This window comes from Thunnus thynnus, chromosome 12 (assembly GCF_963924715.1).
Source record: "Thunnus thynnus chromosome 12, fThuThy2.1, whole genome shotgun sequence".
Lineage (NCBI taxonomy): Eukaryota > Metazoa > Chordata > Actinopteri > Scombriformes > Scombridae > Thunnus > Thunnus thynnus.
The window spans coordinates 21,277,498-21,398,310 of record NC_089528.1 but is presented as its reverse complement, the minus strand read 5'-3'; the positions used below and the strand labels follow the sequence as shown (position 1 = coordinate 21,398,310).

At 37.7% G+C, this 120,813-nt stretch overlaps 4 protein-coding genes and 1 long non-coding RNA gene across 9 annotated transcripts; 2 read left to right on the top strand and 3 right to left on the bottom strand.

Moving 5' to 3' along the window:
- The first annotated feature begins 2,091 nt into the window (after positions 1 to 2,091).
- lrrcc1 (leucine rich repeat and coiled-coil centrosomal protein 1) lies at positions 2,092 to 17,788 on the top strand. Its single transcript, XM_067606296.1, has 19 exons — positions 2,092 to 2,542; positions 4,087 to 4,292; positions 4,462 to 4,527; positions 4,626 to 4,793; positions 6,498 to 6,664; positions 7,480 to 7,695; positions 8,189 to 8,379; positions 9,103 to 9,277; positions 9,482 to 9,630; positions 11,261 to 11,465; positions 11,755 to 11,894; positions 13,202 to 13,403; positions 14,029 to 14,214; positions 14,493 to 14,667; positions 15,248 to 15,411; positions 15,627 to 15,835; positions 16,164 to 16,301; positions 17,040 to 17,175; positions 17,513 to 17,788. The coding sequence occupies exons 1-19, from the start codon at positions 2,499 to 2,501 to the stop codon at positions 17,621 to 17,623; spliced, it is 3,048 nt and encodes a 1,015-aa protein (XP_067462397.1). The 5' UTR covers positions 2,092 to 2,498; the 3' UTR covers positions 17,624 to 17,788.
- Positions 17,789 to 19,322: 1,534 nt separating this feature from the next.
- Positions 19,323 to 28,309, top strand: e2f5 (E2F transcription factor 5). Of its 3 annotated transcripts, none has more exons than XM_067606297.1 (9): positions 19,323 to 19,434; positions 19,532 to 19,667; positions 21,133 to 21,242; positions 21,503 to 21,664; positions 22,267 to 22,375; positions 22,648 to 22,972; positions 25,950 to 26,087; positions 26,982 to 27,020; positions 27,154 to 28,309. In XM_067606297.1, the coding sequence occupies exons 2-9, from the start codon at positions 19,539 to 19,541 to the stop codon at positions 27,228 to 27,230; spliced, it is 1,089 nt and encodes a 362-aa protein (XP_067462398.1). In that variant the 5' UTR covers positions 19,323 to 19,434; positions 19,532 to 19,538; the 3' UTR covers positions 27,231 to 28,309. The 3 variants fall into 3 exon arrangements, with proteins under 3 accessions (XP_067462398.1, XP_067462400.1, XP_067462399.1); XM_067606299.1 differs by having other exon boundaries at positions 19,519 to 19,667; XM_067606298.1 differs by lacking the exon at positions 19,323 to 19,434 and having other exon boundaries at positions 19,441 to 19,667.
- Positions 28,310 to 29,923: 1,614 nt separating this feature from the next.
- On the bottom strand, positions 29,924 to 33,600 carry ackr4a (atypical chemokine receptor 4a). The gene is made up of 2 exons (XM_067606294.1): positions 33,482 to 33,600; positions 29,924 to 31,719 (listed from the first exon to the last, which is right to left on the bottom strand). The coding sequence occupies exon 2, from the start codon at positions 31,702 to 31,704 to the stop codon at positions 30,595 to 30,597; it is 1,110 nt and encodes a 369-aa protein (XP_067462395.1). The 5' UTR covers positions 31,705 to 31,719; positions 33,482 to 33,600; the 3' UTR covers positions 29,924 to 30,594.
- Positions 33,601 to 44,681: 11,081 nt separating this feature from the next.
- LOC137194414 (uncharacterized) lies at positions 44,682 to 118,748 on the bottom strand. 3 transcript variants are annotated; one of them, XM_067606293.1, is made up of 15 exons: positions 118,557 to 118,748; positions 113,262 to 113,354; positions 112,758 to 112,850; positions 100,372 to 100,464; positions 96,662 to 96,751; positions 92,223 to 92,315; positions 91,719 to 91,811; positions 78,464 to 78,556; positions 78,034 to 78,126; positions 55,002 to 55,094; positions 54,520 to 54,612; positions 46,179 to 46,268; positions 45,666 to 45,755; positions 45,151 to 45,240; positions 44,682 to 44,933 (listed from the first exon to the last, which is right to left on the bottom strand). In XM_067606293.1, the coding sequence occupies exons 1-15, from the start codon at positions 118,677 to 118,679 to the stop codon at positions 44,925 to 44,927; spliced, it is 1,329 nt and encodes a 442-aa protein (XP_067462394.1). In that variant the 5' UTR covers positions 118,680 to 118,748; the 3' UTR covers positions 44,682 to 44,924. The 3 variants fall into 3 exon arrangements, 1 of the variants encoding a protein (XP_067462394.1); XR_010930965.1 differs by lacking the exons at positions 44,682 to 44,933; positions 45,151 to 45,240; positions 45,666 to 45,755; ... (9 more) ...; positions 112,758 to 112,850; positions 113,262 to 113,354 and adding exons at positions 111,808 to 112,501; positions 118,239 to 118,316 and having other exon boundaries at positions 118,557 to 118,712; XR_010930964.1 differs by lacking the exons at positions 44,682 to 44,933; positions 45,151 to 45,240; positions 45,666 to 45,755; ... (9 more) ...; positions 112,758 to 112,850; positions 113,262 to 113,354 and adding exons at positions 117,162 to 117,425; positions 118,239 to 118,316 and having other exon boundaries at positions 118,557 to 118,712.
- LOC137194415 (uncharacterized) lies at positions 82,424 to 83,802 on the bottom strand. Its single transcript, XR_010930966.1, has 3 exons — positions 83,703 to 83,802; positions 83,386 to 83,457; positions 82,424 to 83,111 (listed from the first exon to the last, which is right to left on the bottom strand). It is a non-coding gene; the product is annotated as an uncharacterized lncRNA (long non-coding RNA).
- Positions 118,749 to 120,813: the final 2,065 nt, after the last annotated feature.

The following is a 120,813-nucleotide window of genomic DNA, read 5'->3' as shown; positions in this document are numbered from 1 at the left end:
TTCAATTCAGGTTTGACAATGCCCATTCCTATCGGGTGTATTAGAGCACTGGTTCCCAACCTTTTGAGTTTATGACCCCCTAAAATGCAGCAAGGTCTACTTGTGACTCCTCATCATGACCTGACCCTCGTTTTATATGACTAATTTTCCTCCTGAGTCTTGAAGAAGCAAAATTATCCATTAATTTTCAAGAAAAGCAAAGATTAGAGGAAAGTCTGAGAAAATACTTACCACTTTTCTGCTGTCCTCTTCTGTTATTTGTTTTACAATCCCTTAAATTAATCTTGTGACTCCTGGTGGGGGTCCTGAACCCCAGGTTGGAAACCATGGTGTACGAGACATGTACTACTCTTCATATTGAAACATTCTTGCGTGTGTGTCTGAAACATACTTTATGGAGATATACATGATTTCACAGCATCAATAAGTGTACGTATGTATCTGAGTTAATATTCCTTCTTGGTCTTGTATTTGCAGATGTAAATAGCTGCAAACATAATAGTGAGATTTTGCATTTCCTCGTACAAAATGGCAAAAGAACACAGACATTTAATTTAAAGACACAGTTTGTGGTTGTTGTAATCAATAAATGTGTTTTCTGTTATGTTTTGGTGGGCGACATGTTGTTTGTGTTCCTTTTTTTGTACTTTAGCCTAGAACTTCTGCATTCACCACATTCTCCAACTGTGAAATTGATGCGAAAGGGGGCAGGTGGCACAAAATCTGAGCGGAGCAGCTGGTACTTAAAAGAATCAAATATATAATGATGTGAACAACAGAAATACTGGATTTTAGCCAGTGTGTGCTTTAGCTTGAAGATCTTTTTTCCCTCTTTTGACACAGCCTGAAGGAACAAACAAGCAAGAAGAATCAACGTCAGTTAAACATATGGAGTGATAAATGCACACACATACCAATTAACACCATGGGGCTAGTGAGGTAAACAAATGTGTAAGAGTCATAGATACTGCAAAAATTACCTTGCGTACATTTCATATATGAACATAGAATGCTTGTGTATTCTGTATTGTGTTAATTTTAGCTTCTTTCAAAGTGGTTTGCTACAACATATTGTATGGTTTGTATTGTATTGTCATAGCTGGATTAGCTGACTAGAGTGCCCCTGGGCAAAAATGAAGTGTGGGCCCCTGGTGATGCCTTGTTTGTGGTAAATTGGTTGAATAGTATTCAATACAGACAATACAAACCAGTGAAAACCACACCAAATTAATGAAGGATTAACAACTGAGGCGACAAGCAGACAAAAAGATTTAAGACTAATCCAGTAATAACAAGCAGACTAAGTAATAACAGGCAGATAATAATACATTTTAACAACAAGCAGATGAGACATGATAAACCAGCCACTGTAACAACTAAATGGGGACTATACATGAATGTGCAGAAGAGTAATTTGCAAGTGGAGGTTGTGCAATTAAAGTAAAACATGTTAAGTAATAATGTAATTAATTAAATTGCATTGAATATGGGGCCTCTGGGACCCCTATGGATACCAGGGCAATAACTGCTTTGGCCATTTAGTAAATTAGCACCTTATATAACAACAGTATTACCTACAAAACAGGCTATGAATGTCTTATATTTTATGAAAACTTTAGGGGATGAATATACATACATATAGGCAAAACACACACTGTATGTTCTTTTAACCAATGCATAGAGACAAAAAGTTATTATAATGTGTAAGAAGATACATTTCTGACACATATGTTTACACATACTATATAGGTGATTATCTAGCCTAACTGTCAGTGAAAAAAACAAACTCAACTCTTCCAAGTGCTAGCCTCAGACTGGGAACATACTGCGTAAAAACTTAAACAGGCTACCTTATAATCATATAGTGACTACTAAATAACAAGCTTCTAAAACTCATACGATTACATATGCTAAATCTCCATTTTACAATCTCTTTCTAAACTCCTGTTGACCTAAAATATATAATATAATATAATATAATATAATATAATATAATATAATATAATATAATATAATATAATAGTCGGGATAGGGCCTTCAGTGAGGGGGCGGGACAAGTAAAGCGTTCCCGGATGTTACCGTTACTACGTCATGTAAACAGGAAGTACGACGCCTGACGCGCCGAGTTCAACTCCGACAAGGGATTCTAAACAACAACAAAGTGTTGTTACAACCTCACGATACGTATATTTGGGCTGTTTTAGAAAACATAACGGACTCTTGTTAGTTGTTCCAGCAGTCGTAACTGTAGCTTGTAGACGGTTCATATGAGTTGTTCCTCCTCTGAGCTCGATCGCTAGTAAACTTTTGCTAGGCTGCTCGGTAACTTAGCTAAAGATTTGAATGTTTGTTTGCTATTTTTCAGCAGATTTCCCACTCATTTTGCCTGATAAGACAGCAGTGGTAGGTTATTTTGTTTTGTTATTTGCAGACTTTAACAGTTACACAGCTAACATTAAGCAGGTAACGTTAAATAACGGCAGCTGAATGTTGTCGTTATGGGAGACAAGGAGCTGAGTCTTATCAACAAGAATATAACAAGGTAACGCAACTAATCACAGATCTTTTCATGCTTTTTATAGTTAACTTAGAGCTTGTACTGTCCTTTTTTGTTTAAAACGTTGAATTTATTGTGTTGGGTCAATTTAAGCCACTGATTCCCAGCTTAAACTAAAGGACGAGGTTACAATTTTTCAAGTCTGTCTTAAAACAGTCAGGAGCCTAAATGAACATTGAAATAGGTCTTTCTTGCCATAATATCCCTCCTGTTCATACTGGCCATTAGAAGATCCCTTCGTAATGAGCTTACAATGTGAGCTTAAGTGATGGGGTGCGAAATCCACAAGCCTCCCTCTGTACAAAAATGTATTCAAAAGTTTACCTGAAGCTAATATGAAGCTCCAACCGTCCAAATGAGTCAAATCAAGTAGATATGTTTCAAAGTTACATCCTTTTTTTGCCAAAGTCCCTCTTTTTGTTACTATACTTCCAACGCAGCTCAACAGGGAAACACAAAGAGGGAATTTTATGCTAAAAAAGACCGTAAATGTGGCAGATATCCACTTGATATGACTAACTCAGACTGCAGAAGCCTCATATAAGCTTCAGATAAACTGTAAAATACATTTTTGCACAAGACTGTGTGGACACACTGTGGAATATGGCCCTCATCACTGAAATTGAAAGGGATCAGCATGAACAGGAGGAATGATTACAGCAAGGAAAACCTCTTTTAGTGTTCAAATGGGCACCTGATTTATGTTTTAAGACAGACTTGAAAAAATTATGAACCTATCCTTTAGGTAAAAGTGCACTGACATTGCCACAAATTGAAAATACTCCAGTAGCATTAAAACTAGTAGTTTAAATATAAAAGTACTCATTACACAACAGAGTGGCTCTTGCCAGTGTTATGTTTATGAGGTTATTACTGATGCATTCATGTGCAAGCAGTGTGTTAATGTGTCTAGTCAAAATGTAAAATTTGAATCTGCAAAGTAACCAGTAATTATAACAGATAAATGTAGTGGACTAAAAGTAAAACTGAGGTACTCAAGTAAAATACAGGTATCTCGAAACTGCAAAAATGGAAACAAACAATATCCACGAATAAAATGCTTGATAACAATGAGATAAATCATTAAAAACAATACCAATAAACTAATCAGGGGAAATAAATATAAATAGCAAAGATGAAAACGAGTTGACAATGTTGGATTATCCCACATTAAAAACCAGATTAAAAAGATCTTGTTCCAGCTTCTTTGATGTCAAGATTTGCTGCTTTTCTGTGTTTATATAATTTTAAATTGAATATCTGTCTGTAAGACAAAATTAGACATATTAAGATGTAACCTTGAGCTCTTTTTATTTATTTATTTATTTACAATTATAAAGAGTTTTGGACTAAACAATGAATCAACTACTCAAAAAATTAATCTACAGTTTTATTGAGAATAAAAAGAATCATTAGTTGCTGCCCTACAATGTTTAGGCAAATTTTCCTGCAGGGTTTGGGCACCATGTACACCAAAATGTTATCTTCCACGGTAACTATGTTGTCTCACCTCGTTGCCTTCTGTCTAGTCTGCTGGATGTCCCCCTGCGTCCCACTGTAACATCACTCAATCTGCACTGCAATCACATCCCAAGGATTGAGGGTCTGACCTCAGCTTGGCACCTGAGGCACTTGGACCTTTCCTCAAATTGCATTTCTAAGATTGAAGGTCTCAGTTCTCTCACATCCCTGAGGACTCTAAATTTATCCTGCAACACAATCACCGAGGTTGAGGGTGAGTCTTTAGTCACCATTTTACTTGGACAGTAATTGTTTCAGCACATTGGGTGTTCCCCAAATGATAATTCTTCATTACCGAGTCTTGTGTTTACTCTGACAGTGCTGCCACTGCTTTATGATCTGTAGAATCACTCACTTGTTAATTTCCCCTCCCTGCACCACAGGACTGAATGGCCTCGTGAATTTAACTAGATTAAACTTGTCCTACAATCAGATAAATAACCTTACTGGTGAGTTGAACTCTGACTGAGGTCTTTTTCTACACTCAAATCAAAGGACTAACGGATGATTGACACATCAGTGGTGTTGATTCTCATGTGCTCATTAGGCTTGTTGTATCTTCATGGCACGGAGTACAAGCTGAAGCACCTGAGTCTCCATAGCAACCACCTGCACAGTATCGATCACCTCCTGCAGTGCCTGCTGGGATTGCAAGCTTTAAGTGAGGTCACTTTGAGTCAGGATGGCAGAGACAACCCCATCTGTAGGTCGCCAGGTAAGATACAAAAATGTTAATTTGGAGTATATAAAATCCTCTGTTACTGTATATGTTACTTTGATGATGATACATTAAATTTTGCGGAATTGACAAACCAAGGTACTTCATCACATTCAGAAAAAATGTAAATAATTTGCAACATTGCCCACAATGGTCTAATAAACCCATAGATATTAGAGGTAGAGCTACCACTGTATTAACAGTGTGGCAAAATCTCTGATGGTTGACAAATTTATATAGTCTCACAGTATATATCGTCCAGCAGCCCACCCCTATATTGGAGTACAGTAGTTTTAAGACCAGTATATTACCTTATATTACTGATATATCAGTACATGTTAGCTGATGTGCAAAAAAAATAAAACTTAAATGGTCTCCAGGAGAGAAATACACATCACAACACAAACTAAACACAACATAATGCAAAAAAAGTAATTAATTAATAGTATTGTTTTTTTATACTTTGTTTGATTATGCCCTCTGAAGCTGTTTCAGGTATCCATGTGCTAATATACAGCACTTGAGTTGGCAGAGTAGCATACAGTAGCACACAGCTGCCGAGTAGATTGCGGTACAGAGAGATTGTTCATTTTAAAACTACCCTACCTCTAGTACATATCACCATAGCTGCTGAAAATGAGTTTGTTTGTGTATACTGTACATACTGTAAATACTTCTACATGAAACATTTTATGTGTAGGACATAGGGGTAAAGTGATATGATGATATAACATGAGACGATAAAAACTTAAGGAGATTTTGTCATACTGTTTATATTGCGGCAGCTATCCCTTTAGTATCAATGAGCAGGATCGCTCTATGATCATATTGAATATTTTATAGGATTTTTGCATCAATGTGATACAATACTCTGATTTATCACATATTTACTTTGCTTCCAGATTAATGACATTACTGACAGACATTCTGGCTTATTCATTAAAAGTTTCTTAATTGATTTTGAAGAAAATGTACTACATCATGATAAACATATAATAATATATAAATTGTAATAATAGATTTAAGCTGTGTGTGCTACAACTGGCAGATCTTTACATTTTTGTTTTTGATGAATCACTCACTAATCCAGAGGATAATCATTAGATTTTGCAAAACAACTGACTCATAACCCTCCCCGGTATTGTCTGTAATGAAAGCACAATGAAAATCAGTGGTAGTCAAATTAGGAGCACCTGATAGTGATCATTGTGATCTATTTTTCTGCCTGTGTCTGTTCGTAATTGGATTGACAGCAGTCATATGAATGTAAAAATCCTTGCAGTGTTTTCCTTTAGCTTATACTCTGCACCCATTACCCATGTCTTCCTGTTTATGATTTATTTGCAGCAAGATGTGTTGAAAGCATGTGTTTTAATCCATGAGGGCGCACTTAAAGCATTCTTACAACTCTCACTGTCAATATGAGTTTATATTAACGGTGCTCAGTTCTCATTAATTAAGCTACATCAATAAGTGCATATTAGGATAGCATGTACAGAAGAGATGTTATTCATTTATTTATAGATTATTTGATTTCATACATCAATAACCACTGTAACGCATGACGTTTTAGGTAGGTCATATATACCACTGATTTGACATACAGCACTTTGAATAATGTAATAAGAATGTATTTGTGGACAGTCACACAGCTCTAGACTGGTTAGGTTTACTTGATATATGTGTGTTGTCCTGCTGCAGGTTACAGGGAGATTGTTATGCAGTCGTTGCCACAGATCTCCGTTCTGGATGGCCTGGACCGGCTGGGAAATCCATCATATCCAGGGATAAACAGTCCCCTGGATATCCCTGGTCTTGAAGACTACGTGGACCTCCTGCTCTCCTCAGACACTAGTCGCAATGAAGCGGTAAATTTAAATGGCATCATATTACAATTAATTTATTGAGTTGTAATTCTCATAATGTCTGTTGCTATAAAATGACCATATTCCAGTGATTTCATTAGTATTACCTTGTGGAAAAATATCATAATTACACAATAACACTCCATGTTATGCATAAGAAGCTCCATAATACAGAAGTACTGTATCCACACCTGGATGAAGAGGACTTTAAATACTGTAGGTAAATATTGCTGTGTCTTCAAATTCATGAATGTGGCATTTTGTATCCAAAATATAACATCATTGAATTGGATTCCACTTCTGTATATTTGGATCTGGAAAGTTCAGACACAGTAAGAAGAAAAAATTGTGTGATTACCCTCTGCAGTTCCTGACCACTGACTTTTAAAATGTGAGAAAAGCCACAGTTATATAATCCTGAGGTATAAAGTTGGAAAGACTTACTTACTCAGGACTATATTGCAGTGAGGCAGCAGTGCTGATCACTGAGCCACTGTACTTTCCTATATTCCAGTCTGTTTTAAATTCCCACTAGTCAATGAATAACTGGAATTATGTAATTTATGGATTTATACAGTGATAGTGAGGGAATGTGATCCCGTCACAAATACCTGCAGTACTTTTCACATTCTTTGCACAAGGTGGAAATTTCCATCTGTTTTCTGTTCCACCAACTCTAAACTGAGAAAGGAATCTCATTTCCTGACTTCAGGAAAGTCCCAGAAATGTCATGTAATTCTGTGTCACAGCGGGGACCCTAAAATAAGACTATATCCTCAGTCAAATGAAAATAAAATACAATTTAAGTTTCTCTGCAGGTTATAGGGAATGTCCCCCTCACCACACCCCGCATCGATGAGGTTCTGACCCAGTTTCGTCAGCGGATTGCCTCTGAAACAATCACAGATCCAGTTGCGCAACCAGATAGGCAGCGCTTCCAGCAGGTTCCCTCCGCTGTGGCTGATCCAGCAGACCCCGTTAATGAACAACGCATCAGGAAACTGGAGCACCAGGTGTCCCAGCTCGTCCTGCAGGTGCTTATTTAACACTGCTGAAAGCCAATGAGTCATTTAATAAGAAGTGTTTGTGCGAGATATACAGTCAGTGGGATAATATATAACAGAGATGAAATTATTGTTGGGTTTTATTTTAGATAAAAAACAATAATACTTAGTCTGCAGTGCAATAACAGGTTATAAATCACAAAATATTACCAATGGCAGTATTTTAGCATTTTCACATTTAAGACAGTATTCTTTCTTAAAGATGCATTTTGGAATTGCTTAATTTGTCAGTTCTTGCGGTATATAGATAATAATTGTCACACCTTTTGTGTGAAGTTCTTATACTTTAATTAGGTAAACACATTTTTAAAAGAGTTCCAATTCATGTTACTGCTGTGGCATATTCATTCACTGTATGTCTCTTGAATCTTTTGTTTAGTTTTTACTCATCCCAACATGTAGTCTGCTCAATAATTATTGTATCCCCTCACGTATTATGAGCATTTTTGCCATATTTACACAGGTCCCTGCGGGTGACAAATCCAGTAGCCATCCTGTGGTGACAGTACGCAAAGCCAAGAGGGACACAGACCGCACGTCAGAGAGCGAGTGTGACAGCGGGAAGGAAAACCGGAGGCGCACCAGGATCCCAAAGCATCGTAACAGCATAACAACAAGGACCACGAAGGAGAACAAAGGCAGGAGATCAGACAGGTGATTTCTGTGCCTGCCTCTTTAGTACTTAGGTTAACTGTTTGGTGTTGAAATAATGTTTACATGTCTGTCAACTGCTGATTCACCTGTGTTCAGATCAAGAAATTTCTAAGCACTATTGGACGTTAAAACAACATTATAGAGTTTATCTTTGAGCGATGATATTCAAATTCATACACTTGCCAAAGTTTGCTGAGGCAGAAGTGTTTATGATGAAGTAATTGACAATATCTACATTCATAATAATCAAACACAATATGCAGTGATGGATATTTCCATTTTCTTTTGCATGCATCAACCTAATATCATCAGGTATCTTGATGATAGAGGAAGTCCTTTTCCCTCTCAGTTGAAAGGAGATGATGAATTTTCCTCTCTGAGCGATGTTGTGAACTTTCCTCCTCTATGTTAGAAATTACAACTGTCATCTCTCTCCCATGATTAACGACCGTGCCTCTGTGGTCTACCCCCTCATTTTACTTCATCAGCCACTGATGACATGTGCTTAAGATTCAGTAATTTAACTTATGTAACCTCCCAACTGTCCTCATCAAAAGCAAGGTGATTTTTAAATATTAGCGCAAAATTCAATTTAAAGTGTGCTTACCTGTAAAAGTAGGTAAGTCATCTGCTTTGACCTTTATAGAGCCAGACATTTGCTAGAGGGCTGTTTATGATCAATTTACAGCTGGTTCAATACCTGTGATTTGTTTTTATGTGCAGCGATCAGGAGAATCATAAACAGAAGAGTTCAAAGTCTGCTGTAGAGCCCAGAGGGAAGGCTGGGAGTGCAAGGGGTGCAGACGCAGCGGGGCCAGCAAGGAGGGGACCACTGAGAGCTGCTAAGGCCTCAGGCGATGTGAAAACCAAGTCTACTGAGGAGCAGGAAACCTACAGGGTACAGAATGGATAGGTCCCCTGCAGACTGAATGACAGCTTCTATTTTTATTGAATTAATGTGTTATGTGTATATAAAAAAAGGTTTTTCCCCTACACAAGAGGAAATTAGAAATCCCCTGTGAGTTTCTCTGTAAAAGCAGACTTCCAGTTGTATTCCTTTCTGTTTTAATCTATGTGTATTTTTGTTTTTGTATATGTGCAGACTATTGTGGAGGAGCGTGACCAGGAAAGGGAAAGACGCTGGAAGGCCGAGCAGGCTGTGAGGAAGCTAACAGAGGAGCTAAAGTGCCTGCAGACAAAGGTCAGCGAGGAAAAAGACCTGCAGAGCATGGCCCTGCACACCACAGACAGGTTAGAGGATAACTGGTTGGACACACACACACACACACACACACACACACACACACACACACACACACACAGTACATGCTCACATGCACAGATGCACACAAACTTGCACATGAATAGGCTCAGCAGCTCTAAAGCAGATATCATGATGAAAAGGGATAATTGAACTTGTCTCTGTGGATTTCAGTTGTCAACTGCATAATGGATTCTCATCCATTTCTACCCTCTTCATCTTTTGTATTGGCTCTCCTGAGACCAGGGCCTGCTGCTTGTCTCATTCTTGAACAATGAGTATCCATCCCACCATTAAAATTCCTCACTATCATTGTCCCATAGCCTCTCATGAAATCAAGCACACATTACCCCAAAACCTTAAAGTATGCCTGCAGTTGTGTGTGATAATAAAGCTATTTAGTATTAGGATCATTAACCTATGCACCCATCATGCTTTTTAAACCTTATATTTAAATTCCAGCGGCTATAATTATCTATAATTAAATATTCCTATCTCTATCCCTACACATGTGGCTGAGAGCGTCCTTGCTTCTGCACTGCACAGATAGTGCCAGAGAGCCAGGTGTAGCTATCTTGTGCACTGTCCTTACTTGCATCACACCCTGCTTCGATAAATCTGCATTATGGTTGTAATTAGAAGCACGATGACAAGCATATGTCAGCAGTATTACATGAATCAATCTTAACTGTCACTTTCTAATGGTACTGAACACAGCTGTTACTGTTGACTCCCTTGCTCATCAGGAGACAGATTACAGAGAAATGGCTCATCATGGCAAATCTAAAGAGGGAATGACTGTATATGAGATGGTCCAACAGTTGTCTAGTTTAGTTGTACTCATAGACTGTAAAAAAAAAAAAAAAAAAAAAAAAAAATGGTCGTAGCCACCATGTCATCACCCATTGGTTTCTATAGAACGGTTTTGAAGCTTTGAAGTGGCCGGCTCCAGCTGTCACGATCTTGTCAGTGCGACCTCTCACTCAAAGCAGCCACGTCCGTAACTATGCATAACTTTACGGCTTAATAAAAATGAAACGGGTTACGAGTTATGAAATAGTTCACCTCCCGTCCAGTTGTCATGAAAGGGGAAATTATCTATTGAGACGTAGACGGTTTGTACCAGGCTGTAAACATGCTTATCTCTGCTGTAAAGTTGGGCATTTTAACATAGGGTTCTATGGGGACTGACCGGACTGTCTCGCTTTTGGAGCCTCAAGTGGCCATTTGAGGAACTGCAGCCCTGGAGGTTGCTGTGTGATTGTACTGTGTGCAAACTTTTATCTTGCCTTTTTCTTTTCCCCAAGGTTAATTTTTGTATAATCATTTTCACCTGTTTTCATTTTCACCATATTTACATTTTCTCTCCCTTGAGATTAGATTTTGATTATGTTACAATGTAAGATTTCTCCAGGTTCACTGGCTATCACATTTATAACTCTGCAAGATAAAACACAGACCACACACAAGGCCATCACAAAACTGTAGATAGTTTCCTATTCTATTTATTCTCCCGTGTAGAGTAAATACACATTTGGAGTATTATGCCTTCTACTCTTCTAATTTTTCATACGTGCTGCTTAAGTAAGGACTGCTACGTCATGGTTTTTCTCCATCCAGACTGAAAGATTTGTTGCTAAAGGAGCGATCAGGGCGCTCTGAACTGCAGACTCGTGTTGAGGAGCTGGAGGGGAGGTGTCAGTCCCTAATCCAGCAGCTGGAGCAGGCCCGCAGCAGTGAAGAACAACATAAGACTGCACTGCACAGACTGGAGGAAAGCATCTCCCATGGTGAGACGCTCAGGGCTCGTCAGCAGGCTGAGGAGGTACAGTAGCTAGTTTCGTATACCTGTATCACTGTTTTAATAACGATCGATTTTAAATTCTCAACATAGAATACCAATGACGCCACCAGAACAAGTTAATTTAGAATCATCTATCATTCTGTATCTGCTGTACCACTGAACTCCCTATATCACTATCATTTCTGTTTATACCAGTGCAGTAGTTCCATCACCCAGCATGCAGAGTGAATGAATACAAACAGATAAAATGATTCAACAGAGATAGTTCAATGTGACAGGCTTCGATAAATCATGTGCTGACTTTCCTCAGATGAAGCGGCACCTGGAGCTGGAGAACAAGGCAGCAGCTCTGAAGAGGGAGGTGGATATCCAGAGAGCTTCAGTGCGCCAGCACAAAGACAAACTACAGCAGTTACATGAACTGCTGGCGTCCAGGGAACAAGAGCACAGGTACGCCTGAAGCTTTTTATTCTGAATCACTGGAAGAAGGCATGCTCAATATCAACTTTATCCCATTTTAAATGCCCTAAAAATCTATTTTCTCAATCAGTAAGGGGGTCATGGATGCAACAGATTTCATCCAAAGTTAAATAATATAAAATACTGATGATAGTGTGTGGGTTGTTTCTGTTTCTGTTACCTGCACTGTCAAATCAAATCTGAGCAAACCATATCTGTACAGTCCTGATGAATCAGATCTGCTGAATTTTTTGAGTGTTTAACATCGTAATAAATAATATCCACAGACCGGATGTTTATTTTTTTTTCCAAACTTTGATTATTGCTTATTTAGTCAGTAATTTAGGGTCGTACGTACATAATCTAAAAAGTATTGGAAATTAGTTTTAATCCAAATATGAACGATTGTGATTTAAGTGTTTGTAAACTTTCCTGATATTGGGTTTGAATTGGGTGTGGTTATGCTCAGACATTTAGTACAAAAATTACACAATAAATTCTGCAAACTAGTCATAACCGACGTGACGTGCTGCGGTAAGCATATTGTCTCATTTCCGGTTGCTGGAGTCTCTGTTTCATTGGTAGCGTTAGCGTTTCTGCATCTCAACCCAGTTAATTTTGCTATATTCTTCATTACTGCCGCTAACTTCCTGCTGTACATTTAAATATACTCTAGTTCCGCTCAAGCACTCTTAGCTCTCTCCTTTTAGCAACTTTCTCGCTAATCACACAGTTGTTAAGATGCTTTTCAGATTTGCTAGTTACTTCAGCTTAACTGTTAGTGATGGCTTCCCTCTCTCCCTTTCGCTCTTGTGCTCTCTCTTGCTCTTTAACTATTCTCCTGCCTCCTTTAGTGATAATGGTACATGTAATAAATGTTGTATATATACCGTGTTGGAGGCGAGGCTCAGTGAGTTAGAATCACGGCTCTGCACCATGGAAACCCAGTTGTTAGCTACTGTAGTTAGCCAGCCCCCAGTAGCCGGTGTAGGTGTCAATCAAAATGCGATGTGCCACACCTACACACCTACAGGTTTTTTGAACTAGGTTTTCTAATAGTTATGAACATTTATTTTCACTCAGATTTCAGATATGCATTACTATTTCAAGCCAAATTTCCAGAAGCTTTAAACTTTTTTGTACAATTTCCTGTTAAGTGAGCCCTCAATTTACTGTATTTAAATTTACCTTAAACATACATTTTCACCTTTAAATTACCATAACATAAAGGCTATGGACCAGGAGCCTGTTTAAAAAGGGCAACGTACTATCCTCACTTGTTTGCATTCTTTCCACAGAAAACAGCTGGACTTGCGGTTGCAGCCGGGAGGGGTGGATTTCCGTGAGGCAGTCGCTAAAGAAGTAGCATTAGTGGAACAGAGACATGCCACCAGGGAGGCGGAGCTGGAGGAGAAACTGGCAGAGGGCAGGAAAGAGTACGCTGCTCTGGAGGATGAGTTCCGCATGGCACTAACCATCGAGGCTGCTCGCTTCTATGAGGTCTGCTGAAAGATGGGCGCCAGCCATACAGATGGCCTGTAATCACTAAAGTGTCGTCGTCCTAAATCTTACTCTACATTCTCTGTACAGTCCAGCTGAAATGATTTCTGTGTCCAGTAAGAAGGAAATGATTGAACGGGAATTGACCCCAATATAAATAGACTTAGTGGATTTTTTTCAGCCTGATGGTGAAAGCTGAGATTGAATTAGGATCATTTGACTCTGGACAAGTAGTCTGTGATTGCCAGAGGAAGAGTGCTATACAAAGGGATTGAATTTGAATCGGTCTGTACTTTCCCCATATGGTTACAGATTTCATTCAGCCTTTGCACAAAATATAATCTTATTCTTGATTGCTACTGCTTGCACGATTTGCTACTTTAAGTCTTCAAACTTTTGACACTTTGGAAATTCTGAATGAGATACAGATTGCCAACCAGACCCTCACTCATGGAAACTTTTAAAAGATTGCTTTCTATAAATCCATGACCCCTAAAACCCGTTCTGTCAGATCTCAAATGTGACATTGATTGATAGAATTGTCAATTCAGGTAATGCTTGGACCAAAGTCTTTTAGATGTCTATATTCACATTCACCTCCACATCCTCACTCTACTTCTTGTAGGTAAAGGAGGCGTGTGATCAGATGACTGCAGAGCTTTTGGAGCTCAAGGCGACCCTCGGCCAGTCCCAGCAAAGAGAGCAAAAATCCGGCTCTCTTGTGCAGGAGCTCACAGCCATGGTCAAGGAACAGAAGAATCGTATTTCTGAGCTCATCAAAGCAAAGAAAGATGCTGTCACTGAACTAAAGGTACACCACCAGATTAAAACAGTGAGACGTCTGTCAGATTTTTTCCATTAGCACTTAAATTAAGAGCAAATACCTTGATCAGGTTTGTAAAGTCACATTATGTCTAAGATAGAGTTGATAAGTTCTGGGCATCAGTCAAATATTGCTCAGCCTGAGCCTGTAAGAGACTAATTTGAGACACCATGGAATACTGAATGGTCCAGCTGTCTCTCCATCTGTCTGCCATGACAGATGGCTGTTGATCATTAATACTGTCTCTGTGCCTGTCCCTCTGCCAGAGCCGTCTGCATTCTTTGGAAACAGAGGTGGAGCAGGACCGGCATCTCACCCTGCAGCTTGAGTTGCTTAAGAAAGACAAGGCTCGACTGTTGTCTCAACTCACAGCTCAGGAGTCGGTGATAGACGGCCTTAGGGCAGAGAGGAGGATCTGGGGCCAGGAGCTCGCTCAGCAAGGTGGGAGACATTCATGAGGGCACTTTCTGTTCACTGTTGTTGCTTTCAGTGATCCTTATAGTGCATGACACACACTGACGGCCAGTTTCAGTTGTTTATTGAGAAATTCTAGTGTAGGTCTTCTCTGAGTCTGTCCTACTCTACTAATAATGCATTTGCCAGGTGGATGCTGCATATTTGCCCTGGGTAAAGTGAGTCACTGTTAACATCTTGGAGATTTTCCTATGGAGAAAGTGTATGAAGTATGAAGAAGGCAGCAGCTGTTCGGTTTAAAACTGTGTGTGCTGATTTTTTATTTCATCTGTTTAAAGTAAAGCCTGCCATCTAGTGGTTATTTGGGAGACACATACTTTTCTTTGTACACGGTAGCAAAACACAGAAATTTTTAATCAATTATATAAAGCAATAAAATCCATTAAAACATAATAGAAATACAGAAATATTTTAACACTGAATAAAATGTATAAATATAGACAAAAGAATAATAGGCAAAAGAATAAAGTTTATAGTACAGTTTCACAATAATTGCTCTTGTGAGAGATGAAATCTAATTTACATTTTCTTGTGTTTTTTTTACTAGGAGCATCTCTAGCTCAGGACCGTGGACGCCTGGAGGCCAGGATAGAGGTGCTGGGCACTGAGCTGGAGACACAGAAGAAACAGAATGAGAGGGACAACGATGCCCTCAAAATCAAGACCAGAATCATTGAAGACCAGACAGAAACCATCCGCAAACTCAAAGAGGTAGCAGGACACTATTGAAATCAGTTTGGTGAAGTAAGAGTAAAACAGCAAAAAAAACTTAAAAAACATTCTACAAGAATGTCAACTTTTATATTTGTGCATTTTATCATGGCATTGTATGTTCCTTGGTGTTTGTATCTATCCATTTTATCCTATTTTTACCTTGAGATATGCTGAGGCAGTTTCTATTTCTCTTCTGGTTTCCTGTTGTTTAGGCCTTGCAGGAGCGTGACGAGCAGATCCGCAGGCTGCGCGAGGAGCTGATCCAGGCCCAGAAGAAGTTCCAGCAGCAGCTTGAGGAGGAAACAGCTCAGCTGGCTGAGCTCAGGGAGAGGCTGGAACATCTCAGCCTGCGCAAAGAGGAGCTGAAACAGCAGTTGGAGGACAAGGAGGCGGAGCTTGAGGAGGTCAACAGAGTTTACAGGCAAGTGTCTCATCACAAACACAACTACACATACTTAGCATGTAAAAATTCTGCTCTTAAAAGTTAAAAGTGCATTATAATAAATGTGTCATGGCAATTGTAATAAGTAAATTGAAGGTCAAAGAGCCAGGTTCTGCTTGAGGTTTCTATCGCTGTTGACAAGTGCTTGCTCAGGGGGGAATTGTTGGGTCTCTGTAAATTTAAGAGTACAGTCTAGATGCTAGCCTGCTCTATGTGAAAAGTGCCCTGAGATGACTTTTGTTGTGATTTGGCACTATATAAATAAAAATTGATTGATTGATTATGTTTTCTCTCTCTCCCCTTTTAGGGATTCTAGTAAGAAATGGCAGGAGAAGGCAGACCTGCTCACTCGGCTAGAGAGCCAGGTGAAGCGCATGAAGGAGAACTTTGATTCCAAGGAATGCTTGCTGCTGGAAGAAAGAGATAAAGCAACAGAAGCTCACAAGTACGTCACAATATCGAGAAATTAACAAGAGCAAAACTCAATTCATGAATCCTGCTGAAAGTGTTAAATGTAAATGTGTATGTATTTGTATGTATTTGCTTGTTTATAATTAAGGGCATGATTAACAGGCACAGCGTTGTAGATGGGGCGATTATTCTGGACAGAATCCATCACAAGAAGGTTAAATGCATTCAAAACCTCAGAGGACGCTTGTTACTTTGAATCGAGTGTCCTTAAGTCTGTGTTTCTGTATCTACCAGACTGTGCAAGCATGTTTGTGCTATCACAGTCCACCTGCTGGGAACAGGTAAGGACAGCTCCGCAGCTCTCCTAAATCCTGGAGGAGAGGAGGAGAATTATCTCCTAGGTCAAGGAGGCTGATAAAATGATTTTACCCCTAAGCCTTAAAGTAAAACCAAATATGCCTTATCTTGAAAAGTTTTGCGTTTGTTAAATACATGCCCCGGCCAAAATGTATGAACATGAACATTTCTCTTCCAAATCCAAAAAATAGAGAACTTATTAGACTTGAAATTGTAATATCATATGATTTATGAAGTCTTGGCCAAAACATGATTAGGTCGTTTTAGAGATGTTGCCTTGATACAGGTGTGTGATATAATTTTAAATAAAATATTAATTTATGTTTCTATCCACCCTAAAAATTGCATAGGTTTAATGTGCCTTACCTTTACCTGATGTAACGTTATGTTTTATTTGTGGTTGTCTGTCCTGCAGAGATGCGGTCGAGAAGTTACACTGTGTGGATGATGCATTTCGTCGGCAACTGGAGTCTATCCAGGCTGCCCATCAAGCTGAGCTGCTTCGACTGGCTAATGAAAAGCAGAAACAGATAGAGAAGGCCAATCAGAGGGTAAGCTGCTGAAAAGTTTCCATTCTTTATCTAGCAGATCTTTGTCTTCCAGCAGTCCAGCAAACAAAAACAAAAATATGTTTTGAAAATCATGAATAGAGGCAAATATGCAACAACTTTTATGCAGATATGCAGTCACAAAATTCACCAGATTAACAATATCATGAATAAAACTGGCCTCTATGGGTTTCAGCCAGTTTCTCAGCTCTAATTATGCCCGCTTTAATTATTTGTATTTCACCCAACAAAGCATTGTAAATTTCTAAAAAGGCTTGAATGTGAAACCCACAGTCATGTGTTTTCTGCAGCTGAGCTTGTCTGTGTCTGCATACTTTAGGTATTTGATGTGGAGGAGGAGATGCGTCAGCTCCTGGAAGAGACAGAAACTAACAAGAGAATCATGGAAGAGAAAATGAAACGTCTCACCAGTGTACTAAAAGACTTTTAACACATGAAGTGTTACTCCAGCTATGTCAGTGTGTGAATTAAAACGCACAGACAACACAGCACAGTTGTATTTTTTAAATAAAATAATTTACGTGTTCATTTTTTTTATGTTAAGTTATTGTTGTTTTTAGTTTATCATGATTTTCCAATAAATTCTCTGAGCATATTTTGATGTCTTTTTTTCTTACAAATAACAACATTGTATTTACACAAATTCTAGATGAGAAATAAATTGTGTGAATGGATAATTTTATTACAGAACTGTAAACAATTAATCTACGAAGAGAAATCTTAATTCAAGTAAATGAGCATTGAAAAGACAAGAAATATCATTGAAGACATTATTTTTTACTACTAATTTTTAACATTTTTACATTTAAATTAATTACCAATTGAAAAAATAGGCTTGGAATTTGACCATTTTGCTTTGTGAATATGATATTTTCCAAGTAAAATTATCATCTAAATTATGATTAACATTCTTTTATGTATCATGCTTCAATTTTATTTGAGCCTAATGGGTAAAAGAGTGTTCACTAAAAATATCCGAGTCAAAAAGTTGTAAATACAATGAAACAATAAATCGGAGATGCTTTACTTGACCAGTCCACAAAAATTACAACTAAAATCAATATCAGTTTTTAATCTTTTAAATACATTTTTCTCAGGATAAATTCTATGTAATATCTCATATGACACTTCATTGACCTTGTAGGTTGTTTTTGGCACAGTGCTTATCGGTAAGGTAAAAGTAACAAGACACCTTTGGAGACAGCAAAGACATTAGTGTATTTTTTAGTTTAACAGGTGACTGGGAATTGTGTAGAAAATCTTAATAAGATTCTTAACTAGTATGAGGGTCAGTTTGGTAAAATAAAACAAAGTGACTCTTTTTCTAAGTGGTCACTTTGTTGTTGGCTAAATATTTATGAGGAGAAAAATTTTATTGTACACTTAGCTCAGTAATATGGAAGACCATTTCCACCAGGAAAGGATAAAATAATATTTTTAAGTATTTTCTGCTGTTATTGAAGAATCAATAGTAGAGAAATGACATGGGAGAAAGAGAGATGGGGAATGACATGTAAGGGTCTCAAGCCAGAATCAAATTGTGGACGATAAGCTTTATGGTTCATGGTTTTTAACCCGAAAACCTGACCACAGAACAAACAAACAAAAAATAGATCAAAAGATATGCTTGATAACATTAAAAGCACTTATGACAGGTCAAAATTTTGAGACAAGTCAAATTTATGAGATATAAAGTCAAAATTCTAAGATGGTATGTCAGACTCATGAGATAGTAAGTCAAAATTGTGATACTAGGTTAGGTCTAAATTGTAAGATAGTACAGTAAGTAGTAAAAAATAATGAGATGTAAGTCAAACTTAAAAAATAGTCCAAATTTTGAGTTACTAAAAAAAAAAAATCCTGAGATAACAAGTCAAACGTTTAACTTAATAAGTCAAGAATTTACCTTTTAGAGTCAAAATTATAAGATAGTAAGTCAAGAATTTGAGAAGCATCTCATAAAACTTACTTATTTCATTTTGATACCATGTTTTTTTTTTTTTTTTTAACTTTTCATGTTTCGTCTTGTTTTGCCTGAAATGGGCTCCCATACCGATTATTTCTGATTATCATTAGATTAGGTCCTGATAGAGTGGTCTCCATGGTGACAGAAGGGAGGGCGGAGTCATATTTCGAGTGACTGGGGGGCACGAGCTGGACAAGGGTTGCCGTGGCAACTGTAACCTAACGTAACGTCTGTTCATTTAAAAACCCTACCGGTACTGCCGACGTCCCGTTGAGGTAACAGAGACGACGTGTCTGAATGAAAAGAAATTTACGTAATTTGCAGTTTAACGCAGATACGGCTCATTAAAATAAGTTAAGGTTTCTTTTATAGAGAGAAGATGGAGCTTGAGACGACGGAGACTGCACGCTCGACACCGAGTCGCTACGAGAAAAGTTTGGGGCTCCTCACGAGGAAGTTTGTCAGTTTGCTACAAGAAGCGGAGGATGGCGTCCTTGATTTGAAAGTGGTCAGTGAAACGACAGGGGCAGGCTCACTGTTGTTGTTTTTAGGGGAAATTAATCGGTGTTTTCTGGTGGTACCTTCCAGGCAGCAGACGTGAACAAAGGGCTGTCAGTCACTCTTAAATGGGGCTAGTCAGGTGCATTGATTTGTTTTCCAGGTGGTCTAGCTAGCCGCCATTAGCCAGGCCTCCTCGTTTGTTGGTCCAACAACACAAACTACTCACAAGCAGTAAAAAGCTGTATTTGTTTTTGGATGATGTGGATGGCTAATCTTCTGTAAAATAGTCAGAAAAATAAATCAGCTTATTTTGTTCATTAGAGGTAAATGTGGTAGTCCCTAAATGTTATTTCATAGTTTCTTAATCTGCCAATTTCAATACAGATTACTATGAACCCCCTTTTAATTAACCTGTGGTGGTCCCCACAAGACACTCTTTGCTACATCACTGTCCGTAGTTGGACAGTCTGACAGTCCCTCTCCATATTTTAATATACATATGCAAATATAATGGCAGACAAACATAAAACAACAACAACAATATTTTAGAGAGTTGACAGGGAGGAAACAACCCAGTTTTTGACTTTATGAGAAGAATAAGGGCATTAAATCACACACAACCACAAAAATGCCAAGAGCGGCACAAAAAGTCCAAGATTTACATTTTTATATTTACATTTTGTCATTTGGCAGACGTTCTAATCCAAAATGATTTACAAGCAAGGCAAGACAATCGAGCGTTAGAAGACAGTGACTCCAAAAGACTTATCTCAGCTGTTGTCGTTTCCTATCTTTACAGCAAGGATCACAACCTTGGAATTTATTTTGCCATACTTGACATTTTTGTACTTGTGTGTACATTTATATCTTCCTTTTCAAAATGTCAAATAAATGTCAAAAAACTGGGATGTCCCAACCAGCACATGTTCTTTTTGAAGGTTCCTTCCTGCCATCTCTCAAACTATTTTCTTAGAGCTGTCTGCTATAACTACTATGAAGCTCCGTAAATTGTGAGTAAATGGAGACATTTAGAAGAAAGCTTATTAAAGATTTCAGTTTTACCATCTGCTCTTAGTGTTTTGACTCGTGGCTGTGGCTTGTGGCCAGACCAAAGTTTATTTTAGTTTATTTTTTAAGTTTATTTTTTCATTTTTATCTTTCAACAAATCTATCTTCATTTTTATCACAGTGATGATGATGGAGTTTTCCCTCTCTACTTGCGCGCCAAAACTGGCTAATGTTTACACTGCAAGCTCCTCAGACCCTTTCCCTCCTCCTTCCTCCACTGCTATTGTATAACTGTCCTCTTCTGCCAAGGGGTTTGATTTGCTGTTTGTGCAGCTTAATTTGCCAAATCCTCCACTTGCTAGCTTTACTTGAGTCTCTCTTTTTTTCTTTTTTTTTGTGATGTACCTTGTCAACAAAAGTTCTGTCACTGAGCGAGACCCTTTATGGAAATTCCAAATTAACAGGCTGCAGACAGTTTGGCAGTGAAACAGAAGAGGAGGATATATGACATCACCAACGTACTGGAAGGTGTGGGGCTGATCGAGAAGAAAAACAAGAACATAATCCAGTGGAGGTTTGAAAAAACAAGTTTTACTGTTTTCATTTTTCAGCACCTTCAATATTTTGAAACCTCTTGAAAATCTCTACAGCGCTGTATGGAAATTGGCATCTTCATCATCTCCAGAAGTTGATCAATTAAAAAATATTCATATTTGCTTTTTAAGCCAAATCAAAATTTTTCCTTTGAAAAGACCCACTTAGTAATAGCAAAACAGTAGCAGCATTTGTTCATATCTCACCCTTTCCTCTCTCATCATTTATTATCGAGTCCAGGGGGGAAAACAAGGGAAGCCAAACCCAGGAGGCGCTGGAGCAGGTGAACGTTCTGAAGGCCCATATCTCTGAGCTAGAGGCTCAAGAGAAGGAGCTGGACAACCAGAAGGCATGGCTGGAGGAGAACATTAAATACCTCAACCATGATCCCATCACTAGTATATATCCTTTGAATTTTGAGGTTCAGTTCTAATTCAGTTCAGGTCTGTGTTTTTGTGTGATGTCTCTTTTCTTCATTTCACAATCTTGAGTGCACAAACTGTAATTTTGTGCCAGTTCATATTAAGGCAAGTTGAAACCAAAAACACCCCATCCTTACCTTGTATAATATTCAAAATCAACTTCCTGTTTCACTAAACCTGAAAGTGTTTAAAACATTTACTACTGAGCCTTTAAATTTGATGCCGTGCCGTTCCAGTGAAATGTTGCTTCACTGAAGTGAAATGTTATTCTCTTTTTTTTGTGCTCTTGATTCTTTGTGTCTCTCTCTCTCTCTACAGTTTGTAATTCAAGTCCTGGCTCCATTTATTAATTTCAGAGGGGGAAAAAAATCCCCATTTGATCCTTTTAACACTGTTTGCTTATTGAACAGAGAAAACACTATAAAGAGAGGATTATAAATATAATTGCTATTGTCAGTCTCTTGTGTAAGCAGAGCTAGGCTAATCCTGACTTGCACAATGCTCACAGTCTTGTTTTTCCAGTTTATTGTCTCCATTTCCCTCATATGTAATCCTGTTCCTGTTTCCTTAACATTTCCTCACTTATACATTTGTGACACATGAAGACATCTGCAATGCCTTCAGTGGAGACACTCTTCTGGCTGTAGTGGCTCCTGCTGGGACTCAACTGGAGGTGCCACTACCTGAAATGGTTGGTCACAATCATGCTTTCTTGAATTGGACACATTAAATTTTGTAGTCATAGTCAGCAGACAAGAAATTAAAATATTTTCCTTATTTTCTATGGTAAACCACATGCGGTCTGTAATAAAAGCTAGCTAATGCCATGATAAGTTTGTTGTGGCATGTGAAGTGTAATTAGGGTGCTCTACATTAGCTCCTACTTACAAACACCCAGGTCAAGAATTACTCATGCACAGAAATGTATGACTGTAAGCTGATCTCCATGTTGTTGTGTTTCAGGGCCAGAGTGGTCAGAAGAAGTACCAGGTGAACCTACGCAGTCAGTCAGCTCCCATCCAGGTCATGCTCATCAACAGGGATTCAGACTCCACAATACCTGTGGTGTTCCCTGTGCCGCCCACCGACGATATCTGTCCAATGCCAACTCCACCCAGTACCCCCGCCAGCCTGCAGAGGTTCCCTCTCTCAACATCTGTTTACTCCACTTCCAACACCACTTCCTCCTTCTGCAGCCAGGACTCTCTCTGCTCAGACCACCAGATGGTGCTGCCAGAACATGATGACGTGCTGACGCCCTCATCCACCCCTCCTGACATACAGATGGGTAAGGACAGGGACTTTGAGATTTGAGGATGAGTGGGTGGAAAATGGGCTTGTTGCGGGAAAAAAACGTATTGCATCATAAGTTCCTCAGTAAAACCACCAGTCATCCGGTTTTTTGTGCAGAACCTCACATTTGACACATACAGTAGAGGTTTTAAACATAAGTGAGAGGATTAAATAAATATAGCCAGCCAAAGTTTTTTATTGCATTGCACTATTAATAAAAAAGTAGAGGAATAAAAAAAAAACACTGAATAAACACTTGCGTATGTTAAGAAACTGGCTTAACATTAATCTCAAAGTACCGTCACACTGGAGCAGTTTCATTTCTTTCTTTCTCAGATCTCCCATCACAAGTCAGAAGAAGTTAAATTCAGTCCCTCCCTCTTGTAACTTTTATAAAATTTGGTAATTTCATTTTTTTTTTGTGTGTCGCACGCCTGATGTTTGATGTCCTGGCTGAATGCAGCTGGTGTTTCAAAGTTCACTGAGTGGTAATAGCGTAGAGAAAACCACACTGGTCTGTACTTGTGCACCAAAAGCCACTGGGGATATCCCCTACTGAAGCAAGCCTATTGGATATACTTTATTATTTACACCTAGCTAAAACTAACAGCTGTGAAATAAATTCTATTTCATGAAGATTATAATGTTCGTTGTGGTCATTGTTTTAGAGATGTGTCGATTAAGCTTTTTAGAGATTGAAGAGGCTGCAGTTAGGTGGTGTTGTTGAGTTACTCCAAAACAGGACAGAGGCATATTTGCTGTTACAAACTTTTTTTTTTAAAAGCCCCTGAAAAATGTAGTACACACAGGCCACAGGTGTTTACACTTATTCTATCTGAGTAGACCCCTTCTGTGTGTGACTGTGCTTGATTGACATCTCTCACTTTCCTCTCAAGTGGGCTAATCAGCCAAAATAAGTGAAAACCCCTGTTTAGGTGTGCAGGGCCTTTAAATGTCCAGTGTGTAGAATTTAGTGTCATCAAGCAGAACGGACTTGGCAGAAATGGAATATAATATTCATAAGTATGTTTTAATTAGTGTATAATCCCATAAAAATAAGAATCGTTGTGTTTTCGTTACCTTAGAATGAGCCCTTTATATCTACATGGAGAGTAGGTCCTCTTCCACAGAGCCTACCATGTTTTGACAGTAGCGCAGAACAGACAAACCAAACACTGGCAGGTCAAGGTGCGAAGCTGAAGTCCGACCATTCAATTCTGTGTAGAGACACTGTTGATTTAGATTGCGAATTGTGTCTCTTTTGCTTCGACTAGAGTTCAGTCTGATTGAACTTTGTGTAATCGCAGGACTCTGGCAATGTCCAGCCAGACTGGGCTAGGGGTGAGATGGATTGGGAAACAGAGAGAAATACTCTGCTATATCATGCTTATGTGGTGTATTTAAGTGAACTGTTATGCATCCACCTTTATGCGAAAACTTAATCGAACTGTATATATCACAAAAAAACAGAAAAACCTTCCAGTATAATTAACCATGAGATCAAATCACCAACTCTCTAAAACAGTTTCAACGTAAACTGAACATTATAAACTTGAAGCACTGTTGTATTAGATTGCATTAGTTTTAGCCAGGTGTCCCTAATAAACCTGCAACTTTTTTCTACTGTACTGGAAGCAGACAGTTTTTCACTCAGTAATGCTCCCATGCCCAAGAGTCAGAAGCAATGCACTGCTGAGCTGAGTTACCAGGAAATCAAATTCTGAAAAAGAACTGTAAGCAAATACTGGCCTTACGAAATGGATCATGTGAATCGTCTGGGCCATTATTGCTTTTAAAAGGTTGCTTTTTAGCAGCCGAGTAAGAAATATCAGATGTTAGCATGTCTTGGCCTGTAGAAACAGTATCAAAAAAGGCTTGCTGCTTGAAACACAATGTCACCGTAACGCAACTTAAAGCAAAAATAATAGGGCTGTGTCATTCATAATGGCTTGCCTATCTCAGACAAGTTTCAAGTCTCAGCAAGTTGATTTTCTTAGTGTGTTTTTCAGTGAATAAAAACCAGTATCTGGCTGGACCATAAGAAATCAGTTCAAGAACTGTTTTAGAACAGTTAAGTTTCTTCACAGTTGGTAAGAAATTAGCTTAAATGTGCAAAACCTCCTTTCTTTTTAAGTGACTTTGTATTTGCGTAACGCCCTTAATCGTAGTACAACATACTGCAATGATACAAAAGTAATTTCTACTGTGACAAATGCCAAGATAATGTTTGAACTTTGTCTACCCAATATTTGTAATGCATAAAATGTTCCTTTCCTTGAAACCTGTACATACAGTACTGAAGAAAATTGAATGAGGGAGTGTGAAGGCTCTCCTTTTATAATCCTTTAACATCTTCCTCAACTTGTAAATGTTCTGTCAAATTTCTTCAGTATAAAATACTCTGTAACACAACATTGTGGTGTAAATCACCTAGAAAGACAATTACACTAATGAAGCCAATTGCAGGTCAACCAGAATTTGCTAGCAAGCAAGACAGTGTCTGCATTTGATCCCGCTTCATGTCATGGGAACTAACTAAATATAGACATTTACAGTTTGTGTTCCAGACAAACCACTTCCTCTACTGGAAATAAGCTTATAAAGAATGAGTCAGTGTTGCAGTAGGCGTTAAGATGGAAACATACCTAGGAAACATGGTAAAGCTCAGAGCCAGCAAATTGTCAAAGTGAAACCCATTTTTTCAATGAAAATGAGGAATAATGCAACAGCAACTCAAACGTTCACTTACCAAACAATCTTTAGTGTTATACTCTGCTCTGGTCATTTCAGTAACAACTGACTGCTCAGGCTGTCTCTCTCTATGTGCTTCACCACACACTTTTGGACAGCGACCCATCCTCTTCTTATAGTACCACGTTCAGATAAATGAACTTCACAATGCTTCAGGTGTACTTTATGAAAGGGCCTGTGCAACTAATTATTCTTGTCATACCTCCCATTCCCCTCTGCAGTGTGTCACACTCAGCCTGCGCCAGTGTTAGAGCAGCAGCAGATGCACCTGGCGGGTCACGAGTTCCAGTCTGTGCTGGATATGAGCACCCTGCTGAAGCTCAACTCTGCTGGAGACCACATGAAGGACGACAGAGAGGGTAAGGCACAGGGATGTGAATAAATACAGTTACACTGAGCAGATTGCATCTAGCAGCACATTTGTTTCAGTTATGGTTCTGTAGAGGCTTTAAAAGGGACATATTATGCTTTTTGTGATTTCCTGTTGTTTATATTCTCTTCTGATGTTGGATATCTATGTTAAACACGGTCAAAGTTCTAAAACTTGAGGTTAACATATGTAGAAATGCTCCCTGCAAGTCAAAAGCCAGGGCTTCAACCTACTTTGACATTTTTTCCTACCTGTCAGCTCATAGTTAATGCCCAAAAACAACCATCTGTTCTGTAGCCTTTGTTGCTAAGGTTGTTGCTAAGGTTCTTCTATGGGTTGTTCATGTTGTCCACTCACATATTTCAGATCAGATTTCGTCTCGAACATTTACGAATGTATTTGAGAAGTTGACATTTCAAGTAAAGAACGAGAAAAACTAGTTAAATCCTACTACTATAGTTTGTTTCATCATGAGGTAGCCTCCGCAGTCAGTGGACGTCTGCAGAGAGGCGGCTTTCAAGAGCTGGCCAATCAGAAGAGAGCGGGCTCTCTGGGATGAGAGCCTTAAAGAGACAGGAGCTAAATTGCCATGATTCAGACAGAGACTGAACTGAGTTTTTTAAACTGTAAATCATGCAAATATATTCCAGTAGAGCACCAAATTACAAATATGTCCCCTATAAGATCACTTTTTATTGATTGTATTGATTCCAATATTACTTGGACTGATAAGAGAAAATGGGTGAATAATTTACTGATATTTTGTTGACTTTTTATCTGGTTTTGTTGCTTATAAATTGATGTTACACAGGCCATAAATGTAAATTTTTCATTACACTCTGAAGTAGAAGCTGTAAAAAATGTGCTTTTAATCCTTTTGTAGGCGCTGTTGACCTAATTGATGAGCTGATGTGTACTGATGGTAAGCACCTCAAAACCTGTTCTAACAGTTATATATCACTTAGACTGCATATAGAATTTTGATTATATATATCTGTTTCTGTCTTACTTATGTTTTACAGTATTCTCGTTGATGCTTCTCTCTCTACATGCAGGCATAGACTACAGCTTCAACCTGGACGACAATGAAGGCGTGTGCGACCTGTTTGACGTACAGATCCTTAATTACTGACGGCTGATGGGGGCTCTGCTATATGCTTATACAATCTCAGGAAGCACTTTTTGCCTCCCTCTAGAGACACTTCAAAGATACTTTTCTCCTATTTTTGTTACAATTGCACCGCTGATACTTAAACATGCCGTTGTCATTTATCTTAAATACCCTTTACATATGTAAGATTTCACCGCTTTGCACCAGACAGCTTCTTTTTTTACTAAGCTGGGTTTTTGCCTTCACAGCCAACACAAAACATAGTGCCTGAATGAGGATAAGATATTTATGTAGCTACAGGGTCATTATGTCGTCATTGGATTTTTTAACGATTTACTGGTTAAATATCCACAACGTTCCAGAGAAATGAGGTGCCTTAGTGGAAATAAACCAGGATGAATCCTTCAGCCTCCTACTGCACTTTTGCATGTACGCATCTTTGATTTTTCCACATCTGGTGGAAAGTCTGAGACTTGAAGAAAACTGCTTTACTTTCTGTTGCTTGGTCAACATTTGGAACTGTGACAGTGTTTTGCTTTAGCTGATATTTACAGTAACTTGTAATGATTCAGTATTGGCTTTTTAAAAACCTTTTGATACAGGGTTGACGATCTAGTTCAGGGTACATAAACAGACTGGTAACACTGGTACAGTACCTTTCCATAGTTATATTTGATAAAAATGGCATATTGTATTTAAGGAGTGATTTTGTTACATTTTGTAACCTTGTTCTCATGTGAAAAAGCCAGAAAGTTTTCTTCTCTAAATTATTGTCACACTGCCATCTTAGGCCTCTAAGTTTTTGTTTTATACATTTTTATTATCACAGTTATATATTTGAATAACTAATATTTTTTACTTAATTTAAGAGAAAATTCTTGGTTGTAGTTTGTTGAAACTGAAGCTGGTTGACTGCCTTAATCGTAATTTAATAACTGAATTAGCCATATTTCTGATCTGAAATATCAGATGTTAAGAGCCTTGGTCGGCATTTTTGTATATTTATAGTTTTCTTTGATTGCAAGAAGTAATGTTTTTGTTACATTTAGTTGTTTATTTGCACTGTTAAAATTTTTTTTCAATAAAGGATTTAATCTTGACTTACAAACTTTTCTTTTCTAACAAATAATGATTATAGTTTAATTTACAAATGTAAAATGAGAGTACAACAGAGCACAAATCGTTAAAACATGGGCAAAAAGAAGCCTCTCAATAACGTTTTTGGCATGTTTGTAAAGGTAGTTTAAAACCACACAGCAGGCTTTGTTAATCACGCTGTGTCTACATGTTTTATCCTCAGGTTGAAGCGCAAAACCTTTATTTTTTTTTTATTTTTTGCTCAGTTGCCAGATGGAAAACCTTAGTCATATGGTTTCTGCATGAAGCCTCACACGTGTTAGCGTCACTTAACAAACCATTACTTGATTTGTACCATCTGGGATAGAGAAAGAAAGAAAGAAAGGAAAAAAAACAGAGACATACAAGGTAATCCATGACCCTGCGTCACACCAGGTGTGTTTACGTTTTCTCTGAGCGATAAATATGTTAAATCATCAACAGGGAAAAGTACTGTTGATACAACAAAAACATGATTAAACTATGTAGTGTTATGTTTATGTATAACTTATGTATAACTGTAAGGAGATCTTATAACTGATTTGCGAAGAGCAAGCAAAGTCTGGCACTGACCTTTGTTTATCTAAACAGGTACCGAATGTGCTAGTGCTGGACTTTTGCAAATGTACTAGATGTTTGAATGTCCCTCCCTCTCTATGCAGCGACACAAACGAATACTAAGAATGTTTTCATCTTGCCAGGTTTAATCGTTGTCACAGAAAAAACATCTGTAATTATAAAGTAAGAATTTCCACTATCAAGACAATGACAATCTTTCCAGCAGCTCAACATCACCTCGTGAAAAGATTACCAGAAATAGTTTATCAGTCTGTTAAGCAAACTTGGCTGCCTGCTCAGAGAAAAGCTGTGCAGTGTAAAGTGAAAACAGTGAAAAGTGTTCAGTAAATGTGGGTTTCAGATGTCCTGAGGAATTCAGGACAGAACAAAACTGTGGCTTCCTTACATCAAAGCCAGTCAAATCCCAACTGAATGTAGATTTGGCACAGGATTGTTTGCAAACTACACTAACAGTCCAGAAGCTCCCTAGCGGATGCTTTGACATATGCTATCTTTTAGTTTTCCATAAATCATTTATATTGTTGAGCTGACAAATAAAATACCTTATCTGAAAGTACACGGTTGTGTTTTAGCATCATAATTCTGTCAAATGGAACAATATTAAAGATCGTAGATGACTATCAGAGATCATGTCTCAGCCGGCGTGTGTGATTCATCTAATTTATTGCCTGTGTAGATGTAAGTATTATTTACTTAAATTGATTACAATAAAAAATAAGCTGAGCACTATTTGACACTATCACAAGGTTGTTTGCCAAAAGAGCAAAGTTCTTTCATAGATTTACAAACACTTGTTTTTTCTTTCTTATTTTTTCATCTTTAAATGTTATTTATTCAGTTATTTGTACTTTGTATTGCGTGGGTAGTTGGAAAAATGTTTGTGGTTTTCCAAGAAAGTAGTTAATGTTTCATGGATTAGAATAAACTATAAACAAACACATTTAAGCTTGTGAGATATGCAGGAAAAGAGCATTTTGAAGCTCTTTTATTGTGTCATGCCACTACAAAAAAAACACAACTAAAACTAAATATGATTTATTCAGGACAAGGCTGTAAAAACTGACAAAACATCATACAAAACATAGACCCATTCATACCTAATAAAGAATCAAATCTTAAAAAATACGCCACAAATATATAGTTCCATCTTTTTTTTAAAAAAAGGCTATGTGCTTTCTTAAAACAAAAATTGCAAAAAGTTACACAAAGAAGGGTAAATAATGCATTTGTTGTGGACTATTTTCAGCCACAGATTGACACACATTTGATTCTCTAGTGACTATTTACTGTAACAGGACAGTGTATGTCAGTTTGACTCAAAATAAACTACATTGCCCTAGTAACCGAGTGGTAACTGCGCATGTGACTGCAATGTCCTTTGTTTGACTCCAGCTAGGGACTGTTGTTGCCCCTCTCTCTTCCCTCGTTTCCTGTCTGCTTCTCTACTATCAGCTATCTATTAAAGGCAAAAAAATACTCAAAAATATATCTAAAAAAACCCTAAATTGTCCATATTCATGGTAGTGTAAATGTAATGATTTCCACATATGGTTCCATCGCTGTTGTTTTCAAAAAATGTAGACTATAACACAGAGTAACTGTATCTATTCTTCTACTCTACTAAATAAGTCTAAATATGTGATTTTGATGCATGTCTATATGTCTTTCACCATGAAGTACTAGTGGTAACTCATATTGAGAATGTGTTAGTCTCTTGGGATGCACTGCAGGAGTTGAATGACATCTCCATCCCTTCATCCTCTGCAGGAGTTCTCGTCTTCCCGCTTCTTTTTCTCTTCTCCCCAAACTTCTTGACCACTTTCATCATATGCTGCCGCAAGGAGGACCCCACGAAGGCGTAGAGGATCGGGTTGAGGCAGCAGTGAGTGAGGGCCAGACTCTTTGTCACCTGAGCCGCCTGGTGCAACACTTTGTTTGTCCCACAGTGGGTCACTAAAATGTAGACGAAGTCCATCGTCCGGTAGACCTTCAAAACGTTATAGGGCAGCTGAGTGACCACAAACACCCCCACTACTATTAGGAGAACACGCAGGGCTTTCCACTTCTTGCCTCTGCTCTCGATAGGGAGGCTCTTAAGCGCTCGGCCCACTCTCCAGTAACAGATCACCATAACCAGGAGAGGAATCACAAATCCCAGCAGCACCTCGGCTATCTCCAGGGAAGCTTTAGCCTCTCTAGCTAAAGATGGAGGATAGATAGCTTGACAGATATTCCTATCCGATGCCCACCTAACTTCAGACAGTATCAAATCAGGCAGGCCCAGGATGAAAGCTGTCCCCCAAACAATCCCACACACCTTCCAGCAGTGTCTCCTGGTGAATATCCTCTGCAACCACCCTCCTTGCTCTCTGCCCTGTGCTCTGGCCAGCGCTAAGTACCGATCCAGGCTGATGCAGGCCAGCAGTAGCATGCAGCAGGTGAAGTTGACAGTGTAGCAGGCCGACACGATCTTGCAGACGACCTCCCCGAGCTCCCAACCCCTCGCCGCGTCAGCAGCCCAGAAAGGCAGCGTAAAGAGCAGGAGCAGGTCCGCCACAGCCAGTTGGGTGAGGAAAACATCTGTCATGGTCTTCAGGCGTTTGTGGTAGGCATACACGGCCACCACTAAGATGTTTCCTGTCAGCCCCACCACCACACACACTGTGTACGTGATGGGGAAGAAAAGGGCTGCGAAAGAGCGGATGTCACCCTTCTCACAGAGTGGGGAGTAGTCATCATAGCTGAAGTTGAAACTGAAGTTCTCATGGTAATAGTAGTCATCCTCCGCCGAGACTTCCATTCTAATTAGAGAAATCTGTGAGGGAGGACATTTTTGGTTATTTATCTATGGCCTTTAAACATTCACAATGCTGTTTGAGCAACAATGAAAATATTACCGTGGAGCCAAAATCTGGGAAATTGCTATCTGATAACTTGACTTTCCTTCTGGTAAGAAAATATGTAGAAACAAAAATTCCCCTTGTTTGGGGAAATACATAAAAAAGAAGAAACACCCTATGCAATCTGCAAAAAGTTGTGCGATTGTAGGTTAATTAAAGTACCATGATAACATCAAAGTCAACATCCCCATGTCGACATCTGGGACCAGGATATCGTGTCCTGACCTGAACTATTCCTCCCTGTTGTACCTTTGCTGAGATAAAATAATGTGCTCATTCTGTCTTGCTGAAGTGTGACTAAGTGCCGAGAGCAGAGGAGGACACATAGTTTCTACAAGTCCAGATTGTATAAACTGATGTAACTCCCACGGAGATCCCCCTGCTCAGATGTCTTCACTGCATTAATTAATATGCTGAAGATGAAGAGTTTCAAAATATCTATTTGAAAGAAGGACACCTGGTCCTGGATGAAAACAGAAGATACGACATTGACACATTAACAAAGATACGACAGGTGACAAATTAAAGGAAAAACCAACATTGTCTTAGTGTCTTAGTAACGTGTTGGGTCACCATGTGCCACCGGAACAGCTTCAATGTGCCTTGGCATAGTAGGCCTGTGTAGACAAGCACAGTCTCACGCTAGACTTGAACTCATAACCTCAGACATGGGAGATGGGAACGCTAGCAAAGAGGCTAAGATGTCAGGGAGTGAGGTTTACTCTCGCAGATGCCACTTTAGTCACTGTTCCTATTGAAACACTAGCAAGTTGAGCAGTCTTTATGACTGAAGCTCCTGCCGTCTGTGCCCCAACAATGAACCCTCTTTCAGTCACTTAGATCTTTTCCTGTTGCCATCTTGATACAAAATCAAAATCAACTGTCACAGAGCATGATTGGATGTTAATTGCTTAATTGTACCATGCAGTGTGCCTATGTGGAAGCATCTGCATTCGTTATGTTTCTCCACTCATTTATTCAGGTTTTTCCTTTAATTTGTCATCCATCTTTATTTACCTGATTTGACTCGTTTAGACATTTATCTGAAGCTTCATATTAGCTTCAGATAAACTTTTAAATACATTTTGTGGATTTTGGCCCCCCATCACTTACAATGTAAGCTCATTATGAAGGGATCTAATAATGGTCATTATAAACCGGAGGAATGATTATAGTAAGAAAAACCTATTTCAGTGGTCATTTAGCCACCAGACTGTTGTTTTAAGACCGACTTGAGAAATTGTGAACCTGTCCTTTAATATAATATATACTGCATATAATAACATTATCATTATTCTGAAAGGGACATTGTGCAATAATTTTACTTCTGATACCATAACTACATTTTGTTTCTAATCATGTACTTAAAGTACACTTTTGAATGTAGCACTTGCAGGTATCCTATTTCTGCCTTGTGGCATTTCTACTAAAGTAGCCTATCAAACGACTTTAAATCTGATTACTTACAGTTTTTTAAAACAAAGAAACAAAAAAAGACTGTGAAACTTGTGGTTATATAGCAGTGTTACAGATGTATTTGTAGGTGGGGTGGCGCATCACAACAACAAGAAATGTTTCTCTTGACGTTTATAAAGCTACACAGCTGATAAAAAAGAGAGATGTTACATTACAGATAAGGACAAATGTAGCTGTGCATAATGTTTGATAGATACTTACGGTATTTTATACAACCATGTCCCGTGTGTATGAATATGTCCCGTAAAAGAACGAGTCAAAGCTTTTCGTAGAGTCCAGACTACGTCGCTCTCAACTGAGAAAGGTTCGATTGATTTAATACCCGTACAGCACGCTTGGGCGGGACGTTACAAAATCCTGCTTTATGAGTGCTCTGTGTCTGAGGTGAAGACATCGTAATTGTAGCGCAGCACAAACCCCAAAATTTATAATTGAAAGAAATGCCTTCTCATTGTGGAATTGCAGGAATGCGCAGTGGCATTCGCATAAAACAGAATTAGATAATTTAATCTCAATGAGACTCTCCTTGTTAAATAATTTCCTCCTGATTATAGCAAATGTGGTGATGGCCATTCACTGAGTTTACTCTGACCCTGCAGGTGTAATATGGTGTCCTAATTGTTTACTTTCCGTTTTTTTCATCTCGATTTTTTTGTCAACAAAAACATTAGTTAGCTGTCATCTGTGTCTTCTACATCAAACAGCAGTTTTACAGAATTACAGAGGATATATAATTGAAAAATACTTAGACATGTCAGGTAAAGCTAGTATTTTCCTTCATTATTTTAAATTTTAAATTTGGGAATAGCAGATTAGTGAGTGTCATGCAAATCAAATGTGATGAAATCAGATATGAAAAATAAACATTACACATACTGAAGGTCTGAAATGTGAACACACCTAGTCAGCAGGGACCTTTCTTACCGTGATTCACTGTTTGTTTCTCGGGGCAAAGAGCAGGGATCCAGTCCAGTTTCAAGTCTAGCTGAGTTTTGTGGCTCTACACACTATAAACACCCTTTGGAGAAGGATGACTCAGAGAGAGAGAGAGGGAGAGAGCGAGAAGTCAAGTGACAGGAGACATAAATGAAGTCACCACTCTAGACTATCTGTTTGGGGTGTTTACTGAGGAGAAGTTTTATGAACATGAATGAACATGTTTACACCAAAATAAAAGCAGCTATGTTAGCAACATTTCAACACCAGATGTAAGACAGAGACTGTGATTCATTAAACCAAATATCGGAGGGGAAGTGAAAGACAGGCATTTGTCCATCCCTCATTTCCACTGCTGAAGTGCCCTTGAGCAAGACACTAACTGTAAAGCCTTAATCACCTCAGTGCAGCTGCTTATTAGCCATCAGATCAGACTATGGCTGTATTGGAGCACATTGAGCATTCCTGCAAATGCATTGTGAATGAAATATAAATAAATCACTAAATTAAAAATGTATTTAATTTAGATGATACAGAAGATGTTTAATTTAGCAATGATAAAAGGAAATATTTGCGCAGATTTGTGCAAAATGTGCAAAAGTAAATATTGCATATTAAATATGCAATATTTTAGTAAGAATACCCTACAGCCTCCGGAAAGCATGCACCTGTATCATCTTTACTGTATTTAAGTTTACATCCACACCCACTGTTTTAATAATCACCCTGCAGCTAAAACCACATGGAATGTGGAGGATTACCTTTGGTTTTAATCCACCCACATTTGGCAGACGCATGTTGTTTCTTTTAAAGAAAAAGACCTTTCGCTTGTATTTTCCACAGTTGTGATGAACAGAGAAAACAAACACTGGCTTCTTTCTTGTTTTCAGTATAAAATTGTCTTGTGTGCTACAAAAATAGATCATTAAATAGGAAAAATTAACATACACACGTAGAGGAAAAAACAGGCTATACATCACTTTCAAGTCATTTCTATTGTCATGACTGAGTGATTATACTCACTGTTTGAATTCGCAGACCAGCTGGTGAAATATCAGGTTTAAATAAAGTTGTTTACCATCAGTGAAAAGAAGTAGTGAGCAGTGAAAAATACATATGATAAATAAAAGTGTATTCAGTGGGTGTTGAATGTTAATCAGAAGCTACACCCTCACACCCGCATATAGCTGACACCATCACTGACAGCTTTAACATTTGTTTCAGAGGTTAATTGAGGGTGATATTAATGAGCTATGTAGGGGGCTTCGGGGCAAAAATGAGCTGTGGGCCCAGTCACACACGTAGCGAAGTTCATCTGTGTGTCCACGTGAAATAGGTGATGCTAGAAGCTAGAATGAAGCCTCAGGATTAGGAAATAAAGCACTACGTATTATATCAGTTTGTATTGTGTTTTATTGGTGCATTTTGCCCAACAAATTTGCACAATTTGCCGACACCATTTGAGACATATTAAGGCTGGAGCTCTGGGGCATCAGCAGTTGCCTGGTGGATAATCTAACTTTCAGGGTGGTACAGTGTCTCAGTGGTAGTTAGCACTGTTCCAAGGACCAAGAAGCTTTTCTGTGTGGAGTTTGCATGTTCTAATACAGTTTTCCTACAATGCAAAGACTTGAAAGTTGGGCAAACTGTTAAATTCGAGGTGTGCATGTGAGTATGTTTGCACTCTATTAGTTAAGCTGCTGAGGTTATGAACTGTTTCTTGCAGTTGCACCTGCAACGCTACACACAATAAGCAGGTTACAAGATGGATGGATGAACCCTTTAATTAAGATACAGCTTACTTGCGTTTTTTGAAATTTTATTTGTATAAAAACTGCTGTGGAGCACATATCGTGAGACAATATCAATATTTATCCGGCAACACGCTTAAGCGGCAGTAATGAGTAAAAGCAATTGGCACAATTTGGCCAATTTGAGATGTTTGGAGAGGTTCGGGGACACCAGTGACACCACAAACTAAAAACTCCTTAGCTCCCATAAGGTTAGGCCTATAGGTCTGGAATTTTATACAGGTTGACAAGATGTAGAATGTATGTGGTGATTTGCATAGTTCTGGCATTAAGCATGTCCTAATTATTGTTATTCAAATATGACTCATGATAGACGAGGACCAAAAACACTTTTTTGAGCCTTATTTGAACTGATGTAGTTTTGTTTGTGTTTTAGCCACATGCTAAACAAACACATTTCCAGAAACTAGAAGATGTCACTTGTCAAATGAAGCCTAATACGTGCATCATGGCCTTACAGTTCTTCTGTTATAAGCTTTTCCATTTGGGTATGCCAAATAGGCGAAAATTCTATAAAAAGAGTGGATGTTAAGGGGTTAAACAATATGAGCAGAACTTCATGCACATAGAGAGTAAAAAAATAACACAATATTAAAAACTAAATATCAAAAATGTGGAATTCATTTCAAAAGTTTAAGTGATGGACACAAGATGTCTTCTACTTCACTGAAAAGTCCATTCTCAGTGGGGTAAACGTCCCTATTAAGCCCACCTACCATATAAGCCCATTTGTAACATCTGAGTCAAATAAAAAAAAAAAACTACATCATTGTTTTTTGCTGTGTGATTTTTGCTGCTTGTTACATAAATGACATTTTTTATTGTAAGCCAATCAGATTTGTCGATGTTGTTATTGAAGCACATGTGTGACTTGAGCCTGCTGATCCCAGAAGAAGTTACTCAAAAACTTTGGTCATTTTGGTTCCCTCAAATATTTTTTGCATATTTCTACCCCTGTTTTTGGTAAAGACTCAATTGTTATCAACAGTGATTAGTGAATAAGATATATATTAGAATATTACTTGTATTAGAAATATTGTTTCTTTTGAAATCAAAATATGAGTTTTAGCATGCTAGCACACAGACCACATGCTGCATCAATACAGTAGCTGCATAGTATGGTTCACTGCACTGACATAAAGCTTGATAAGCATGTATAGTTTACATTTTTGTATGCAGTTTATATCATTACACTGTTAAATAGACAATAAATGTGTATGTTTATCTTTATTTATTTTTTTAATTAAAATTTTTGCCTGGTGGGCTTAAAGGTGATGATAACAAAAAATCACACTGTCTGGGGTGGATGTAAATAAGTATAGCTAATTACTTCTCTGCATGATTAATTTATGCTTTTCATGTTATGTATTGTGCCATATATAGATTTATTTCATATAGTTGTTTTTTAAATGTCATGTGCATAGAATAGAATATTCTGTATTTTAACCATAAATTCATTGATGTTCCCTTTAAGCCCACCTGCTCCTATTAAGCCCACTTGACTGTGTTTCAATTTTCTCTCTTTTGACTTTTGAACCATTTTCTAATTTTGAAAATAGCTATTGAGAGCTAAGAGATTACAGATTTGAATAGAACAAGTTTGTATTGTTAAGATTTTTTAATTATATATATTTATATATCAACAAATCATGAAGTGGGCTGATTTGAAACACCCATGGGCTTAAAGGGTATGTTAAGTAGCCATTTAGCACAAGCCAGACATATTTTGACAAATTAAACGATAAAAATATTAGAAATTGTAATAACTGAATTATTGACACTTCAAAAGAGAGATTAGACTTTAAAAAGAAATAAAATAAATTAAATTAAATTGGGGCAGTATATATTAAAAATGTCTGAAAAGCAGATTTGGTGGGCTTAATAGACACATTTACCCCTGTTTGCACCGGAGGCCTCAAGTTTCCACATCACACTTGTGTAAGCTGCATACTGGACCACAACTGGCTCCAAACTAGTTCTGATGTCACAAAATCATGCTTGTACATTCATGTCTTAAACTCAGATTTAAGGTGAGCACAGAGAAACTTTCCCTTTCTATGGATTGATGTAAAAACAACCCAAACTCTGTACGTACATTATCCTGCACAGTGAAGCTAAAATATTAGTAAAAATAAGCAAAACACATTTTTGAGTAGACAAGGACTTTAATATTTGACCCTTACGTTCTTATCACCAACATGCCAAATGGCAAGGCACAGCATCTTTTAAGAGAATATGATTCATGTCTTGCTTCTTCCATTTTCTTCAGGTCAGTGACTCGAATAAAAAGGGGAAAAGTCACGCAGATGGAAACATATCAATAATGGAGCCATCGCAGGATTGCCAAACATGGTTTCTGTCGAGGTCAGCCAATCAATCACGGATTAAAAATTAAACTCCTGTTGCTTGAGTACACAGGTGAGCTTTCTTTATGTTTACTTTTTATTCACTTACACAATAATTCACAATAGATGTGATTTCAATCTACTCATACAGTAATATTATTCTTCAAAATATCAAGCACAGTTACATTGTTTAATTATACGTCCACAGTCGGTTGAGGGCTCTGCATACTTGGAATCTGTAAATGGAGAGAGAGAAAGAGTGTCTGAAAATTCAACAAAAGTGATTTCACATGCAGTACTTATTTGTTAGTATTATTTTTCTGCTAAGTTCTTGTAAATACATTTGTTCAAGTATTCAGTATACCTCTGTGGCTTCCAAGAGTGTTCCAGTCTCAGTTTTGTTCTATGATAGAACAAATAAAAGTCATTATTCATTGATATGCAGTAATACCGTGATTAACACAAGACAAATGTAGTTCACCTACTAACATCCCTCTTTTGTTGAACAAGCTGTGGTGCAGGACAAGATATGTGTTCATATTTGAAAGTTAGATAAGAAGAATCACCAAAAATGGTTTCTGTCGAAGTCAGCCAAAAAAATTGAATTCCTGTTGCTTGAGTACACAGGTTAGCTCTTTCTTTATGTTTACTTTTTGTTCACTTACACAATAGTTCACAATAGATGTGATCTCAATCTACTGTAGGTTGTAATTCTTCTTAAAAATATCAAGCACATTTACATTTTGTAATTGTGTGCAAACAGTGATATCACATGCAGTCCTTATTTGTTTGTATTATTTTACCACTAATTTCTTGTGAATGCATTTCTTTAAGAATTCTGTATACCTTTGGTACATCCCGGGTATTTTAAACCGTCTGCAATAGAACAAATACAAGTAAGTATTAATTGATATGCAGTGATACTGTGATTAACACAAGACAAATGATTGTACACCATCTACTATTATCCCTCTTTTTCACTTATGAACAAAATCAAATGTTGACATAAAACAGTGATGATGTTCAGAAAATGTTTTTTCAAGATGTAGATGACAGGTAGATTCACTAATTTTTCCTGTAAATTAAAACAACTCAAAAGTCAAGCAAATCTGGTCTTACATAGGGCGGGCGCCAACATTCATTTGCCCATTTACAGATGGGCATTTGTCGTTTTCTTCGTCTTCTTTTTTCTTTGTACTGCACACTTATTCCATCCACCTATAACAAAAACAGGTGAAATTATACATTGTTCTACACAGAAAACCACTTTGTTGCATTGTTTTACTATACTCGTATTCAGAGTCACTTATTCAAACAAAAACAGAGCAAAATCTTTTTTTTTCGCAGCTTTGCCTCAGCAACACAACACAAGAAAAGCTCCTTGCAGTCAGTATAACCAGCAGTGGATCTTCTCACCTGATCAGGAGACTGCTGTTGTTGATCAGCTGTCACCACAGCGGCTGCATCTGTAGAAGTGAAGGCTGTGATGAGCAGAAAAGCCTGCAGACACAACAGAACCAGCAGCACACCTCTGTCCATGGCTGACGAACTGAAGAGTTGGATACAGCTGTGAACCACACAGGTCTTTATATACTCACTGACAAACAAACATGACAAAGTCCAATTTCATCAAAACAGCGACTACCAGTATATTTGACTGATATCCCTCCTTTAACATTCCTGCTCATATCAGTAAACATAATGCCAGCAGGTTGTTAGATAAGAAAATGTATTGACCCCCGGGGGTATGTGTGCCATGTTATATCCTGTTATCCTGTTTATGATGAAAACCAGTGTAAGTCATAGCAGGGACGCTAGTGTGCATGTAAAGGCACTAATTAACAGACTACGTGTTGATGATGACATGACACAGCAGAAGTTGAGAAAAGCTGAATTAAACTAAAATATCATTCAATTATTGTCTATAACGATACATCCTAGAGCACCAAGATGTCCAGAAAGAACTGTGTTTACAGGAAATGTAACATTACAGAACTTTTGTGCTTGGAGATACATAAACCTCATGGGATTCAACAACATTTTGGTCCAAGCATATTGTATTGAACTATCTGACAAATCCCAGATCCAGCAACAATATGATTTTTTTTTTAAAAAGCCCTCTTTACATATCATTTTGTTATATCATTACACAGTGCCATTTAATACAGACACTCACTGTTGACTTACCTTTTGGATATTTTCACCCCAACCACTTTATTTTGTTTGCAGCAAAATACACAAAGTGAAAATCAAAGCAGACTGACTCCATCTTGTGGTCACAATATGCAACAAAGCAGATATGCTCTCCAAAGCATTTCTGCTCCTGATCAATGTGAGATCTCTATCAAATAAGACTTTTATTTTAAATGACTTTTTCATCACCCATGACTTGGACTTCTTCCTGCTGACAGAAACTTGGCTTAACGTTGATGAGCTTGCTCCACTTATTGAACTCTGTCCTGATGACTGTACCCTTTTTAGTATGCCTAGATCCTCTAGATGAGGCGGGGGTCTTGCTGTTGTGTTCAAAAAACATTTTAACTGTCGCCTATTAAATCCTGATAATTTCTCCAGCTTTGAAGTGCAATTAATTAAAGTGGGCCTGGCAAATCCCCTCTTAATTGCACTTGTCTGTCGTCCACCAAGAATACTGAAGATCTAATTTTGACAAAGTCCTGATTCTTGGTGATTTCAATATCCATGTTTGCTTTCCCTCTAAACCCCTTGTGACTGATTTTATGCATCTGGATGACTATCAGGATGATGTAAGGGCAGCAAGAGCAAAATACTTTTCTGACCTCATCACCAACAACTCCCATAATCCCAAGGTCTTATTCAATACCATTAACTCTCTCATCTGTCTTGCCCCCAGCACCAGCTTACATGAGACCCCAGCTAAGTGCAAGGAATTTTGAAAAAATTTCACCTCCAAAATTGAGGACATCAGATTAAACATTTCCCCCCTCACCCGTGACCTAGCTTTCTCACTGGTCTGTTCATCCATCTTGGACAGCTTTCAACCCATCTCTTTATCCTCCCTTATAAAGATTGTTTCACCCATGAAACTTGCAACCTGCTTGATATTGTTCCCACTTCTCTCCTGAAGGAAGTCTTTAACACAGCCAGCATCCTCTCCATACTCAACACCTCCCTGGCCATTGGTACTGCTCCAACCTGCTTCAAGCATGCAGTGGTCCAGCCCTTGTTGAAAAAACCCAACCTAGACCCCACCCTACCCCGTAACTATAGACCTATCTCTAAACTCCCAGTCTCATCAAAAGGTTATCCTACATCAATTCCTGTCCTACTTACACCAAAATAACATATTGGAAAAAGTCCAGTCCAATGACCTGCTCCTTTGTCAACTCCATTAACTGTGCCGCCCTGATTCTACTCGACCTCAGCGCAGCATTTGATATAGTAGGCCATAACATTTTAATCAACCGTCTCCAGTATGGGGTTGGTGTTATTGGCTCTGCCTTAAACTGGTTTGCATCCTACTTCAGCAATAGAAGCTTCTCTGTCAACATAGGCAGTTCTTCCTCCCCCCCATCTAGTCTCTCCTGCAGTGTCCAACAGGGTTCCATCCTAGGTCCTATCCTCCTCTCTGTTTACATGCTTCCCCTTGGTCAAAACATCTAAAAGTACAACGACCAGTTTCAGTTTTGAGTCAGAACTGGCTTGAGGACATCAGGTGTTGGATGGCACAAAACTTCCTGTAGTTAAATGAGATGTCCTATTTGGCCCCTCTGACTCCATCAGAGATCAATTTCCAACAGCCTAGGCAACCTGTCCACCTTTGTCAAACCCCATGTTAAAAACCTCAGGGTGATATTTGACTCTGCCCTAAAGTTTGACAAGCAGGTCAATGCAGTAGTAAAAACTAGCTTCTTTCAGCTCCTCATTGTTGCTAAAATCAAGTCTTTCCTCTCATTTAAAGACCTTGAAAAAGTCATCCATACATTTCCTCCTGCTTAGACTGCTACAATTCCCTGTACACGGGGATTAGTCAGTCGTCCCTATCCTGCCTGCAATTGGTCCAGAAGACCATAATAGCCCTATTGAGGCTTCTCTCCACTGGCTTCCAGTGTGGTTCAGGATTGATTTCAAGGTTCTACTATTTGTTTTTAAAGCTCTAAATGGACAGGTCCCCTCCTATATTTCTGACCTTTTAACCCCTTATTCCACCTTCAGGACTCTCAGGTCATCTAACCTAGGGCTCCTGGCTGTACCGCAAACAAATCTCAAGCGGTGGGGAGACCGCGCCTTTGCTTGTGTAGCCCCTAGACGGTGGAACAGCATCCCCTTCTATTTAAGATCTACCCCCTCCATTGATTCCTTCAAGTCCAGGCTCAAAACATACTTTTATTCTTCAGCATTTGGATCCACTTTAAAATGATTTCTTTTTCTATGCTTTAACTGTTTGTTGATTTGTGCTATATGTTATGTGGCTGTTTTGTTTTTAGTCTTCCATTCTGTTTTTATTGCCTGATTTTGTACTGTACAGTACTTGCGTTGTTTTTAAATGTGCTCTATAAACAAATGTGACTTGACTTGACTTGACTGAAGTTGGAATTAATCGTTTTGAGTCATTTTTTTAAAGAAAAAAATTCAAAATTGATTCCAGCTTCTTAAATGTGAATTTTCTGATTTCTATAGTCTTCTATGATAATAAACTGAATACTGAATACTGAACAGTGATCAACATTTTCTGACATTTTATGGACCAAACAACTAATCGATTAATTGAGAAAATAATTGTCAGATTAATTGAGAATGATAATAATCATGAGCTGCAGCCCTACATAACATAAATATCTCTCTCAGCAATAACATGTAATAAGAAACACTGTTGAAGTCAAGAACCTCCTCTTTGCAGTCAGTGACCAGCAGAGGATCTTCTTACCCCATCAGGAGACGGTTGATGATCATTTCTCACTGGAGTGACGGCATCTGTATCTGTAGAGGTGAAGGCTGTGATGAGCAAGAAAGCCTGCAGACACAACAGGACCAGTAGCATACTTTTGTCCATAGTTGATAAATTGAAGAGTTTGATACAGCTGTGAAACACACAAGTCTTATTATACTCACTGCCAACCAACCACTTCCATGTGAAGGAAGGAAAAGCAATTCAAAGCAATTGAATTTGTTTGTTTAAACACCAGTCACTGACTCCCTGATTTGACTGATATCTCTGCTCTTCTCCCTCATCAGACATTTCCTGCTCAGTAGTTAAAGTATACAGTATCAGTCAAAAAGTAGAAAGCTATCCAGAAGGTAAAGAGACATTTGTACGGCAACCATACATATTTCTGGTCTTTGATACCAAAGGAAACTGTAAATTGTCAATACCATATTTACAAAATACCAGAGGTATTAAACCATGTTGCAATGTTATGTCCTGTTGGTGTGCTCTTGAGCAAACCAGAAAAGCCCAGCTCAAGCTTAAGTGAAGCTTCTCATCAACTGCCAGTAAAAGACTGTGATCATACTGGGCTGTTGCCAGTGTGAATATGTGTGGAAAATAATGAACATGTTCAATCAAATTTACTTAAAGATCCCCTCCAGACATGTTTTAAGATTTACTTTGAATAATAATTTGTTTATAATATTTGTATATAATAGAAGGAAGAAACTTTCCACTTTCAGCAGACAAATGTGCAAACTCTGCACATACATCATTCAGTACAGTGAAGCTCAAATATCCAAGTGAAGGAACGATAAGCAAAACATTTTTGAGTGGAGGGGGACATATTAATATAATTTACTAGAGAAGAGCTGTGTTTTGGTGTTTGACAGTAGGACATTCTTACATACAATTAACATCGTGTAAAGAACAATAATGGACGCTTAAGAGATGATGAACTCATGTGGATTTTTGTTAAAGCCCTTTATTTTTTGTCACATAGTAGATAACAGGACATCAGGCTGACTGACTCCATCTTGTGGTCACATAATAGAGCACTTGCAGAAAATGATAACACATCTTAGCATATTGTCTCTAAAGGCAAATTTGTTTTGTTTTAACTAAAACATTAATTTAACAGATATTAAACAGTTTTGTCATTGTAATTAAAAAGCACATTGAAGCGAGATAGCATATGAAACATCTCTGTAGAAAATGATTTGTTTTGCAGATGGAAATCTTCTTAATATGTCTCCAAATTTACTGATCTTCTTCCTTCATTGATAATTGATTTAGAAACAAAAAACTAGATGATTAATAGAAAAGTATCCTGTGCCATCAACGTAATAAACACTCATGAGTACTAAAATATAAATTTACATTAAAAATTGAATATGTTTTGCGAAGAGATTTGTTCTTGGGTTGATGATTTATGAGAAACGAGGACTGGAGGGTTCAGGTTAGCTGTCACTTTCACATCCTTCAACTGTTTGAAAAGAGCAAAGCCTCTAGTTTGATGGCAGTGTTGTTCAGCGCAGATGGCAGATTCTGTTATACAATACCAGCCACACTTTCTCATTCAAATGAATGGGAAGGTGAAAACGGTGCTGTGGCATTGTCAGCTGTACCAGTATACCACCAAGAAACTACTGGTCCTAGAGAGAGAGAGAGAGAGAGAGAGAGAGAGAGAAAGAGAGAGAGAGAGATATATACAACTATTAACTAAAAATACTGTAATTTACATGAGAAGAAACTAATGCACCCACTAGTAACCGGCTACTGCACAATGACCAAATTAAGATGTTGAAAATTAAGATAGATTAAGATTATACAGAAATTGAATAAATAAAAATCAATCAAATTCAGTCTTACAAGGCCGATAAGTGATCCGATCTTTATATCTCCTCCTTTCCACTCTTGTCCTTCTTTTCCTGCAATTTGCTGAGAAGTCCCTCTCTTCACCTTTAACAAAATTAACATTAACACATATAACATTGTTACAAGAAAATGCCTTATTTCCCCCATCTACTGTTTCATTGAACATATGTAAACTTCTACTTAATGATAGATAGATAGAAATGGCTGCAAATAAAAAAAAAAAACAACATTTTGTTTTTTATTTCTCTGTGTCAACATGTTGGACAGACCTAAACAGACAGACCTAAATCAAGGATCTTACCACACAAGAAAAGCTCCTTGCATATAATTTACATGAGAAGAAACCATTGCGCCCACTAGTAACCGGCTACTGCACAATGACCAGATTAAGATGTTGAAAATGAAGATAGATTAAGATTAATGTCAAGATATAACTTTTGGAGGATTCACAGTATTGTAATTACAAGACACAAATTGAATAAATAAAAATCAATCAAATTCAGTCTTACAAGGCCGCGACGTGATCCGATCCTTATATCTCCTCCTGTCATCGCTTGTCTTTTTTTTCTTGCAGTTTGCTGAGAAGTCCCTCTCTTCACCTTTAACAAAATTAACATAAACACATATAACATTGTTACAAGAAAATGCCTTATTTCCCCCATCTACTGTTTCACTGAACATATGTAAACTTCTACTTAATGATAGATAGATAGAAATGGCTGCAAATAAAAAAAACCCAACATTTTGTTTTTTATTTCTCTGTGTCAACATGTTGGACAGACCTAAACAGACAGACCTAAATCAAGGATCTTACCACACAAGAAAAGCTCCTTGCATATAATTTACATGAGAAGAAACCATTGCGCCCACTAGTAACCGGCTACTGCACAATGACCAGATTAAGATGTTGAAAATGAAGATAGATTAAGATTAATGTCAAGATATAACTTTCGGAGGATTCACAGTATTTTAATTACAAGACAGAAATTGAATAAATAAAAATCAATCAAATTCAGTCTTACAAGGCCGCTAAGTGATCCGGGCCTTATATATCCTCCTGTCATCGCTTGTCTTTTTTTTCTTGCAGTTTGCTGAGAAGTCCCTCTCTTCACCTTTAACGAAATTAACATTAACACATATAACATTGTTATAAGAAAATGCCTTATTTTCCCATCTACTGTTTCACTGAACATTTGTAATCTTCTACGTAATAATAGATAGATAGAAATGGCTGCAAATTAAAAAAACATTTTGTTTTTTATTTCTCTGTGTCAACATGCTGGACAGACCTAAACAGACAGACCTAAATCAAGGATCTTACCACACAAGAAAAGCTCCTTGCATATAATTTACATGAGAAGAAACCATTGCGTCCACTAGTAACCGGCTACTGCACAATGACCAGATTAAGATGTTAAAAACTAAGATAGATTAAGATTAATGTCAAGATATAACTTTTGGAGGATTCACAGTATTGTAATTACAAGACAGAAATTGAATAAATAAAAATCAATCAAATTCAGTCTTACCAGGAAGCCACATGCTCCGGGCCTCCTTCTACATCCTCTCTTCTTCAGTGCTACTTTTTCTGCAGGGTTCTTAGGAAGGTTAAATCTCTTCACCTTTAACAAAAGAGCATTATTATAAGAAAATGCCTAATTTCCCCCATCTACTGTTTCACTGAACATTTGTAATCTTCTACTTAATAATAGATAGATAGAAATGGCTGCAAATAAAAAAAAAACCATTTTGTTTTTTATTTCTCTGTGTCAACATGTTGGACAGACCTAAACAGACAGACCTAAATCAAGGATCTTACCACACAAGAAAAGCTCCTTGCATATAATTTACATGAGAAGAAACCATTGCGTCCACTAGTAACCGGCTACTGCACAATGACCAGATTAAGATGTTAAAAACTAAGATAGATTAAGATTAATGTCAAGATATAACTTTTGGAGGATTCACAGTATTGTAATTACAAGACAGAAATTGAATAAATAAAAATCAATCAAATTCAGTCTTACCAGGAAGCCACATGCTCCGGGCCTCCCTCTACATCCTCTCTTCTTTAGTACTACCTCTTCTGCAGGGTTCTTAGGAAGGTTAAATCTCTTCACCTTTAACAAAAGAGCATTATTATAAGAAAATGCCTTATTTCCCCCATCTACTGTTTCACTGAACATTTGTAATCTTCTACTTAATAATAGATAGATAGAAATGGCTGCAAATCAAAAAAAAAATTCTCTGTGTCAACATGTTGGACAGACCTAAACAGACAGACCTAAATCAAGTATCTTACAACACAAGAAAAGCTCCTTGCAGTTGGTGACCAGCAGTGGATCTTCTTACCAGATCAATAGACTGTTGTTGTTGATCATCTTTCACCAGAGCGGCTGCATCTGTAGAAGTGAAGGCTGTGATGAGCAGGAAAGCCTGCAGACACAACAGAACCAGCAGCACACATCTGTCCATGGCTGACGGACTGAAGGCCAAAGGAAGCCCACGTTTATAACGCTCACTGGAACTGACAAGACAAAGATGAAGCAACAACAGGATGTAATCTATCACTATCACCAAGATGCAAGTCATCAGCAGCTACACACTTGCAGTTGAGATGTAATGGTAACAAGGAAGTGACATTATTGGGGTTTTATAAAAGCAAAAAGTCGATTTTAATGTTTAATTAAAAAAAAACTACACAGCAAAGAAATTTACCTTTAGTTGAGAGAGGAAAAATTGAAACCAGCTAATTTCTGGCATTTTCACTTAAAGAGGACTAAAATAATTATTCAATTATCAAAATGGTTACCAATTAATTTTCTGTTGAATTCATCAACTAATGGTTTCTGCTCCTACAATATAAAACACATATTTTAACTAACACCTCCTTTCTCATCTTGACTGTTGTAGGTCAGTGCAGCTGGATTGGCCTTCTGACACATGACCCCATTCCTGCCACAGTTTCTGCTGGACCTCATGGTATTTTTTATCTCTGTCTATAAAAATTCAAGTACAATAACACACTCAGTAAAACTGTTATTGACTATGTTCTGTTGCCATTGACCTGCAGTGGTAGCATGTATTTTTTGTCGGGACCTCCACCCTTGTAAGGGCGAGATTGTGGTTTTGTTTAAATAGTGAAAAAGTCAACACATCCTGTTTTGTGCTCCAACTCAGCACTTATGCAGCACTTACATCTGGCAACACTTCAAATGAAATTGTGAGCAGTTTTTAAATGTATATTTACATGTAAATAACAGACATAAAAAAGAAGAGATATAAAAATTAGAAAATGAAACACAGCACAGCCAACCCAGCATGTCATTCCCAACCCCTCCTATACCTACGGTGTTGTGTGTTACAGTAGTCGAGTCTACTGAAGATAAATGCATGGACAAGTTTTTCGAAATCCTGCTGAAACAGGACATGACATGGATTTTAAAATCGCTTTTCCAGGTTCTAGGAAAGACTTCTTTTTTATAATGGTGGTCTATGGGGAAAATGCTCTTTGGGCCGCAGGGGCCACTGAGTAAACTTGACAACAGGGGTGAGCGATGCCACCATATCCAGTTCTTATTATGCATCCAAGGTCCACAGTAACAGATCAGGTTAATGGGTTGAATATGGATGACCTTCCAAACTAAAGGTATAAAATCTGCTGCACTGCTGATCTAGACATTGCCATTCCTTAAGCCACACCACTAGGATGGCTCAAAATATGACAAAGAAAACACAATCATTTTGTAAATTTCAGTTAAGCATGTTAGTCAGTAAGCTGTTGTTAATGCTCCCTATATGCTGGCAGGCCGCCCCTCCAACAGGACCCCCCAACCCTCCTGAGAGAAACAAAATATGTTTATTTATGTTATTTGTTTTATTTAGAATGTAGAAATATGAACAAAATAACTTGAATCAAGTTTACTTAAAGATCCCCTCCAGACATGCTTTAAGATGTTTAATACTTTACTTTGAATAATAATTTGTTTATAATATTTGTATATAATAGAAGGAAGAAACTTTCCACTTTCAGCAGACAAATGTGCAAACTCTGCACATACATCATTCAGTACAGTGAAGCTCAAATATCCAAGTGAAGGAACGATAAGCAAAACATTTTTGAGTGGAGGGGGACATATTAATATAATTTACTAGAGAAGAGCTGTGTTTTGGTGTTTGACAGTAGGACATTCTTACACACAACTAACATCATGTAAAGAACAACAATGGAAGCGTAAGGAATGATGAACTCATGTGGATTTTTGTTAAAGCTCTTTATTTTTTGTCACATAGTAGATAACAGGACATCAAGCTGACTGACTCCATCTTGTGGTCACATAATAGAGCACTTGCAGAGAATGATACACATCTTAGCATATTGTCTCTAAAGGCAAATTTGTTTTGTTTTAACTAAAACATTTATTTAACAGATATTAAACAGTTTTGTCATTGTAATTAAAAAGCACATTGAAGCGAGATAGCATATGCAACATGTCTGCAGAAAATGATTTGTTTTGCAGATGGAAATGTTCTTAATATGGCAATCTCCAAATTTACTGATCTTCTTCTTTCATTGATAATTGATTCAGAAACAAAAAACTAGATAATTAATAGAGAAGTATCCTGTGCCATCAACGTAATAAACAGTCATGAGTACTAAAATATAAATTTACATTAAAAATTGAATATGTTTTGTCGATGAGATTTGTTCTTGGGTTGATGATTTATGAGAAACGAGGACTGGAGGGTTCAGGTTAGCTGTCACTTTCACATCCTTCAACTGTTTGAAAAGAGCAAAGCCTCTAGTTTGATGGCAGTGTTGTTCAGCGCAGATGGCAGATTCTGTTATACAATACCAGCCACACTTTCTCATTCAAATGAATGGGAAGGTGAAAACGGTGCTGTGGCGTTGTCAGCTGTACCAGTATACTACCAAGAAACTACTGGTCCTAGAGAGAGAGAGAGAGAGAGAGAGAGAGAGAGAGAGAGAGAGAGAGAGAGACAGAGAGAGAGAGAGAGAGAGAGAGAGAGAGAGAGAGATACAACTATTAACTAAAAATACTGTAATTTACATGAGAAGAAACTAATGCACCCACTAGTAACCAGCTACTGCACAATGACCAAATTAAGATGTTGAAGACTAAGATAGATTAAGATTAATGTCATCATATAACTTTTGGAGGATTCACAGTATTGTAATTACAAGACAGAAATTGAATAAATAAAAATCAATCAAATTCAGTCTTACAAGGCCGTGAAGTGATCTGTGCCTTATATATCCTCCTTTCCTCTCTTGTCCTTCTTTTCCTGCAATTTGCTGAGAAGTCCCTCTCTTCACCTTTAACAAAATTAACATTAACACATATAACATTGTTACAAGAAAATGCCTTATTTTCCCATCTACTGTTTCACTGAACATTTGTAATCTTCTACTTAATAATATATAGATAGAAATGGCTGCAAATCAAAAAAAAAATTCTCTGTGTCAACATGATGGACAGACCTAAACAGACAGACCTAAATCAAGTATCTTACAACACAAGAAAAGCTCCTTGCATATAATTTATATGAGAAGAAACCATTGCACCCAGTAGTAACCGGCTACTCCACAATTACCAGATTAAGATGTTAAAAACTAAGATAGATTAAGATTAATGTCAAGATATAACTTTTGGAGGATTCACAGTATTGTAATTACAAGACAGAAATTGAATGAATAAAAATCAATCAAATTCAGTCTTACCAGGCCCATACATGCTCCGAACTTCCCTCTACATCCTCTCTTCTTCAGTGCTACCTCTTCTGCAGGGTTCTTAGGAAGGTGAAATCTCTTCACCTTTAACAAAAGAGCATTATTATAAGAAAATGCCTAATTTCCTCCATCTACTGTTTCACTGAACATTTGTAATCTTCTACTTAATAGATAGATAGAAATGGCTGCAAATCAAAAAAAAAAATTCTCTGTGTCAACATGTTGGACAGACCTAAACAGACAGACCTAAATCAAGTATCTTACAACACAAGAAAAGCTCCTTGCAGTCGGTGACCAGCAGTGGATCTTCTTACCAGCTCAGTAGACTGTTGTTGTTGATCATCTTTCACCAGAGCGGCTGCATCTGTAGAAGTGAAGGCTGTGATGAGCAGGAAAGCCTGCAGACACAACAGAACCAGCAGCACACCTCTGTCCATGGCTGATGGACTGAAGGCCAAAGGAAGCCCACGTTTATAACGCTCACTGGAACTGACAAGACAAAGATGAAGCAACAACAGGATGTAATCTTTCACTATCACCAAGATGCAAGTCATCAGCAGCTACACACTTACAGTTGAGATGTAATGGTAAAAAGGAAGTGACATTATTGGGGTTTTATAAAAGCAAAAAGCCGATTTTAATGTTTAACATAAAAAAATCTACACAGCAAAGACATTTACCTTTAGTTGAGAGAGGAAAAATTGAAACCAGCTAATTTCTGGCATTTTCGCTTAAGGAGGACTAAAATGATTATTCAATTATCAAAATGGTTACCAATTAATTTTCTGTTGAATTCATCAACTAATGGTTTCTGCTCCTACAATATAAAACACATATTTTAACTAACACCTCCTTTCTCATCGTGACTGTTGTAGGTCAGTGCAGCTGGATTGGCCTTCTGACACATGACCCCATTCCTGCCACAGTTTCTGCTGGACCTCATGGTATTTTTTCTCTCTGTCTATAAAAATTCAAGTACAATAACACACTCAGTAAAACTGTTATTGACTATCTTCTGTTGCCATTGACCTGCAGTGGTAGCATGTATTTTTTGTCGGGACCTCCACCCTTGTATGGGCGAGATTGTGGTTTTGTTTAAATAGTGAAAAAGTCAACACATCCTGTTTTGTGCTCCAACTCAGCACTTATGCAGCTCTTACATCTGGCAACACTTCAAATGAAATTGTAGGCAGTTTTTAAATGTATATTTAAATGTAAATAACAGACATAAAAAAAGAAGAGATATAAAAATTAGAAAATGAAACACAGCACAGCCAACCCAGCATGTCATTCCCAACCCCTCCTATACCTACGGTGTTGTGTTTTACAGTAGTTGAGTCTACTGAAGATAAATGCATGGACAAGTTTTTCGAAATCCTGCTGAAACAGGACATGACATGGATTTTAAAATCGCTTTTCCAGGTTCTAGGAAAGTTTTACAAACACAAAACCTTCATAGACTTCTTGTTTATAATGGTGGTCTATGGGGAAAATGCTCTTTGGGCCGCAGGGGCCACTGAGTAAACTTGACAACAAGGATGAGCGATGCCACCATATCCAGTTCTTATTATGCATCCAAGGTCCACAGTAACAGATCAGGTTAATGGGTTGAATATGGATGACCTTCCAAACTAATGGTATAAAATCTGCTGCACTGCTGATCTAGACATTGTCATTCCTTAAGCCACACCACTAGGATGGCTCAAAATATGACAAAGAAAACACAATCATTTTGTAAATTTCAGTTAAGCATGTTAGTCAGTAAGCTGTTGTTAATGCTCCCTATATGCTAGCAGCCCGCCCCTCCAACAGGACCCCCCAACCCTCCTGAGAGAAACAAAATATGTTTATTTATGTTATTTGTTTTATTTAGAAAGTAGAAACATGAACAAAATAACTTTAATCAAATTTACTTAAAGATCCCCTCCAGACATGTTTTAAGATGTTTAATACTTTACTTTGAATAATAATTTGTATATAATAGAAGGAAGAAACTTTCCACTTTCAGCAGACAAATGTGCAAACTCTGCACATACATCATTCAGTACAGTGAAGCTCAAATATCTGAGTGAAGGAACGATAAGCAAAACATTTTTGAGTGGAGGGGGACATATTAATATAATTTACTAGAGAAGAGCTGTGTTTTGGTGTTTGACAGTAGGACATTCTTACACACAACTAACATCATGTAACGAACAATAATGGAAGCTTAAGAGATGATGAACTCATGTGAATTTTTGTTAAAGCCCTTTATTTTTTGTCACATAGTAGATAACAGGACATCAGGCTGACTGACTCCATCTTGTGGTCACATAATAGAGCACTTGCAGAGAATGATACACATCTTAGCATATTGTCTCTAAAGGCAAATTTGTTTTGTTTTAACTAAAACATTTATTTAACAGATATTAAACAGTTTTGTCTTTGTAATTAAAAAGCACATTGAAGCAAGATAACATATGAAACATGTCTGCAGAAAATGATTTGTTTTGCAGATGGAAATGTTCTTAATATGGCAATCTCCAAATTTACTGATCTTCTTCTTTCATTGATAATTGATTCAGAAACAAAAAACTAGATGATTAATAGAGAAGTATCCTGTGCCATCAACGTAATAAACAGTCATGAGTACTAAAATATAAATTTACATTAAAAATTGAATATGTTTTGCGATGAGATTTGTTCTAGGGTTGATGATTTATGAGAAACGAGGACTGGAGGGTTCAGGTTAGCTGTCACTTTCACATCCTTCAACTGTTTGAAAAGAGCAAAGCCTCTAGTTTGATGGCAGTGTTGTTCAGCGCAGATGGCAGATTCTGTTATACAATACCAGCCACACTTTCTCATTCAAATGAATGGGAAGGTGAAAACGGTGCTGTGGTATTGTCAGCTGTACCAGTATACCACCAAGAAACTACTGGTCCTAGAGAGAGAGAGAAAGAGAGAGAGAGAGAGAGAGAGAGAGAGAGAGAGAGAGAGAGAGAGAGAGAGAGAGAAAGAGAGAGAGAGAGAGAGAGAGAGAGAGAGAGAGATACAACTATAAACCAAAAATACTATAATTTACATGAGAAGAAACCATTGCACTCACTAGTAACTGGCTACTCCACAATGACCAAATTAAGATGTTGAAAATGAAGATAGATTAAGATTAATGTCAAGATATAACTTTTGGAGGATTCACAGTATTGTAATTACAAGACAGAAATTGAATAAATAAAAATCAATCAAATTCAGTCTTACCAGGCCGAAAACTGATCCGATCAGTATTTCCTTGTCTTTTTCTTTTCCTGCAGTTTGCTGAGAAGTCCCTCTCTTCACCTTTAACAAAATTAACATTAACACATATAACATTGTTACAAGAAAATGCCTTATTTTCCCCATCTACTGTTTCACTGAACATTTGTAATCTTCTACTTAATAATATATAGATAGAAATGGCTGCAAATCAAACAAAAAATTCTCTGTGTCAACATGTTGGACAGACCTAAACAGACAGACCTAAATCAAGGATCTTACAATACAAGAAAACCTCCTTGCATATAATTTACATGAGAAGGAACTTTTGCAAGACAGAAATTGAATAAATAAATATCAATCAAATTCAGTCTTACCAGGAAGCCACATCCTCCGGGCAGGTTTTCACATCCTCTCGTCTTTAGTACTACCTCTTCTGCAGGGTTCTTAGGAAGGCGAAATCTCTTCACCTTTAACAAAAGAGCATTATTATAAGAAAATGCCTTATTCCCCCCATCTACTGTTTCACTGAACATTTGTAATCTTCTACTTAAGAATAGATAGATAGAAATGGCTGCAAATCAAAAAAAAATTCTCTGTGTCAACATGTTGGACAGACCTAAACAGACAGACCTAAATCAAGGATCTTACAATACAAGAAAACCTCCTTGCATATAATTTACATGAGAAGGAACTTTTGCACCCACTAGTAACCGGCTACTGCACAATGATCAAATTAAGATGTTGAAAATGAAGATAGATTAAGATTAATGTCAAGATATAACTTTTGGAGGATTCACAGTATTGTAATTACAAGACAGAAATTGAATAAATAAATATCATTCAAATTCAGTCTTACCAGGAAGCCACATCCTCCGGGCTTCTCATCACATCCTCTCGTCTTTAGTACTACCTCTTCTGCAGGGTTCTTAGGAAGGTGAAATCTCTTCACCTTTAACAAAAGAGCATTATTACAAGAAAATGCCTAATTTCCTCCATCTACTGTTTCACTGAACATTTGTAATCTTCTACATAATAGATAGATAGAAATGGCTGCAAATCAAAAAAAAATTCTCTGTGTCAACATGTTGGACAGACCTAAACAGACAGACCTAAATCAAGGATCTTACAACACAAGAAAAGCTCCTTGCATATAATTTACATGAGAAGAAACCATTGCACCCAGTAGTAACCAGCTACTGCACAATGACCAGATTAAGATGTTAAAAACTAAGATAGATTAAGATTAATGTCAAGATATAACTTTTGGAGGATTAACAGTATTGTAATTACAAGACAGAAATTGAATAAATAAATATCATTCAAATTCAGTCTTACCAGGCCGTAACATGTTCCGGGCGGGAGACATTCTTTCTTCTTTGGTCTTACAAGTGGCTGAGAAGTCCATCTCTTCACCTTTAACAAAATTAACATTAACACATATAACATCGTTACAAGAAAATGCCTAATTTCCTCCATCTACTGTTTCACTGAACATTTGTAATCTTCTACATAATAGATAGATAGAAATGGCTGCAAATCAAAAAAAAAATTCTCTGTGTCAACATGTTGGACAGACCTAAACAGACAGACCTAAATCAAGGATCTTACAACACAAGAAAAGCTCCTTGCAGTCAGTGACCAGCAGTGGTCCTTCTTACCTGATCAATAGACTGTTGTTGTTGTTGTTGTTGATCATCTTTCACCAGAGCGGCTGCATCTGTAGAAGTGAAGGCTGTGATGAGCAGGAAAGCCTGCAGACACAACAGAACCAGCAGCACACCTCTGTCCATGGCTGATGGACTGAAGGCCAAAGGAAGCCCACATTTATAACGCTCACTGGAACTGATAAGACAAAGATGAAGCAACAACAGGATGTAATCCATTACTGTCACCAAGATGCAAGTCATCAGCAGCTACACACTTGCAGTTGAGATATAACGGTAACAAAGTTGTGACATTGTTGGGGTTTTACAAAAGCGAAAAGTAAATTATCTTCACTGCTATGTTTAATTTCAAAGAAAACTATCCAGCAAAAAAATTTACCTTTAGTTTAAAGAAGAAAAATTCTCCATACTTGTATCCAGAGGTGGGCTCAGGTGGTTCTGGGTCACCCATCAGAGCTCAGGCCCACCCAATGACACGGCCTCTAAAACACATATATGGTCAGAAGCAGAGTGACTGAATATCAAACAATTAGATTTTTTTTTTCAATGCTTTCTAGATTATATATATCTCATCTGTCCATGAGTCAAAAAAGTAGCTAGCTCCTGTGTCATTTGTGGCAATTGTCTCAGTCAAGCAGTTTTGCTAGGAGAGGAGAGTAGGCTAATATAGGCAGGACAGACAAACACTCTACAGATTAAGCCTGAATTGGTCGCTCTGACTGATTTAAATATTGGGCCGAATTTCTGCGAGATTGGTTGTCATAGGTTGTGCAGTTTGAGGGGGGTCACAGTGCCTGATTAATTGAATGATCAATGATCTGGTTGTCAGGCAACCTGTTGGATTTCAGGTGTGCCAGAAACTTTGTTTGGCTGACTTGCAGTTTGAGCAGTTCCTTGATCCAATTTCCCACATAGCTGCTGTCAAAAGAAGCTCATTAAAACTATGTTGAGCTTATTTTAATGTTATTGGAGTAGTATTTTACAGGCTGTGGCTGAAATTATAGTCCAGACTGCTTTGATAGAAAACTGAACTTCTCTGTAGAACAGACGGATCATACTGGCTGCATCTTCCAACCATTTTCTTTTTTTCTTCTTACTTTTCATTCATAGTAGAATCAGAGACATATATATATATATAGACGCCGCATTGGCCTTTGGATCGTACATCAACGCTGCCACCACATTGGACCAGGCAAGTCTGGCCTGTAAACAAACACAAGTAAACGGGGGAGCTGCAGTCTTTCTGGATAAAAAGCACTATAATGTGTACATTTCTCATCTGACTTCAATGATTGATTTTTATATTCAAGGGTTTGATCTGGGTGGAGTAGAAAAAAATTTTTTTTTTCAAAACTTTTTTCTACTCCACCTAGATCATAAACCCTTGAATATAAAAATGACTCACTGAAATTGGATAAGAAATGTAAATGTTATAGTGCTTTTTATCCAGAGCAACTGCAGCTCCCCCGTTTACTTCCATTTGTTTACAGGCCAGACTTGCCTGGTATAATATGGCGACGACGTTGATGTATGGCAGCAACAAGCTGAAGCAGTCAATGCAGCGTCTGTGTCTATGAGTTGAATTGCACAAAGTAACAGTCATCTTATTTGAATAAACTTTATTTGAATTGTCACTGGACAAAACCGACCAGGGGTTGTGTGCTTATATGTCCAGTGTGAGCACCCATGTTGTGGCCATTCAATTGATCCATACAGTGTGAACATAAATGTTGCGTGTTCATGCCGAGTAAAACGTGTAGTGTGATCTCACAAAATGTAAAACGTGCAGTTTTGGGGCCACCAATGATACAGATACTGTGTTTACAAAATTAGACTTTACCAATTGTAAAAGTGCATTGGAAGAGGACAGGGCTAGCAGCCTGTTTGCTTCTCTTAGCAGAGAGACTGGTTAACTGGGTGAAACAAGTAACCTGGCTCTGTCTAAACAGAATCCGCCTACCAGCACCTTAAACTCACAAATTAACAGGTAATATCTTTGTTTGTTAGTTAAAGCTATATAAAAACTAAAGTGTAATTAGTGAGTTTTAGAGTTTCAGTCTCCCAGGGTTCTTTCTGTTTGAATCACTTTGTGTTGAATGTAACATTAGTGAAGTTTTTCAATAATTGGGTGCTTGTTAGATAAGTGGTAGCTGTTGTAACAGAGCATTTATGGTCATGGACTAAATGTTGCAACACAATCCACTTCAACTGAACAATGATGACAGAGATAAAGCCCTAAAATTGATAAACAGAAGACACATCAAACTGCCCTCTCTCTCTCTCTTTCTCTCTCTCTCACATACCACACACACACAGACTATGTTTTGCAATTTTTATATTGCAAAACTGTATTTTGTAATATGTACCAAAACCTTGCAGTCAGTATAACCAGCAGTGGATCTTTTCATCAGATCAGGAGACTGTTGTTGTTGACCAACTGTCACCAGAGCGGCTGCATCTGTAGGAGTGAAGGATATGATGAGCAGGAAAGCCTGCAGACACAACTGAACCAGCAGCACACCTCTGTCCATGGCTGACGGACTGAAGAGTTTGATACAGCTGTAACCACACAGGTCTTTATATACTCACTGACAAACAAACATTTCCATGTGGAGAAAGAGGGAGGAATTAAGTGGGTGAATGCAGATAAAAAATAACCCATCCACACAAACACAGTGTGGATGGGTTATTTTTTGGAAAATGTTTTCTTTAACCAAAAGTACCAGTATATTTGACTGATATCCCTCCTTAAACATTCCTGCTCATATCAGTAAACATAATGCCAGCAGGTTGTTAGATAAGAAAATGTATTGACCCCCGGGGGTATGTGTACAATGTTATATCCTGTTATCCTGTTTATGATTAAAACCAGTGTAAGTCATAGCAGGGACGCTAGTGTACATGTAAAGGCACTAATTAACAGACTACGTGTTGATGATGACATGACACAGCAGAAGTTGAGAAAAGCTGAATTAAACTAAAATATCATTCAATTATTGTCTATAACGATACATCCTAGAGCACCAAGATGTCCAGAAACGACCTAGTTTACAGGGAATGTAACATTACAGAACTTTTGTGCTTGGAGATACATAAACCTCATGGGATTCAACAACATTTTGGTCCAAGAATATTGTATTGAACTATCTGACAAATCCCAGATCTGCCAATAATACGATTTTTTAAAAGTCCTCTTTACATATCATTTTGTTATATTATCACTTTTGAGTATTTTCACCTCAACCACTTTATTTTGTTTACAGCAAAGTACACAAAGAGAAAATCAAGGCAGACTGACTCCATCTTGTGGTCACATTATGCAATACTTTGGATAAAAAAGTATTACATAATGATACAATCACTGGCCACTTTATTAGGTACACCTGTGCAATATAATGTAATCCAATACAACAGCTCTTCCATAAATTCTACATTTTTGAAGCTTATACATTTTCAGTTGTTGTCGACATTGTCAAAAAGGTGATAATTCTACTTTATGTTTATGATTGAGGTTGTAGCGGGTGGTGGTGGTGTACTAATATTGTTTCTAATATTTTGCCCACTCCATTAACATACATGAGGGGGGCAAAATATTAGGAACACCATTCAATATAATGCACCCCATTACACTTAATGTCAACAAAAACTGAAAATGTATAAGCTTCGTAAATGTAGAATTTATGGCTGTTGGATTGGATTGCACTATATTGCACTGGTGCACCTAATAAAGTGGCCGGTAAGTGCATATTTCATTTATCCACATTAAAACTACAGTAAGTAACATATGCACCACATTTGCATAAAATGATTAAATGTCCATATCCACTGTCCTGTTTCTTTAACTGATTTAGAAACAGGAAACTTAGCAGAAATTAACATGTCTCTCTGGAAGCAATGAATGCAGTGTCAGTTGCCTAGTCAATACATTTTATTTGCAGTTTCTGTCACACTGATGGGCTCTTCATATTCTTAAAAAGATGTGATCTGTTCCCGTGTTGATGATGAGAAACGGTAAGTAGAGCGCGCAGGTCCTCTAGTTAGTGGTCACTTTCAGATCCTTTTGCATGGGGTTAGGGTTGGGTCTTGATAAAAGCAAAAGAAAGATTATTCTTATGTAACCAGTTTGTATAATATCATTCTTTTCTTTTTCTTTACACAAAAAATACTATAGTTCCCTTATTAGTATCAGCATTTTTAATGATGAGGGAAAATTAAATGATGCCACCTGTCAGTTTTGCTTTCAGTAAATGTTTCTCAATGTAGGAAAGTTATTTTATTTTAGGACAGAAAAGAAATACAACAAGTTTCATTTTACCATGAGGACACTATGACATCCTGCTCTCTTACCACAGCTGGATCCTGGTCGTTTACCTCTTTATTTTATCCCTTTTCTGTGATCCACAGGCTTTCCTATGACCTGCAACAAAATGAGGAAAAGTTATTAGGTCTGCAAGTAATTATTAATTTCAGTATTGATTAATCTGCAGATTTTTTTGGTCAATTAGTCGTTTATAAAATGTCAGAAAATAATGAAAAATGCCTGTTATTGTTTCCCACAGTCAAAGATGAAGTTTTTAAATGTCTTTTTGTGTCTGTCCAAAACCCAAAGATCATCAATTTACTAAAATGATTGACAAAGCATGAAATCCTCACAACTGAGCAGCAGTAAACCTGGTGGCATAGTTGCTTTAAAAATGACTAAAACGATTATTCGATTATCAAAATAGTTGCTGATTGTCGATTGATAAATCAATTAGTCGACTAATTGTTGCAGCTCTAAAAATGATATAATAAAATAAAATGTCCACAAAGAAAACCAGCTTCTTTTTTAAAGTCCAACTGAAATCACATGAAATCACATTTAATCATCCCTCTCTGCAGTCAAAAATCATGTCAACATGCTTTTCAAATGTATTGTTAGTAGTGTAGTATTAGAATGAAGAAAAAAGTTTTTATATCAGAAATACTCCTTTTTGTGTCAGCTGGCTGGAGAGGTGTGTTGGAGGCTTGTTTGATTGACTTTATCTGGCAGGCTACCACCATATTGAACATAGACAAAGTAAACGAACTGCTGTAACTACAAGTCATGGACAGACAGTGTGTTGTGAAGAGGGATTTTGACCAAACCAGCATCTAACTGGGCCCATATGTTAACATGCTGTTTAATGTGCTGCAGTTGAGCAGCTATATAACTATCTAGCCTGATAACTGACCTTGAATGTTTGTTTAGTGACTCATTCAACAAGCTGAGGTACAGGACAAGATATGTGTTCATATTTGTAAGTTAGATAAGAAGAATCACAAAAAATGGTTTCTATCGAAGTCAGCTAATCAGTCAGGGGTTAAAAATTAAACACCTCTTGCTTGAGTACAGAGGTTAGCTCTTTTTGTATTTACCTTTGGGTCACTCACACAAGAGTTCAAAATATATTTGATCTAAATCTACTGTATGTTATAATTCTTCTTAAAAATATGCATATTTACACTTTTTAATTGAGGGCTCTTTGTACTTGGAATCTGTAAATGGAGAGAGAGAAAGAGTGTCTGAAAAGGAGCTACTAAATTCTACAAAAGTAACAGTAATATCACATGCAGTACTTATTTGTTAGTATTATTTTTAAGTTCTTGTAAAACCATTTGTATTAACATTCAGTATACCTTTGTGGCTTCCAAGTGTGTTCCAGTCTCAGTTTTATGCTGTGATAGAACAAACAGTAACTATTAATTGGTATGCAATAAGTACTGTGACTAACACAAAACAAATGACTGTATTTCACCTATTAGCATCACTCTTTTTCACTGATGAGCAAAATGTTGAAATGAGACAGTGATGATGTTCAGCAAATATTGTACTGTAGATGACAGGCGGATGAATTTATTTTTCCTGTAAATTAAAAGAACTCAAAAGTCAAGCAAATCTGGTCTTAATCCAGTGGAAGCCTGAACGTACACCTGGTCTCCAACTGTATTTGGGCACTCGTTGTTTTCTTTGTCTGCTCTTTTCTCTGTAATGTACACTCATTCTGTCCACCTATAACAAAATCAGGTGAAATTATACATTATTCTACACAGAAAACCACTTTGTTCCACTGTTTTACTATACTCCTATTCAATGTCAGTTGTATTTAAACAGAAACAGAACAAAATCTTTTTGTTTCACAGTTTTCTCTCAGCAAGTGTTTGACATCTATACCTAAACGGTCCTTTAGACTTTAGCAGGAAAGCTAATGTGGATTGTTATTCAAAGTGGCTCCTGTGTTGTGTAGCAGGATGCAATCAGGCTCAGTGTGACTGTCTGCTCTGCCTACGATAGAACACACATTTATTCAAGGTTTCATTTGTTGTATTGAAATAATGACTCCAGCATGAAACCAAAGAATTGAAAATGTGAATTTCTCCCTTTTGTTTTGAAGTTTTTGGTTTCAAGGAAAACACGGGACAAATGATTTACAGAACAGATGTGTACGCTATAGCAGACAAAAAATGCAATTTGATTTAAGTTGGACTTTAAAATACCGTGTCACCATGCCTTTAATTTGTCAACACTTGATTAAGCTATGAACCAAAACTCTAGAGCTGCAACGATCTGTTGATAGATAAGTTGCCAACTATTAAATGAACCAGCATCTATTTTGATAATCAATTAATTGTTTTGAGCAATTTTTTTAAGGAAAAAAAAAAGAACTCTGATTCCAGCTTCTTAAATGTGAATATACTTCTATGATAATAAAACTGAATATCTTTGGGTTGTGAACTGTTGGTCGGGATAAAAGAAGATATTTGAGGATGTCATCTTTGGGCTTTGGGAAACAGTGATCAACAATTTTTGACCATTTTCTGACATTTTATGGACCAAACAACTAATCAATTAATTAAGAAAATAATCGTCAGATTAATCGAGGATGAAAATAACCATTATCTGCAGCCATACATACCTCTCTCTCAGCTATAACATGTTTGATGTTTAGACCTAAACAGTCTAATTAGAAAACATTATTAAAGTCAAGCACCTCCTCTTTGCAGTCAGTGACCAGCAGTGGATCTTCTTACCCCATCAGGAGACGGTTGATGATAATTTCTCACCGGAGTGACGGCATCTGTGTCTGTAGAGGTGAAGGCTATGATGAGCTGGAAAGCCTGCAGACACAACAGGACCAGTAGCATACTGTTGTTCATGGTTGATGAAATGAAGAGTTTGATACAGCTGTGAAACACACAAGTCTTAATATACTCACTGCCAACCAACCACCTCCATGTAAAGGAAGGAAAAGCAATTCAAAGGGTGTATGCAGATGAAAAATAACACAGCCACAGGCATCCACACAGACAATTTGAAATTGTTTGTTTAAGCTCTAGTCACTGACTCCCTGATTTGACTGATATCTCTGCTTTTCCCCCCCATCGGCCATTTCCTGCTCATCAGTTTAAGTATATAGTATCAGCCAAAATAGAGACCATCCAGAAAATAAAGAGACACCTATATTGCAACCATACATATTTCTGGTCTTTGATATCAAAGAAAACTGTAAATTGTCAATACCATATTTACAAAATACCAGAGGTATTAAACCATGTTGCAATGTTATGTCCTGTTGGTGTGCTCTTGAGCAAACCAGAAAAGCCCAGCTCAAGCTTAAGTGAAGCTTCTCATCAACTGCCAGTAAAAGACTGTGGTCACACTCGGCTGTTGCCAGTGTGAATGTGTGTGGAAAATAATGAACATGTTCATTACATCACATCCACCTGCTGCATGATGCACATTTCCTTATTTGGACATCACTCCCGAAGTTGGGGTTGTTCTTCAGAGATAAAGCTGAGCTACTGACACAAGCAAAGTGTTTTCAAGGGATTCTCCATAAGTTAGTTGTAAAAAATAGGCAATAAATGAAAAGTGCAAAGCAATAATCGCCACTGAAGTTCTTCTCTTCACATTACACACTGTGCTGCTGTCTCTGTGTTATGGGTGTATAAATAAGTAGAGGTCTGTCTGCACTCTTGTAACTCACTTTGTTTTAGCTCAGTAGTCAGTGCAGTCGTCTATGATCTGGGGGACTCCAGTTCAAGACCCTGTGTGGAGACCTCCTTTGTAAGACTAACACTGGATTTTTATACCAATTTCCACTTTTATTCAAATACAAATACAAATATAAATAATTTTGCTGCCTCAACAAATATAGATACAAATACAAATAGTGGACTCTCTGCATATCCTTAGTGCCCACACCAAGGAGAAAACAAAAGTTCTGTAATGACTATCTAGTTATGGGTAAATCAGGATGAAGTGCCCTGTAGAGGGCCTCTATATGTGACAATCTGAAATGAAGTGTCCTCATGGTGCCCTTTCAGTGGGAAAAATGTAATAGTGCCCCGTAAAGAACTCCCAGAGACGAGAAAATATGATGTGCCCTTTAAATGAAGAGGATGTAACACAGTGCCCTATGATGTTGTTGTAATGAGGTGAGCTGGAGGTCATGTATGGGTGCCCTTCTAGTGAACAAAAAAAGAAAAAGGAAAAAGTGCAAATTTAGGGTTCCACTAAATCTAACATACTGAAGTGTGCCCTATAGCGTGCACTGTATGGGAGAAAAAACATTGTGAAGTGGGGGTGCCCTTTATATTTTTTTGCCCCTGCCCCTGAGATACCCTGAGTCCACCACTACAGTGAAGCTCAAATATCCAAGTAAAGGAACAATAAGCAAAACATTTTTGAGTGGAGGGGGTCAAATTAATACCATTTACCACCGAGAAAAGCTGTTTTGGTGTTTGACAGTAGGACATTCTTACATACAACTAACATCATGTAAAATGCAATAATGGAAGCGTAAGAGATGATGAACTCATGTGGATTTTGTTAAAGCCCTTTATTTTTTGCCACATAGTAGATAACAGAACATCAGACTGACTGACTCCATCTTGTGGTCACATAATAGAGCACTTGCAGAGAATGATACACATCTTAACATATTGTCTCTAAAGGCCAATTTGTTTTGTTTTAACTAAAACATTTATTTAACAGATATTAAATAGTTTTGTCTTTGTAATTAAAAAGCACATTGAAGCGAGATAGCATATGAAACATGTCTGCAGAAAATGATTTGTTTTGCAGATGGAAATGTTCTTAATATGGCAATCTCCAAATTTACTGATCTTCTTCTTTCATTGATAATTGATTCAGAAACAAAAAACTAGATGATTAATAGAGAAGTATCCTGTGCCATCAATGTAATAAACAGTCATGAGTACTAAAATATAAATTTACATTAAAAATTGATTATGTTTTCCGCTGAGATATGTTCTTGGGTTGATGATTTATGAGAAACGAGGACTGGAGGGTTCAGGTTAGCTGTCACTTTCACATCCTTCAACTGTTTGAAAAGACCAAAGCCTCTAGTTTGATGGCAGTGTTGTTCAGCGCAGATGGCAGATTCTGTTATACAATACCAGCCACACTTTCTCATTCAAATGAATGGGAAGGTGAAAACGGTGCTGTGGCATTGTCAGCTGTACCAGTATACCACCAAGAAACTACTGGTCCTAGAGAGAGAGAGAGACAGAGAGAGAGAGAGAGAGAGAGAATTTTTGAATTTTGAATTTTTTAAACACCTTTATTTATCTAGTCGTCAGATCAACAAGCATTAAAAAACAACAACAGATTCAGCCCAGCATGTGTCCAAAGCAGAGCTCCTCCTCATCAATGGAGCACAGAACATTTTTATAACACCACACAGAAACAAAACAGTCCAGATCATTCATCAACCTGTAATAGTTGTGATCAATTTTTAGTCTGCTGGTTATCATTCTGATCAGTACGGTGATAACATCAAAAGCAAAAGAACCATTTATCTTGTTCTTTCTGCTGATATAAATGGCCATCTTAGCTTGGCCCAACAGAAAGTTGAACAACTGGCACTTGTCGCGAGTCCTCCTCGAATATTTATAACCCAGGATGAAAACCTGTTTGGAGAAAAATTCCCCAAACTCACCAAAGAGCCTCTCCAAAAACAAAAACAGAGGAGTTAACCTCACACATTCCAAAAAACAGTGAAAAACAGTTTCTCTCTGAGGACAGAAAGGACAACACTCAGAAACACTTGGATTTAAAATAGAAATAAAAGCATTTACAGGCAGGACGCCATGTAAAACCCTCCACTGTAAGTCTCCCACTTTCCTGGTTAACGGGGTTTTATAAAGTGCTCTCCATTGAGGCCTCACCTCAGCACTCAGACCCAGGTGAGACCTCCATGGTGTGTCAGTACGCCCCCCCAACTTGGCTTTGTTCACCATCTTTACCAACAGCTGGTACATCATTTTTCCAGTTAGAACATTCAAGTTTGCACCTCCAGGTACAGCACAGTTCAACAAAACACCAGAACAGTCTTTAAAATCAGGAATCAGTGTGATTGCTGGAAAAGGATCAGAGTCGGTGGGTAGAACAGAGCCCTGGCAGTATGAGACCAGGAGGTTCTGTTCAGTCTGTGAGAGCTGGTCTCTCCACACTCTGAGCTGGTTGGCTAGTAGTCTCTCTGAAAATACTCCTAGCTGAGAAGCCAGAGCAGAAACCATCTCTAGCTTAGGTCCACACAGTCTCACCAGCTGACCCAGTGTGACGACTCCGGAGGAGACAAACCTCTCCATCATTGAGGTTCCCAGTCCACAGAGTGTTTTAAAACGTAGTCCATAGACGACAGGTTCCTTTAAAATCCAGTACAATGAGCTTTCACTCAGCGGCCTGTGCTTCTTAAACATGCCCCACACCTTGAACAGCCCCTGATAAAAATCAGAAAGCCCACTCAGTCTGCGGTTCTGTAGATCCATTAAAAACAAATTCTCAGTCAGTCCTTGACCTCCACCTTGGCCCAGGATCGCCCGAGCCACGGGCCTCCACACCAGATCAGCAGGGCCGGTCAGCAGTCTCTGAATGTGCTGGAGGCGGAAAACAGCACCCCTACTGGCCAGGTGAATCAGTCCTTGTCCTCCGTCGTCTTTAGCTAAGAACAATACACTCTGTGGGATCCAGTGGAGATGATCCCAGAAAAAGTTCACGATCACCCTCTGGATGTTTGACAGAAGGTTAGCTGGAGGATCAACAGAGTACAAACGGTGCCACAACATAGAAGCAATCAAATTATTAATAACCAGAACACGACCTCTAAAAGACAACTTTGGTAAAATCCACTTCCATTTTTTCAGTTTGCCTTCAGCTTTCTCTAAAACATTTTCCCAGTTCTTAGAGACAGTGGTGGGATCTCCGAGGTATACCCCGAGGTATTTGATGCCTCCTTTTTTCCAGGTGAGCCTCCCAGGTAAGCTGAGCTGCTTTAAACCATCACCTACCATCAGAGCTTCACTTTTTTCCCAATTAACTTTTGAAGAAGAGATCAGACCAAAGTTTTCCACACTGTCAGCTAAAGAGTCAATGTCACTCTGTTTTTGGACCAGCACTATGACATCATCAGCATAGGCAGAAAGCTTAACAACAGAGTTGGAACCAGGGAGATTAAAACCAGAGAGTCGTGTTCTTAGTTTGTGTAAAAAAGGCTCTAAGGCCAATGAGTACAACATGCCTGAGAGGGGGCAACCTTGTCTAACCCCCCTCCCCACCTTAAAAGGAGCACTTAAACCACCATTTATTTTAAGTACACTTTCAATGTCTCCATACAAAGCCTGGATCTGGGCTATCAGACCTGGATTGAAACCAAAAGCTCTGAGTGTTTGCCACAGGTACATATGTTCAACCCGGTCAAAAGCCTTTTGTTGATCTATGGATATCAGCCCAAGATCTAACCCCAAAGAACTGGAGAGGTCCACAACATCTCTAATTAATGCTATGTTGTCTGTTACCAACCTGCCAGGTACACAGTAGGTCTGATCCACATGAATGACCTGCTCCATCACCTTCCTCATCCTGTTGGCCAGAACCTTGGACAGAAGCTTATAGTCGGTGCAGAGGAGAGAAACAGGACGCCAGTTTTTAATATCCTGTAACTCTCCTTTTTTAGGGAGGAGAGTCAGGACTGCTCTTCTGCAACTTTGAGGCAACCGGCCCTTCTTCACACTGTCATTGAGGACCATCAGGAGGTCCCCACCAAGCACCGACCAGAAAGTCTTATAGAAGTCGGCAGGCAGACCATCAATGCCCGGGGATGTTCCACCCCGCAAACCCTGCAGTGCAGCATACAGTTCTTCAGAAGATATCTCATTCCCCAGCTCTGCGTTGGCGTCCTCCGAGACCTTTGGCAGATCTGCATAGAAGAAATGAGACGCCTCCGGATTTTCGGTGTACTCCGACCTGAACAAGTCACCATAAAAACTCGCTGCAAACCTGCGAATGTCAGCCGACTCCTGCAGCAGCTGCCCAGTATGTGAGCGTAGTGACATCATCTGCCTCCTCTGCCCATTTTTCCGCTCCAACCCAAAGAAAAAGTGAGAGGGAGCGTCCATCAAAGCCACATTTTGAAACCTACTGCGCACCACAGCGCCCCTTGCAGAGGTACCCAGCAAGTCAGCCAAGACAGACCTTTTAGTCTTGAGGTTCTCAATGTGTCCTCTTTCTCCTGTGGAGTCTGCAAAAGCCTGCAACTCCACCACTTCTCTCTCCAGAGCTCTTATAGACCTGGCCATGTTTTTGGAGACATTGAAAGTGTACTGTAGACATAGTTTCTGGATCTGACTTTTCCCAATATCCCACCATTGTTGCAAGGAGCTGTAGAGGGATTTTGTTTCTCTAAAATTTTTCCAAAAGAAATTAAAAACATCTTTAAAATTTCCATCTGATAAAAGCGATGTGTTAAAATGCCAATAAGCACTGCCAGATTGTATCTGCTTGATAAAAACAGAACACTGAACCAAAGAGTGGTCGGAAAAACCAACTGGACTTATAAAAGAACTTCTAAAAACATTTAAGTGATGTTTAAAGCAATAAAACCTATCGAGCCTGGCCATGGACAAAAGGTTGTCCTTAGTGTGGACCCAGGTGTACTGACGGTGGCTTTTATGAAAAACTCTCCACACGTCACTCAGCTCATGAGCTTCACTTAACTTTAAAATGCAATTTTTAGAAGCCACGTGTGGCTCTGGATGGTTCCTGTCCATTTTTGGGTTTTCCGTACAGTTAAAATCCCCTCCAAGGAACAGAAACTCATCAGAATGACATTTTTTAATTACATCACTTAAAATGTCATAAAAGTCCAGTCTTTCAGACCCTACAGTTGGTGCGTAAAGGTTGATAAATACCATTTTAACTTTTCCAAAATCAGCTCTTACTTTTAAAATTCTTCCTGCCACAACTTCCTCAACATCAATGTTAATGGGATTAAAATTTTGGTTAAATAAAATTCCAACCCCACCACTCATGCTGCTCTTATGACTGAGAAAAACCTCCCCCGCCCACTCTCTCCTCCATTCAGCAGCAATTTCTTCAGTACTGTGAGTTTCCTGAACAAAAGTAACATTCAAATGTTTCATACCAATCAGACTAAACAGAGAGGCTCTCTTGGTGATATCCCTCGCTCCATTCAGATTTAAAGTGCCAATATTTAAAGTGCACATGTGCAAAATGGGCCAAACGTGGGATAAAAGCACACAAAATAGAAAACTTACAAACATATTATTCATCAGTGCGTATTTGAGTTTTCACCCTCAGAACTATTTTTTTCAGTCTGTAGATCTCTTGATCAGAGAAAACAGGCTGCCCAAACTCTTCTGTGTTTTTCATGTAACCTTTTACTGAGTCCAGAAAAAGTTGCAAGTCTGGAAAATAGTTGTCCACCTTGACTTGTCTCAGCCCCTTTGTGTCCTGTAAGAACTTTTGTACTCTAATGAAAGAATATCCACTCTCTAAGTTCTCAGAGGTCTCATTTTCACAGTCAGAGTGGAACCTTTCCTCTGGTTGAGAGGATGGACACTCTGTCACTGACTTTGACACCTTTTTTATTCTGCCTTCAACTTGTTTGGTTTCTGTGTTCTTCCGTTTCACTGATGATTTCACCACATCCTCATCCATGCACTCTTCCTCCTCCTCCTCTAGCACAGACTCTGCCACCCTGGCAGCAGTCTGTCCCATCCTGCTCATTTCCTTCCTGACAGTTTCCTCCTCCCGATTCCTGCTGTCATTCACCTGTTTGACACCTGTCTCAGCTTCCAAATCTGTTTGTGAATCAGGTGACCCCCCGTCAGCTGTCTCCTTTATGTTTGTATCACCTTGTATGTTTTCATCTTGAGACGCTGCCCCGCTCGACGCAGCACGGACCGGCGACCCAGGCGGCTCCGCAGCAGGAGCCGGACCCGGCTGCACCGGCGGCCCCGGCGGCTCCGCGCCAGGTGCCGGACCGGCCGCCCCTCCCCTCTCTGGGCATGAGCGAACGAGGTGCCCCTCCATACCACAACCAAAGCACTTCATATTATCAGTTGTTACGTGTAAAGTGTAATCAAAGTCATCTACCTTGAACTTGAAAGTCAGGTGTAAGTCTTCCTCATTTCTGTTAAGAATCATGAAAACTTGTCTGCGGAAAGACATGACATGTTTTAACTGAGGGGATTTACAGCCCAGAGGAATCAGTTTTATGGGCGATACGAGTTGCCCGTGCCTGGACAACTCTTTCGCCAGCACTTCATTTCTGATGAAAGGTGGAACATTTGAAATGATGACTTTTTTAGCGGGGTTCACCAACGAAAACACCGGAGTGAAGGTGTCCTGAATAACCACGCCGCTCTCAACCACACGGTTTACTTTGTCCACGCTGTCCAGAAATACAACCACAGAGTTGTTCATCCGGGAGGCAGATTTAATGCTGCCATACCCAACAACCTCCCCAACAGCCAGACTACACTCCTCCACACTGCATCTAACCGCCGGAGCCAACTTAATGGCGTGCCGGCGAGTTAGCTTCTCCAAGCCGGAGCCTCCACCTGCTGTCATGCTGACCAGCAAAGCTGGCAGCTGACGCCACCTACACCACCCAAACCCCACCCAAACCTCACCCAGACACAGTGAAAGACTCACAAAACAACACGATTCACAGTGACTTTACATACACAAGAAAATACACATAAAAAGATAGAAAAACTCAGTCACTCACAACGCAAACTCACCACCGCACTCACCACGCTCACTCCCAGCATGCACTCAGAGAGAGAGAGAGAGAGAGAGAGAGAGAGAGAGAAAGAGAGAGAGAGAGGGAGAGATACAACTATTAACTAAAAATACTGTAATTTACATGAGAAGAAACTAATGCACCCACTAGTAACCGGCTACTGCACAATGACCAAATTAAGATGTTGAAAATCAAGATAAATTAAGATGAATGTCAAGATATAACTTTTGGAGGATTCACAGTATTGTAATTACAAGACAGAAATTGAATAAATAAAAATCAAACAAATTCAGTCTTACCAGGCCGATACATCCTCTGAAATACTGTGCACATCCTCTCCTCTTTAGTTTTACTTTTCCTGCAGTTTGCTGAGAAGTCCCTCTCTTCACCTTTAATGAAATTAACATTAACACATATAACATTGTTACAAGAAAATGCCTTATTTCCCATCTACTGTTTCACTGAACATTTGTAATCTTCTACATAATAGATAGATAGAAATGGCTGCAAATCAAAAAAATAATTCTCTGTGTCAACATGTTGGACAGACCTAAACAGACAGACCTAAATCAAGTATCTTACAACACAAGAAAAGCTCCTTGCATATAATTTATATGAGAAGAAAGCATTGCACCCACTAGTAACCGGCTACTGCACAATGACCAAATTAAGATGTTAAAAACTAAGATAGATTAAGATTAATGTCAAGATATAACTTTTGGAGGATTCACAGTATTGTAATTACAAGACAGAAATTGAATAAATAAAAATCAATCAAATTCAGTCTTACCAGGCCCATACATCCTCCGGGCCATTTTGCACACTGTCTCTTCTTTAGTACTACCTCTTCTGCAGGGTTCTTAGGAAGGTGAAATCTCTTCACCTTTAACAAAAGAGCATTATTATAAGAAAATGCCTAATTTCCCCCATCTACTGTTTCACTGAACATTTGTAATCTTCTACTTAATAGATAGATAGATAGAAATGGCTGCAAATCAAAAAAAAAAAATTCTCTGTGTCAACATGTTGGACAGACCTAAACAGACAGACCTAAATCAAGTATCTCACAACACAAGAAAAGCTCCTTGCAGTCGGTGACCAGCAGTGGATCTTCTTACCAGATCAATAGACTGTTGTTGTTGATCATCTTTCACCAGAGCGGCTGCATCTGTAGAAGTGAAGGCTGTGATGAGCAGGAAAGCCTGCAGACACAACAGAACCAGCAGCACACCTCTGTCCATGGCTGACGGACTGAAGGCCAAAGGAAGCCCACATTTATAACGCTCACTGGAACTGATAAGACAAAGATGAAGCAACAACAGGATGTAATCCATTACTATCACCAAGATGCAAGTCATCAGCAGCTACACACTTGCAGTTGAGATATAACAGTAACAAAGTTGTGACATTGTTGGGGTTTTATAAAAGCAAAAAGTCAATTTTAATGTTTAATTTCAAACAAAACTACACAGTAAAGAAATTTACCTTTAGTTGAGAGAGGAAAAATTCTCCATACTTGTATCCAGAGGTGGGCTCAGGTGGTTCTGAGTCACCCATCAGAGCTCAGGCCCACCCAATGACACGTCCTCTAACACACATATATGGTCAGAAGCAGAGTGACTGAATATCAAACAATTAGATATTTTTTTCAATGTTTTCTAGATTCTAAATTCTAAATGTATATATTTATGGGTCTTGTTTTGGGTCTTGTTTACCACTTGATGATCATTCTGTTTATGTATGGCAGCAGCTACATTTTGTAAAACTGCCAGCAGCTCAGCTGTCCATGAGAACTTTCAAATTTAGAGCAATGGTTTGACATTTTGGGAAATAGGTCTATCCACCTTCTTGCTGAGTCACACACAAACACACACACACACACATACACACACACACACACACACACACCGACAATGTTTTGCAATATTTATATTGCAAAACAATTCAATTGAACAAAACATTGTTACTAAGGGAGGGGAAAGTTTTACTTCTACTTACTGAAAGGTTTGCTGAATTTTTAAAACATGGTTTGACCTGGTATTTCCAAATCTGACCCCAACCTAAATTCTTATTTCAGGGAACCTTTTAGTGATACAAAGCACTGGATTTTGGCAACTGTACAGTGGCGGATCTTCAGGGGAACAAGGGTTAGAAGAAATGTTTTCGAGTAACTTCAGTTCATCACACAATGTAAATTGAAACAGGTGCAGATGTTTCATTGCAGTGTTAAACAAAAGGGGTTATGTCATGTTTGAATCATTAACATTAAGGCAGTGTGGAGCTTGACAGTTCTTTCATAGGGATTTAGTTAAAGGTGGACTTTAGTCTTAAAAACTGCAGTGCCAGAGGATCATTTATACCATGATTACATATTGAAACTGTAAGTATATTTAAAACTGTTCTTCCTCTAACACCCTTCTGTTAATGTGAGTACATGAGTGTCCACACAAACAGGCTGAATCCTCAACTGTCATGATACAAATATTGCTTCTGTGTAGGGCTGCAACTAACAATAATTTCCATTGTCGATTAATCTGACAATTACTTCCTTGATGAATTCATTAATCGTCTTTCTATAAAATGAAAGTAAATAGTAATCAAAATGCCCATAATTTCTCACTGTTAAAAGTGATGTCTTCAAATTTCTTAGTTTGTACAACCAAGAGTCCAGAACCCCCAAATATTCACTTTACTATCATGTATGATAAAGGAAAGCATCACATCTTCACATGTGAGAAGCTGAAACCAGCTAATTTCTGGCATTTTCGCTTAAAGAGGACTAAAATGATTATTTAATATCAAAATGGTTACCAATTAATTTTCTGTTGAATTCATCAACTAATGGTTTCTGCTCCTACAATATAAAACACATATTTTAACTAACACCTCCTTTCTCATCGTGACTGTTGTAGGTCAGTGCAGCTGGATTGGCCTTCTGACACATGACCCCATTCCTGCCACAGTTTCTGCTGGACCTCATGGTATTTTTTCTCTCTGTCTATAAAAATTCAAGTACAATAACACACTCAGTAAAACTGTTATTGACTATCTTCTGTTGCCATTGACCTGCAGTGGTAGCATGTATTTTTTGTCGGGACCTCCACCCTTGTAAGGGTGAGATTGTGGTTTTGTTTAAATAGTGAAAAAGTCAACACATCCTGTTTTGTGCTCCAACTCAGCACTTATGCAGCACTTACGTCTGGCAACACTTCAAATGAAATTGTGGGCAGTTTTTAAATGTATATTTAAATGTAAATAACAGACATAAAAAAAGAAGAGATATAAAAATTAGAAAGTGAAACACCCCAGCATGTCATTCCCAACTCCTCCTACACCTACGGTGTTGTGTTTTACACTTCAGGGCCACCGTGCAAACTGTTTAGAAATGCAGTTCCTCTGAACCCATCACCCTAAAATGAGGTCAGATCACTGAACAAGTGAAGACCAAGTAAGTAACTTCAGATACCTCAGTCCACCTCACGAAACACATAGTAGCATGCAAATTCACTGTTACAACACCTATTATTTCTTTAACAGCAGTCCAACAACTACATAACTTAAAGTCATCTTCAAAAACAACAGTCATTTTAACATTCATTAATTGAACTCCATAGTTTCAAGTAAAGAGTCCATTTTAGTTTTCTATGTATATACAGAGAATATATCTACTTTATTTGTTTGCACATAAAGGGGAGGGATTTCTAACAGTTTTTCTACTTCATACAGTAGATTTCATACATTTGGTGTCCCAGGAAGCTATAAATAGGATGTTATAGGATGCAAATAAAGCACATTGTTACTGAAATTCTAGCTCATGGAATGAAGTTAAGTGTTTGTGCTTTCTTTCGTAAATTGTTATGCTTGTTTTTTAACTAAAAAAACAATCAACTTAACTGTAATTAAATGTTCAATATATATTCTTCGGATTCTTTTTGTCTCTCTAACTTTGACATTAAATGGTTTTGCCAGTAAGATGTATTCACCTTTCTTAAGTTAGTTTGAGTGTGGGGGGAAAAGGATTTGACACCATTACTGTCAGTAGAAAAAGTGCCAAAACCACTGACTACTACTACTACTTTGATACTTTAGAATCAAATGTTGCAGGAGCTGTTCACAGACTGCATGGCCAGTGTAATAACATTTACTGTCCAGAATGGAGTGTCAGTCAGATACTGTATATTTCATACACAGTTTGTCAAACTGTGTTATCAACGTATTTTATTCACGTTGCATTAAGACAACATCACTTAAGGCAAGGCAAGTTTATTTATATGGCACATTTCAGCAACAAGACAATTCAAAGTGCTTTACATAAAACATTAAAAGCACTGAGATTAAAACAAACACATTATAAAAGGACATTTAAATACAATTTAAAAAACAGTAATTAGAGAGCTAAGAGAAGAGAAAACAATAATAAGCTACAATAGAATAAGACGGGTATAACATACAAGAATAAAAGTTAAAGTGCAGTATAAGAAATTAATAATTATTTGATTTAATAAAAGGCAGCAGCAAACAGAAAATTCCTCAATCTTGATCTAAAAGAACCGAGAGTTTCAGCAGACTTGCAGTTTTCTGGGAGTTTCTTCCAGATATGTGCAGCATAGAAACTGAACGCTGCTTCTCTATGTTTAGTTTTTACTCTGGGAACAGAAAGCAGACCTGTCCCAGACGACCTGAGAGGTCTGGATGTTTCATAACGTAGCAGCAGATAAGAAATGTATTTTGGTCCTAAACCATTCAGTGCTTTATAAACCCACAGCAATATTTTGAAATCAATTCTTTGACAGACAGGAAGCCAGTGTAAAGATCTGAGAACTGGAGCGATGTGATCAACTTTCTTGGTCTTAGTGAGGACTCAGCAGCGTTCTGAATCAACTGCAGCTGTCTGATCGACTTTTTTAGGGAGACCTGTAAAGACAGCGTTACAGTAGTCGAGTCTACTGAAGATAAATACATGGACAAGTTTTTCCAAATCCTGCTGAAACATAAGTCCTTTAATCCTTGATATATTCTTATGGTGATAGTAGGCTGACTTTGTAATTGTCTTAATGTGGCTGTTGAAATTAATCTCTTTAAATCTCTCCAGTCTGTAACGTAATCTCTTTAAATGCTTGCTTGTTTTAGAGGAAATGCTGAATCTTGTTACAGTATCCCACACTGATCATTCACAAGTTAAACAGATGGTAGCCTGGTTGAACCTGGTGGCCACTGGCCATGTGACCACACAGTTTGAACACATACGTTCCTGCACTGTGTGAGTCCACAGCATGAATTTATTATGAGAACTGGATACTTGACTCAAAGATGGCATCTATTCAAGGGAATGAGAATTGCTCGCCTGGCAAATGAACTAAAAAAGTTTCTAGCCTCCGGGTTTACTTGCAGGTTGTGTGACCCACTGACCCATCTGGCCCATCAGACTTTAAGTTGGGATGACATCAGACATGGATTTTAAAATTTCTTTTCCAGGCTCTAGGAAAGTTTTACAAATACAAAACCTTCATAGACTTCTTTTTTATAATGGTGGTCTATGGGGAAAATGCTCTTTGGGCCGCAGGGGCCACTGAGCAAACAAGGATGAGCGATGCCACCATATCCAGTTCTAATTATGCATCCAAGGTCCACAGTAACAGATCAGGTTAATGGGTTGAATATGGATGACCTTCCAAACTAATGGTATAAAATCTGCTGCACTGCTGATCTAGACATTGCCATTCCTTAAGCCACACCACTAGGATGGCTCAAAATATGACAAAGAAAACACAATCATTTTGTAAATTTCAGTTAAGCATGTTAGTCAGTAAGCTGTTGTTAATGCTCCCTATATGCTAGCAGCCCGCCCCTCCAACAGGACCCCCCAACCCTCCTGAGAGAAACAAAATATGTTTATTTATGTTATTTGTTTTATTTAGAATGTAGAAATATGAACAAAATAACTTTAATCAAGTTTACTTAAAGATCCCCTCCAGACATGTTTTAAGATGTATAGTACTTTACTTTGAATAATAATTTGTTTATAATATTTGTATATAATAGAAGGAAGAAACTTTCCACTTTCAGCAGACAAATGTGCAAACTCTGCACATACATCATTCAGTACAGTGAAGCTCAAATATCCAAGTGATTGTTGTTAAAGCCCTTTATTTTTTGTCACATAGTAGATAACAGGACATCAGGCTGACTGACTCCATCTTGTGGTCACATAATAGAGCACTTGCAGAGAATGATACACATCTTAGCATATTGTCTCTAAAGGCAAATTTGTTTTGTTTTAACTAAAACATTTATTTAACAGATATTAAACAGTTTTGTCTTTGTAATTAAAAAGCACATTGAAGCGAGATAACATATGCAACATGTCTGCAGAAAATGATTTGTTTTGCAGATGGAAATGTTCTTAATATGGCAATCTCCAAATTTACTGATCTGCTTCTTTCATTGATAATTGATTCAGAAACAAAAAACTAGATGATTAAAAGAGAAGTATCCTGTGCCATCAACGTAATAAACACTCATGAGTACTAAAATATAAATTTACATTAAAAATTGAATATGTTTTGCGATGAGATTTGTTCTTGGGTTGATGATTTATGAGAAACGAGGACTGGAGGGTTCAGGTTAGCTGTCACTTTCACATCCTTCAACTGTTTGAAAAGAGCAAAGCCTCTAGTTTGATGGCAGTGTTGTTCAGCGCAGATGGCAGATTCTGTTATACAATACCAGCCACACTTTCTCATTCAAATGAATGGGAAGGTGAAAACGGTGCTGTGGCGTTGTCAGCTGTACCAGTATACCACCAAGAAACTACTGGTCCTAGAGAGAGAGAGAAAGAGAGAGAGAGACAGACAGAGAGAGAGAGAGAGAGAGAGAGAGAGAGAGAGAGAGAGAGAGAGAGAGAGAGAGAGAGAGAGAGAGAGATACAACTATTAACTAAAAATACTGTAAGTTACATGAGAAGAAACTAATGCACCCACTAGTAACCGGCTACTGCACAATGACCAAATTAAGATGTTAAAAACTAAGATAGATTAAGATTAATGTCAAGATATAACTTTTGGAGGATTCACAGTATTGTAATTACAAGACAGAAATTGAATAAATAAATATCATTCAAATTCAGTCTTACCAGGCCCATACATCCTCCGGGCAGGTCTGCACATCCTCTTCTCTTTAATACTACCTCTTCTGCAGGGTTCTTACGAAGGTGAAATCTCTTCACCTTTAACAAAAGAGCAATATTATAAGAAAATTTTGTTTTTTATTTCTCTGTGTCAACATGTTGGACAGACCTAAACAGACAGACCTAAATCAAGTATCTTACCACACAAGAAAAGCTCCTTGCATATAATTTACATGAGAAGAAACCATTGCACCCAGTAGTAACCGGCTACTGCACAATGACCAGATCAAGATGTTGAAAATTAAGATAAATTAAGATTAATGTCAAGATATAACTTTCGGAGGATTCACAGTATTGTAATTACAAGACAGAAATTGTTGTTGTTGAGAATTTGTTTGAAATTGAATAAATAAAAATCAATCAAATTCAGTCTTACCAGGAAGCCACATGCTCCGGGCTTCTTTGCACATCCTCTCGTCTTTAGTACTACCTCTTCTGCAGGGTGCTTAGGAAGGCGAAATCTCTTCACCTTTAACAAAAGAGCATTATTATGAGAAAATGCCTTATTTCCCCCATCTACTGTTTCACTGAACATATGTAAGCTTCTATTTAAGAATAGATAGATAGAAATGGCTGCAAATAAAAAAAAAACACAACACAAGAAAAGCTTCTTGCAGTCGGTGACCAGCAGTGGATCTTCTTACCAGCTCAGTAGACTGTTGTTGTTGATCATCTTTCACCAGAGCGGCTGCATCTGTAGAAGTGAAGGCTGTGATGAGCAGGAAAGCCTGCAGACACAACAGAACCAGCAGCACACCTCTGTCCATGGCTGACGGACTGAAGGCCAAAGGAAGCCCACGTTTATAACGCTCACTGGAACTGATAAGACAAAGATGAAGCAACAACAGGACGTAATCTATCACTATCACCAAGATGCAAGTCATCAGCAGCTACACACTTGCAGTTGAGATGTAATGGTAACAAGGAAGTGACATAATTGGGGTTTAATAAAAGCAAAAAGTCGATTTTAATGTTTAATTTAAAAAAAAACTACACAGCAAAGACATTTACCTTTAGTTGAGAGAGGAAAAATTGAAACCAGCTAATTTCTGGCATTTTCGCTTAAAGAAGACTAAAATGATTATTACATTATCAAAATGGTTACCAATTAAATTTGGTACGGTGTTGTGTTTTGCACTTCAGGGCCACCGTACACACAAACGTGCTGATAATAAGAATTAATCATACATCAGGGATGTGCAGAGGGCCCAGTATTTGTATTTGTATCTATATTTGTTGAGGCAGCAAAATTATTTGTATTCGTATTCAAATAAAAGTGGAAAGAGACTTAAAAATCCTGTTTCTGTTTTCATTGCACTTTTAATTTTAGAAAATGAAAGTGTTACAATAAGTGTTCATGAATAAACCACCTTACGAAGGAGGTCCCCACACTGGGTCTTGAACTGGAGTCTCCCAGATCATAGACGACTGCGCTGACTACTGAGCCAAAACTTTACTGACGGCGTCTTTGCAGACAGACCTCCACCTATTTATACATCCATAACACAGAGATGGCACAGTGTGTAACATGTAGAGAAGAACTTCAAAGGTGATTCTTGCTTTACGCTTTTCATTTATTGCCTATTTTTTCCAACCTAACTTTGTGGAAAGGAGAAGGGAAACAACAGGTTATGGAGAGTCCCTTGGGAGCACTTCACATGTTTCAGTAGCTCAGCTTTATCTCTGGGGAACACCCCCAACTCCGGGAGTGATGTCCAAATTAGGAAATGTGCGTCGTGCAGCAGGTGAGTGTGACTCCCCTTGTTGAGACTTGCTGATAGACGTAACAGCGGAGCAGAGGAGAGAGACTGAGATAACGATGTAACCGTCCTGCACTCTGGTATTTGACTGAGAAGCTCCACTGCAGAAGCTCTGTGTTTGCTACCTTGCTAAAGGAAACATAAACACAGGAGATCCTCAAAACTCATATTGTTTTAAAGATTTTCTAAAAAAACCCCATGTGCATAAGTCAACACTGCATGGTCCCAAAAGACGTAATTGTTTCGAGCTAATGGTCCGAACTAAAATAATGCACGAACATATTTACTCAATGTTTATGATTAAATATTTACTGTCAAACAGTCACATTAAAGCTTATGTGTAATATTAATTTAATTTGTTTGTTTGTCTAGTTGCTTAATTCAGGTTTTTCTCTTCTATATAAACAACGTGTGTCTTGGACAATATGTTCAGTACATATATTATATTTTATGTTATATTATATTTGACATAAAAAGATGATTGGTTCATTGATTGATTCAATGTCACTGCGGTCTTTGCGTCAACATTTGTTTCTGCTCTATTCCTCATTGAGCTTTCTGATTTGATTAATGGACAGAACAGTCAGAGTAAGGAAGCATGAGCAAAAAAAAAAAAAGTTTCTGCAAACACGTTGCATATATTATTGGATTCAGTGTGCCTCTCAATGACTTCAATTATTGTTTAACATATTTTGAATTAATGTGTTAACAACTTAAAATTTGATATTTTTTGTTTCTTTGTTCATCTGTCTTTTTCTTCTTCTTCTTTTGTCATATCCTCCAGTAAGTCTTTTATTATGTGGCCTTTTCTGCATATCCAACTTTTATGTGTCGTTTAAAGTATAGTAAACAACATAAGTGCTGAGTGGGACATTTTATAGTTGAACAATAGCAAATATTCCTGTAAATTTTAAACACTACACAGAAATTTTAAACGTATAACGAAACAAAAGCAGAAGGTGGTTTTCTGTGTGAAATGCTGCATCATTCTTGATGGGTTTTTTTCTTTTTTCATTTTTGCATAATGATTTGTCATTTGGCTTCCTCTGACATTTTCTGTGAAACTGTTTAGAAATTCAGTTCCTCTGAACCCATCACCCTAAAATGAGGTCAGATCACTGAACAAGTGAAGACCAAGTAAGTAACTTCAGATACCTCAGTCCACCTCACGAAACACATAGTAGCATGCAAATTCACTGTTACAACACCTATTATTTCTTTAACAGCAGTCCAACAACTACATAACTTAAAGTCACCTTCAAAAACAACAGTCATTTTAACATTCATTAATTGAACTCCATAGTTTCAAGTAAAGAGTCCATTTTAGTTTTCTATGTATATACAGAGAATATATCTACTTTATTTGTTTGCACATAAAGGGGAGGGATTTCTAACAGTTTTTCTACTTCATATAGTAGATTTCATACATTTGGTGTCCCAGGAAGCTATAAATAGGATGTTATAGGATGCAAATAAAGCACATTGTTACTGAAATTCTAGCTCATGGAATGAAGTTAAGTGCTTGTGCTTTCTTTCGTAAGTTATTATTCTTGTTTTTTAATTAAAGTTTTCCAACAGTTCCACAAATTCACACTAAGGGCTATCCTGTTGACTGTAGCTCTTTGTCATCCTCATCTCTGCACAGTTTAAATTCATAATGATTCATTTTGTCCAATTTGTCATCGTTCATGTATTCCCAGTGATGCAAGCTAGTAATGACGGGTCCCATTGCAAGATTTTTTTATGAGCCCTATTCATTGCGAGATGTGTGCACAGTCATGCAAGAACACATACAGACACGAATTCTTTTTTATAATGGTGGTTTATGAGGAAAATGCTCTTTGGGCCGCTGAGCAAACTTGACAGCAAGGATGAGCGATGCCACCATATCTAGTTCTTATTATGCATCCAAGGTCCACAGTAACAGATCAGGTTAATGGGTTGAATATGGATGACCTTCCAAAATAAAGGTATAAAATCTGCTGCACTGCTGATCTAGACATTGCCATTCCTTAAGCCACACCACTAGGATGGCTCAAAATATAACAAAGAAAACACAATCATTTTGTAAATTTCAGTTAAGCATGTTAGTCAGTAAGCTGTTGTTAATGCTCCCTATATGCTGGCAGCCCGCCCCTCCAACAGGACCCCCCAACCCTCCTGAGAGAAACAAAATATGTTTATTTATGTTATTTGTTTTATTTAGAAAGTAGAAACATGAACAAAATAACTTTAATCAAATTTACTTAAAGATCCCCTCCAGACATGTTTTAAGATGTTTAATACTTTACTTTGAATAATAATTTGTTTATAATATTTGTATATAATAGAAGGAAGAAACTTTCCACTTTCAGCAGACAAATGTGCAAACTCTGCACATACATCATTCAGTACAGTGAAGCTCAAATATCCAAGTGAAGGAACGATAAGCAAAACATTTTTGAGTGGAAGAGGACATATTAATATAATTTACTAGAGAAGAGCTGTGTTTTGGTGTTTGACAGTAGGACATTCTTACACACAACTAACATCATGTAAAGAACAATAATGGAAGCGTAAGAGATGATGAACTCATGTGGATTTTTGTTAAAGCCCTTTATTTTTTGCCACATAGTAGATAACAGGACATCAGGCTGACTGACTCCATCTTGTGGTCACATAATAGAGCACTTGCAGAGAATGATACACATCTTAGCATATTGTCTCTAAAGGCAAATTTGTTTTGTTTTAACTAAAACATTTATTTAACAGATATTTAACAGTTTTGTCTTTGTAATTAAAAAGCACATTGAAGCGAGATAGCATATGCAACATGTCTGCAGAAAATTATTTGTTTTGCAGATGGAAATGTTCTTAATATGGCAATCTCCAAATTTACTGATCTTTCATTGATAATTGATTCAGAAACAAAAAACTAGATGATTAATAGAGAAGTATCCTGTGCCATCAACGTAATAAACACTCATGAGTACTAAAATATAAATTTACATTAAAAATTGAATATGTTTTGTCGATGAGATTTGTTCTTGGGTTGATGATTTATGAGAAACGAGGACTGGAGGGTTCAGGTTAGCTGTCACTTTCACATCCTTCAACTGTTTGAAAAGAGCAAAGCCTCTAGTTTGATGGCAGTGTTGTTCAGCGCAGATGGCAGATTCTGTTATACAATACCAGCCACACTTTCTCATTCAAATGAATGGGAAGGTGAAAACGGTGCTGTGGTATTGTCAGCTGTACCAGTATACCACCAAGAAACTACTGGTCCTAGAGAGAGAGAGAGACAGAGAGAGAGAGAGAGAGAGAGAGAGAGAGAGAGAGAGAGAGAGAGATACAACTATTAACAAAAAAATACTGTAATTTACATGAGAAGAAACCATTGCGCCCACTAGTAACCGGCTACTGCACAGTGACCAGATTAAGATGTTAAAAACTAAGATAGATTAAGATTAATGTCAAGATATAACTTTTGGAGGATTCACAGTATTGTAATTACAAGACAGAAATTGAATGAATAAAAATCAATCAAATTCAGTCTTACCAGGCCCATACATCCTCTGGGCAGGTGTGCACATCCCATCTTTATTGGTGGCTTAGAAGTCCCTCTCTTCACCTTTAACGAAATTAACATTAACACATATAACATTGTTACAAGAAAATGCCTTATTTCCTGCATCTACTGTTTCACTGAACATATGTAATCTTCTACTTAATAGATAGATAGAAATGGCTGCAAATCAAAAAAAAAATTCTCTGTGTCAACATGTTGGACAGACCTAAACAAACAGACCTAAATCAAGGATCTTACAACACAAGAAAAGCTCCTTGCAGTCGGTGACCAGCAGTGGATCTTCTTACCTGATCAATAGACTGTTGTTGTTGATCATCTTTCACCAGAGTGGCTGCATCTGTAGAAGTGAAGGCTGTGATGAGCAGGAAAGCCTGCAGACACAACAGAACCAGCAGCACACCTCTGTCCATGGCTGACGGACTGAGAGCTAAACGAAGCCGACATTTATAACGCTCACTGGAACAGATAAGACAAAGATGAAGCAACAACAGGATGTAATCCATTACTATCACCAAGATGCAAGTCATCAGCAGCTACACACTTGCAGTTGAGATATAACAGTAACAAAGTTGTGACATTATTGGGGTTTTATAAAAGCAAAAAGTCAATTTTAATGTTTAATTTCAAACAAAACTACACAGTAAAGAAATTTACCTTTAGTTGAGAGAGGAAAAATTCTCCATACTTGTATCCAGAGGTGGGCTCAGGTGGTTCTGGGTCACCCATCAGAGCTCAGGCCCACCCAATGACACGTCCTCTAAAACACATATATGGTCAGAAGCAGAGTGACTGAATATCAAACAATTAGATATTTTTTTCAATGTTTTCTAGATTCTAAATTCTAAATGTATATATTTATGGGTCTTGTTTTGGGTCTTGTTTACCACTTGATGATCATTCTGTTTATGTATGGCAGCAGCTACATTTTGTAAAACTGCCAGCAGCTCAGCTGTCCATGAGAACTTTCATATTTAGAGCAATGGTTTGACATTTTGGGAAATAGGTCTATCCACCTTCTTGCTGAGTCACACACAAACACACACACACACACATACACACACACACACACACACACACACACACTGACTATGTTTTGCAATATTTATATTGCAAAACAATTCAATTGAACAAAACATTGTTACTAAGGGAGGGGAAAGTCTTACTTCTACTTACTGAAAGGTTTGCTGAATTTTTAAAACATGGTTTGACCTGGTATTTCCAAATCTGACCCAAACCTAAATTCTTATTTCAGGGAACCTTTTAGTGATGCAAAGCACTGGATTTTGGCAACTGCACAGTGGCGGATCTTCAGGGGAACAAGGGTTAGAAGAAATGTTTTCGAGTAACTCCAGTTCATCACACAATGTAAATTGAAACAGGTGCAGATGTTTCATTGCAGTGTTAAACAAAAGGGGTTATGTCATGTTTGAATCATTAACATTAAGGCAGTGTGGAGCTTGACAGTTCTTTCATAGGGATTTAGTTTAAGGTGGACTTTAGTCTTAAAAACTGCAGTGCCAGAGGATCATTTATACCATGATTACATATTGAATCTGTAAGTATATTTAAAACTGTTCTTCCTCTAACACCCTTCTGTTAATGTGAGTACATGAGTGTCCACACAAACAGGCTGAATCCTCAACTGTCATGATACAAATATTGCTTCTTTATAGGGCTGCAACTAACAATTATTTCCATTGTCGATTAATCTGACAATTACTTCCTTGATTAATTCATTAATCGTCTTTCTATAAAATGAAAGTAAATAGTAATCAAAATGCCCATAATTTCTCACTGTTAAAAGTGATGTCTTCAAATTTCTTAGTTTGTACAACCAAGAGTCCAGAACCCCCAAATATTCACTTTACTATCATGTATGATAAAGGAAAGCATCACATCTTCACATGTGAGAAGCTGAAACCAGCTAATTTCTGGCATTTTCGCTTAAAGAGGACTAAAATGATTATTTAATTATCAAAATGGTTACCAATTAATTTTCTGTTGAATTCATCAACTAATGGTTTCTGCTCCTACAATATAAAACACATATTTTAACTAACACCTCCTTTCTCATCTTGACTGTTGTAGGTCAGTGTAGCTGGATTGGCCTTCTGACACATGACCCCATTCCTGCCACAGTTTCTGCTGGACCTCATGGTATTTTTTTATTTCTGTCTATAAAAATTCAAGTACAATAACACACTCAGTAAAACTGTTATTGACTATCTTCTGTTGCCATTGACCTGCAGTGGTAGCATGTATTTTTTGTCGGGACCTCCACCCTTGTATGGGTGAGATTGTGGTTTTGTTTAAATAGTGAAAAAGTCAACACATCCTGTTTTGTGCTCCAACTCAGCACTTATGCAGCACTTACGTCTGGCAACACTTCAAATGAAATTGTGGGCAGTTTTTAAATGTATATTTAAATGTAAATAACAGACATAAAAAAGAAGAGATATAAAAATTAGAAAATGATACACAGCACAGCCAACCCAGCATGTCATTCCCAACCCCTCCTACACCTACGGTGTTGTGTTTTACACTTCAGGGCCACCGTGCAAACTGTTTAGAAATGCAGTTCCTCTGAACCCATCACCCTAAAATGAGGTCAGATTACTGAACAAGTGAAGACCAAGTAAGTAACTTCAGATACCTCAGTCCACCTCACGAAACACATAGTAGCATGCAAATTCACTGTTACAACACCTATTATTTCTTTAACAGCAGTCCAACAACTACATAACTTAAAGTCATCTTCAAACACAACAGTCATTTTAACATTCATTAATTGAACTCCATAGTTTCAAGTAAAGAGTCCATTTTAGTTTTCTATATATATACAGAGAATATATCTACTTTATTTGTTTGCACATAAAGGGGAGGGATTTCTAACAGTTTTTCTACTTCATATAGTAGATTTCATACATTTGGTGTCCCAGGAAGCTATAAATAGGATGTTATAGGATGCAAATAAAGCACATTGTTACTGAAATTTTAGCTCATGGAATGGAGTTAAGTGTTTGTGCTTTCTTTCGTAAGTTATTATGCTTGTTTTTTAACTAAAGTTTTCCAACAGTTCCACACATTCACACTAAGTGCTGCCCTGTTGACTGTAGCTCTGTGTCATCCTCATCTCTGCACAGTTTAAATTCATAATGATTCATTTTGTCATCGTTCATGTATTCCCAGTGATGCAAGCTAGTAATGACGGGTCCCATTGCAAGATTTTTTTATGAGCCCTATTCATTGCGCAGAGTCATGCAAGAACACATACAGACACGCAACCACAATATTAGAGACCGCTCTCTTTAAAATGAACCACTATGAAAACTCAATACCGTGAATAAGCCACTATAAGGCTACATGCTATGCCAGCAGCGACCCAAGTCATACAACAGATAACAGGCTGGCACGGCAGCCAATCAGAGCGCATACACCCTCCAAAAACTAATGTATAGCCTACTCACCTAATGTTATTCAAATGGCATCCAACAAACCTTGTGCTGTTCAAAATCCTTAACGATGTCCATCTCTCTGGCTCTGGTGTCCCCTAACTGACAGGATAGCTAGTGTTTCTACTAGTGACTGTAAAGGCCTTATTAATTTAACTGTAAGATGTGTTCACCTTTCTTAAAGTTAGTTTGAGTGTGGGGGTAAAATATATTTGCACAGTTCAGCTCATTTTTTATGAAGGATTTGACACCATAACTGTCAGTAGAAAAAGTGTCTGAAACCACTGACTACTACTACTGTGATACTTTAGAATCAAATGTTGCAGGAGCTATTCACAGACTGCATGGCCAGTGTAATAACATTTACTGTCCAGAATGGAGTATCAGTCAGATACTGTATATTTAATACACAGTTTGTCAACGTATTTTATTCACGTTACATTAAGACAACATCACTTAAGGCAAGGCAAGTTTATTTATATAGCACATTTCAGCAACAAGACAATTCAAAGTGCTTTACATAAAACATTAAAAGCATTGAGATTAAAACAAACACATTATAGAAGGACATTTAAATACAATTTAAAAAAACAGTAATTAGAGAGCTAAGAGAAGAGAAAACAATAATAAGCTACAATAGAATAAGACGGGTATAACATACAAGAATAAAAGTTAAAGTGCAGTATTGTCAGGTGGGGAAGCAGGAGTGGACCCAAACGCAGAGGCCAGAATGCAGATTAGATGAAAAAATCCTTTAATCGTGGATGGTCATGAACAGGCAAACAGAGCTGAACAGAACTAGACCAAACAAACAAAACGATCCAACAAGGACTGAACAGAAAACCAGAACTTCAAAAGAAACTGAACTAACGAGGAGATGAGGTGCAGGTGGGGAGATGGGTGGAGAACTCAGGAGAGGGGAGTGAACATACAGGGAGCTGATTGGCTGAGGAAACTCAGGGAGCAGGGCAGGGCTGACGAGGCTAACACAGGGCAGGTATGGGGAAAACCGAGCAGGGCCGGGCTAACGAGTCCAAATGCAGGGCAGGTGTGGAGGAGTACATGAACACACAAGGGAAACAGAGAACAGAACAGAAAACAAAAACCCAGAAAACAGACTCAACGCCACCTACACTAACCCATCCAAGACTAACCACGAACACAAACCCAAGTACACAACCCAACAAACTAATAATGCAGTCCTCTAAACCCACCATCCGAATCATAAACAAAACCATATGATCAGAAGGACTGACAACAGGAGTGCAAACCCGGAGACCCCAAAGAACACATAAAGTCCAGGCAGGGTGTGACACAGTATAAGAAATTAATAATTATTTGATTTAATAAAAGGCAGCAGCAAACAGAAAAGTCCTCAGTCTTGATTTAAAAGAACCGAGAGTTTCAGAAGACTTGCAGTTTTCTGGGAATTTCTTCCAGATATGTGACGCATAAAAACTGAATGCTGCTTCTCTATGTTTAGTTTTTACTCTGGGAACAGAAAGCAGACCTGTCCCAGACGACCTGAGAGGTCTGGATGTTTCATAACGTAGCAGCAGATAAGAAATGTATTTTGGTCCTAAACCATTCAGTGCTTTATAAACCCACAGCAATATTTTGAAATCAATTCTTTGACAGACAGGAAGCCAGTGTAAAGATCTGAGAACTGGAGCGATGTGATCAACTTTCTTGGTCTTAGTGAGGACTCAGCAGCGCTCTGAATCAACTGCAGCTGTCTGATCGACTTTTTTAGGGAGACCTGTAAAGACAGCGTTACAGTAGTCGAGTCTCAAGATAAATACATGGACAAGTTTTTCCAAATCCTGCTGAAACATAGGTCCTTTAATCCTTGATATATTCTTACGGTGATAGTAGGCTGACTTTGTAATTGTCTTAATGAGGCTGTTGAAATTAATCTCTTTAAATCTCTCTAGTCTGTAACGTAATTGTGACGGGGCGCCGGTGAACGCTCCGTCATGCCCTAACCGTCGTGCGTTTCTCTCTCTCTTGGCCGGAGAGAGAGCGCCGGTGCCGGAAGCGCACAGCGCTCAGCGCTGCCACTGTTCCTGCGGAGCCATGCTCCGGTTAACACTGTTTCTTGCAGGCCTGCACTTGTGTCCCGCGGTCCTGCACTTCCACAAACTTTTCTCCACTGTCCGAACTCTTTTTTTCACGCTAGGCGTTCGAGGGTGCACACTCGGCGCTGACGCGACACACACACACATACACACTTACCTGATGCCGCTGCCTCTGGTTGCCTCCGGGCACGGGCCAAACCGAGGCACTTCCTAGACACACCATAAATAGCGCTTGGTGGCACGCTTAAGAGGGTCATGTGACCGAGGACCATACTAGTAACATTGAATGGACTGATATTTTATGATTTATTCTGGTTTGGGGGTATTTGGCCATAGCTGTATGGAGGGCGATTAGTGCCATTTTTCCTTTATGTGAAGTGTATCATTGATTTCTGAATTTATGTTTGTTGTGTTGCTAAATTTGAACGTAGGACGCTATAATTTGTGAATTGGTTTGCCCAGGGGAGGGGCTAAGAGTATATAAGGGGAGCTCTGCTCATTTAGGGTTGTTGGTTTTTGGTTCTTGGCTGAGTAGCAATGTGGGTGACTAGCTGCCAGTGTAAGTCCAGTGAAACCTGTCTTGTAAATATTTTTTTTTTTTGTTGTTGTTGGTTTTTTCCACCTCTGCACTGTAAATATTTTTGCCACTCCGTCACTCTTGTTTGAGATCTTGGCGTGATTAAAAAATCACCACACTGAAGTTTTCTCATCGTCTGAGCCATCATTGGTACCTCCGTGAAAGCGAACCCACAACAGTAATCTCTTTAAATGCTTGCTTGTTTGAGTGGAAATGCTGAATCTTCTTGCAGTATCCCACACTGATCATTCACAAGTTAAACAGATGGTAGCCTGGTTGAACCTGGTGGCCACTGACCATGTGACCACACAGTTTGAACACATACGTTCCTGCACTGTGTGAGTCCACAGCATGAATTTATTATGAGGCCTGGATACTTGACTCAAAGATGGCGCCTATTCAAGGGAATGAGAATTGCTCGCCTGGCAAATGAACTAAAAAACTTTCTAGCTTCCGGGTTTACTTCTAGGTTGTGTGACCCACTGACCCATCTGGCCCATCAGACTTTAAATTGGGATGACATCAGACATGGATTTTAAAATCGCTTTTCCAGGCTCTAGGAAAGTTTTACAAATACAAAACCTTCATAGACTTCTTTTTTATAATGGTGGTCTATGGGGAAAATGCTCTTTGGGCCGCAGGGGCCACTGAGCAAACTTGACAGCAAGGATGAGCGATGCCACCATATCCAGTTATTATTATGCATTCAAGGTCCACAGTAACAGATCAGGTTAATGGGTTGAATATGGATGACCTTCCAAACTAAAGGTATAAAATCTGCTGCACTGCTGATCTAGACATTGCCATTCCTTAAGCCACACCACTAGGATGGCTCAAAATATGACAAAGAAAACACAATCATTTTGTAAATTTCAGTTAAGCATGTTAGTCAGTAAGCTGTTGTTAATGCTTACTTAAAGATCCCCTCCAGACATGTTTTAAGATGTTTAATACTTTACTTTGAATAATAGTTTGTTTATAATATTTGTATATAATAGAAGGAAGAAACTTTCCACTTTCAGCAGACAAATGTGCAAACTCTGCACATACATCATTCAGTACAGTGAAGCTCAAATATCCAAGTGAAGGAACGATAAGCAAAACATTTTTGAGTGGAAGAGGACATATTAATATAATTTACTAGAGAAGAGCTGTGTTTTGGTGTTTGACAGTAGGACATTCTTACACACAACTAGCATCGTGTAAAGAACAACAATGGAAGCTTAAGAGATGATGAACTCATGTGGATTTTTGTTAAAGCCCTTTATTTTTTGTCACATAGTAGATAACAGAACATCAGGCTGACTGACTCCATCTTGTGGTCACATAACAGAGCACTTGCAGAGAATGATACACATCTTAGCATATTGTCTCTAAAGGCAAATTTGTTTTGTTTTAACTAAAACATTTATTTAACAGATATTAAACAGTTTTGTCTTTGTAATTAAAAAGCACATTGAAGCGAGATAACATATGCAACATGTCTGCAGAAAATGATTTGTTTTGCAGATGGAAATGTTCTTAATATGGCAATCTCCAAATGTACTGATCTTCTTCTTTCATTGATAATTGATTCAGAAACAAAAAACTAGATAATTAATAGAGAAGTATCCTGTGCCATCAACGTAATAAACACTCATGAGTACTAAAATATAAATTTACATTAAAAATTGAATATGTTTTGTCGATGAGATTTGTTCTTGGGTTGATGATTTATGAGAAACGAGGACTGGAGGGTTCAGGTTAGCTGTCACTTTCACATCCTTCAACTGTTTGAAAAGAGCAAAGCCTCTAGTTTGATGGCAGTGTTGTTCAGCGCAGATGGCAGATTCTGTTATACAATACCAGCCACACTTTCTCATTCAAATGAATGGGAAGGTGAAAACGGTGCTGTGGCATTGTCAGCTGTACCAGTATACCACCAAGAAACTACTGGTCCTAGAGAGAGAGAGAGAGAGAGAGAGAGAGAGAGACAGAGAGAGAGAGAGAGAGAGAGAGAGAGAGAGATACAACTATTAACTAAAAATACTGTAAGTTACAATACTAGTAACCGGCTACTCCACAATGACCAAATTAAGATGTTGAAAACTTAGATAGATTAAGATTAATGTCAAGATATAACTTTTGGAGGATTCACAGTATTGTAATTACAAGACAGAAATTGAATAAATAAAAATCAATCAAATTCAGTCTTACCAGGAAGCCACATCCTCTGAATTTCTTTGCACATCCTCTCGTCTTTAGTACTACCTCTTCTGCAGGGTTCTTACGAAGGTGAAATCTCTTCACCTTTAACAAAAGAGCAATATTATAAGAAAATGCCTTATTTCCCCCATCTACTGTTTCACTGAACATTTGTAATCTTCTACTTAATAATAGATAGATAGAAATGGCTCCAAATAAAAAAAAAACAACCAACATTTTGTTTTTTATTTCTCTGTGTCAACATGTTGGACAGACCTAAACAGACAGACCTAAATCAAGGATGTTACAATACAAGAAAACCTCCTTGCATATAATTTACATGAGAAGGAACTTTTGCACCCACTAGTAACCGGCTACTGCACAATGACCAGATCAAGATGTTGAAAATTAAGATAAATTAAGATTAATGTCAAGATATAACTTTCGGAGGATTCACAGTATTGTAATTACAAGACAGAAATTGAATAAATAAAAATCAATCAAATTCAGTCTTACCAGGAAGCCACATGCTCCGGGCTTCTTTGCACATCCTCTCTTCTTTAGTACTACCTCTTCTGCAGGGTTCTTAGGAAGGCGAAATCTCTTCACCTTTAACAAAAGAGCATTATTATAAGAAAATGCCTTATTTCCCCCATCTACTGTTTCACTGAACATTTGTAATCTTCTACATAATAGATAGATAGAAATGGCTGCAAATCAAAAAAAAAAATTCTCTGTGTCAACATGTTGGACAGACCTAAACAGACAGACCTAAATCAAGGATCTTACAACACAAGAAAAGCTCCTTGCAGTCAGTGACCAGCAGTGGATCTTCTTACCAGCTCAGTAGACTGTTGTTGTTGATCATCTTTCACCAGAGCGGCTGCATCTGTAGAAGTGAAGGCTGTGATGAGCAGGAAAGCCTGCAGACACAACAGAACCAGCAGTACACCTCTGTCCATGGCTGACGGACTGAAGGCCAAAGGAAGCCCACGTTTATAACGCTCACTGGAACTGACAAGACAAAGATGAAGCAACAACAGGATGTAATCTTTCACTATCACCAAGATGCAAGTCATCAGCAGCTACACACTTACAGTTGAGATGTAATGGTAACAAGGAAGTGACATTATTGGGGTTTTATAAAAGCAAAAAGCCGATTTTAATGTTTAACATAAAAAAATCTACACAGCAAAGACATTAACCTTTAGTTGAGAGAGGAAAAATTGAAACCAGCTCATTTCTGGCATTTTCGCTTAAAGAGGACTAAAATGATTATTTAATTATCAAAATGGTTACCAATTCATTTTCTGTTGAATTCATCAACTAATGATTTCTGCTCCTACAATATAAAACACATATTTTAACTAACACCTCCTTTCTCATCTTGACTGTTGTAGGTCAGTGCAGCTGGATTGGCCTTCTGACACATGACCCCATTCCTGCCACAGTTTCTGCTGGACCTCATGGTATTTTTTTATTTCTGTCTATAAAAATTCAAGTACAATAACACACTCAGTAAAACTGTCATTGACTATCTTCTGTTGCCATTGACCTGCAGTGGTAGCATGTATTTTTTGTCAGGACCTCCACCCTTGTATGGGCGAGATTGTGGTTTTGTTTAAATAGTGAAAAAGTCAACACATCCTGTTTTGTGCTCCAACTCAGCACTTATGCCGCACTTACGTCTGGCAACACTTCAAATGAAATTGTGGGCAGTTTTTAAATGTATATTTAAATGTAAATAACAGACATAAAAAAAGAAGAGATATAAAAATTAGAAAGTGAAACACCCCAGCATGTCATTCCCAACCCCTCCTACACCTACGGTGTTGTGTTTTACACTTCAGGGCCACCGTGCAAACTGTTTAGAAATGCAGTTCCTCTGAACCCATCACCCTAAAATGAGGTCAGATCACTGAACAAGTGAAGACCAAGTAAGTAACTTCAGATACCTCAGTCCACCTCCCAAAACACATAGTAGCATGCTTATTCACTGTTACAACACCTATTATTTCTTTAACAGCAGTCCAACAACTACATAACTTAAAGTCATCTTCAAACACAACAGTCATTTTAACATTCATTAATTGAACTCCATAGTTTCAAGTAAAGAGTCCATTTTAGTTTTCTATATATATACAGAGAATATATCTACTTTATTTGTTTGCACATAAAGGGGAGGGATTTCTAACAGTTTTTCTACTTCATATAGTAGATTTCATACATTTGGTGTCCCAGGAAGCTATAAATAGGATGTTATAGGATGCAAATAAAGCACATTGTTACTGAAATTTTAGCTCATGGAATGAAGTTAAGTGTTTGTGCTTTCTTTCGTAAATTGTTATGCTTGTTTTTTAACTAAAGTTTTCCAACAGTTCCACACATTCACACTAAGTGCTATCCTGTTTACTGTAGCTCTGTGTCATCCTCATCTCTGCACAGTTTAAATTCATAATGATTCATTTTGTCATCGTTCATGTATTCCCAGTGATGCAAGCTAGTAATGACGGGTCCCATTGCAAGATTTTTTTATGAGCCCTATTCATTGCACACAGTCATGCAAAAACACATACAGACACGCAACCACAATATTAGAGACCGCTCTCTTTAAAATGAACCACTATGAAAACTCAATACTGTGAACAAGCCACTATAAGGCTACATGTTACACCAGCAGCGACCCAAGTCACACAACAGATGACAGGCTGGCACGGCAGCCAATCAGAGCACATACACCCTCCAAAAACTAATGTATAGCCTACTCACCTAATGTTATTCAAATGGCATCCAACAAGCCTTGTGCTGTTCAAAATCCTTAACGATGTCCATCTCTCTGGCTCTGGTGTCCCCTAACTGACAGGATAGCTAGTGTTACTACTAGTGACTGTAAAGGCCTTATTAATTTAACCGTAATGAAATGTTCAATATATATTCTTCGGATTCTTTTTGTCTCTCTAACTTTGACATTAAATGGTTTTGCCAGTAAGATGTATTCACCTTTCTTAAAGTTAGTTTGAGTGTGGGGGGAAAAGGATTTGACACCATAACTGTCAGTAGAAAAAGTGTCTGAAACCACTAACTACTGCGACTACTTTGATACTTTAGAATCAAATGTTGCAGGAGCTGTTCACAGACTGCATGGATTTTAAAATCGCTTTTCTAGGCTCTAGGAAAGTTTTACAAACACAAAACCTTCATAGAATTATTTTTTATAATGGTGGTCTATGGGGAAAATGCTCTTTGGGCCGCAGGGGCCACTGAGCAAACTTGACAGCAAGGATGAGCGATGCCACCATATCCAGTTCTTATTATGCATCCAAGGTCCACAGTAACAGATCAGGTTAATGGGTTGAATATGGATGACCTTCCAAACTAAAGGTATAAAATCTGCTGCACTGCTGATCTAGACATTGCCATTCCTTAAGCCACACCACTAGGATGGCTCAAAATATGACAAAGAAAACACAATCATTTTGTAAATTTCAGTTAAGCATGTTAGTCAGTAAGCTGTTGTTAATGCTCCCTATATGCTGGCAGCCCGCCCCTCCAACAGGACCCCCCAACCCTCCTGAGAGAAACAAAATATGTTTATTTATGTTATTTGTTTTATTTAGAAAGTAGAAACATGAACAAAATAATTTCAATCAAATTTACTTAAAGATCCCCTCCAGACATGTTTTAAGATGTTTAATACTTTACTTTGAATAATAATTTGTTTATAATATTTGTATATAATAGGAGGAAGAAACTTTCCACTTTCAGCAGACAAATGTGCAAACTCTGCACATACATCATTCAGTACAGTGAAGCTCAAATATCTGAGTGAAGGAACGATAAGCAAAACATTTTTGAGTGGAGGGGGACATATTAATATAATTTACTAGAGAAGAGCTGTGTTTTGGTGTTTGACAGTAGGACATTCTTACATACAACTAGCATCGTGTAAAGAACAACAATGGAAGCTTAAGAGATGATGAACTCATGTGGATTTTTGTTAAAGCCCTTTATTTTTTGTCACATAGTAGATAACAGAACATCAGGCTGACTGACTCCATCTTGTGGTCACATAATAGAGCACTTGCAGAGAATGATACACATCTTAGCATATTGTCTCTAAAGGCAAATTTGTTTTGTTTTAACTAAAACATTTATTTAACAGATATTAAACAGTTTTGTCTTTGTAATTAAAAAGCACATTGAAGCAAGATAACATATGAAATATGTCTGTAGAAAATGATTTGTTTTGCAGATGGAAATGTTCTTAATATGGCAATCTCCAAATTTACTGATCTTCTTTCATTGATAATTGATTCAGAAACAAAAAACTAGATAATTAATAGAGAAGTATCCTGTGCCATTAACGTAAGAAAACACTCATGAGTACTAAAATATAAATTTACATTAAAAATTGAATATGTTTTGCGATGAGATTTGTTCTTGGGTTGATGATTAATGAGAAACGAGGACTGGAGGGTTCAGGTTAGCTGTCACTTTCACATCCTTCAACTGTTTGAAAAGAGCAAAGCCTCTAGTTTGATGGCAGTGTTGTTCAGCGCAGATGGCAGATTCTGTTATACAATACCAGCCACACTTTCTCATTCAAATGAATGGGAAGGTGAATACGGTGCTGTGGCGTTGTCAGCTGTACCAGTATACCACCAAGAAACTACTGGTCCTAGAGAGAGAGAGAGAGAGAGAGAGAGAGAGAGAGAGAGAGACAGAGAGAGAGAGAGAGAGAGAGAGATACAACTATTAACTAAAAATACTGTAATTTACATGAGAAGAAACTAATGCACCCACTAGTAACCGGCTACTGCACAATGACCAGATTAAGATGTTAAAAACTAAGATAGATTAAGATTAATGTCAAGATATAACTTTTGGAGGATTCACAGTATTGTAATTACAAGACAGAAATTGAATAAATAAAAATCAAACAAATTCAGTCTTACCAGGCCCATACATCCTCCGGGCAGGTCTGCACATCCTCTCCTCTTTAGTTTTACTTTTCCTGCAGTTTGCTGAGGAGTCCATCTCTTCACCTTTAACGAAATTAACATTAACACATATAACATTGTTACAAGAAAATGCCTTATTTTCCCCATCTACTGTTTCACTGAACATTTGTAATCTTCTACATAATAATATATAGATAGAAATGGCTGCAAATCAAAATTCTCTGTGTCAACATGTTGGACAGACCTAAACAGACAGACCTAAATCAAGTATCTTACAACACAAGAAAAGCTCCTTGCAGTCGGTGACCAGCAGTGGTCCTTCTTACCAGCTCAGTAGACTGTTGTTGTTGATCATCTTTCACCAGAGCGGCTGCATCTGTAGAAGTGAAGGCTGTGATGAGCAGGAAAGCCTGCAGACACAACAGAACCAGCAGCACACCTCTGTCCATGGCTGATGGACTGAAGGCCAAAGGAAGCCCACGTTTATAACGCTCACTGGAACTGATAAGACAAAGATGAAGCAACAACAGGATGTAATCCATTACTATCACCAAGATGCAAGTCATCAGCAGCTACACACTTACAGTTGAGATATAACAGTAACAAAGTTGTGACATTATTGGGGTTTTATAAAAGCAAAAAGTCAATTTTAATGTTTAATTTCAAACAAAACTACACAGTAAAGAAATTTACCTTTAGTTGAGAGAGGAAAAATTCTCCATACTTGTATCCAGAGGTGGGCTCAGGTGGTTCTGGGTCACCCATCAGAGCTCAGGCCCACCCAATGACACGTCCTCTAACACACATATATGGTCAGGAGCAGAGTGACTGAATATCAAACAATTAGATATTTTTTTCAATGTTTTCTAGATTCTAAATTCTAAATGTATATATTTATGGGTCTTGTTTTGGGTCTTGTTTACCACTTGATGATCATTCTGTTTATGTATGGCAGCAGCTACATTTTGTAAAACTGCCAGCAGCTCAGCTGTCCATGAGAACTTTCATATTTAAAACAATTGTTTGACATTTTGGGAAATAGGTCTATCCACCTTCTTGATGAGTCACACACAAACACACACACAGACACACACACACACACACACCGACTATGTTTTGCAATATTTATATTGCAAAACAATTCAATTGAACAAAACATTGTTACTAAGGGAGGGGAAAGTTTTACTTCTACTTACTGAAAGGTTTGCTGAACTAAAAAAGTTTCTAGCCTCCGGGTTTACTTGCAGGTTGTGTGACCCACTGACCCATCTGGCCCATCAGACTTTAAATTGGGATGACATCAGACATGGATTTTAAAATTGCTTTTCCAGGCTCTAGGAAAGTTTTACAAACACAAAACCTTCATAGACTTCTTTTTTATAACGGTGGTCTATGGGGAAAATGCTCTTTGGGCCGCAGGGGCCACTGAGTAAACTTGACAACAAGGATGAGCGATGCCACCATATCTAGTTCTAATTATGCATCCAAGGTCCACAGTAACAGATCAGGTTAATGGGTTGAATATGGATGACCCTCCAAACTAAAGGTATAAAATCTGCTGCACTGCTGATCTAGACATTGCCATTCCTTAAGCCACACCACTAGGATGGCTCAAAATATGACAAAGAAAACACAATCATTTTGTAAATTTCAGTTAAGCATGTTAGTCAGTAAGCTGTTGTTAATGCTCCCTATATGCTGGCAGCCCGCCCCTCCAACAGGACCCCCCAACCATCCTGAGAGAAACAAAATATGTTTATTTATGTTATTTGTTTTATTTAGAAAGTAGAAACATGAACAAAATAATTTCAATCAAATTTACTTAAAGATCCCCTCCAGACATGTTTTAAGATGTATAATACTTTACTTTGAATAATAATTTGTTTATAATATTTGTATATAATAGGAGGAAGAAACTTTCCACTTTCAGACTTTCCACAGACAAATGTGCAAACTCTGCACATACATCATTCAGTACAGTGAAGCTCAAATATCCAAGTGAAGGAACGATAAGCAAAACATTTTTGAGTGGAGGGGGACATATTAATATAATTTACTAGAGAAGAGCTGTGTTTTGGTGTTTGACAGTAGGACATTCTTACACACAACTAACATCATGTAAAGAACAATAATGGAAGCGTAAGAGATGATGAACTCATGTGAATTTTTGTTAAAGCCCTTTATTTTTTGCCACATAGTAGATAACAGAACATCAGGCTGACTGACTCCATCTTGTGGTCACATAATAGAGCACTTGCAGAGAATGATTCACATCTTAGCATATTGTCTCTAAAGGCAAATTTGTTTTGTTTTAACTAAAACATTTATTTAACAGATATTAAACAGTTTTGTCTTTGTAATTAAAAAGCACATTGAAGCAAGATAGCATATGAAACATCTCTGTAGAAAATGATTTGTTTTGCAGATGGAAATGTTCTTAATATGGCAATCTCCAAATTTACTGATCTTCTTCTTTCATTGATAATTGATTCAGAAACAAAAAACTAGATAATTAATAGAGAAGTATCCTGTGCCATCAACGTAATAAACAGTCATGAGTACTAAAATATAAATTTACATTAAAAATTGAATATGTTTTGCGATGAGATTTGTTCTTGGGTTGATGATTTATGAGAAACGAGGACTGGAGGGTTCAGGTTAGCTGTCACTTTCACATCCTTCAACTGTTTGAAAAGAGCAAAGCCTCTAGTTTGATGGCAGTGTTGTTCAGCGCAGATGGCAGATTCTGTTATACAATACCAGCCACACTTTCTCATTCAAATGAATGGGAAGGTGAAAACGGTGCTGTGGTATTGTCAGCTGTACCAGTATACCACCAAGAAACTACTGGTCCTAGAGAGAGAGAGAGAGAGAGAGAGAGAGAGAGAGAGAGAGAGAGAGAGAGAGAGAGAGAGAGAGAGAGAGAGAGAGAGAGAGAGAGAGAGAGAGAGAAAGAGAGAGAGAGAGAGAGATACAACTATTAACTAAAAATACTATAATTTACATGAGAAGAAAGCATTGCACCCACTAGTAACCGACTACTCCACAATGACCAAATTAAGATGTTGAAAATGAAGATAGATCAAGATTAATGTCAAGATATAACTTTTGGAGGATTCACAGTATTGTAATTACAAGACAGAAATTGAATAAATAAAAATCAATCAAATTCAGTCTTACCAGGCCGATAAGTGATCCGATCGGTATTTCCTTGTCTTTTTCTTTTCCTGCAGTTTTCTTTTCTTCTTCTTTTGCTTCAGTTTGCTGAGAAGTCCCTCTCTTCACCTTTGACAAAATTAACATTAACACATATAACATTGTTACAAGAAAATGCCTTATTTTCCCATCTACTGTTTCACTGAACATTTGTAATCTTCTACATAATAATAGATAGATAGAAATGGCTGCAAATCAAAAAAAAACATTTTGTTTTTTATTTCTCTGTGTCAACATGTTGGACAGACCTAAACAGACAGACCTAAATCAAGGATCTTACCACACAAGAAAAGCTCCTTGCATATAATTTACATGAGAAGAAACCATTGCGCCCACTAGTAACCAGCTACTGCACAATGACCAGATTAAGATGTTGAAAACTAAGATAGATTAAGATTAATGTCAAGATATAACTTTTCGAGGATTCACAGTATTGTAATTACAAGACAGAAATTGAATAAATAAAAATCCATCAAATTCAGTCTTACCAGGAAGCCACATCCTCCGGGCAGGTCTGCACATCCTCTCGTCTTTAGTACTACCTCTTCTGCAGGGTTCTTAGGAAGGCGAAATCTCTTCACCTTTAACAAAAGAGCATTATTATAAGAAAATGCCTTATTTCCCCCATCTACTGTTTCACTGAACATATGTAATCTTCTACTTAATAGATAGATAGAAATGGCTGCAAATAAAAAAAAACACAACACAAGAAAAGCTCCTTGCAGTCGGTGACCAGCAGTGGATCTTCTTACCAGCTCAGTAGACTGTTGTTGTTGATCATCTTTCACCAGAGTGGCTGCATCTGTAGAAGTGAAGGCTGTGATGAGCAGGAAAGCCTGCAGACACAACAGAACCAGCAGCACACCTTTGTCCATGGCTGATGGACTGAAGGCCAAAGGAAGCCGACATTTATAACGCTCACTGGAACTGATAAGACAAACATGAAGCAACAACAGGATGTAATATATCACTATCACCAAGATGCAAGTCATCAGTAGCTACACACTTGCAGTTGAGATGTAATGGTAACAAGGAAGTGACATAATTGGGGTTTTATAAAAGCAAAAAGTCAATTTTAATGTTTAGTTTTAAAAAAAACTACACAGCAAAGAAATTTACCTTTAGTTGAGAGAGGAAAAATTGAAACCAGCTAATTTCTGGCATTTTCGCTTAAAGAAGACTAAAATGATTATTACATTATCAAAATGGTTACCAATTAAATTTGGTACGGTGTTGTGTTTTGCACTTCAGGGCCACCGTACACACAAAAGTGCTGATAATAAGAATTAATCATACATCAGGGATGTGCAGAGGGCCCAGTATTTGTAAATAAATAAAAGTGGAAAGAGACTTAAAAATCCTGTTTCTGTTTTCATTGCACCTTTAATTTTAGAAAATGAAAGTGTTACAATAAGTGTTCATGAATAAACCACCTTACGAAGGAGGTCCCCACACTGGGTCTTGAACTGGAGTCTCCCAGATCATAGACGACTGCGCTGACTACTGAACTAAAACTTTACTCACCGCCTCATTGCAGACAGACCTCTACCTATTTATACATCCATAACACAGAGATGGCACAGTGTGTAACATGTAGAGAAGAACTTCAAAGGTGATTCTTGCTTTACGCTTTTCATTTATTGCCTATTTTTCCAACCTAACTTTGTGGAAAGGAGAAGAGAAACAACAGGTTATGGCGAGTCCCTTGGGAGCACTTCACATGTTTCAGTAGCTCAGCTTTATCTCTGGGGAACACCCCCAACTCCAGGAGTGATGTCCAAAGGAAATGTGCGTCATGCAGCAGATGAGCGTGACTCCCCTTGTTGAGACTTGCTGATAGACGTAACAGCGGAGCAGAGGAGAGAGACTGAGATAACGATGTAACCGTCCTGCACTCTGGTATTTGACTGAGAAGCTCCACTGCAGAAGCTCTGTGTTTGCTACCTTGCTAAAGGAAACATAAACACAGGAGATCCTCAAAACTCATATTGTTTTAAAGATTTTCTAAAAAAAACCCCATGTGCATAAGTCAACACTGCATGGTTCCAAAAGGCGTAATTGTTTCGAGCTAATGGTCCGAACTAAAATAATGCACGAACATATTTACTCAACGTTTATGATTAAATATTTACTGTCAAACAGTCACATTAAAGCTTACTTGTAATATTGATTTAATTTGTTTGTTTGTCTAGTTGCTTAATTCAAGTTGTTCTCTTCTATGTAAACAAAGTGTGTCTTGGACAATATGTTCAGTACATATATTATATTTTACGTTATATTATATTTGACATAAAAAGATGATTGGTTCATTGATTGATTCAATGTCACTGCGGTCTTTGCGTCAACATTTGTTTCTGCTCTATTCCTCATTGAGCTTTCTGATTTGATTAATGGACAGAACAGTCAGAGTAAGGAAGCATGAGCAAAAAAAAAAAAAAGTTTCTGCAAACACGTTGCATATATTCTTGGATTCAGTGTGCCTCTCGATGACTTCAATTATTGTTAACATATTTTGAATTACTGTGTTAACAACTTAAAATTTGATATTTTTTGTTTCTTTGTTCATCTGTCTTTTTCTTCTTCTTCTTTTGTCATGTCCTCCAGTAAGTTTTTTATTATGTGGCCTTTTCTGCACATCCAACTTTTATGTGTCGTTTAAAGTATAGTAAACAACATAAGTGCTGAGTGGGACATTTTATAGTTGAACAATAGCAAATATTCCTGTAAATTTTAAACACTACACAGAAATTTTAAACGTATAACGAAACAAAAGCAGAAGATGGTTTTCTGTGTGAAATGCTGCATCATTCTTGATGGGTTTTTTTCTTTTTTCATTTTTGCATAATGATTTGTCATTTGGCTTCCTCTGACATTTTCTGTGAAACTGTTTAGAAATGCAGTTCCTCTGAACCCATCACCCTAAAATGAGGTCAGATCACTGAACAAGTGAAGACCAAGTAAGTAACTTCAGATACCTCAGTCCACCTCACGAAACACATAGTAGCATGCAAATTCACTGTTATAACACTTATTATTTCTTTAACAGCAGTCCAACAACTACATAACTTAAAGTCACCTTCAAAAACAACAGTCATTTTAACATTCATTAATTGAACTCCATAGTTTCAAGTAAAGAGTCCATTTTAGTTTTCTATGTATATACAGAGAATATATCTACTTTATTTGTTTGCACATAAAGGGGAGGGATTTCTAACAGTTTTTCTGCTTCATATAGTAGATTTCATACATTTGGTGTCCCAGGAAGCTATAAATAGGATGTTATAGGATGCAAATAAAGCACATTGTTACTGAAATTTTAGCTCATGGAATGAAGTTAAGTGCTTGTGCTTTCTTTCGTAAGTTATTATTCTTGTTTTTTAATTAAAGTTTTCCAACAGTTCCACACATTCACACTAAGTGCTATCCTGTTGACTGTAGCTCTGTGTCATCCTCATCTCTGCACAGTTTAAATTCATAATGATTCATTTTGTCCAATTTGTCATCGTTCATGTATTCCCAGTGATGCAAGCTAGTAATGACGGGTCCCATTGCAAGATTTTTTTATGAGCCCTATTCATTGTGAGATGTGTGCACAGTCATGCAAGAACACATACAGACACGAATTCTTTTTTATAATGGTGGTTTATGAGGAAAATGCTCTTTGGGCCGCTGAGCAAACTTGACAGCAAGGATGAGCGATGCCACCATATCCAGTTCTTATTATGCATCCAAGGTCCACAGTAACAGATCAGGTTAATGGGTTGAATATGGATGACCTTCCAAACTAAAGGTATAAAATCTGCTGCACTGCTGATCTAGACATTGTCATTCCTTAAGCCACACCACTAGGATGGCTCAAAATATAACAAAGAAAACACAATCATTTTGTAAATTTCAGTTAAGCATGTTAGTCAGTAAGCTGTTGTTAATGCTCCCTATATGCTAGCAGCCCGCCCCTCCAACAGGACCCCCCAACCCTCCTGAGAGAAACAAAATATGTTTATTTATGTTATTTGTTTTATTTAGAAAGTAGAAACATGAACAAAATAACTTTAATCAAATTTACTTAAAGATCCCCTCCAGACATGTTTTAAGATGTTTAATACTTTACTTTGAATAATAATTTGTTTATAATATTTGTATATAATAGAAGGAAGAAACTTTCCACTTTCAGCAGACAAATGTGCAAACTCTGCACATACATCATTCAGTACAGTGAAGCTCAAATATCCAAGTGAAGGAACGATAAGCAAAACATTTTTGAGTGGAGGGGGACATATTAATATAATTTACTAGAGAAGAGCTGTGTTTTGGTGTTTGACAGTAGGACATTCTTACACACAACTAACATCATGTAAAGAACAATAATGGAAGCTTAAGAGATGATGAACTCATGTGGATTTTTGTTAAAGCCCTTTATTTTTTGCCACATAGTAGATAACAGGACATCAGGCTGACTGACTCCATCTTGTGGTCACATAATAGAGCACTTGCAGAGAATGATACACATCTTAGCATATTGTCTCTAAAGGCAAATTTGTTTTGTTTTAACTAAAACATTTATTTAACAGATATTAAACAGTTTTGTCTTTGTAATTAAAAAGCACATTGAAGCAAGATAACATATGAAATATGTCTGCAGAAAATGATTTGTTTTGCAGATGGAAATGTTCTTAATATGGCAATCTCCAAATTTACTGATCTTCTTCTTTCATTGATAATTGATTCAGAAACAAAAAACTAGATAATTAATAGAGAAGTATCCTGTGCCATCAACATAATAAACACTCATGAGTACTAAAATATAAATTTACATTAAAAATTGAATATGTTTTGCGATGAGATTTGTTCTTGGGTTGATGATTTATGAGAAACGAGGACTGGAGGGTTCAGGTTAGCTGTCACTTTCACATCCTTCAACTGTTTGAAAAGAGCAAAGCCTCTAGTTTGATGGCAGTGTTGTTCAGCGCAGATGGCAGATTCTGTTATACAATACCAGCCACACTTTCTCATTCAAATGAATGGGAAGGTGAAAACGGTGCTGTGGCGTTGTCAGCCGTACCAGTATACCACCAAGAAACTACTGGTCCTAGAGAGAGAGAGAGAGAGAGAGAGAGAGATACAACTATTAACAAAAAATACTGTAATTTACATGAGAAGAAACTAATGCGCCCACTAGTAACCGGCTACTGCACAATGACCAAATTAAGATGTTGAAAACTAAGATAGATTAAGATTAATGTCAAGATATAACTTTTGGAGGATTCACAGTATTGTAATTACAAGACAGAAATTGAATAAATAAAAATCAATCAAATTCAGTCTTACCAGGAAGCCACATCCTTTGGGATACCATGCACATCCTTTCTTCTTTGTCTTCGTTGGTTTTACTTCTCTTGCAGTTTGCTGAGGAGTCCATCTCTTCACCTTTAACGAAATTAACATTAACACATATAACATTGTTACAAGAAAATGCCTTATTTTCCCATCTACTGTTTCACTGAACATATGTAATCTTCTACTTAATAGATAGATAGAAATGGCTGCAAATCAAAAAAAAAAATTCTCTGTGTCAACATGTTGGACAGACCTAAACAGACAGACCTAAATCAAGTATCTTACAACACAAGAAAACCTCCTTGCAGTTGGTGACCAGCAGTGGTCCTTCTTACCAGATCAATAGACTGTTGTTGTTGATCATCTTTCACCAGAGCGGCTGCATCTGTAGAAGTGAAGGCTGTGATGAGCAGGAAAGCCTGCAGACACAACAGAACCAGCAGCACACCTCTGTCCATGGCTGATGGACTGAAGGCCAAAGGAAGCCCACGTTTATAACGCTCACTGGAACTGATAAGACAAAGATGAAGCAACAACAGGATGTAATCTATCACTATCACCAAGATGCAAGTCATCAGCAGCTACACACTTGCAGTTGAGATATAATGGTAACAAGGAAGTGACATTATTGGGGTTTTATAAAAGCAAAAAGTCAATTTTAATGTTTAATTTCAAACAAAACTACACAGTAAAGAAATTTACCTTTAGTTGAGAGAGGAAAAATTCTCCATACTTGTATCCAGAGGTGGGCTCAGGTGGTTCTGGGTCACCCATCAGAGCTCAGGCCCACCCAATGACACGTCCTCTAAAACACATATATGGTCAGAAGCAGAGTGACTGAATATCAAACAATTAGATATTTTTTTCAATGTTTTCTAGATTCTAAATTCTAAATGTATATATTTATGGGTCTTGTTTTGGGTCTTGTTTACCACTTGATGATCATTCTGTTTATGTATGGCAGCAGCTACATTTTGTAATACTGCCAGCAGCTCAGCTGTCCATGAGAACTTTCATATTTAGAGCAATGGTTTGACATTTTGGGAAATAGGTCTATCCACCTTCTTGCTGAGTCACACACAAACACACACACACACACACACACACACACACACACACACACACACACACACACACACACACTGACTATGTTTTGCAATATTTATATTGCAAAACAATTCAATTGAACAAAACATTGTTACTAAGGGAGGGGAAAGTTTTACTTCTACTTACTGAAAGGTTTGCTGACCAATGCCTACATTGGATTATTTCGTAACATGTGGCAAAACTACAAGAGAAAGAACTGCAAGAATTTTTAAAACATGGTTTGACCTGGTATTTCCAAATCTGACCCCAACCTAAATTCTTATTTCAGGGAACCTTTTAGTGATACAAAGCACTGGATTTTGGCAACTGCACAGCGGCGGATCTTCAGGGGAACAAGGGTTAGAGGAAATGTTTTCGAGTAACTTCAGTTCATCACACAATGTAAATTGAAACAGGTGCAGATGTTTCATTGCAGTGTTAAACAAAAGGGTTTATGTCATGTTTGAATCATTAACATTAAGGCAGTGTGGAGCTTGACAGTTCTTTCATAGGGATTTAGTTTAAGGTGGACTTTAGTCTTAAAAACTGCAGTGCCAGAGGATCATTTATACCATGATTACATATTGAAACTGTAAGTATATTTAAAACTGTTCTTCCTCTAACACCCTTCTGTTAATGTGAGTACATGAGTGTCCACACAAACAGGCTGAATCCTCAACTGTCATGATACAAATATTGCTTCTTTATAGGGCTGCAACTAACAATAATTTCCATTGTCGATTAATCTGACAATTACTTCCTTGATTAATTCATTAATCGTCTTTCTATAAAATGAAAGTAAATAGTAATCAAAATGCCCATAATTTCTCACTGTTAAAAGTGATGTCTTCAAATTTCTTAGTTTGTACAACCAAGAGTCCAGAACCCCCAAATATTCACTTTACTATCATGTATGATAAAGGAAAGCATCACATCTTCACATGTGAGAAGCTGAAACCAGCTAATTTCTGGCATTTTCGCTTAAAGAGGACTAAAATGATTATTCAATTATCAAAATGGTTACCAATTAATTTTCTGTTGAATTCATCAACTAATGGTTTCTGCTCCTACAATATAAAACACATATTTTAACTAACACCTCCTTTCTCATCTTGACTGTTGTAGGTCAGTGTAGCTGGATTGGCCTTCTGACACATGACCCCATTCCTGCCACAGTTTCTGCTGGACCTCATGGTATTTTTTTATTTCTGTCTATAAAAATTCAAGTACAATAACACACTCAGTAAAACTGTTATTGACTATCTTCTGTTGCCATTGACCTGCAGTGGTAGCATGTATTTTTTGTCGGGACCTCCACCCTTGTATGGGTGAGATTGTGGTTTTGTTTAAATAGTGAAAAAGTCAACACATCCTGTTTTGTGCTCCAACTCAGCACTTATGCAGCACTTACGTCTGGCAACACTTCAAATGAAATTGTGGGCAGTTTTTAAATGTATATTTAAATGTAAATAACAGACATAAAAAAGAAGAGATATAAAAATTAGAAAATGATACACAGCACAGCCAACCCAGCATGTCATTCCCAACCCCTCCTACACCTACAGTGTTGTGTTTTGCACTTCAGGGCCACCGTGCAAACTGTTTAGAAATGCAGTTCCTCTGAACCCATCACCCTAAAATGAGGTCAGATTACTGAACAAGTGAAGACCAAGTAAGTAACTTCAGATACCTCAGTCCACCTCACGAAACACATAGTAGCATGCAAATTCACTGTTACAACACCTATTATTTCTTTAACAGCAGTCCAACAACTACATAACTTAAAGTCATCTTCAAACACAACAGTCATTTTAACATTCATTAATTGAACTCCATAGTTTCAAGTAAAGAGTCCATTTTAGTTTTCTATATATATACAGAGAATATATCTACTTTATTTGTTTGCACATAAAGGGGAGGGATTTCTAACAGTTTTTCTACTTCATATAGTAGATTTCATACATTTGGTGTCCCAGGAAGCTATAAATAGGATGTTATAGGATGCAAATAAAGCACATTGTTACTGAAATTTTAGCTCATGGAATGGAGTTAAGTGCTTGTGCTTTCTTTCGTAAGTTATTATGCTTGTTTTTTAACTAAAGTTTTCCAACAGTTCCACACATTCACACTAAGTGCTGCCCTGTTGACTGTAGCTCTGTGTCATCCTCATCTCTGCACAGTTTAAATTCATAATGATTCATTTTGTTATCGTTCATGTATTCCCAGTGATGCAAGCTAGTAATGACGGGTCCCATTGCAAGATTTTTTTATGAGCCCTATTCATTGCGCAGAGTCATGCAAGAACACATACAGACATGCAACCACAATATTAGAGACCGCTCTCTTTAAAATGAACCACTATGAAAACTCAATACCGTGAATAAGCCACTATAAGGCTACATGCTATACCAGCAGCGACCCAAGTCACACAACAGATAACAGGCTGGCACGGCAGCCAATCAGAGCGCATACACCCTCCAAAAACTAATGTATAGCCTACTCACCTAATGTTATTCAAATGGCATCCAACAAACCTTGTGCTGTTCAAAATCCTTAACGATGTCCATCTCTCTGGCTCTGGTGTCCCCTAACTGACAGGATAGCTAGTGTTTCTACTAGTGACTGTAAAGGCCTTATTAATTTAATTGTAAGATGTGTTCACCTCTCTTAAAGTTAGTTTGAGTGTGGGGGTAAAATATATTTGCACAGTTCAGCTCATTTTTTATGAAGGATTTGACACCATAACTGTCAGTAGAAAAAGTGTCTGAAACCACTGACTACTACTACTGTGATACTTTAGAATCAAATGTTGCAGGAGCTGTTCACAGACTGCATGGCCAGTGTAATAACATTTACTGTCCAGAATGGAGTATCAGTCAGATACTGTATATTTAATACACAGTTTGTCAACGTATTTTATTCACGTTACATTAAGACAACATCACTTAAGGCAAGGCAAGTTTATTTATATGGCACATTTCAGCAACAAGACAATTCAAAGTGCTTTACATAAAACATTAAAAGCATTGAGATTAAAACAAACACATTATAAAAGGACATTTAAATACAATTTAAAAAAAACAGTAATTAGAGAGCTAAGAGAAGAGAAAACAATAATAAGCTACAATAGAATAAGACGGGTATAACATACAAGAATAAAAGTTAAAGTGCAGTATTGTCAGGTGGGGAAGCAGGAGTGGACCCAAACGCAGAGGCCAGAATGCAGATTAGATGAAAAAATCCTTTAATCGTGGATGGTCATGAACAGGCAAACAGAGCTGAACAGAACTAGACCAAACAAACAAAACGATCCAACAAGGACTGAACAGAAAACCAGAACTTAAAAAGAAACTGAACTAACGAGGAGATGAGGTGCAGGTGGGGAGATGGGTGGAGAACTCAGGAGAGGGGAATAAACATACAGGGAGCTGATTGGCTGAGGAAACTCAGGGAGCAGGGCAGGGCTGAGGAGGCTAACACAGGGCAGGTATGGGGAAAACAGAGCAGGGCCGGGCTAACGAGTCCAAATGCAGGGCAGGTGTGGAGGAGTACATGAACACACAAGGGAAACAGAGAACAGAACAGAAAACAAAAACCCAGAAAACAAACTCAACGCCACCTACACTAACCCATCCAAGACTAACCACGAACACAAACCCAAGTACACAACCCAACAAACTAATAATGCAGTCCTCTAAACCCACCATCCGAATCATAAACAAAACCATATGATCAGAAGGACTGACAACAGGAGTGCAAACCCGGAGACCCCAAAGAACACATAAAGTCCAGGCAGGGTGTGACACAGTATAAGAAATTAATAATTATTTGATTTAATAAAAGGCAGCAGCAAACAGAAAATTCCTCAATCTTGATCTAAAAGAACCGAGAGTTTCAGCAGACTTGCAGTTTTCTGGGAGTTTCTTCCAGATATGTGCAGCATAGAAACTGAACGCTGCTTCTCTATGTTTAGTTTTTACTCTGGGAACAGAAAGCAGACCTGTCCCAGACGACCTGAGAGGTCTGGATGTTTCATAACGTAGCAGCAGATAAGAAATGTATTTTGGTCCTAAACCATTCAGTGCTTTATAAACCCACAGCAATATTTTGAAATCAATTCTTTGACAGACAGGAAGCCAGTGTAAAGATCTGAGAACTGGAGCGATGTGATCAACTTTCTTGGTCTTAGTGAGGACTCAGCAGCGTTCTGAATCAACTGCAGCTGTCTGATCGACTTTTTTAGGGAGACCTGTAAAGACAGCGTTACAGTAGTCGAGTCTACTGAAGATAAATACATGGACAAGTTTTTCCAAATCCTGCTGAAACATAAGTCCTTTAATCCTTGATATATTCTTATGGTGATAGTAGGCTGACTTTGTAATTGTCTTAATGTGGCTGTTGAAATTAATCTCTTTAAATCTCTCCAGTCTGTAACGTAATCTCTTTAAATGCTTGCTTGTTTTAGAGGAAATGCTGAATCTTGTTACAGTATCCCACACTGATCATTCACAAGTTAAACAGATGGTAGCCTGGTTGAACCTGGTGGCCACTGACCATGTGACCACACAGTTTGAACACATACGTTCCTGCACTGTGTGAGTCCACAGCATGAATTTATTATGAGGCCTGGATACTTGACTCAAAGATGGCGTCTATTCAAGGGAATGAGAATTGCTCGCCTGGCAAATGAACTAAAAAACTTTCTAGCTTCCGGGTTTACTTCTAGGTTGTGTGACCCACTGACCCATCTGGCCCATCAGACTTTAAATTGGGATGACATCAGACATGGATTTTAAAATTTCTTTTCCAGGCTCTAGGAAAGTTTTACAAATACAAAACCTTCATAGACTTCTTTTTTATAATGGTGGTCTATGGGGAAAATGCTCTTTGGGCCGCAGGGGCCACTGAGCAAACTTGACAGCAAGGATGAGCGATGCCACCATATCCAGTTATTATTATGCATTCAAGGTCCACAGTAACAGATCAGGTTAATGGGTTGAATATGGATGACCTTCCAAACTAAAGGTATAAAATCTGCTGCACTGCTGATCTAGACATTGCCATTCCTTAAGCCACACCACTAGGATGGCTGAAAATATGACAAAGAAAACACAATCATTTTGTAAATTTCAGTTAAGCATGTTAGTCAGTAAGCTGTTGTTAATGCTTACTTAAAGATCCCCTCCAGACATGTTTTAAGATGTTTAATACTTTACTTTGAATAATAGTTTGTTTATAATATTTGTATATAATAGAAGGAAGAAACTTTCCACTTTCAGCAGACAAATGTGCAAACTCTGCACATACATCATTCAGTACAGTGAAGCTCAAATATCCAAGTGAAGGAACGATAAGCAAAACATTTTTGAGTGGAGGGGGACATATTAATATAATTTACTAGAGAAGAGCTGTGTTTTGGTGTTTGACAGTAGGACATTCTTACACACAACTAGCATCGTGTAAAGAACAACAATGGAAGCTTAAGAGATGATGAACTCATGTGGATTTTTGTTAAAGCCCTTTATTTTTTGTCACATAGTAGATAACAGAACATCAGGCTGACTGACTCCATCTTGTGGTCACATAACAGAGCACTTGCAGAGAATGATACACATCTTAGCATATTGTCTCTAAAGGCAAATTTGTTTTGTTTTAACTAAAACATTTATTTAACAGATATTAAACAGTTTTGTCTTTGTAATTAAAAAGCACATTGAAGCGAGATAACATATGCAACATGTCTGCAGAAAATGATTTGTTTTGCAGATGGAAATGTTCTTAATATGGCAATCTCCAAATTTACTGATCTTCTTCTTTCATTGATAATTGATTCAGAAACAAAAAACTAGATAATTAATAGAGAAGTATCCTGTGCCATCAACGTAATAAACACTCATGAGTACTAAAATATAAATTTACATTAAAAATTGAATATGTTTTGTCGATGAGATTTGTTCTTGGGTTGATGATTTATGAGAAACGAGGACTGGAGGGTTCAGGTTAGCTGTCATTTTCACATCCTTCAACTGTTTGAAAAGAGCAAAGCCTCTAGTTTGATGGCAGTGTTGTTCAGCACAGATGGCAGATTCTGTTATACAATACCAGCCACACTTTCTCATTCAAATGAATGGGAAGGTGAAAACGGTGCTGTGGCATTGTCAGCTGTACCAGTATACCACCAAGAAACTACTGGTCCTAGAGAGAGAGAGAGAGAGAGAGAGAGAGAGAGAGAGAGAGAGAGAGAGAGAGAGAGAGAGAGATATACAACTATTAACTAAAAATACTGTAAGTTACATTACTAGTAACCGGCTACTCCACAATGACCAAATTAAGATGTTGAAAACTTAGATAGATTAAGATTAATGTCAAGATATAACTTTTGGAGGATTCACAGTATTGTAATTACAAGACAGAAATTGAATAAATAAAAATCAATCAAATTCAGTCTTACCAGGAAGCCACATCCTCTGAATTTCTTTGCACATCCTCTCGTCTTTAGTACTACCTCTTCTGCAGGGTTCTTACGAAGGTGAAATCTCTTCACCTTTAACAAAAGAGCAATATTATAAGAAAATGCCTTATTTCCCCCATCTACTGTTTCACTGAACATTTGTAATCTTCTACTTAATAATAGATAGATAGAAATGGCTCCAAATAAAAAAAAAACAACCAACATTTTGTTTTTTATTTCTCTGTGTCAACATGTTGGACAGACCTAAACAGACAGACCTAAATCAAGGATGTTACAATACAAGAAAACCTCCTTGCATATAATTTACATGAGAAGGAACTTTTGCACCCACTAGTAACCGGCTACTGCACAATGACCAGATCAAGATGTTGAAAATTAAGATAAATTAAGATTAATGTCAAGATATAACTTTCGGAGGATTCACAGTATTGTAATTACAAGACAGAAATTGAATAAATAAAAATCAATCAAATTCAGTCTTACCAGGAAGCCACATGCTCCGGGCTTCTTTGCACATCCTCTCTTCTTTAGTACTACCTCTTCTGCAGGGTTCTTAGGAAGGTGAAATCTCTTCACCTTTAACAAAAGAGCATTATTATAAGAAAATGCCTAATTTCCTCCATCTACTGTTTCACTGAACATATGTAATCTTCTACATAATAGATAGATAGAAATGGCTGCAAATCAAAAAAAAAATTCTCTGTGTCAACATGTTGGACAGACCTAAACAGACAGACCTAAATCAAGGATCTTACAACACAAGAAAAGCTCCTTGCAGTCAGTGACCAGCAGTGGATCTTCTTACCAGCTCAGTAGACTGTTGTTGTTGATCATCTTTCACCAGAGCGGCTGCATCTGTAGAAGTGAAGGCTGTGATGAGCAGGAAAGCCTGCAGACACAACAGAACCAGCAGTACACCTCTGTCCATGCCTGACGGACTGAAGGCCAAAGGAAGCCCACGTTTATAACGCTCACTGGAACTGACAAGACAAAGATGAAGCAACAACAGGATGTAATCTTTCACTATCACCAAGATGCAAGTCATCAGCAGCTACACACTTACAGTTGAGATGTAATGGTAACAAGGAAGTGACATTATTGGGGTTTTATAAAAGCAAAAAGCCGATTTTAATGTTTAACATAAAAAAATCTACACAGCAAAGACATTAACCTTTAGTTGAGAGAGGAAAAATTTAAACCAGCTCATTTCTGGCATTTTCGCTTAAAGAGGACTAAAATGATTATTCAATTATCAAAATGGTTACCAATTAATTTTCTGTTGAATTCATCAACTAATGGTTTCTACTCCTACAATATAAAACACATATTTTAACTAACACCTCCTTTCTCATCTTGACTGTTGTAGGTCACTGTAGCTGGATTGGCCTTCTGACACATGACCCCATTCCTGCCACAGTTTCTGCTGGACCTCATGGTATTTTTTTATTTCTGTCTATAAAAATTCAAGTACAATAACACACTCAGTAAAACTGTCATTGACTATCTTCTGTTGCCATTGACCTGCAGTGGTAGCATGTATTTTTTGTCAGGACCTCCACCCTTGTATGGGCGAGATTGTGGTTTTGTTTAAATAGTGAAAAAGTCAACACATCCTGTTTTGTGCTCCAACTCAGCACTTATGCCGCACTTACGTCTGGCAACACTTCAAATGAAATTGTGGGCAGTTTTTAAATGTATATTTAAATGTAAATAACAGACATAAAAAAAGAAGAGATATAAAAATTAGAAAGTGAAACACCCCAGCATGTCATTCCCAACCCCTCCTACACCTACGGTGTTGTGTTTTGCACTTCAGGGCCACCGTGCAAACTGTTTAGAAATGCAGTTCCTCTGAACCCATCACCCTAAAATGAGGTCAGATCACTGAACAAGTGAAGACCAAGTAAGTAACTTCAGATACCTCAGTCCACCTCACAAAACACATAGTAGCATGCAAATTCACTGTTACAACACCTATTATTTCTTTAACAGCAGTCCAACAACTACATAACTTAAAGTCATCTTCAAACACAACAGTCATTTTAACATTCATTAATTGAACTCCATAGTTTCAAGTAAAGAGTCCATTTTAGTTTTCTATATATATACAGAGAATATATCTACTTTATTTGTTTGCGCATAAAGGGGAGGGATTTCTAACAGTTTTTCTACTTCATATAGTAGATTTCATACATTTGGTGTCCCAGGAAGCTATAAATAGGATGTTATAGGATGCAAATAAAGCACATTGTTACTGAAATTTTAGCTCATGGAATGAAGTTAAGTGTTTGTGCTTTCTTTCGTAAATTGTTATGCTTGTTTTTTAACTAAAGTTTTCCAACAGTTCCACACATTCACACTAAGTGCTATCCTGTTTACTGTAGCTCTGTGTCATCCTCATCTCTGCACAGTTTAAATTCATAATGATTCATTTTGTCATCGTTCATGTATTCCCAGTGATGCAAGCTAGTAATGACGGGTCCCATTGCAAGATTTTTTTATGAGCCCTATTCATTGCACACAGTCATGCAAAAACACATACAGACACACAACCACAATATTAGAGACCGCTCTCTTTAAAATGAACCACTATGAAAACTCAATACTGTGAACAAGCCACTATAAGGCTACATGTTACACCAGCAGCGACCCAAGTCATACAACAGATGACAGGCTGGCACGGCAGCCAATCAGAGCACATACACCCTCCAAAAACTAATGTATAGCCTACTCACCTAATGTTATTCAAATGGCATCCAACAAGCCTTGTGCTGTTCAAAATCCTTAACGATGTTCATCTCTCTGGCTCTGGTGTCCCCTAACTGACAGGATAGCTAGTGTTACTACTAGTGACTGTAAAGGCCTTATTAATTTAACCGTAATGAAATGTTCAATATATATTCTTCGGATTCTTTTTGTCTCTCTAACTTTGACATTAAATGGTTTTGCCAGTAAGATGTATTCACCTTTCTTAAAGTTAGTTTGAGTGTGGGGGGAAAAGGATTTGACACCATAACTGTCAGTAGAAAAAGTGTCTGAAACCACTAACTACTGCGACTACTTTGATACTTTAGAATCAAATGTTGCAGGAGCTGTTCACAGACTGCATGGATTTTAAAATCGCTTTTCTAGGTTCTAGGAAAGTTTTACAAACACAAAACCTTCATAGAATTATTTTTTATAATGGTGGTCTATGGGGAAAATGCTCTTTGGGCCGCAGGGGCCACTGAGCAAACTTGACAGCAAGGATGAGCGATGCCACCATATCCAGTTCTTATTATGCATCCAAGGTCCACAGTAACAGATCAGGTTAATGGGTTGAATATGGATGACCTTCCAAACTAAAGGTATAAAATCTGCTGCACTGCTGATCTAGACATTGTCATTCCTTAAGCCACACCACTAGGATGGCTGAAAATATGACAAAGAAAACACAATCATTTTGTAAATTTCAGTTAAGCATGTTAGTCAGTAAGCTGTTGTTAATGCTCCCTATATGCTGGCAGCCCGCTCGTCCAACAGGACCCCCCAACCATCCTGAGAGAAACAAAATATGTTTATTTATGTTATTTGTTTTATTTAGAAAGTAGAAACATGAACAAAATAATTTCAATCAAATTTACTTAAAGATCCCCTCCAGACATGTTTTAAGATGTTTAATACTTTACTTTGAATAATAATTTGTTTATAATATTTGTATATAATAGGAGGAAGAAACTTTCCACTTTCAGCAGACAAATGTGCAAACTCTGCACATACATCCTTCAGTACAGTGAAGCTCAAATATCCAAGTGAAGGAACGATAAGCAAAACATTTTTGAGTGGAGGGGGACATATTAATATAATTTACTAGAGAAGAGCTGTGTTTTGGTGTTTGACAGTAGGACATTCTTACACACAACTAACATCATGTAAAGAACAATAATGGAAGCTTAAGAGATGATGAACTCATGTGGATTTTTGTTAAAGCCCTTTATTTTTTGTCACATAGTAGATAACAGAACATCAAGCTGACTGACTCCATCTTGTGGTCACATAATAGAGCACTTGCAGAAAATGATACATATCTTAGCATATTGTCTCTAAAGGCAAATTTGTTTTGTTTTAACTAAAACATTTATTTAACAGATATTAAATAGTTTTGTCTTTGTAATTAAAAAGCAAATTGAAGCGAGATAGCATATGCAACATGTCTGCAGAAAATGATTTGTTTTGCAGATGGAAATGTTCTTAATATGGCAATCTCCAAATTTACTGATCTTCCTCCTTCATTGATAATTGATTCAGAAACAAAAAACTAGATGATTAATAGAGAAGTATCCTGTGCCATCAACGTAATAAACACTCATGAGTACTAAAATATAAATTTACATTAAAAATTGAATATGTTTTGTCGATGAGATTTGTTCTTGGGTTGATGATTTATGAGAAACGAGGACTGGAGGGTTCAGGTTAGCTGTCACTTTCACATCCTTCAACTGTTTGAAAAGAGCAAAGCCTCTAGTTTGATGGCAGTGTTGTTCAGCGCAGATGGCAGATTCTGTTATACAATACCAGCCACACTTTCTCATTCAAATGAATGGGAAGGTGAAAACGGTGCTGTGGCGTTGTCAGCTGTACCAGTATACCACCAAGAAACTACTGGTCCTAGAGAGAGAGAGAGAGAGAGAGAGAGAGAGAGAAAGAGAGAGAGAGAGAGAGAGAGAGAGAGAGAGAGAGAGAGAGAGATACAGCTATCAACTAAAAATACTGTAAGTTACATGAGAAGAAACTAATGCGCCCACTAGTAACCGGCTACTGCACAATGACCAAATTAAGATGTTGAAAATTAAGATAGATTAAGATTAATGTCAAGATATAACTTTTGGAGGATTCACAGTATTGTAATTACAAGACAGAAATTGAATAAATAAAAATCAATCAAATTCAGTCTTACCAGGCCGATAAATGATCCGATCAGTATTTCCTTGTCTTTTTCTTTTCCTGCAGTTTTCTTTTCTTCTTCTTTTGCTTCAGTTTGCTGAGAAGTCCCTCTCTTCACCTTTAACAAAATTAACATTAACACATATAACATTGTTACAAGAAAATGCCTTATTTCCCCATCTACTGTTTCACTGAACATATGTAATCTTCTACTTAATAATAGATAGATAGAAATGGCTGCAAATCAAAAAAAAACATTTTGCTTTTTATTTCTCTGTGTCAACATGATGGACAGACCTAAACAGACAGACCTAAATCAAGGATTTTTCCACACAAGAAAAGCTCCTTGCATATAATTTATATGAGAAGAAACCATTGCACCCACTAGTAAGCGGCTACTGCACAATGACCAGATTAAGATGTTGAAAATTAAGATAAATTAAGATTAATGTCAAGATATAACTTTTGGAGGATTCACAGTATTGCAATTACAAGACAGAAATTGAATAAATAAAAATCCATCAAATTCAGTTTTACCAGGCCGTAAAGTGATCCGGGCGGGAGATATTCTTTCTTCGTTGGTCTTACAGGTGGCTGAGGAATCCCTCTCTTCACCTTTAACAAAATTAACATTAACACATATAACATTGTTACAAGAAAATGCCTTATTTCCTGCATCTACTGTTTCACTGAAGATTTGTAATCTTCTACTTAATAGATAGATAGAAATGGCTGCAAATCAAAATTTCTCTGTGTCAACATGTTGGACAGACCTAAACAGACAGACCTAAATCAAGGATCTTACAACACAAGAAAAGCTCCTTGCAGTCGGTGACCAGCAGTGGATCTTCTTACCTGATCAATAGACTGTTGTTGTTGATCATCTTTCACCAGAGCGGCTGCATCTGTAGAAGTGAAGGCTGTGATGAGCAGGAAAGCCTGCAGACACAACAGAACCAGCAGCACACCTCTGTCCATGGCTGACGGACTGAAGGCCAAAGGAAGCCCACATTTATAACGCTCACTGGAACTGATAAGACAAAGATGAAGCAACAACAGGATGTAATCCATTACTATCACCAAGATGCAAGTCATCAGCAGCTACACACTTGCAGTTGAGATATAATGGTAACAAGGAAGTGACATTATTGGGGTTTTATAAAAGCAAAAAGTCAATTTTAATGTTTAATTTCAAACAAAACTACACAGTAAAGAAATTTACCTTTAGTTGAGAGAGGAAAAATTCTCCATACTTGTATCCAGACGTGGACCCAGGTGGTTCTGGGTCACCCATCAGAGCTCAGGCCCACCCAATGACACGTCCTCTAACACACATATATGGTCAGAAGCAGAGTGACTGAATATCAAACAATTAGATATTTTTTTCAATGTTTTCTAGATTCTAAATTCTAAATGTATATATTTATGGGTCTTGTTTTGGGTCTTGTTTACCACTTGATGATCGTTCTGTTTATGTATGGCAGCAGCTACATTTTGTAAAACTGCCAGCAGCTCAGCTGTCCATGAGAACTTTCATATTTAGAGCAATGGTTTGACATTTTGGGAAATAGGTCTATCCACCTTCTTGCTGAGTCACACACAAACACACACACACACACACACACACACACACACACACACACACACACACACACACACACACTGACTATGTTTTGCAATATTTATATTGCAAAACAATTCAATTGAACAAAACATTGTTAATAAGGGAGGGGAAAGTTTTACTTCTACTTACTGAAAGGTTTGCTGACCAATGCCTACTTTGGATTATTTCGTAACATTTGGCAAAACTACAAGAAAAAGAACTGCAAGAATTTTTAAAACATGGTTTGACCTGGTATTTCCAAATCTGACCCCAACCTAAATTCTTATTTCAGGGAACCTTTTAGTGATACAAAGCACTGGATTTTGGCAACTGTACAGTAACTTCAGTTCATCACACAATGTAAATTGAAACAGGTGCAGATGTTTCATTGCACTGTTAAACAAAAGGGGTTATGTCATGTTTGAATCATTAACATTAAGGCAGTGTGGAGCTTGACAGTTCTTTCATAGGGATTTAGTTTAAGGTGGACTTTAGTCTTAAAAACTGCAGTGCCAGAGGATCATTTATACCATGATTACATATTGAATCTGTAAGTATATTTAAAACTGTTCTTCCTCTAACACCCTTCTGTTAATGTGAGTACATGAGTGTCCACACAAACAGGCTGAATCCTCAACTGTCATGATACAAATATTGCTTCTTTATAGGGCTGCAACTAACAATAATTTCCATTGTCGATTAATCTGACAATTACTTCCTTGATTAATTCATTAATCGTCTTTCTATAAAATGAAAGCAAATAGTAATCAAAATGCCCATAATTTCTCACTGTTAAAAGTGATGTCTTCAAATTTCTTAGTTTGTCCTTTAATCCTTGATATATTCTTATGGTGATAGTAGGCTGACTTTGTAATTGTCTTAATGAGGCTGTTGAAATTAATCTCTTTAAATCTCTCCAGTCTGTAACGTAATCTCTTTAAATGCTTGCTTGTTTTAGAGGAAATGCTGAATCTTGTTACAGTATCCCACACTGATCATTCACAAGTTAAACAGATGGTAACCTGGTCGAACCTGGTGGCCACTGACCATGTGACCACACAGTTTGAACACATACGTTCCTGCACTGTGTGAGTTCACAGCATGAATTTATTATGAGAACTGGATACTTGACTCAAAGATGGCGTCTATTCAAGGGAATGAGAATTGCTCGCCTGGCAAATGAACTAAAAAAGTTTCTGGCTTCCGGGTTTACTTGCAGGTTGTGTGACCCACTGACCCATCTGGCCCATCAGACTTTAAATTGGGATGACATCAGACGTGGATTTTAAAATTTCTTTTCCAGGCTCTAGGAAAGTTTTACAAACACAAAACCTTCATAGACTTCTTTTTTATAGTGGTGGTCTATGGGGAAAATGCTCTTTGGGCCGCAGGGGCCACTGAGCAAACTTGACAGTGATGAGCGATGCCACCATATCCAGTTATTATTATGCATCCAAGGTCCACAGTAACAGATCAGGTTAATGGGTTGAATATGGATGACCTTCCAAA

Excerpts from the sequence above, each read along its gene's own strand:
- lrrcc1 (XM_067606296.1), top strand. The coding sequence starts at position 2,499 with ATGGGAGACAAGGAGCTGAGTCTTATCAACAAGAATATAACAAG. Across the intron at positions 11,895-13,201 it reads TCCAGGGAACAAGAGCACAG|AAAACAGCTGGACTTGCGGT; the intron begins GTACGCCTGAAG and ends TTCTTTCCACAG. Across the intron at positions 14,668-15,247 it reads CCAGGAGCTCGCTCAGCAAG|GAGCATCTCTAGCTCAGGAC; the intron begins GTGGGAGACATT and ends TTTTTTTACTAG.
- e2f5 (XM_067606297.1), top strand. The coding sequence starts at position 19,539 with ATGGAGCTTGAGACGACGGAGACTGCACGCTCGACACCGAGTCGCTAC. Across the intron at positions 21,665-22,266 it reads CATGATCCCATCACTAGTAT|TTATACATTTGTGACACATG; the intron begins ATATCCTTTGAA and ends ACATTTCCTCAC. Across the intron at positions 22,376-22,647 it reads AGGTGCCACTACCTGAAATG|GGCCAGAGTGGTCAGAAGAA; the intron begins GTTGGTCACAAT and ends GTTGTGTTTCAG.
- ackr4a (XM_067606294.1), bottom strand. The coding sequence starts at position 31,704 with ATGGAAGTCTCGGCGGAGGATGACTACTATTACCATGAGAACTTCAGT.
- LOC137194414 (XM_067606293.1), bottom strand. The coding sequence starts at position 118,679 with ATGGACAGAGGTGTGCTGCTGGTTCTGTTGTGTCTGCAGGCTTTCCTG. Across the intron at positions 91,812-92,222 it reads CCGGAGCATGTGGCTTCCTG|GTGAAGAGATTTCACCTTCG; the intron begins GTAAGACTGAAT and ends CTTTTGTTAAAG. Across the intron at positions 55,095-78,033 it reads CCGGAGGATGTATGGGCCTG|GTGAAGAGATTTCACCTTCC; the intron begins GTAAGACTGAAT and ends CTTTTGTTAAAG.